The 123228-nt window shown below is 41.9% G+C and overlaps 4 protein-coding genes across 7 annotated transcripts; 1 reads left to right on the top strand and 3 right to left on the bottom strand.

The window, feature by feature from the left end:
• Positions 1-35623: 35623 nt before the first annotated feature.
• On the bottom strand, positions 35624-56382 carry SPA17 (sperm autoantigenic protein 17). The gene is made up of 5 exons (XM_004052345.4): positions 56261-56382; positions 54791-54971; positions 48781-48851; positions 38478-38564; positions 35624-35958 (listed from the first exon to the last, which is right to left on the bottom strand). The coding sequence occupies exons 2-5, from the start codon at positions 54942-54944 to the stop codon at positions 35815-35817; spliced, it is 456 nt and encodes a 151-aa protein (XP_004052393.1). The 5' UTR covers positions 54945-54971; positions 56261-56382; the 3' UTR covers positions 35624-35814.
• Positions 56356-94429, top strand: SIAE (sialic acid acetylesterase). Its single transcript, XM_004052343.5, has 10 exons — positions 56356-56570; positions 60689-60850; positions 69418-69593; positions 75447-75585; positions 80438-80615; positions 82065-82174; positions 82742-82875; positions 90363-90520; positions 91494-91689; positions 93028-94429. The coding sequence occupies exons 1-10, from the start codon at positions 56504-56506 to the stop codon at positions 93277-93279; spliced, it is 1572 nt and encodes a 523-aa protein (XP_004052391.4). The 5' UTR covers positions 56356-56503; the 3' UTR covers positions 93280-94429.
• Positions 94430-94830: 401 nt separating this feature from the next.
• On the bottom strand, positions 94831-107283 carry TBRG1 (transforming growth factor beta regulator 1). 4 transcript variants are annotated; one of them, XM_055355838.2, is made up of 10 exons: positions 106891-107283; positions 105136-105206; positions 104235-104467; positions 103529-103665; positions 103088-103234; positions 99711-99808; positions 99341-99451; positions 98779-98921; positions 97546-97594; positions 94831-97240 (listed from the first exon to the last, which is right to left on the bottom strand). In XM_055355838.2, exons 1-10 carry the CDS (start codon positions 107038-107040, stop codon positions 97159-97161), a joined length of 1221 nt encoding a protein of 406 aa, XP_055211813.1. In that variant the 5' UTR covers positions 107041-107283; the 3' UTR covers positions 94831-97158. The 4 variants fall into 4 exon arrangements, with proteins under 4 accessions (XP_055211813.1, XP_055211814.1, XP_018892614.1 ...); XM_055355839.2 differs by having other exon boundaries at positions 94831-95141; XM_019037069.4 differs by lacking the exon at positions 97546-97594 and having other exon boundaries at positions 94831-95141; positions 106891-107282.
• Positions 107284-109747: 2464 nt separating this feature from the next.
• On the bottom strand, positions 109748-118685 carry PANX3 (pannexin 3). The gene is made up of 4 exons (XM_004052342.5): positions 118377-118685; positions 117002-117144; positions 112647-112861; positions 109748-110851 (listed from the first exon to the last, which is right to left on the bottom strand). The coding sequence occupies exons 1-4, from the start codon at positions 118555-118557 to the stop codon at positions 110212-110214; spliced, it is 1179 nt and encodes a 392-aa protein (XP_004052390.3). The 5' UTR covers positions 118558-118685; the 3' UTR covers positions 109748-110211.
• Positions 118686-123228: the final 4543 nt, after the last annotated feature.

Genomic DNA, 123228 nt, shown 5'->3' with positions numbered 1-123228 from the left:
TTTCACCATGTTGGCCAGGCTGGTCTTGAACTGACCTCAAGTGATCCACTTGCCTCGGCCTCTTAAAGTGCTGGGATTACAGGTGTGAGCCACTGTGTCCAACCTGAAGAAGAGAAAACACTTTCTGTTCCACTGGAACAGGATGGTGAAGCTATGCTACTTTACTATTTGCTGAACACATGTCAGATCATGACAGCAAGAAGGTCCGGCACTTGGGATAATAAGTGGGGCTGTGTAGACTGTAATGAAACCATCATGGCAGACACTGTTGCTTACCTAGTCAATATCCATGCAGTCCCTCTTCTTGCTTGATAATGCAACTGCAGTTTTGTTGGGGTGGTTGTGGATCCAGACATGACAACGGGTCATAGTCTAAGCCTGTTTAGGGCTAGTCATGAGACACAGATATAGCCAATGAGATACAAGCCGATTTCTGCTGAGGAATCTGAAAAAGCTCCTACTTCCCAGATAGGAGAGGGCAGATAGTACTACCAGCCCCTGTTTCTTATTCCCTCAATGCAGAGCTAAAGTCTGGAGCTGTATCAGCTGTCTTATGACCATGAAGCAAAATGTCAACATGATAAAATCATGAGGGAAAAAAACACTCATAATCCCATAGACTTAAGCCACTATCATTCAGTCTTTCTATAATAATATGTATAATATGTATATAATATGTATAATATGTATATGTATATTCAGTCTTTCTATAATATAATATAGTAATTCTATATGAATAAGGCTGGGCTCAGTGGCTCATGCCTGTAATCCCGGCACTTGGGAGGCTGAGGCAGGCAAATCACTTGAGGTCAGGAGTTCAAGACCAGCCTGGCCAACATGGTGAAACCCTGTCTCTACCAAAAATAGAAAAATTAGCCAAGTATGGTGGCAGGTGCTTGTAATCCCAGCTACTCAGGAGGCTGAGGCAGGAGAATCACTTGAACACACAAGGCAAAGGTTGCAGTGAGTTGAGATTGTGCCACTGCACTCCAGCCTGGGAGGCAGAGCCTGGGGGACAGAGAGCAGTTTTTTTGTCTCAAAAAAACAAAAAACAGATTTATGTGAATGAATCCCTAATATGCCACAATAATACAAGAGATGTTTGAATGCATCAGATCAATGCACCTATCTTTTTGACAAGATGGGGACAGCATGTGGAAGTTGTTTCCAGGGATTCTTTGATAACAGACCCTGAAATGTCTAAGTTGGGACGCCTTGTAATTCAGACATAAATTTATGCAATCTCGTGCAACCTTGATTTCCTAATGGGTTGTTCTAGCTTGGCTTTGCTTAGCCAAAAGAACCATTGCAGGATTCCAAGTGACTGTTTGTTGTTCCCGTAGTCACACTCAAGCCTTTGTCCCCCGGTCTCTCTCATTATTTCTATCATGTCAACCTCTCCCAGTTGTACCATGTCTGGAGTATGGGCTTGCTATAATTTGAATTACTAGTAACTAAGGAAAATTCCTTTAAGACAAAGATACCCAGAGATAGATGAGGACTGGATGGGTTTAGGCATTTTATCTCTTAACCAAAAGGCCAATGTATATTGGTTTTAAAAAAGTGATAGGTGGTAGGCCCTTACTCCCTTATGAATGGCAGTGGCTGGCTGGTCCTCATTCCATCCAACTGGCCACTGGTTTGGCCTGGTAGGCAGCAGTCATTAATCCATGAACTTAGTCAAGGGAATTAGGATCAACCATGTCAGACAATCCAGTGAGGAAACTTCTCTTTTCTTTCAATGAAAACAAAACCCTCCAAGGTTAGCACTGAGAGAAGATTGATTAAAGGCAGAGTGAATGTTCATCTAGAGTCCCTCATTTGTGCAGCCTTTGGAGCTCCTTTGGGGAATGGCACCCGTCCTCTGCCATTCCTGCAGACAGCACTCGGTAGTCCATAACAGCTGCCAATCTAGTTATTTGGATATTCTGAAAGATTAATTAGATACCCTTAGGACAAGGACTCCCTAAAAGTTCTTGTCTCCCTTAAAATGAGTATTACTTACTTTTAATTATTAGATGGAAATGGCTTATACTGAAAAGCAGAAACCTCTGGGACACTGGTAGGGCACTTCTTTTTATTATACATTTTTATTATTGTAAACCAATGTATATATACATATATACAAGGGCTTAAAAATTTATTTTAGGCTGGGCACTGTGGCTCACACATGTAATCCCAGCACTTTGGGAGGGCAAGGCAGAAGAATTGCTTCAGCCCAGGAGTTCCAGATCGGCCTGGGCAACACAGTGAGACCCTGTATTTACAAAAAACGAAAATTAGCTGGGCATGGTGGCACACACCTGTGATCCCAACTACTCAGAAGGCTGCGGCAGGAGGATGGCTTGAGCCCAAAAGTTCAAGGCTGCAGTGAACTAGGGTCGCACCACTGCACTCTAGCCTGGGCAACAAAGTGAGACCCTGCCTCTAAAAATAGAAAAATAAAAAGAATTTATCTTAAATTAAAGCAAAGATTCTATAAATCTAGAAGGTCTTAAACCATTTTCCAGGGAGCACTTTCTGTGCCAAATCTTTATTATGAGCATTTATTGTGTGCCATCTGCTTTGTACTAAGTGCATTACATACTGTATTGATCAAGACTCTTTGGGTGGAAAAGGATAGAAACTCAACTTACATGAACATAAGCACTTATTCACTGAAAGGGCAGAGGTGGAGTTCCAGGAATGTAAAATCCTATTAAGACTCTCTTCCTCCCTTTATGTCACTTGTTTCTGCTTCCTTCTGCATAATGCTGACATTTCCATAATGCTGGAACAGTGGCTGCAGGCAGCTCTGAACTTAAGCCATTATAGCCTTGGGACTAAGGAAGAAATAGAATTCTTCAATTGCAACCTCATTAATAATAATTGTAAAATTCCCAGAGAAGATCGCTGATAAACCAGATTTGAGCCTTATGCCTATCCTAGCACCAACCCTTGTGGCTAGGTGAGGGAAGTATTATAATTGACCCAGCCTGTGGCACAACCGTGTGGCCAGTTGGATTCATTGACTGGCAGGGCCTGTAGAACCATTTGGTAAGAGTCGGGGAAGAGCAGTTCCACAAAAGAAAAGGGTGTTTTGGACTGGATGACTGAAGAATGCACGCGCATCTCAATACATTATGTTGTGTCATACTCACAATAATCCAAGCAAATACCATTGGTGAAGAAATACCATTCTCCAATGTTTTATAGGTAAAAAATATATATATGGGGAAAAGAAAGGTTAAGTAACTTGAACAAGGCCATACAGCTGGTAGGCAGTAAAGCTGGGCTTCTATTCAAGTCTGTTTGACTCCAAAGCTGTCCCCGCTATTTGGCCATCTCTCCTGCCTGGATGAATTTCTCTTCAATCTGTGCATTTTACTCAGAGTGACGAAGCCATTAAGACAGAAGACTAAATTTGCATATTAAGCAACATTCTCCCGCTCTGCTCCCCTCTGGGAAAGGTCATTTTTGCACTGAGGGCTCTCCCAGGGTTCTGCTTCCTTCTGGAATAACTATCTCAAACAAACCGGGGGATGTTATGAAGCCACTTAACTGGGCTGACGTGGCTGGACCAAGGGCTTAGAACAATGCCATCAGGTTTCTGTCTCCCTTTCCATTTTTCAGCAGTGCCTCCCTCAGGGTGTCTCTGTGTTAGATTCACCCTCAGATTGGCCTTTTATGGTGGTGGAGAAAGGAAGGTTATTAGAATCCCCAAACTCTCAAGAGAAAAAGAAACCGTCTCTCTCTATGTACCCGTATATAAAATTTCGTGAAAGGGCTCTAAGCAACCTTTCTTGGGCGTTTGCTCATGTTACTGACAAACACTCCAGGACCACACAGACTGGGGCAGGGGTGAGCCAGCCCTAGGAAGGGACCTTGGCAGTCGAAAACATGGCCATGTTGACACCTAGCAAGGCAGAATCATTGCAGAGTAAAGAGCTGTGATCGGCTCCCCCACTTGCCTGTATGCCCTCTCGCCAAGTGTGTGCCTTATTGGCAGTCATCACACTGCCTTGCTGTTGTTTCTGTCTTACCTTCCTCACTAGGCTGTGACTGCCTATAGAACCAGGATTTGGCCTTTCGTTTTTTTGGGGGGGGGGCTGGGGGGAAGGTGGTGTCTCACTCTGTTGCCCAGGCTGGAGTGCAATGGCGTGATCTCGGCTCACTGCAACCTCTGCCTCCCAGTTCAGGCAATTTTCCTGCCTCAGCCTCCTGAGTAGCTGGGACTACAGGCACCTGCCACACACCTGGCTAATTTTTTGTATTTTTAGTAGAGACGGGGGTTTCACTATGTAGGCTAGGCTGGTCTTGAACTCCTGACCTCAGGTGATCCACCCGCCTCGGCCTCCCAAAGTGTTGGGATTATAGGCATGAGCCACCCCGCCCAGCCTGGCCTTTCATTTTGACATCCCAGCATCTAGCATAGTGTCTGACACATGGTAGGAGCTCAATAAATATTTAATGAATGAATGACTATAATACAATGCTATGGTTTATATGATTTACAATGCTATGGTTAAGAAAACAAGCATTTTCCAAAAATCTGGTATGCACCACAGTAGTAAAAAAACTACCACTGAGATGCCATTGCATAATTTACAAAGTAAATTATAGGCACTTGGTCAACACATTTTACATATGTATCTCATTTAAACCTAAACGCTATGGAAACTTATGTGCCACTTCTTATCAGCCTTGCGCTTGGCTGGATGAGGGTGAGGGAAGTTTGCAACGTAGAGGACACAGTCTGTACAAAGTGTTTGGTCTTATGGAGAGGCAAGACAATCAAGATAATTAGAAAACCTCTTCCAGATGATACATAATAAGTTCTTCCATTCAAATCGATGATTAGGTGCTTCCTGGCCAAAGTCCAGTGTCTGTTTGGGGTTGCAAGGAGGAATTGGGGATATATTCAGAGCAAGGTTAAAGGAGTGACAACAAGATGAGCTAAAAAAAAACATGATGTGTGGAAAGGTTCACGGAACGGGAATGACTCAGGTTGGAGAAGAGAAGACCGAGAGGAAACTGAATCATTTCCAAGACAAAGAAGGGCTCTCTTGCTGGGGGATGATGGCCAGCTGTCCTCCTTTGCCTCTGCTTGCAGAGCAAGGGGAAATGGGCTTAGACCGAAGGCAGGGCTAAGATTAGAGAGAAGGAAGAACTTGGCAGTGAAGGATGTTGTATAACCTAGTTTTTGAGACAACTTGGGGACTGAGGAGACTCCCACACGCCTGGTCTGAGCCCAGTGGACGTGCATGTGGGGTGATCTGGCTGACTGGCTGGGAAGGGAGGAGGAGGTCCTGAGGCTGCATTTTTCTGTGTCCTCGATTTCCCGTTGGAAGTTAAGTTCCCAAATTGTGGAGCTGGCAAGGCAGCACCTCCCCCACCCACCACGCACTGCACCAGTGTTCCTGGGCTGGGTAATAATGCCTGTCATTTCCTCTCCCGGGGGAGTGGGGCTGCAACCGCCCTGACAGCCCCGAGGGATTGAAGGCAACTAAAAATAGTGCATTAAATATAATCTGTTGAGGGGCACATTTGCATTGCTTTTCTTTCCCCCTCGCCTGTCTCTTCATCCTTCTTGGCAGGGCAGGCCTGGGTCTTGCTCTGGGCACTGGGAATCAGGTTCCGGGCACTGGCTGCTCTCATTTTGTTGCAGAAGGGCTCTCTAGACAAGAGGGCCGAGGGAGAAAATCCATACAGTATAGTCAAGGATCCCCAAGGGTGTCCCATTCCACTCCTCTCCATTCCCCCTGGGCCTCTGGGTCCTTCAGGGCCTGAAGGTGCAGGGGGAGGAGCTGCAAGTAGGGGAGGCAGTGTTGAAAAGGAGAGCCAGCCAGGGCTTTGTTCTCCCATCAGCCACTTCCGTCTGCTACACAATCTCTCTGAGGTTAAATATTAATTAAGAGCAGAATGACAGTGAGAGCTGAGCAGTGTCACTTTCTGTCCCAACACAAATGCTAATTTCCTCCCTTGTAGAAAGTGACTTTGGAGTGGGATTGGCAGTGCAGGGGGAATAGCTGGGGAGAGGGGAGGAGAGGCAGCAGGGAGAGATGGGTGGCGGCGGCAGCAGCCCTGCGTCAGAACCATTAAGAATGATAAGGCAAGGAAGGTGTTTGTGCTGGGATTCCAGAGGGAAGACAGGACATATCCAGTCACAGAGGACACCATCACGGCACGATCCTAAGCTCTTCCCACTTTAATGACAGTCATCTAAGAAGTTGAGGTAGAGCTGGGTCTCCCCACTTCCCTAAGACTGAGTTCTTAATCTTGGGTCTGTGCTTTGGTTTCGGGGCTCATCAAACCTGGGAAGTTGTTTGCAAAACTCTTTCTGTGCACATCACCAGTTTTTTTGGAGACAGAGTTTCCAGCAGGGCTGGTATGTGATCCACAGTGTCATCCTCAGCATGTGGTGCCATCTTTGAGGTCAGCTTATGGTTTGAGATGGCTGCTGGAGCCTCAGCTGAACACCTAGATTCTAGGCAGGAAGCAGGAAAAAGTTGGTGGGCAGGAAAGACCAAAAAGTTTCACTCCAGTTTTCTGTCCCTCTTTTAATGAGCTTTCTTAGAAATCCATTTCCATCTTACTGTCCACACCTACCTGCAAGAGAGGATGGGAAAATATGATAGTTTCGCTGACATGGGGCATCTCCATGTCATACTGGTGTTTGTGTTTGTAGGAAAGAAAAGGAGAGAATGGTAGACAACTAGGACTTTCTGCTGCAGTGTTTGTCTCACAAAAGGTCAACAACCTTGGATTTGGGGGAGGAGATGCTACCGTCTCTCAAGGGTCTCTGTGCTCCCTGCTCAGACAAAGCTGACTGGAGGAAAAAGCCTACCATGGAAATGCCTACTTTGGTATGGATTCCTAAGTTCACAATGGGTCCTCAGAAGCTGGTCCTCCTGAGTGAGGTTGGCAGGGTTATTCTCTGACCAGGGCTTGGTTATTAGAAAGGAGGCTAAAAAGGAGATGCTTGTTCCATTAAGGACCATGGCCTTGTGGGGGGCTTTGCAGCGTATGCGTGGGAACAGCTTTGTTTGGTCTCTGATAATCATCTTCTTCTTGGCAATACTTTGCTCTGCACAGCCTGGAACAGGTGGCTGAGGAGAGGGAAGATGTTTTCATTTCTTAGGGAAAGATGAAGTGAGGAAGGCTCTGGGGTGTGGGTATGGGAGGGGTGAGCTGGGCCAGTCTGAGATTCCACTTGTTTGGGACCTGGGTGGTATATTTACTTCAATCCCTTTCTCTTAGATCTTTGAGCCTTTGCACAAGCTGTTCCATCTGATTGGAGTGGTTACCCATTGGTGGACTCTTAATCCCTCTCTAAGAGTCAGGTCCGTGAAGCTATTCCTGATTTTTCTTGACCATTCTCTCTATCCCCAACCCCTGCCCCAGGAACCTTCTTGTGATTCTGTAATCCTCTGTACGTGTTCCGTGATCTTTACAACCACACCTGTCACATTGTTTAAAACAATCGACTTGCCTTCCTCCACAGCGCTAAAAGCTCCTTCATGGTAGAAAATGTTTTGGGCCATCTATGGCATACGACTCTCAAAGTGTTCCATGGGGATGAACAAACTTTACAAAGTGTTAATGAACACCTGCTGTGAGCAAAATGCACTGGAGATAAGAAGGGGATTAACATTAAAAACGACAAAGATAGTCAGGCATGGTGGCTCATGCCTGTAATCCCAGCACTTTGGGAGACTGAGGTGGGAGGATCGCTTGAGTCTAGGAGTTCGAGAGCAGCCTGGGAAACATAACAAGACTCCATCTCTACACAAAAAATTAAAAATGAGATGAGCATCATGGCACATGCCTATAGTCTCAGCTACTCGGGAGGCTGAGGCAGGAGGATTGCTTGAGCCCAGAAGGTCGAGACTGCAGTAAGCTATGATCACACCACTCCACTCCAGCCTGAGCAAGAGAGTGAGACTTTGTTTCAAAAAAAAATGATGAAGACACTGGCTTCTAGGAGTTGACAGTCTAGTGGGGGAGACAGAAGTGTAGATTACGGATCTGATAAAACGGTAACCGTGATAAGGTGCAGGGATCTTCAGAACAGGGGAGGGAGAGATTAATAGAACTGAGGGGCTCTGGGAAGGCGACACCGATTTGTGCTAAGGCTTTGAAGGAAAAGTCACATCTCTATCTTTAGGGCAGAGAAAGGGCAAAGACAAAGGAAAAAGCAGGAGTCATCTCTGGAGATCAGGTGTTTTGGGGTTGGAGAATCCACGTGGGAATCTGGGAGTATTTCTATTTGTTTTAAACGTGGGGAAGCTGGTCCTGTGTGTGTGTTAGGTTGATTTGAAGACTTGACCTTTGTCTGCTTTTTGCCTAATAAGACTGGGCCATTTGTTCCTGTATGGACTGAAGGTGTTTGTGAGTGTCAGGACTGGGAGATGGTGCCATTCAGGGAAGAGGAGGCAAGAGGCCTGGATGGGGACAGGGTCTGGGATGGTTGTCACCTTGGTCTGAGTGTTTTGGGGGCCTGTGGGAAGGAGGGCCCATGCTAGGTTCTCCCCTCACCCTTTCCTTTTTTGTCTTTCTTAAAATACCCTGTGTTCCTGCAGCAGTGCGGCTGCTAATCTAAAATAAAAACAGCAGGAAATGCAAATGGTCAGGTTCTCCTAGCAACAGGAGCCAACCCACGCAGGGCGTGTGGAGCAGAGCAAAACTGTCCTGAGGCTGGGATGCGGGTGGCTGGGGTAAGGAAAACGTCTTCTCGTACAGCTTGGCCCCTCCAACTTCCAAGAGGGACTGGCTGGTGGACAGCCACCTGCTGTGCGGAAGAAACTCTCACTGGGCTGGACTGGGGCAGAGGACTGTGTACCAGGGAGAAGGTGCAAGGGTGTGGGAGAGAGCAGAGCCCTAGTTGAAGACACCTGACTGCAGCGGCTGGAATACTGCCTCTCAGAGAACCGACACTAGGAGTCTAACTAGGTGCATGGTTGGGAAGGGCCTGGATTAGTGTACACATTTCCATGTGTCCATTTCGATAAACCTGTGGATCCTTGTCATTTTTAAGATGATGAAATGAAAGGATGTACAAGGTGGCTCAGATTCCTAGGTAAGGGGTTCAAAATCAGGAAACTGCAAGATTCCCAGAGACATCTTGTTCCATCCCCTTTTGTTACAAAGGAAAAAACTGTGGTCCAGAGAGGTAAGTGACGTTCTCAGAACACAGACATCATTAGTGGAAGGGGTGGAAATGGAAAACAGGCATACAGGCTGAGACATTTTATTTTAAGTAGAAGCTGACGATGTCTCTACTCTGTTCACAGCTAGACAGTTAGAAGCCATGATAACCTCACTGGGCCCCAGGGGGTTTGCAGGGAGAAATCGTCTTAGGCACATCAAAGAAGGCTGAAGACATTTGAGAGATAAATGGGGTCACCTCCCCAGTGGGGTGCCACAGAAAAGTGAGCACCTGGAGGTGAGAGGGGCATCGGCTGGGGGTAGAAACCAAAGGATGTTGCTCAGACTGCCAAGCAGCTCCAGCGGTCGCTATGCACAGCCTTTCTTTGGGGATCTCATCATGGAAAAGGGTAAAAAAGAACATTGCTGTGTCAAGGCTGCACAGCAGGAAACTGGAGAAGGTGAGGTGACTTGCTCAAAAAGACAGACCCAAGTGTGGGTGAACTTGGAAGAGAACCTTGGAATTCTGGCTCCCTGGATCCCAGAGAAGTCCGTGTGCCCTAGACAGTGTGGTTTCCTATTACATAAGCAACTCTTTTATTACTCACACTCGCTTGCTCCTGCAAGACTCCTACAGCATCTCCCCCTACAAAACACAGTGGAAGAAAAGGGTTCTTAGTTCCAGCTGAGTCTTGGTGACTTGAATGCCTGGTCACTCCTAAGGATTCCAAGGTAGCTAGCGAGGTGAATAACAGCAACAAGCCACATCACGGAAACTGGTGCACTAAGAGCTTGATTTCAGAACCGTGGACCTGCAAATGATCTTTACATACATCTGCATGCTTCACTTCCCCATGGCTGCATGGCGCCCCATGGCCAGAGCACTCTGAGTGCCCTCAGTGCCTTCCCATGCTGCTTCATCCTTTCCAGCCAAAGCCCCAAATAAGGCAGTTGATGAATAGAAGAAAGAACATGGGCTTTGATATCTGCAGCCTTGACTCAAATTCTAGCTTAGTAACTGTGTGACCTTAGGGAACTTGCTTAGCTTCTGAGTATAGGATTCTTTAGCTGTAAAACAAGAGCAATTATGCCTATCTCATAGATGTACATAAAATGCTAGCACAGCCAGACATACAGTAGGCACTCAACAAATATTGGTTTCTACACTTCTTACTTGTGGTTGCAGTTGCTCAGGGACCAGGTGGGAGTTTCAATTGCTATTGCCAAGGCAGGGAATGCTATTTTCCAGGTATTCCAAGATGGAGCTCAGAATGCAATGCTCCCACAGACAAAGAATAGTTTGCCTTTATTATTGATTAAATAGGTTTTTATGGGTGGATCTGGGAATGCGACCTCTGTTTTTTACCATTATATTCCCAGCATCTGATAGAGTAGACAATCCATAAACATTTGTTGAGTGTTGCGTATATGAGAAAAGGTATTCTAAATTATAGACAACCACCTTACAAAATAATATTTGAAACATAATGAGGTTCATAATACTTGAAACGTAAGTTCAATCTACTTATAGAACCTCTTTGAAGTCAGGCCTAGAAAGACAGATCTGGGGGCCCAGGGTGGTAGCTGCTATGCTAGTGACTCTACCAAGCCATGACCCATTGCAGCCCAGCCCCTGGACAACTCCCTGGGTCAGACAACAGACTGCACTAGTCCGTATACATGGGTTTTGAGGATGTGGGGTTGGGGGTGGGTTCTTCCCAGGAGACCTCTGGGTTGACGGAGCCAGTAAAGTGTATCATCATCACCCTTGGCCTTGGCCACTCCATCCTCTATTCCAACCTTCCAGCAGCAGAGACTAGGGGCATATTCAGCTGAGATCTCCTCCCTCCAAGGAGTTGTTTGTTCTTTCCTCTTAGTCATAAAATCCCCTTTTCCCTGTCTCTCTCCTTCCTCCTTCTCTCTCTCTCTCTCTGTCTCTCTCTCACACACACACACACACACGTGCATGCACACACACATAGAGCTATGAATTTGAATATTGATTCTGCCATTTTAACTCCAAATTCTGTTTCTCAAATGTGGGTAGTGTTGGCTTACTCACTGTTCTCTTGTTGCTGGAGTTGTAAAAATCAATGTCCCATTGCTGAGATCGAAGCTCCCTGTGTCTCTGGGGGGCTCAGCAGGGACGATGGCCTCCAGAGTGGACCTCTGAGAAACCGCAGAGGCATCAGAGCTGTGGGCTCAGCATGTGAGGTCCCCAGGGGGCCATAGACCCCCTCCTCCTGGGAAGAGTGCTCCTGCAGAGCTTATTTGCAATCTCCTGGAGTCCCAGACTCACCAAAGGATTCAGATCCTCTTCTTTTTGCCTCCTACATAGAGCACATTATAGACCTGAAACAGGAATCAGAATTCCAGACTCCCTTAGTGAGAGACAAAGTGTTAGGTCTTAGCTTTTTCCTTTCTAAATTAAGGGTCCTCCCTGGAATCAGGCTGCCTGATAGCATTATCCGTGAAACTGGTGGAGAGTAGGAAAATCGTATTTCTCTTTATGGGTGGGAAATCAGGTCATCCTCTGCAAAGGTATAGAATACTCCCCCAGGCTGTGGAGAGCATGTTCTGGTTTCTACCCAGAAAAACTATAGAGGAAAACTGTGGCTGCCTACTACTGAGTATCAGGGGAAAAAGCAGAGATATTTTTAACAGACGGAATATCAGTGAACAGAATGCTAAGGAACTAGAAAACTTATTCCAATAAATAGGAAGCATATGCTCTGCCTAAAGCAAACTCAGCTTTTGCTATATACAAATTTCATGAGGGAAAATAATGTAGGAAATTGCGGAAATATCTGACCATAGGTGGGCTACTACCACTTGCTACAGGAGACCTGGAAGGCTGTGTAGATGGATCGGGGAAAGTGACAGGTGCGCCACGGTGCGTGGAGCCCTTGGCCATCTTGTCACGTGGGTCTGGGATCGTCCAGACTCTCAAGAGTCCTGGGGCACAGGGTCCAGACGGACACTCCCCCCCCACACAACCCCACTGTGTAATGGGGTGCACGGCACTGACAATCGGAACATCCCCGCAGGCTTCACCTCCCTGAGTCTCCAGGCATGGACGATGGCAGTCTCACTGGCAGAGATTCCTGGGCTTTGGGTTTTATGCCACAGGTTCTTCTTGCAACTAGGAAAAGCAATTTGTATGCATCTCATTAGCGAGATGCTAGTAATTGGGGATATTAATTTTATTGCTAAACCTGACAAATATTTTACTGTCTCCTGTAGTGGGTAATTGCATCCCCAACAGCCCATCCTTTTGTGCTGCCAGATGGAAAGGATGTGTGTTTGCCGTTTTCATTAATACAATTAGTACCTTAGCATCTCGCCTGCCTGCTCCCTGGCTGCAGGCTCCCTGAGACGGGGAGGAGAAGGGGAGACGAAGCGGGAGGCCTGCCCGGGGCGAGGCGCTGGGACGCGGTGCGGAGGGGCAGGCGGGAGTTACTGGGAACCGCAGCCGCCAGCCGGGAGGGCAGCGGGGGGAGGCGGCGCTGCCAGGCGCTAAGCCACAACAATAATACCGCCGCTGACAAGTGTGTGGTTAGGGAGCAACAACCCATTAAACTGCCTAAAACTCCCCCTGCTTCATCTGGGTCCCAGAGCAGCTCCCCACACAAAGGGCACCGCACACGTGTGGGCGTCGCTGCCACCCTCCCTCCCCGCAGTCGGACGGCGGACTCGCTGCTGCGGCCACTCCCGCCCCCGCCGTCCCCATCCTCTGTTCCCGTCGCCTCAAGCGCAGCCGCTCCCCTGGGAGGTGCTGGAAGGCCCCTCCGGCCAGGGGGATAGCAGCCTGCTCCCTTTCACTCAGGAATAGGAGCAAAAGTCCTGCTCCGGCTTCGGGGGCCTGCACGTTGCTCTCTGAATCACTCACTCCCTTCTCTATTCCCGCTCCGAAGGCTGCTAACTTTGCCAAATATTTACTATGCTCTTCGCCCAGGCTCCTCAGCCATCACAGGACTGAGACTGGCAGACGCTCACTTTTGATTCGATTTCCCTCTCGAAGAGATGCAGGCAATGGCATAACCTTCCTGATGGTCCCACAGAGGAGAACTTGAGTAGAAGCGAGTTCTAATCCTGGTGGGAAACTCTGAGCTTAATATGAACTCTTTCATTCGGGAATACTTCCTGAGCCTGGGATTTTTGAAACAAGGCTACATGGAAATACGCCAGCTGATTGGCTGTTTTCCCTGACTGGACCCGACTCACCCTTCCTTTCCAGCATATGACCCCTCAGCTTTACTATTCCAAAGAAGCTTTCCTTGAACACAGCTGTGCAAGATAACCCTTCTAGAGAATGCACTACCTGCTGCGTTCACTTACCACTTGGTCAGTGTTATCCTGTGTGACTCAAAGTGAAAGGATAGCTTGCCTGGACCTGTTGCGAAGTCTTTTTTTGTTTTGGATCCCACTCAAAACAGACAGTCTTACTACCTTATTATGAGCTTCCCGATAAATGGGTAGAAGGAATACATTCGTAGGTGATATATTTTGATTCTAAAATCCAAACAGGCTTGCCAAGCACTATGCCTCTTTCTTTGGTAGGTAGATGCAACCTGTTGTTTTTTAACTTTTTAATTTTTTTTTTTTTTTTTTTTTTTTGAGACAGAGTCTCGCTCTGTCACCCAGGCTGGAGTGCAGTGAGGTGATCTCAGCTCACTCAACCTCTGCCTCCCAGGTTCAAGCGATTCTCCTGCCTCAGCCTCCCGAGTGACTGGAATTACAGGCGCTGACCACCACGCCTGGCTAATTTTTGTATTTTTAGTAGAGACAGGGTTTCGCCGTGTTGGCCAGGCTGGTCTCGAATTCCTGACCTCAAGTGATCTGCCCCCCTCGGCCTCCCAAAGTGCTGGGATTACAGGCATGAGCAATTGCCCCTGGCCATTTTTTACTTTAAAAAGTATACCTTGATATGAACTAGACCTGTAGACCTTTATGAACTTCACTGAAGTGGCAAGCCTTTGAACGTTCTATCATGTTACCACTACGATGGACTAGTGTGATGTTCTATAAAATATTAAGACAATCAAGGTTCTCCAGGCTATATGATGACAACGTGCAGGAGCACTGCCATAGCCTGAGGTAAGAGATTGCTTCTGATTTCCATTGGTGGTAGGAATGGGTTGGGGGGAGGAATTTGTTAGGCTAATATCTGCATACCAGCTTCCAAGGGCTGCACTGTGGCACTGCTGATTAAGTATGTAATAATCCACAGTCATTCTCCAAAACCATCTGGCTTTTCTAAGAGCCAGGAAGGAAGTTAAGTGGAGATGTGGTTAGAATCCCACCTCTGCCTCTGTCAAGCCTTTAATGGGTGGCACTAACCCTGCAGTTCCTCTGGGGTGGTGGGTTTACTTTGGGTTACTAGTTTGGCATGGGGGAGTGGGTTGGGTAGGGCAATTCTAGGGTCTTCTACTTGCTACTGGCTCCTCCCTTATGGCCATAGGATACCTCACTCTGTGAGCTAGGAAATAGATATGAGGATCTCGGCAGTTTTTTGGTTGTTTTTTTTTTTTTTCCTGGAGAGAGAGTCTCACTCTGTCACCCAGGCTGGAGTGCACTGGCACAATCTTGGCTCACTGCAGCTCAGATGTGAGGGTCTTTTAATTACTAAATATATCTATTTTAAATATACCTCCTGAGGCTGGGAGCCACAAAATGAATCCATGATCCCACTGGACTTAGACCAAAACTCCCGCTTTTACCTGACTTCCATAAGCAGATTCTGATTAGTGAACCAAGGTAGGATTTCAGGTTTTAGCATTAGTCAGTTTAATTCCTTTCTTACTGCCTTAAAGAAGGGAGTATCCTCTGGGCCTTCCTGGGGGGATATGGCTAGGAGGGGTTAATCAAGCTGCATATAATAGATCCATTTTAGTTTTCTCATGCCTGTTCACATTTAGACTTCTTCCTCTGTCTATAGTATGCCAAGTTCTGGCATTTCATCTTTACTGACTGTGGCTTGCTGTTGAGATTGACCAATCTAGCCGACTATTAGTGCCACTTCCCAAGTGCTCAAACCATGACATTAAATACTGATTCCCAATTGTGCACCCATTTCAATAAATTCAGCTTAATCAAGTCTTAAGTTACATTCTTCTTGGCCTAACAACCTTACAATCCACTTAAATAAATGTTCTCCAGACTCCTGCTGATAAAAGTTAATGAAGTTCTGCAACTCTTTTGGCATAAAGTCTATCTCCTTGAGGCCTAGCCTCTATCCTTTGCAATCTGGACTATGCCGGCATTTTACTTTCTTTGTGGATCTGGAAGCAATGATGGGCAGTGGAAGTGGGTCTTGAGGAAAGTCACATTTTTTTTTTTTTGTAAGGGAACTGCCTGAGGAATAGTCATTGAAAGGATTTTATTCAATGGAGTTGGGGTTGCAGGGTATAAACTTCCTCAGAGAGGTTTAGGGAGATTTTAGGATTCAGATTCTTAGTCTCTTCCATGTCTACACAAATGTCTATATCGCATTTCTCAGGGTCCCATCTCTCTCCCATTAGTACCCTTTGCTTATTGTAAGAAATTGAAATGGAAGGATTTGAGTATTTAATTGGTTTTGCATCTCTGCAGCTATTAACATCATTTTTCAGATGTGGTCTTCTTCCATATCAGTCAATTGACTACAGGAGAAGGACTCCATTAGAGCTACTGCAGAGACGTTCTGATTTCCCGTCATGTTTTCAGTTGGGTATGCAAGGCTTTCAATATGTTTTTTTCCCTGTTTACTCTTTAGAGCCATCAGAGACAGTCAGTTGACTCCGCAGTCTTTATAATCACTATTGTCACCATGGTGACTAAGTACCACAGTCACTTTATTTCTATTGCCATCCTCCTTGAATTTATTCCTTGCCACCAACAATGGTAAGTCTAGTCACTGTTATGTCACTGAATGTCATGGATTACCAGTATCCACTGTTCTCCTGGTAAGGAGGTTACTTAAGAAGTTTTGTGCTTTTTAAGTATAAAAGCAATAGAATATCAGAATCCTACTGTGGGGGTCTGTTTTCTTGGGCCCTTCCTGGTACCTATTCTTATATTTCTCTGGAACCCAGAAGGCAACATGAGGCAACCACTAAGCCACACTCAAATGTGGCTAAGCTCTAGGTGCTCAGGTACACGAGAATAGGGGTAATTGACGTGGATTTAATAAAGGTAATATTTATAAAGATGAAGGCAGGGTGGCAGATTAAAAAATTGACTTCAATTCTTCATTCTTATCTGTATCTGTATCCTTTCATGCCCTCTTGATGGGTGGACCGTGCTTCCCTGCCTTGTGTCATTGGGCTTGGCCGTGTGATTTGTTTTAGCCAATAACATGTGAGTGGGAATGACAGCATGGCAGTTCTAAGCTTAGGTTTTCATAGGCATCATGTATTTTTGTTTGTTCTTGTGTGCCTCTGCTGCCACAAGCAACATGTTTGCTGATCTAATGAAGATGAGATAACATGGGGAACAGAGTTGCTCCAACCACCTCATAGATGTACAGTGGGAAGCATAGCTGCTCTAGCTAGCAAGGCATGACGTAAAGATGCTCAACTGAGCCCAGCGTAACTCAGCCCCACTCTAGCTGACTTGCAGATGTATGAGAAAAAAATAGTCTTTTAAAAGACACTGGACTTTGGCGTAGTGGTTATGCTGCATTAATGTTGCAATAGATAACTGATGCTCTGGAGTAAATAAAAAACATTAAGAGATGGGACAACCTCGGAGATGTTGATGGTAGGCCGAAGGATCAAGGGGAGGAAGCAGTTACTAGAACCTGGAGAGTAGCTAGAAGTGAGGACTGTATGATAAGAGCTGTGGCCTTTGGTTGAGGGATGCAGGCAATCCATGAGAACCAGGGAGGGAGGCAAGGGGAATGAATAGCATCACCTTGCTCTCCTCCTACCCTCTGATCTCTTCCTGGTGCCTGCCATTGTCCAACCTAGAAGGCTAAGGAGCTCATTGATGCAGGTTATTTAAAAAATCCTCCTAGTGCATAAACACAATGAAGAATAGGTCTGGAAGGGAAAATAGAAAATATCTAAGCCATTGTGTGTCTGAAAATATCTTTGTTTTACCCTCATACTTGTAGGACAGTTTGGTGACATAGAATTCTAGGCTTGAAATAATTTCCTTGAGAAGTTTGAAGACAATCCCACTACTGTGTATGTATCTAAAGGAAATAAAATCAATATGTTGAAGAGCTATCTGCACTCCCATGTTTATTGCAGCATTACTCACAATAACCAAGATATGGAATCAATCTAAGTGTTCATCAACAGATGAATGGATAAAGAAAATGTGGGGCCGGGCGCTGTGGCTCACACCTGTAATCCCAGCACTTTGAGAGGCTGAGGCAGGCGGATCACGAGGTCAGGAAATTGAGACCATCCTGGCTAACATGGTGAAAGTCCATCTCTACTAAAAATACAAAAAAAATTAGCCTGGCGTGGTGGTGGGCACCTGTAGTCCCAGCTACTCTGGAGGCTGAGGCAGGAGAATGGCATGAACCCAGGAGGCAGAGCTTGAACTGAGCAGAGATTGTGCCACTGCACTCCAGCCTGGGCGACAGGTTGAGACTCCATCTCAAAAAAAAAAAAAAAAAAAAGTGGTACATACACAAAATGGAATACTACTGGGCGGTAAAAAAGAATGGAATCCTGTCATTCATAAGGACATGGATGAACCCAGAGGACATTATGTTAAGTGAAATAAGCCAGGCACAGAAAAATGAACACTGAATGATTTCACTCATATGTGGAATCTAAAACAGTCCATCTCACAGAAGTAGAAAGGAGAATGGTGATGACCAGAGGCTTGAGTAGTTGATGGGGGGATATGGAGGTATTGGTCAAAAGATATAACATCATGTGTCATGTAATGACATTTCAGTCAATGACAGATGGCATATACAATGGTGGTTCCATTAGATTATGATGGAGTTAGTTGAAGAAATTCCTGTAATCTAGTGACGTCGTAGCAATACTAACCTTGTAGCACACTTATTATTATTTTTTACAAATTTAGTGTAGCCTAAGTGTACAGTGTTTACAGTGTTGATAAAGTCTACAGTAGTGTATGGTAATGTCCTAGGCCTTCACATTCACTCACCAGTCACTCACTGACTCACCCAGAGCAACTTCCAGTCCTGCAAGCGCCATTCACGGTGAGTGCCCTATACGGGTGTATCATTTTTAATCTTTTATACTGTACTTTTACTGTACCTTTTCTATGTTTAGGTATGTTTAGATACACAAATACTAGCCATTGTGCCACAATTGCCTACAGTATTCAGTACAATAACATGCTGTACAGGTTTGTTACAGGAGCAATAGACTATACCATATAGCTTAGGTGTGTAGCGGGCTGTGTCATCTAAGGTTTGTGTAAGTACACTCTATGATGTTTGCACAATGATAACATCATCTAAAGGTAGAGTTCTCAGTATGGATCCCTGTCATTAAGAGATGCATAACTGCATAATTACAGTTAGGATAAATAAGTTCGAGAGATCTATTGTATAGCACAATGACTATAGTTAATGATGATATATTGTATGTTTGAAAAATGTGGCCAGGCTCAGTGGCTCACAACTGTAATCTCAGCACTTTGGGAGGCCGAGGCAAGTGGATCACTTAAGTCCAGGAGTTCAAGACCAGCCTTGGCAACACGGCAAAACCCCATCCCTACTAAAAATACAAAAAAAAGTTAGCTAGGCATGGTGGCGTGCACCTGTAATTCCAGCTACTTGGGAGGCTGAGGTGGGAAGATCACTTAAGCCTGGGAGGCAGAGGTTGCAGTGAGCCAAGATCACACCACTGTACTCCAGCCTGGGTGACAGAGCAAGACTCCATCTCAAATACAAAATAAAAGAAAAAGAAAAAAAATGCAAAGAGAGCAAATCTAAGTGTTCTTATCACAAAAATGATAACCATGTGAGGCAATGCATTTGATTTAACTGTTCCTCAATGGATATATACTTCAGAACATCATATGGTACATGACAAATGCATACAATTTTATCTGTCAGTTAAAAATGTCCAGAATAGGCAAATATAGAGAGATAGAAAGTACACAAGTGATTGCCAGGGCCTGAGGGGTTGTAGGGAGAGGATGGGGGCAGAGAGAAACAGGGAATGACTACTAATAATTATGGAGCTTTTTGGGGGGTTAAAAGAATGTTCTAAAATTGATTTTGGTGATGGTTGCAAAACTACAAACATACTAAAAACCATTGGATTGTACATTTTATTTTATTTTATTTTATTTATTTTATTTTATTTTATTTTATTTTATTTTTTAGAGACAGAGTCTCGCTCTGTCGCCCAGGCTGGAGTGCAGTGGCGCAATCTCGGCTCACTGCAAGCTCTGCCTCCTGGGTTCACGCCATTCTCCTGCCTCAGCCTCCCAAGTAGCTGGGACTGCAGGCGCCCGCCACCACGCCTGACTAATTTTTTTTGCATTTTTTTTAGTAGAGATGGGGTTTCACCGTGTTGGCCAGGATGGTCTCGATCTCCTGACCTCGTGATCCACCCGCCTCGGCCTCCCAAAGTGCTGGGATTACAGGTGTGAGCCACCGCGCCTGGCCCATTTTATTTTATTTTATTTATTTTTTGAGACAGAGTTTCGCTGGTCACCTAGGCTGGAGTGCAGTGGCACGACTTCGGCTCATGCAACCTCCGCCTCCCGGGTTCGAGCGATTCTCCCAGTGCCGACCACCATGCCTAGCTAATTTTTGTGTTTTTAGTAGAGACAGGTTTCACCATGTTGGCCACTGTGGTCTTGAACTCCTGACCTCGAGTGATCCTCCCACCTTGGCCTCCCAAAGTGCTGGGATTACAGGCATGAAGCACCGTGCCCGGCCGGATTGTAGACTTTAAATGGGTAAATTGTATGACATGTGAATTATATCTCCATAGTTTTATTTTTTTAAAAAAAAGTTTGAAGGAATTTCCAGTGGACTCCACTGAGAGGTTTGAAATTCTTTGGAGTTCTCACTCTTCATGTGTGAACTGTTTTGTCTCTCTCTGTCTATCTCTATCTGGAAACTAGCAGAACCTAGTTTTTGCCCCAGTCAAATTTTCACAAATTTTTACCATGTGCCTTGCAGTGGACTTGCTTTTTTCATTGTTCTAGACAATTATAAGTTTCTTTCAATCTGGAGACTATGCCCTTTTGTTCTGGAAATGTTTCTTGAATTGTTTCATCCATGAGTTACCCTATTTTCTTTCACTGCTCTCTGTTTCCAAATTTCTATTTTTCTCTCTTCTATTCTCTCTCTTTGTATTTTTACTCTTCTTTCTGGGAGATTTCCTTAACTTTTTTTCTTCAGCCCTTCTATTGAGTATTGTTTTTAATAGCATTCTTTTTTTTTTTTTTTTTTTTTGAGATAGAGTCTAGCTGTATCACCCAGGCTAGAGTGCAGTGGTGTGATCTCGACTCACTGCAACCTCTGCCTCCTGGGTTCAAGCCATTCTTCTGCCTTAGCCACTCAAGTAGCTGGGAGTACAGGCGCGTGCCACCGCACCTAGCTAATTTTTGTATCTTTTGGTACAGTTGGGATTTCACCACATTCACCAGGCTGGTCTCGAACTCTTGGCCTCAAGTTGATCTGCCCAGCTCGGCCTGCCAAAATGTTGGGATTACAGGCGTGAGCCACTGTGCCCGGCTGAGTTTTACTTTAAAAGCATTTTAGAATTGAAATATGCTTCACATAATATAATACTCACCATTTTAAAGTGTATGCTTCAGTGGTTTTTATTATAATTACTACATTGTGTATTTAATATAATTACTACTTGCATAATTGCACAAATTACTTCATCCCCAAAATATTTCCATCACCCTGTACCTATCAGTAGTTAGTCCCAACTCCCCTCTACCTTCAGCACTGAAAATCACTAATCTATTTTCTATCTCTGTATTTACCTATTCTGGACATTTTATACTAATAGAATCATAAAATATGTGGCCTTTTTTGTTTGGCTTCTTTCACTTAACATAATGTTTTGAGGTTCATCCATGTTCTAGCGTGTAACAATATCTATGTTATTATTTTTTATGCTTGAATAGTATTTTGTGGTATAGATATACTGCATCTTTTTAGTCCATCAGTTGATGAATGTTCGAGTTGTTTCTCCGTTTTGGCTACTATGAATAATGCGACCATGAACATGTGTTCACTAGTTTTAGTGTTCGCGTGTTTTCAATTCTCTTGGGATATACCTAGAAGTGGAATAGCTGGGTCTTATGGTAACTCCATGTCTAACTTTTTGAAGAACTGCCAAACTCTATTTATAGAGTTTTAAAATTCTGCAAACAAGCTTTACATTTCTAAAAGCTCTTTTTATTCATTTTCTGAATGTTTCTTTTTAAAAATTGAACGTAATATCTCTCTTCCCTCTCTGATGATGTCAATACTTTTTTTTTTTTGAAATTTTCTTCTCCCTGCACAGTCTGTCTTACAAAGTTAATTTAATTTTTTTTAAAAAAATATTTGTTTTCCCAAATATCTCAATCCTTGGCCAAGCCAGAGTGACTGTATTCAGGAGTGGGGAACCAGAAAGCTGATTGGATCATGGTCTTGATCATGCGGTGCGGGTGGTCTCAACTTGGAGTTTCAAAGTGATTCGATCGGACATTTGTTGAGAACTCCTAATGTTAGTCATCTTTAGGCCAGATGTTTTCAGAGAAGGACCTTCCAATCTCACATCTAGAAGGTTAGGATCTTTCTACCAGTGCTCTGGGGAGCGTTTGTTAAAGACGATTGGAAGTCTCTGCACTTATGATTCAGAACGCCCGTGACCACTGAATCCTCCTCTTCGGGCATGGTATTTCCGTCCTCAAAGGGGCCTGGTACCTCCCAGTCTAGAGACTATTCTATTTCTTCTGGACTCTACACCTCCAGATTTCTGCCAGTATGAGGGAGGGGCAGGCTCCCAGTGGCATGGAATCTAAGGATCAAATAACTCTCAAAAAAGCTTTTACCCATGGCTTTTGAAATTTAGCCCTCTTAACTTTTACTTCTTTTTTTTTTTTTTTTTTCGGATGGTGTCTCGCTCTGTTACCCAGGCTGGAGTGCAGTGGCATGATCTCGGCTCACTGCAACCTCCACCTCCTGGGCTCAAGTGATTCTCCTGCCTCAGCCTCCTGAGTAGCTGGGATTACAGTTGCCCACCACCACACCTGGCTAATTTTTTTTTTGTATTTTTAGTACAGACAGGGTTTCTCCATGTTGGCCAGGCTGGCCTGGAACTCCTGACCTCAAGTAATCCACCCGCCTTGGCCTCCCAAAGTGCTGGGATCCGACTTTTACTTCTAGTTCTGGCAGTACCTGGTACTTGCTAATCTTGCGCTGTTTGTGAATTTTGTGATGCTAATTGTGTTGATTCTCAGCCTTCCTCACTCTGTGGGCTTGGGATTTGGCTCTCGTAGTCCTGCTGGATAAATTTGGTTTCCAGCTTTCAAAACGTGGCGATGCTGTCTCATTTCTTGTTGCCCTACCCATGTGTTAGTTAAAATCATTTGCTGTTGTTGTAATGGAGTTTTTGGAGGATGCAGAATTAGCTGTATGTTTTCAGTCATTCGCGTTAATCTAGAAGTCTCCAATCCACCTTTCTAAGTAAATAAATCAGACATTTTTATTTCTATCCAAATCAGTCATGGTCTAATCAGGAGACAGAAACCACTGTATTTATTTTAACAGATATAATTTAATATAAATAATTGTTAGGTATACAGAATTGTTAGCATAGTGACTGAGAAAGCTCAAAGAGAAGACACAGCTATTATGGAGATAGAAACTTCAAGAAGCAGCTACCACCCCTAGGCCCGAAGCCCTGAATTACTAAAACTCTGAAACTTGGAGAAAGAGCCTCAGGGAGCTGAAACTCAGTACTCTGAGGAGGAGCCTGATAGGCTGGGGCTGGTGTTTCTCAGGGAGCATGATGAGGCTGAACACAAGTGCTGGGACACTGGATTCCACTGTTCCTGGACTGAATTGCTGCTTGGGAATGAGGAAGAAGCAACGTGATACCAACAGGCATTGGAAGATTGTGCCACTCTCCACTTCCAGCCCTGAAGTCTCCTCTAAGGACCCCTATTCTCTGAGCCTAAAAAATCCACCTGGCAGGGGAAAAATGTGGTTTGAAGAGCCCAACTCCAGCATCACAAAGCCAACCAGAAGTGGGACTGGAAGCTGAGCACCCACAGCTTAGTACTACCCCTTTGGCTACTCGGATTCGTATGCACATGACTAAACTCACTTAAATTTCCATACAACCACAAAATTGACTGTTTCTACCTTCCTACAAACAAAGGTATTTTCACTTTCTCCCCCAGTATGAGGAGACACAAAGTTCAGGCAGCAATGGTATTCATATGGGGGAGAGTCTCATGATCTATTCTGGGCTATATATTAACTACTGGTCAAATTCAGTCATAGTCCAATCTGAATATTCTGTTTCTAAACACTACCTTGCTTTTTTTTCCTATAGAGATGAGGTCTTGCTATGATGCCCAGGCTGGTCTCAAACTTCTTGCCTCAAGCCATCCTCCCATCTCAGCCTCCCAAAGTGCTGCGAATACAGGTGTGAGCCACTGTGCCTGGCCTAAACACTACTTTTTCATCCCTGCTTTCTTCCTTAGTTTCCCTCAGTTGGTTCAGAATTTGGGTTGGGAAGAGGGGGTATTATATATTGACCCTCTTAAACTCTAAGTGTGCTTATCATTGTGTTTATTAGCTATTGTGCCCATTTACATTTGTAAGAGCAGTATAAGTGAGTTCCAGTCATTCCACATCATCCACTTAGTATTGTCAGACGTTTTAATTTTGCCAATCTATGAATGAGAAATTACATCTCACTATTGCTTAATTTGCATTTCCCTTGTGGAGGAGGCTGAGCATCATTTTGCCATATGTTTATTGAACTTGAGTTTCTCTTCCGCTCATGTATTTTTTTTTTTTTTTGAGGCAGGGTGTGGCTCTGTTGCCCAGGCTGGAGTGTAGTGGTGCCATCATGGCTTACTGAAGCCTCGACCTCCTGGGCTCAAGTAATACTCCCACCTCAGCCTCTCAAGTAACTGGGGCTACAGGCGTGAGCACCATGCTAGGCTAATTTTTTTTTTTATTTTTAGTAGAGATGAGGCCTTGCTATGTTGCCCAGGCTGGTCTTGAACTCCTGACCTTGTAATCTTTCTGCCTCAGCCTCCTAAAAGAATTGGGATTACAGACATGAGACACTTCTCCCAGCTGCTCATATTTTTTGCTTAATTTTTGAGTTTTTTTCCTTGCGGATTTGCAAGAATTCTTAAAAAATTTTTTTTTGGTGAAATATATTTGAAACATATAGATAAGAATAGAAGATAATTTAAGAGATATTCATATTCCCACCATCCAGCTTCATTAAATCTTAACATTGTCTTATTTCTTTTAAAGAAATAAAACATATACATACTTGCCGTCCTTCGGGCCTTCTTCTTCAATCCTGTTCTCCTACTGTTCCTCCCCTACGATAATCACTATCATGAATTTAGTGTTTACCATTCTCATGCAAAGCTTTTACACTGAGTAGGAGTTTATATTCTGGATACTAATCATTTGTTAATTTTATGCATTTTGAATTGCAAATATCTCCTCACATTCTGTGCAGTGTTTTTCACTTTGCTTATGGTGTTTTTTGATATATGAAAGTTTTTAATTTTAATATGATCATATTTATCAGATGTTTCTTTCATGGTTTGTGCTTTTTGTGGTATAACTTTTCTGTGGATGTATGTCTTATCTGCTTGGTGAATGTCTATTTTTCCTTGAGGAAAGGACCATGATTTTTATACTTTTTTCATCCTCTATAGTCTTATTATTATTATTATTATTTTCTGAGACAGGGTCTCACTCTGTCACCCAGGCTGGAGTGCGGTGGCACAATCTCCTCTCACTGCAATCTCCACCTCCCAGGCTCAGGCTATCCTCCCCAATCAGCCTCCCGAGTAGCCTGGGACCACAGGCACGTGGCAGCATGCCCGGCTAATTTTTTATATTTTTGGTAGAGATGGGGCTTCACCATGTTGTCCAGGCTGGTCTCAAACCTTGATACTCGAGGCATTTGGGCCAGATAATACTGTGTTGTGGGAGGATCTGTCCTGAGCATTACAGGATGTTAGGTGGCATCCCTGGCATCTGCCTATTAGATGCCAGCAGCACTCCCCTTTTTCACATGGAGCTGTGACGACCAAAAATGTCTCCAGATATCGCCAGGTTTCTCCTGGGGGGTGAAATCACCCCTGGTTGTGAAATACTATCCTAATTAAATGGTCCTAAATTATGGGTTCAGAAATAACGACAGGCTGCTGAGTGATGGAAGGTGCTGACTGGCTTAAGCTAATCTAGATTTATCTCCAGGTTTGGTTCAACCTTTGTTCTGGGTTAATGAATGTTCTAGAAACAAAAAGAAAAGTTAGGTACTAGTAGAAAGGGCAAAGGTGGAAGTGGAAGTGATGCTAAATAATCAATAAATGGTCACTCCAGAAAACTGTGATATGAGGCTCAACGTGGCAGCTAACTGATCATTGCCACCCTTCTCCCATTTTAATATCCAATAATTAATCCAGAGCCCTCACCAGCAGCTCATCCATTCCAATTTTCTCTTCTCTTTGTCACTCAGGTATATACATTATAGCAAAATTAGAAAGGAATAACTACGTCAGTGGTTCAGAAAAGATGGCAAACACTGACGTGGTATTAAGTTTTGGGCATATCAGGTGTTCAGTTGCTACTTATCTTGGTCTTTTTAGGATGCCATAACAAATACCATAAGCTGGGTGACTTAGTAACAGAAATTTATTTTTTCACAGTTCTTGGGGCTGGAAGTCTGAAATCAGGGTGCCAGCATGGTTGAGTTCTGGCGAGGGCTCTCTTCCTGGCTTGCAGACGGCCACCTTTTTACTGTGTGCTCACATGGCCTTTCCTTGGTGCCTGTGTGAGTGGAGGCTGGGTGGGGGGCAAGCTGTCTGGTGTCTTTTCTTATAAGGGCACACCCTTATAAGGGACCCACCACATTAACCTCATCTAATCCTAATTGTCTCCCAAAGTCTGTCTCCAAATACCATCATATTAGGGGTTATAGGACTTCAACATATGAATTTTGAAAGGAATACAACTGAGTCCATAGCATTACTAGTTGGGGCTTTGGTAATTGTAATTCATTTAGAGAAGAAATGTGTATTTTTTTCTGTTATAGATTATCCCCTGACAAGCAAATACGCTTATCATTGAATTTTTATACAGGTCACATTAGAGGAAGCAAAGGGTTTAAAAATGTGCAAATATGCCAGAAATTTGCAACTTAATCGGTCATAGGTCAGGTTTTTTGGGCATAGTTTTGGAGACAGAATTTGAGCATAGGTGGTTTACTAGAGAGTGCATTCGGGAAAAACACCTGTAAGGATGACAGAGAAGCAGGACTGGATAGATGAGGTTGAACTGCGATAAGGTTACAATAAAAGTTTAGCCAATCCTTTGGGCAAGAGCTGGGATGGCTCTGCAAAACTGTCTAAATTTGAGGTAAGGGATCAGCCCTGGTACCAGAGCACTGACTAGGCATTAGATGGGGGCTGCCCCCAGGGAGGGGACAAATTTAATGCTGAGGGCAATTCTTAGAATAGAGGCAGCTTTAAGTCCTGAAAGAGTGGGGAGAAGGGGGCATATCTGGGTAGCACATTACAGCATTGACTATATTACTCAAGCAATCCAAAGGCCAGTGTCTCTAAACTCATTACTGGGACAACAGCACTGCAGTAATCATTCTTTCCTACCAACTGCTTGTTAAGGGTCCAGGTAAGCATATTTTCTATAATTTCAAGGAATTAATAAACAAGTTTTTCTGATAGCTTCCAAAATTGGGTTTAGTACTTGGTTTATTAAACTGGACCGTACTTCTTAGTAATATAGTTTCAGTGGTGTAAGATGCTATACTTTTTGTCATGAAGTCTTTGCCCAAGCCTATGTCCTGAATGATATTGCCTAGGTTTTCTTCTAGAGTTTTTATGGTTTGGGGTTTTACATTTAAGTCTTTAATCCATCTTAGTTAATTTTTGTATAAGATGCTATACGTTTTGGTCAGAAGCCTTCTGAGATAGGAGTGTGTCTTCAGGGGTAGAATAGTGGCAGATTCTCATACCTTCCCCATTGTATCTGACCCTCTTAGGGTTGTAGTTCATACACTTTCTGTGGTAATCTGATGGTCTTGCAGTGTTGATAGTCCTTTGTCAAAGTGTATGGTGGCTCCTGAAATTTTGGTTATAATAACATCACTCCCCAGCAGGCTTTAATTTTTGGATCTACACAACAGAGGCTGCTTACTTTGAAGCCTATTTCATTCATGAAAATAATTTCACATTCTGAAGTATTGTATTCTGCAGGTACAGACTCTTCTGAGAGAATCACAGGCATAAATAATTGTCAATCCGAGTAGCTATATTTGTTTTATTTTTTTATTTTTTATTTTTTTTCTGAGACAGGATCTCACTCTGTCACCCAGGCTGGAGTGCAGTGGCACAATCTCAGCTCACTGCAAGCTCCGCCTCCTGGGTTCAGGCCATTCTCCTGCCTCAGCCTCCCGAGTAGCTGGGACTGCAGGTGCACGCCACCATGCCCAGCCAATTTTTGTATTTTTAGTAGAGTTGGGGTTTCACCATGTTGGCCAGGATGTGCTCGATCTCTTGACATTGTGATCCACCTGCCTCGGCCTCCCAAAGTGCTGGGATTACAGGCGTGAGCCACCATGCCCGGCCTCCAAGTAGCTATATTTGTAAAAAGCACTTCAGATTGGAAATGAGTTTATCAACATCATGAATTGATACAAAATGGATTATATGTTCATTACAGATAGCAGGAAAGGGAAAATAGGAATAAAAGTAGAGTCCTAGTCCTGTTTATAATGCACTCTAGAAATATCCTCAAGCCAAGAAACCTACAGGTAGGAAATTAGTACCTAGTTTTTGTATTTCCTCCACCCCCGGGCTGCCCCAATAAAACAAGAACATTGGAATAATTTTACAGGGGAAAATCCAAGTTTGAAGATAATATGGTGTCTGCTGAAATATTTCCAAATGTTAGATAGCTCAAGTGGAATACCTAGGAATTCATCTAACCAAGGAGGTCAGAGATCTGGACAAGAAGAACTACAAAACACTGCTGAAAGAAATCAGAGACGAGGCCAGGTGCAGTGGCTCATGCCTGTAATCCCACCACTTTGGGAGGCTGAGGTGGTAGAATCACTTGAGCCCAGAAGTTTGAGACCAACCTAGGCAACACAGGAAGATTCTGTCTCTACAAAAATAAAAATAAAAAAATTAGCCAGATGTGGTGGCATAAGCCTGTGGTCCCAGCTACTTGGGAGGCTGAGGTGGGAGGATGGCTGCAGTGAGCCGTGATAGTGCCACTGTACTCCAACACAGGTAACAGAGCAAGACCCTGTCTCAAAAAAAAAAAAACAAAAAAACCCCAAACAAACAAAAAACAAATCGACAAGCAAATAATCCAATTAAAAATGGGCAAAGGACATGAACAGACACTTTTCAAAAGATGATGTACAAGTAGCCAATAAACATATGAAAAAAATGTTCAGCATCACTAATCATCAGAAAAATGCAAATCAAAACCACAGTGAAATAGATCTCACACCAGTTAGAATGGCAATGATTACCAAGTCAAAAAAGAACAGAGGCTGGTGAGGCTGAGGAGAAAAGGAAATGCTTATACACTCTTGGTGGGAATGCAAACTAGTTCATCCACTGTGGAAAGCATTTGGATATTTCTCAAAGAACTTAAAACAAAACTACCATTCACCCAGCAATCCCACTACTGGGTATATACCAAAGGAAAATTATTCATTCTATCAAAAAGACATGCACTCATATATTCAAAGCAAAGATAAGGAATCAAGCTAGGTGCCCTTCAACAGTGGATTAGATAAAGAAAATGTGGTACATATATACCATGGAATACTACATAGCCACAAAAAAGAATGCAATAATGTCCTTTGTAGCAAAATGGAGCTGGAAGCCATTTTTCTAAGCAAATTAACATAACAGGAAACCAAATATTGCATGGTTTCACTTATAAGTGGGAGCTAAACACTGAATACACATAGACATAAAGATAGGGAACAATAGACACTGGAGGCTACTAGACGGGAGGGAAAGAAGGGGGAGTGAGCTGAAAAATTAACTATTGGGTACTATGCTTACTACCTGGGTGACAGGATCATTTGTAGCCCAAACCTCAGTGTCACACAATATACCCATGTAACAAACCTGCACATGTACCCCTTAATCTATAATAAAATTTGAAATTATATAAAAAAGGGAAAGCTCAAGTTGTTTTGAGGTATAGAAACTATTGGGTTAATTTTATTGAGGAATTGGGGAAATTACTGTTCAGTTTGCTTTAGAACAAAGAAAGTGAATGATGTAATAGTTTAGAGGCGGAATGACAGTGATAATTCAAGACCTTATTCTGGGTTCATCTTGGAATCACAGAGACATTGTTTGACTGAGCTTCATATCACAGTGGAACAGAGAAAAATTCCCTCCAAATTATGCTGGGTTTGTGTCTATTAAAAAGAACTGCTTGATGATCTCGACAGAAGACTCCTTCTCCATAGGTACAGTGTTCATAAGAATGTTTTATGAAAAATTCATGTTGACAAACTCTCACACTTAGCTTCCCACAGAGAAAATTTTGCATATATTTCTAAAACAGTTCAAGTTCTCTCTCTCTCTCCCTCTCTCATGATTTTTCATACTCTCTTAGACCCAAAGCTCTTTCTATACAGCCTATAGTCCTCTGTTCTACCAGCTGAGCTATCAAAGGGTGCACCCAAAGCTCTTTCTTTTGGGAGAGTCTCCTTTTTGCATTGCATAGCTCCAAGAAGCACCATTAGCATTGCAATTTATGTGGCAGGCTACCCAAATTTCCACATTCCCATGTCTTGTTAACCCCTCACATGCTGTTTCATTTTTCTTCCTTTTATTCTTGATACTTCTCTCATCTTTGGTTTTGATGAATAATTCACAAATGTAGTGTAGTGAGAAGCCAGGTGGTGATTAAAGCATTGTGGTGGATATTTGTTAGTTGACAACATTCCTCTATTCCTCTATTTCCTATAGGAGACTTCAAATTTCCTTCACTTTCAGCCAGATATTTTTGGGCAGAACTGACCTACTCCAGGGACAGGTTCTGACAGTCAAATGCATAAATTTATTAGCATATTCCTTTTCCCTGACCTCAATAATTGATTCAAGGATAGATGTATTACCCAATCAAAGCTAATTAGATGGAAGGAGATTTGCTAGGACTCCTTCAACTTCTGTATGAGGCACTAGAAGTGATTCATTCCTTCCCACTGCATATAAAAAAGGCGCTAGGCAGTGAATAGAATAACAAATCTCTATCTTCATGGAGCATAGATTTTACTGAGGGAAGCAGGCTGTAAACAAGATATATTAGATGGTGTCCAGAACTATGGAGATACATAACAAGGAGAAAGGGGAGTGCTTTTTTTTAAAAGCTGTTTTTGGTAGGGGGGTGGTTCAGGGAAGATCTCATTGACTTTTGCTCATTGACTAAAGACTTGAAGGAATGGGGCAATGTTTGGGGAAAAGCATTCCCGGCAGAGGGAACGACATATGCAAAATCCCTGAGACAGGAGCATACCTGGAATGTCTGAGGAAGAGCTCTGAGGCCAGAATGGCTGGAGCCAAGTGAACAAGTGATATGGGGGTCAGAGGTAACAGGAGGAAAGATCTCCACAGGGCTTTGTGACCATAAGGAAGACTTTTACTCTGAGTGAAATGAGGAGCCGTTGGGGGTTTTAAGCAGAGGAGTGACATGATGTGACTTAAATTATAATAGGATACTCCGGCTGATGTGTTGAAAGGGGGAAAGGGTGTGTGATGGTTCATTTTTTTGTGACAACGTGACTGGTTAAGGGATGCTCAGATAGCTGATAAAATGTTTCTGGAAGAGATTAGTATTTGAATTAGTAGACTAAGTAAAGAAGGTCTTCCCTCACCAGTGTGGGCAGATTGACATTGAGGACTTGGGTAGAACAAAAAGGCAGAGGAAGGGCAAATTATCTTGGGAAGGGTGCACCACACCTTTTGGTACATGGAGTTGACTATAGTCAAATTCATAGGAAGTCCATAAAGTTTAAAAGAGAACTTTATTGGCAAAAGTACCAGTACCAACTAAAAGGCAGAGGAAGGTCAAATTCTCTTTTGGAGCTGGGACATCCATTTTTCTCTGTCCTTGGACACCAGAGGTGCTGGTTCTTGGGCCTTGGGACTTCGGGACTCACACCAGCAGCCCCCCTGGTTCTCAGGGCTTTTGCCTTGGACTGAGAGCTACACCATTGGCTTCCATGGTTCTCAGGCCTTCAGACTCAGACTGAATCACACCACTGGCTTCTCTGGTTCTCTGCTTGCACACAGCATATTGTGGGCTCTCTCAACCTCCATAAGTGCATGAGCCAATTCCCATAATAAATTCCTGGTCATATATCTATATATATTCTATTGGCTCTGTTTCTCTGGAGACCCTGAGTAACACAAGGTGGAAGCTGGGAGAAGAAGGGATAGTGAATGCTCGGCAGTTATGATATCTATATATTGAAATATTGGTTCCAATTTTTCACTCTTAACAGAATTGGAAACAGAGATAAAGGGAGGCAAATCTTGAAAGAAATTGCGGGTGCACCACACCTTTTGGCATGTGGAGTTGACTATAGTCAAATTCATAGGAAGTCCACAAAGTTTAAAAAAGAACTTTATTGACAAAAGTACCAGTACCAGCTAAAATAGACATTCTACAAGATATAAACAGATTATTGGCCTCTAATTTTCTACAGGCAGAAAGCAGGTTGAAGAACCCATTTATCCACCAAAAAGGGCATATTCTCTAATGTCCTTTGCAAGTGACTAAGGAAGATGAGGGAAAAAGAATGATTCCCTAGAGTGTAGAACAAAGAGCTGTGGAGGATAGACTGGAAAGTCATTCTTAGGGAGCAGAAACAGTGCCTAATCATGAAACATATAATTCCCTCCAATGGAGGAACCTGACAACCATTGTCCAGTGAGGTTTCCTAATTGTTATGGACCAGTGGCTGTGATCTGCTTCCATTTCTCCCCTTTGTGAATAAGAGTATTTTTTTGTGGTTATTATTGTCTCTATTCCATCATTTGTTGTATGTTTGGTATGTGATAAAAAGATGCTTGCTCTTTTAATTCATAGGTCCCTATATCAAGAAGGGCTATATCTGGACCTGATGTAGATCATGAGATCCTGGATTTCAAAGATGTGATGGAACTTTTAGGGGTTTTGGGATAGGAGTGGGTCTATTTTTGCATGTGGTAAAGACATAATTATAATCAAGAAAGCAGATTGTGGTAGATTAAATTACTGGTCCCAATTCTTCACTACCCTGTAGTAGTATTATGCACACATGAAGCCTTTGCTATTGGTGAACAGTGTATTTCCTCATCCTCCTCACTTTGGGCTTCATTAGATGACTTTCTTTTGTATATGGGATGTCAGTGGAAGTGATATGAGCAAAAACTTGAAATATTCTTGCATGCTGGGTTTTCCTGCTTGTCTTGTGTGACCAGCATGAGAAGAGCTTGTCCTGGATAACGTCTTTCAGCAGGGGCTCAGAATAGGACACGTGAAGCAGAGGCGCTGCGCTGCAGCTGACCCTTGGGCCCACAGCCTGAAGCAGACCTTCCTGTCAGCCCACAAACCCACAGCTTAGAGCTGACCTGAACCTAACCTTGAGATTGTAGTCCAGCCTAGCTTAGCTACATTACCAGTGACCTACAGACCCAGGAGAAAAGATAATTGTCTTAAACTACTGACTTTGGAATGGGTTGTGCAGTAGTAGTGAGATAATCACTGGCCAATATAGGTTATTGCAATAATTCACAAGGCTATCATGGGAACTAGGACCAAGGCGGTAACAATGGAAGTGGTGAGAAGTAGGCAGATTCTGAGTATTATTTTATAGGTACAGCCCACAGGTTTTGCTGATAGATTGTATATGGGGTGTGAAAGAAAGCGATGCATTAAAGATGAATCCAAGGTTTTTGGCCTGAGCAAATGGAAGAATGGAGCAGCCATTTTTGAATGGAAAAACTTGGGTGTGGGGGAAGTTTCAGATTTGGGGGCAATATCAGGATTCATTTTTTATATGTTACTTTTGAGATGCCTATAGACATCCAAATGGGGATGTTATGTAGGCAGTTGAATATAGAAGTTCGCAGGCAGAGGAGAGAAAGGTCTGGGAGTGATCATTAAGAAGATTGGATTTTAAAGCTATGAAACTGCAGGAAATCAAGTGAGTGTAGAAATGGGGTCGAAAGACTGAGCCTAAAGGCACTTAGCATTTAGTGGTTGGGGAGTTGAAGAGTTACCACTGAAGGGAATTGAGAAGGAACAGCCAGAGAGATAAGAGGAAAACCAGATAAGTTCTAATAAAGTGTCATTCATATGTGTTGTTCTCATAATATCACATCCATTGCTCACCTTTTCCTTTTCCTCCTTCACTACAAATATCACCACCACGAGATCTGTGTGTGTGTGTGTGTGTGTGTGTGTGTGTGTGTATGGAATGCATAGTGTTAGTCACTTTATGTGTATAACAGGAGAATTACTGAAAAAGCTAACTCATCTTTTTTTTTCCTGCTATATACTCACTAGGGAAAAAATCCCTTTTTTCCTCTTCTGATCTCTCCAGGTCAGGGAATCTAAGTCTTTGCATAAATTCTGGGTCCCCCCTTGACAATCCTCTAAGCAGGATGGCTCTGTCGGAGAGGGGAAGGTGTTAGAAGCTGGTGCTTTCAGTGGAATGGGAGGGACGAACAGCTGGAATCCTGGAGGAGAACTGATTTCTTTTCCTCTGTAAGCCTCGAGGAGAGGGGTTAAGGAGGAGAGGAAGGGGGATATTAGAGACTTGTGTTTAGCTAGCATGAAACTCTCTATAGTGGCAGCAAGATTTTGGAAGGAGAAAGGCTGCCTGTATGAGTGGACATTAGAGAATGAAAGCCACAACCTTGAAAGGGTTGGTGTGAATCAACTGTGTTTGAGTGGCGATCACTTGGGGGAACCTCTGTTGCAGAGCCTGATAAAGGCTCAGTGCCAGGAAAGGCAGTGAGGCACCTGAAATAAAACTGCTTTGCAGAAAGAGCATGTCTAAGCCTAGGACAAGGATCAAAGTGTTTGTAGGAGAGTATTGTTGTGACAACATAGACCTGGTTTTAGAATCTCCTCAGGACTGAGCCATCCTGGCTTGTTTTTAAGCTTTGGGGGAACACTGGCTTTGTGACTATAAACCAAGAGAGATGTAATCCTGGAACTAAATCATGGGCCATCCACTATGGTGCAGGCAGGAATTGGAACCAGCCAGAGAATCACCTCAGTCTGCTGGACTATGCTACAACATTATGGTAGAAGGCAACAGCATTAACTAAATGGTAAGACTCCACTTTCTACCTTTTGTATTGGGAAGAGAACTGCACCCTTTGGTCTAAGACATGAACCCTCAGTTTCTTGGACAATCAAGGGTGGAGAGGCCTCAAAAAGGAGAGACTGAACTTTCTAAAACTAAGGCACTAGGGATTTGAATGAATCATTGAAAACATAAAAGAGATAAAGCCTCTGAGTTTGTTAAACAGGCATTACCATTGTATATTTAAAAACTTGGGAAGTTTTAACTGAAGAAGGCAGCATGATACGATCGCTTTTGCTTTTTACAATATGATGTTATTAGTCTTGTTCTGTGTGGTTCTGGAGAGCAAAACAATAAAGCATTGTAAGTTGTATGAGTGTAAGAACAAGTATTCACTACTAATTCCCAGCACATGAATAGTAGTCAATACATTTTCAATAAATGATTGAATACATGTATGATAAATGAAAACCAGTGGGTTAAACTTACAAGGAGGCAGAGGCTTTTTTTGTTTTGTTTTGTTTTTGAGACAGAGTCTTGCTCTGTCGCCCAGGCTGGAGTGCAGTGGTGCGATCTCGGCTTACTGCAGCCTCCACTTCCCAGGTTCAAGCGATTCTCCTGCCTCAGCCTCTCGAGTAGCTGGGATTACAGGTGTGCGCACCACGCCTGGCCAATTTTTGTACTTTTAGTAGACATGGGGTTTCACCATGTTGGCCAGGCTGAAGGAGGCAGATTTTTGTCCCAGCTTATCTTTCTAAAAATTCCAAAATTAAATAGACTATCCTTAAAAAGCAGTGAAATTCTTTACCACTAGGAGTGAAACAGGAGCTAAAGAACATTTTTGGGGGATGTGATAGAGAGGATTTATTCATTTGGTAATGGTTAGAACACATAACCTCTGAGATCTCTGTAATCTCAGATACTTTAGTTCTATAATTCTAAATCCAAGGGTCTCTATAGATAGGCTTGAGACAAGTATAAACAAACTCATGATCTCAGAGAAATCTTCAAGTGGCATGTTTCAATGGTATGCTTATTAAACAAATGCTCATGACAGATTTTCACAACAGCAACAAATGTTATTTCACAACATCAAATCTTCCTTCCTCATGAAGAAATGACATTAATAAGAAGGTTGATGGATTTGGATTATTTTTCATGTTTCCTGGAGGTAAAACCAGTGTCCTCACTTGTTTTCCTCTCTTTCCTCATTTTGAAAACTATTTGTTTTCATTTTCTTTGCCTCCTCTCTGGCTATGTGTCCCCGGAAGGCAGCTTGGATTTTGACAGCAGCAACCTCTTCTTTTTCCTTATCTTCCTCAGAAGAGTCCTTCATCGAAAGGAGAAAAAGTAAGAGACTCTTTAAATATGCCATATTTTTGATGCCACAAAAATAAATGGATGAAATTTAATCATTTTAGGGATGCAACTATCTGAGAGCTGTTGCTTCCTGAGGGAATTTCATATATTGTCACATTGTATATGTACCAAATGGCAAATGCCAAAATAGCAGGCATTTTGTTTTGTCACTCTTTTAATATGTCTCTGCAACAAAAGATCATTGCCAACTTTCTTTCCCCTAAAATAGTGCCTATTTAAGTTTCCTGAGCAACAACATTTTTTGGGGGGTTGGGGGGACAAGAAAGAATCCTTGAGGCATGGTAAAAATGTTAAGAAGAAAGAACTGTAAATGTTATGTTTCAAAATAATCACAATTACATATAATGAATTAGAATAACTTCTCAATTTCTCAATGATTAGTTAATCGTCGTCATACATGTAAAGTGAGGCGCCAAAGACAAATCCATTTAGTCCAATAATGTCAGTTTTAACAGGGTTGGTTGAACTTTGGCACATACCCTCTTTTAAAAAAATTGGGTATAAATTTTTAGCTATAAATTTACAGACAGTAAAATGCATGAATCTTCAGCATACAATTGAATATACAGCTTTTAATATATCTTTTAAAATTATAGAAATGACATGTATACACTTTAAAAACTCAAATGTCACTGGCAGTGATAGTTTTCTCCACCTATCCAAATCCTGCTCTTGGGAGATACCCATTATTATGAGTTGAGTATCTACATCCTTCCAAAATTTCTCTATATGCAAATATATTCATATGGGTATATATATATATATATGTCTTTTTATTTTAAAAATGAGATCATCCTAATCACAGAGTTCTGCAGCTACTTTTTCCATGTTACGATATATCTTGGTTCTCTTTTTCTGTATTATTAGTCAGTGTATAACTCTCCGCATTCTTTTTTTATGACATCATTATATTATACTGATGTACCTTGATTTAATATTTACTCAATCTCATATTAATGGACCTTTGGGTTGCTCAAGCCTCCTATCCCCCTATTATAAATAATGAGACAAATCTAGCTGTTAAACTTTTAAATGCAAACAGAATGGTATAAAATTCTTCGAGATGACATCCTAATATAGGCAAACAAATACACTCAAGTTGGAAATCAATGAGATCCCTACTCAAACTCATGAAAACCTGTGTAAAAGCACCTATGAAAGATGTAAGGAAATAAAACTCCCTTCTTCCTTGACTTCCTGTTACATCTTAATGTTAATCTTCCTGTTATATCCTAATGTAATGTTATTTCAGTACAACCCAATGGCAATTGTGGAACAACCTGTAAATCTTATAGGGAAAAGCAATGCATCACTAGGTAGAAGTAGGGTATTCCTTGAGGGGATATCCATTCTGGCTGCCAGTTCTTGGGCAACTACCTGGGACCTGAGACATAAAAAGGAAATCAGAAGTTTGAACTTCGACATTTTAGAGAGTGAGTTCTTCTTTCTTATGAGGCCTAGTCCACAAGAGTCTGGAGTATGAAGAATATAGACAATGATGTACTGGTAAGTGTTTTAACAACTGGCTTTCCAGAAGAAACAAAGCCCTGATTTGCAGTGTTTGCCATGGTCTTAATATTCTCATTGTGGCTGACTTCAAGTTATTAAAGTGACATTACTGAACACGGGCCTTTGAGGGTGGACTTCGCTATGTCTTTTTTTTTCTTTTTTTGAGAAGGAGTCTTGTACTGTCACCCAGGCTGGAGTGCAGTGGCGTGATCTTGGCTCACTGCAACCTCCACCTCCCGGGTTCACACCATTCTCTTGCCTCAGCCTCCCGAGTAGCTGGAACTACAGGCGCCCGCCACCACGCCCGGCTAATTTTTTGTATTTTTAGTAGAGATGGGGTTTCACCGTGTTAGCCAGGATGGTCTCAATCTCCTGACCTCGTGATCTGCCTGCCTTGGCCTCCCAAAGTGCTGGGATTACAGACGTGAGCCACCACGCCCCGCCTCCGCTATGTCTTGACTGCTTGGATGTAGTACATCAGGCACGAAGGCATTTTTGTAGACCGTTATGCATGGAAGATGAATAAGCCACATTGTTGTAAAGCCATTATTTTGGCTGTATGTAATTCCCTGTGATTTTCCTTTTGTTATCTCTGAAATTTGCTATTGTGTAGTGGTGACAGCACCAATTAGTGAAAAATTCCCAAAGTGGAAGATGAATCTGAAGGATCATGACTGGGTCTGTGAGTTCTGTCTGCCCTTCCCCATAGGGAGATTTCTCCATCCATTAACAATCTTGAAAAATAAGATTTCATTTTTAAGGGAAAAATGAATTTTTGATCATAAGAGGCATGGCTGAAAATTATCTACCAGTTAGTTTATCACTGATGTTAATTATCTGGAAAGTAAAATCATAATTTTGACAATAAAGGTAACAGACATTCATATTTGGAGTTCAGTTTTAAATTGGGCAATATCATTCTTTGTAGGAATCCAATAGTACACGAAAAATATTACATACTAAGATGGTGACTGATGTCTCTTCCTCCTTCCCAGATATCTGAGACTCTTCTTGTTTAGGATCACTTTTCTCAGGTGGTTCTTGCTCCTGGACAGATAGGAGAGAGCCACAATTAGCAATGTTTCCAAAATAGCAAAGTCTTGTATCAAACTGCTTAGAAGTAATGAAATATTACTTTAAATTACTGAGAAATAGGGGGAATTAAATACTACATATTTATCTTTTAATAAGGAAAATACATTGAAACAAGAAGAAATAATAAAAGCTCTTAAGGAAATATGTGTAAACAAATATTAAAGACCAAATAATTGGCAAAAATGTTTGATCTGTTGCTTTTGGAATGTGTGTACCACTGTTTTATGTTACAAATAAACCATTGTCCTATACTAAAAGTTGATAAGATGATGTAATGAATCCTGAACAAAGTATAAAAAAGAGGATCCAATAGTTTCTAAAATAGGAATAAAATAAATGGCATTGTGTTCCATAATGTGACATCAAATTGACTTTTTAGTGACGTTTATGGATTAAAACTAGTCAGAGAAGTAAGTTTTGCTGTGGAGTTTTGCTTTATGATCTAAATATAAAAGGAGAAACCACCTCTGCCTATTTTGACATGGCTATTTAAGTCTTCCTTCATTGCTAATTCACACCTATGGAAAGAGCTTCTTTAACCCATAAAACCAAAATTTAAGAATATATAAGTTAATCAAATAAAGCCTTTAGAATTAAAAAAAGAAACACCCCAAAATTGCTATGTGACGCAAGGATTTAAAATCTTTCAACATTATTCCTTTGATTTCGATAAAACATGAATACAAATAAAACATGAGCACAGAGAATCTAGTAAAATGGAAATACACAGAACACACCCATATCTGCAGGCACAAATGGATGGAACTTCACTTTCAAACTCGTGTAATAAGTGACAGCTCCTTCTTCAGGAAATTCCCCAAATCTACTGGAGAACTTGAACTTTGTTAATTCTTTTCAGTTCTAATATCTGCTGTGCTTTGTGGCTAATAGTACTACCTCAGTTGTCTAGAGCAGTGTTCTCAAATTTTAATGTACCTACGAATTATTCTGGTGATCTCTTAAAAATGTAACTTCTGATTTGTAGACCTGGAATGGGGCCCAATACTTGGAATTTCTTCTTTTTCTTTTATATTTGTACAAATTTATGGAGTACATGTACAATTTTGTTATATGTGTGGATTGGTGATCAAGTCAGGGCTTTTAGGGTGTCCATCACCCAAATACTGTACATTTTAGCCTTTAACCAATTTCTCATTATTCTCCCTTCTCCCACCTCTCCTCACTCTTCTGAGTCTCCATTATCTATCATTCCACTGTCTATGTCCATTTAAACACATTTTTTCAGCACCCACTTATGAATGAAAACAAGCACTACATGTCTTTCTGTGCCTGGCTTGTTTCACTTAAGATAATGGCCTCCTGTTTCATCCACGTTGCTGGAAAAGGCACGACTTCATTCTTTATTATGGCTGAATTGTATTCCATTGTGTATACATCCCATATTTTCCTTATTCATTCATCCATTGGACAGACACTTAGATTGATTCCATATCTTTGCTATTGTGAATGGTGCTGCAAACAACATAAAAATGAATGTATCTTTTGATGTATTGATTTATTTTCCTTTGGGTAGATACCTAGTAGAGAGATTGCTGGACTGAATGGTCATTCTATTTTTAGTTATTTGTGAAATCTCCATACTGCTTTCCTTAGAGGCTATACTAATTTACATTCCTGACAACAGTGTATAAGAGTTCTCCTTTCTTTGAATCCTCGCCAGTATCTGTTATTCTTTTGTCTTTTTCATAGTAGCAATTCTGAGTGGGGTAAAATGATATCTTATTGTAGTTTTGATTTGTACTTCTCTGATGATTAGTGATATTGAGCATTTTTTAATATACCTGTTGGACATCTGTATGTCTTCTTCTAAAAAATCTCTATTCATATCCTTTTCCAAGTTCTTTTTTCTTTTTCTTTTTCTTTTTCTTTTTTTTTTCGAGACAGGGTCTCACTCTGTTGCCCAGGCTGGAGTGCACTACAGCCTTGACCTGTGGGCTCAAGTGGTCCTCTCACCTTAGCCTCCCAAGTAGCTGGGGACTACAGGTGCACACCACCACGTCTGGCTAATTTTTTGAAGAGATGGGTTTCACCATGTTGCGCATGCTAATGTCAAGCTCCTGGGCTCAAGCAATCTTCCTGCCTTGCCTCCCAAAGTGCTGGGATTACAGGCATGAACCACTACGCCCAGCCCTTTGCCCACTTTTTAGTCAGATTACTTATTTTTTGTTGTTGTTGAATTGTTGGACTCCCTTGTGTATTTTGGATATTAGTCCCTTGTTGGATGAATAGTTTGCAAGTAATTTCTCCCATTCAACAGCTTATCTCTTCACTCTGTTGATTATTTATTTTACTGTGCAAAGCTTTTTAGCTTAATTAAGTCCCATTTGTCTATTTTTGTTTTTGTTGCCTGTGCTTTTGTGATCTTAGTTATACATTCTTTGCCTAGACCAATATCCAGTAAAGTTTCTCCTAGGTTTTCTTCTAGTATTTTTACAGTTTTAGATCTTATGTTTAAGTCTTTAATCCATGATGGGTTGATTTTTGTGTATGATGGGAGATAGGGGTCCAGTTTCATTTTTCTACATATGGCTCTCCAATTTTGCTAGCACTATTTATTGAAGAAGATGTCCTTTCCACAATATATGGTATTATCAGCTTTGCTAAAGATCAGTTAGCTATATGTATATGCTTTATTTCTGGCTCCTCTCCTCTATTACATTGATTTATGTATCTGTTTTTATACCAGTTCTATGCTGTTTTGGTTACTGTAGCCTTGTATTAGGTTAGTGCAAAAGTAATTGCTGTCTTTTCCACTAAAAGTAACAGCAAAAATGGCAATTACTTTTGCACCAACCTATAATATCATTTGAAGTCAGGTAATGTGATGTCTCCAGTTTTGTTCTTCCTGTTAAGGATTGCTTTGGCTATTTGGACTCTTTTTTGGTTCCATATGAATTTTAGGATTGTTTTTCTCAATTCTGTGAAAAATGAGATGGCACTTTGATAGGGACAGCACTGAATCTGTAGATTGTTTTGAGAAGTATGGTCATTTTAAAGATATTAATTCTTTTGATCCATGAGCCTGTGATGCTTTTCCATTTGCTTGTGTCATCTTCAATTGCTTTCATCAGTGTTTTATACTTTTTCTTGCACAGCTTTTTCACCTCCTTGGTTACGTTTACTCCTATGTGTTTTTTAAAGCTATTATAAATGGGATTGCCTTCTTGATTGCTTTCTCAGTTAGACTGTTATTAGTGTATAGAAATGCTACTGATTTTTGTGCATTGATTTTGTATCCTGCAACTTTACAGAATTCATTTAACAAATCTAAGAGTTTTCTGGTGGGGTCTTTAGATTTTTCTAGACATAAGATTATACTGGCAGTCAGTCATGGTGGCGCATGCCTGTAATCCCGGCACTTTGGGAGGCCAAGGCAGGATGATCACTTGAGGCCAGGAGTTTGAGACCTGCCTGGACAACATAGCAAAAACCCGTTTTTACAAAAGACAAAAACATTATTCAGTGTGATGGCACATGTTTGTAGTCCTAGCAACTTGGGAGGATAAGATGGGAGATTCCCTTGAGCCCAGGAGGCCAAGGCTGCAGTGAGCTATGATTACACCATGGCACTCCAGCCTGGATGACAGAGTGAGACCCCATCTCTGAATATATATACATATATATATATATCAGTGAACAGAGATAAGTGACTTCCTCTTTTCCAATATGGATGCTTTTTATTTCTTTCCCTTACCTTATTGCTCTGGCTGGGACTTCCAGTACTATGTTGAATAGGAGGGGTGAAAATGGGCATTCTTGTCTTGCTCCTATTCTTTGGGGGATTGCTTTCAACTTTTTCCCATTCAGTATAATATTAGCTGTGGGATTTTGTACATGGCATTTATTGTTTTGAGGTATGTTCCTTCTATGACTTGTTTGTTGAGGGTTTTTATCATGAAGGGATGTTGGATTTTATCAAATGCTTTTTCTGCATATGGTTTTTGTCTTTCATTTTGTTGATGTGATGTATCACATTTATTGATTTGCATATGTTGAACCATCCTTGCATCCCTGGTTTAAAACTGATTTTATCATGGTGTATTACCTTTTTGATGTGCTGTTGGATTCTGTTTGCTAGTATTCTGTTGAAGATTTTTGAATCTATGTTCATCAGGAATATTTGTCTGCAGTTTTCTGTTTTTGTTGGGTCCTTGTCTCATTTTGGTATTAGGGTGATATTGGCCTCATAGAATGAGTTAGGGAGAATCCATTCTTCTCAATTTTTTGGAATAGTTTCAGGAGGCTTGGTATTAGCTCTCCTTTGTATGTAGAACTGGGTAGAATTTGGCTGTGAAACCATCCAGTCCTGGGCTTTTTTTGGTGGTGTTGGGGTGGGGGGATTTTTATTATGGAATCAATCTTGCTACTCGTTATTAGTCTGTTCAGGTTTTCTATTTCTTCCCGGTTCAATCTTGGTAGGTTGTATGTTTCCAGGAATTTATCTATTTCCTGTATGTTTTCTAGTTTGTGAGTGTATAATTGTTCATAATGGTCTCTGATGACCATTTGTATTTCTGTGCTATCAGTTGTAACGTCTTCTTTTTCATTTCTGATTTTGTTTATTTGGGTCTTCTCTCTTCTTGGTTAGTCTAGCTAGCCATTTGTCAATTTTATTTATCTTTTCAAAGAACCAACTTTTTGTATTGTTAATCTTTTGTATTGTTATTTTAGTCTCTATTTAATTTAGTTTTGCTCTGATCTTTGTTCTCTCTTCTGCTACTGTTTGGTTTGTTCTTGATTTTCAAGTTGCTTGAGTTCATCCTTTAATTGTTAATTTGTAATCTTTCTACATTTTTGAGGTAGGCATCTATTGCTATCAACTTCTCTCTTAGCACTACTTTTTCTGTATACCATAGGTTTTGTTATGTTGTGTTTCCAGTTTTCATTTGTTTCAAACAGTTTTTTAAAATTTCTGTCTTAAGTTCTTTTTTGATCCAATAGACATTCAGAACCATGTTGTTTAATTTCCATGTATTTGTATCATTTCCAAAGCTCCTCTTGGTATTGAATTTTAGTTTAATTCCACTGTGGTCTGACAAGATACTTGATATTATTTTGACTTTTTAAAATTTGTTGAGACTTGTTTTGTGCCCTAACACAATATGGTCTATCTTTGAGAATGTTCCATGTGCTGATGAAAAGAATACATATTCTGCAGTTGTTGGGTAGAATGTTCTGAAAATGTTTGTTAGGTCCATTTGTTTAAAGTCAAGTTTAAGTCCAATGCTATTGTATCAGTCCATTCTCACAGTGCTATGAAGAAATACCTGAGACTGGGTGATTTATAAAGAAAAGAGGTTTAATTGACTCACAGTTCTGCATGGCTGGGGAGGCCTCAGGAAACTTACAATCAAGGCAGAGGGCACCTCTTCAAAGGGTGGCAAGAGAGAGAATGAGAGTGGGGCAAAGAGGGAAAAGCCCCTTATAAAACCACCCCCCCACCCATGATTCCATTACCTCCATGAGATCCCTCCCATGATATGTGGGAATTAAGAGAACTACAATTCAAGATGAGATTTGGGTGAGGACACAGCCAAAGCATATCATTTGGCCCCTGGCCCCTCCCAAATCTCATGCTCTCACATTTCAAAACAGAATCATGCCTTTCCAACAGTCTCCCAAAGTCTTAACTCATTCCAGCATTAACCCAAAAGTCCAAGTTCAAAGTCTTATTTGAGACAAGGCAAGTTCCTTATGCCTATGAGCCTGTAAAATCAAAAGCAAGTTAGTCACTTCCCAGATACAATGGGGGTACAGGCATTGGGTAAATACACCTGCTCCAAATGGGAGAAACTGGCCAAAACAAAGGTGCTACAGGCCCCATGTAAGTCTGAAATACAACAGGGCAGTCATTAAACCTTAAAGTTCCAAAATGATCTTCTTTGAGTCCATGTCTCAAATCCATGGTGTGCTGAGGCAACAGGTGGGATCCCATGGCCTTGGGAAGCTCCATCTCTGTGGCTTTGCAGGGTAAAGCTCCCTTCCTGGCTGCTTTCATGTGTGTGCAGCTTTTCCATGTGCACAGTGCAAGCTGTTGGTGGATCTACCACTCTAGGGTCTGGAGGATGGTGGCCCTCTTCTCACAGCTCCACCAGGCAGTGCCCCAGTGGGGACTCTGTGTGGGCTCCAACCTCACATTTCCCTTCTGCACTACCCTAGTAGAGGTTCTCCATGGGGGCTCTGCACCTGCAGCAAACTTCTGCCTGGACATCCAGGTGTTTCTATACATCCTCTGAAATCTAGGTGGAGTTTCCCAAACCTCAATTCTTGACTTCTGTGGACCCACAGACTCAACACCACATGTAAGCTGCCATGGCTTGGGGTCTGCACCCTCTGAAGCAATGGCCTGAACTGTACATTGGCCCCTTTTAACCAGAGCTGGAGCTGAAGCAGCTGAGACACAGGTCACCATGTCCCGAGGCTGCATACAGCAGGGGAGCCCTGGGTCTGGCCGAAGAAACCATTTTTCCCTCCTATGCCTCCAGGCTTGTGATGGGAGGTTGCTGTGAAGGTCTCTGACATACCCTGGAGACATTTTCCCCATTGTCTTGGTGATTAACATTTGGCTTCTCATTGCTTATGCAAAATTCTGCAGCCAGCTTGAATTTCTCCCCAGAAAATGGGGTTTTCTTTCTATTGTGTCATCAGGCTGCAAATTTTCCAAACTTTTATGATCTGCTTCCTCTTGAATGCTTTGCTGCTTAGAAATTTCTTCCACCAGATACTGTAAATTATCTCTCTCAAGTTCAAAGTTCCACAGATCTTTAGGGAAGGGGCAAAATGCTGCCAGTTTCTTTGCATAGTAAGAGTGACCTTTACTCCAGTTCTCAAGAAGTTCCTCATCTTCATCTTAGACCACCTTAGCCTGGACTTTGTTGTCCATATCACTATCAGCATTTTGGTCAAAGCCATTCAACAAGTCTCTAGGAAGTTCCAGATTTTCCAACCTCTTCCTGTCTTCTGAGCCCTCCAAAGAGTTCGAACCTCTCTGCCTGTTACCCAGTTCCAAAGTTGCTTCCAATTTTTGGGTATCTTTACAGCAGTGTCTCACTCTCTGCAGTACCAATTTACTGCATTAGGCCGGAAGCAGTGGCTCATGCCTGTAATCCCAGTGATTTGGGAAGCCGAGGTGGGTAGATCACTTGAGGCCAGGAGTTTGAGACCAGCCTGGCCAACATGGCAAAAATACAAAATACAAAAATTAGCTGGGCATGGTGGCATGCACCTGTAATTCCAGCTACTCGGGAGGCTGAGGCAGGAGAATCACTGGAACCCAGGAGGCAGGAGTTGCAGTGAGCCAAGATTGTGCCACTGCACTCCAGCCTGGGTGACAGAATGAGACTCTGCCTCAAAAAAAAAAAAAAATTACTGAATTAGTTTGTTCTTACACTGCTATGAAGAAATACCTGAGACTGGGTAATTTATTAAGAAAAGAGGTTTAATTGATTCACAGTTCTGCATGGCTGAGGAGGCCTCAGAAAACTTACAATCACGGTGGAAGGCATCTCTTCACTGCGTGGCAGGAGAGAGAATGAGAGCTGAGCAAAGGGGAAAAAGCCCCTTATTAAACCATCATCCCCCATGATTCAATTACCTCCCACTGCATCCCTCCCACAACATGTGGGGATTATGGGAACCACAATTCAAGATGAGATTTGGGTGGGGACACAGCCAAATGATATCAGTTACTTTGTTGATTTTCTGTTTAGATAATTTGTCTAATGCTATGAGTGGGGTGTTGAAGCCCCTCACTATTATTGTATTGTGGTCTACCTCTGTCTTTAGACATAGTAATTTTTTTAATGAATCTGCTTGCTCCAGTGCTGGGTGTGTATATATTTACAATTGTTATATCCTCTTACTGAATTGATCCCTTTATCATTATAAAATAAACTTGTTTGTTGTTGTTTTCTACTGTTTTTGACTTAAAGTCTGTTTTACCTAATATAACTATAGCTACTTCTGCTTGCTTTTGGTTTCTGTTGGCATGGAATATCTTTTTCCACTTCTTTACTTTCAGTCTAAATGTTTTTACAGGTAAGGTGAGTTTCCTATTAGCAGCATATAGTTGAATCATTTTTTTTTTAAAGAAATCCATTCAGCCAGTCTATAGCTTTTATGTTGAGCATTTAATCCATATATGTTTAAAGTTATTATTGATATGTGGAGTTTTGTTCCTTTTGTCATATTGTTAATTGCTTTCTGGTTATTTTATACATTGTTTCTTTTTCTCTTACTGTTTGTCATTGTGGACTGGTGGAATTCTGTAGTGGGGCCATTTGATTCATTTCTGTTCCTCCTTTGTGTGGTCGCTTTAACAGTGAGTTTTATACTTTCCTGTGTTTTCATGAGGCTAACTTCCATTTTTTTGCTTCCAAGTTTAGGATTTCCTTGAACACTTCTTGTAGGGCCAGCCTAGTACAGACGAATGCCCTCGGCATTTGCTTGTTTGGGAAATACTTTATTTCTCTTTCATTTATGAAGGTTAATTTTGCTGGATATAGAATTCCTGGCTGATAGTTGTTTTCTTCCAGCTCTTTGAATTATCATCCCACTCTCTCCTGGCCTGTCAGGTTTCTGCTGAGAAGTACGGTTATTAGTCTGATTGGGTTTCCCTCACAGTTGATGAGATGTTTTCATCTTGCTGTTTTTAGAATTCACTCTTTGACTTTAGACAGTTTGATTTTAATGTGCTGTGGTGAAAACTTTTTTTTTTTTTTGCATTGTATTTCGGGAATCACTGCACCTCCTATATCTGGATGTTTAAATCTCTTGCTAGACTTGTGATGTCTTCATCTATTATTGCATTAAATAGGTTTTCTAAGCCTTCTGATCTTTTTGTCCTTGGGGATACCAATAATTCAAATATTCAGCTGCTTTATGTTGTCCCAAATGTCTTAAAGGCTTTGTTTATTCTTTTTTATTTTTGTCTTACTGGATTGTTTCAGACCTGTATTCAAGTTCTAAAATTTTTTTGTTCTACTTAGTCTAGTCTATTGTTAAATCTTTTGAATGTATTTTATATTTCCTTCAATAAATTCTTCAATTCCAGAATTTATGTTAGGGTTTTTTTAAAAATAAAAATCTATCCCCTTGTAAAATTTTTCATTCATATCCTGAATTGTTTCACTGAGTTCTTTGTATTGGTTTTCAGATTTCTCTTGCACCTCACTGACCATATTTAAAAATCAGTATTTTCAGTTCCTTATCTGAGACTTTAAGAATTTCATTCCGGTTATAATCTATTAGTGGAGAACTGTTGTGTTCATTCTGGGGTGTCATACTTCCTTGTTTTTCATGTTTCCTGTGAGGCTCTGAATTTCTATCAAGTTTCCAGTTGATGCCAATAATGCTGATTCCACACAGCCTTTCTCAACCAGCATTCATTATCTGAACCATGGAACACAGAGAATGTTTTGAGAGGCTCTTTTCTCAATTCTCCCAAGCATGGTACCTAACCAGAACCATTCTAGATACAAATCAGGACACTGATTCCTTACATGCAATTAGTGCCTTTGGTTTAGGGCTTAATTTTTTTGAGGAAACTTGGTTGAGAAAGCTGTCTTTGTAAAGCTGCTAAAGAGAAAGGCTCAGACTCTGAAAAAACTAGCTTTATAGAGAAAACTACACCATTACCATCTTTAATTCTAACCAGTCTTTTGTATCAATAATATCATATCGATGATAATGAAATAATTGGACTAATAGTGTTTTGGTCTATGAAATATCATCTATTAATTCAGTAATTATTTGTGGAGTACCTGCTATTGCTTAGCACTGTGATGCTGAAAACATTTGAAGAATAAATGATGAAATAATTATTCATAACCTTTAAGCACCTTCTTCCTGTTGTTCATCATTAAACTTAAGTGAAATATCTGTACATGACTCAGATACTTTAGAAAAATATTCTCAGCAAAAAAATCCCAGCACAATTTTAATTTAATAAGTTTTAATAAGATTTAATAAGTTTTTATTAAATCTTTTTAATAAAATAAGATTTATTAAATTTTAATTTAATAAGATTTAATAAATTATTTGTGATGCCTCCTCACATAATTCTCACAATTCTGGGGATAGCCTAATAATTGCTAGCTGTAGACAGAGAGAAGAAATAGCCAAATCCAACAGCTTCAAAGGACCATACCTCGAATGCATGACTGTTATAGAAGCGGTCTTCTACCTTACTCCCCCATTCTGCTGGATCAAAGTTGGTTTCTAAATAATAAAAATATAAGAACTTCAGATTTATTTGAATTCATTAAGGTAAATGTAGAATAGTAACACAAATGTAAGTTTCTTGTTTCAAATTACAGGTTCTTTACTGGCAGTCCAAAATCTTATTGACATTGTACATAGCGTAGCACTGCAGACATTACCAGTGATTATTAAACATAAATGATAACCAACTGAACATTGGATGAGCCTTTGGGGATATTTAGAAAAGCACTAAAAACGTAATTTCTGCCTTCATAAAATTTATAATAAAATGGGAAAAAGAACAAATGCCAGTACTTAAATATAAATGTAGACACTTAGAACATGTATAAGTAAACACAGAAAAATGTATAAACCTAAATGCTAAGTTGTCAGAAAGTCTGGAAAAGTGAAAGATGGGAGAAATTTTTTTAAATGAAGTGTATTATGTAGACAGTTGACACAGACAAGCAGAGGTATTTATTTTTAAACAATTTTTTTCTTTATATTATAAAAATGTCAATACTTAAAAAGTAGATATGATAACAAACTCCCATGAGCATACTGTCTAGATTCAATGATCAACCCATGATTTATTTTATCTATAACCTTTTCTTCTGATTATTTTTCTGCACTTTTTTCTGATTATTTTTAACCCAACCCCTTGCATCCTGTTATTTTATCTACAGTTATTTATTTCAGAATGTATCTCAATATATACTTTAAAAATATAACCACACCACCATTATCATACTTCAAAATACTAAAAATATTAATAATTCCTCAATATCCTCAACTATTCAGTCAACTATCCAAATTTCTTCCATTGTCTATTTATTTGTTGGTTCAAATCAGGACCCCGAAAATGGGCACACACAGCTCTTTGTATGTCTTTTAAATTTCTTTTAAAGGAAGATCCCCCAGCCCCTACTCTTTCCTTGCAATTTATCTGTTGATGAAATTAGGTCATTTTCCCTTTGGAGTTTTTCACAGTTCAGATGTTTCTGACTATCCCCATGGTGGCTTTTAACAAGTTCTTCAGCCTTTGAATTTCCTGTAAACTGGTAGCTAGCTGTATAGGTTTGATCTAATTCGGGTTTGACGGTTTGATTTTTTTTCTGCAAGTATACTTGATTGGTAGTGCTGTGTAATTCTGTCACGAAATTTATAATATCTGGTTACTCTTTTTATAATTTTTATCGGCCCCCTGATGATCCTTGCTTAGATCATTTCTTTAGGGGTTGTGAAATGGTAATGCTCTAATTTGATCAATACTTCTTTATTTTCTGGAGTACTCATTAAGGAAAACTTTTCCTCATCAACTGTTTGGTTACTCTAAAGAACAGTTGTTACAGAAAAGAAAGGTTAAAGGTTTAGTTCTTTCCTTTCATTTACCAGTTTTCAGAATAATCAGTTGGATTCCTAGGATCCTCTCAAGATGACCAATGAGTTTTTTTTTTAACCATCACAAATTCACGAATGCTTAAGAAAATGGATGCATTTTAATCCAATGCACGTATTATTCTTATTGATGCTCTAATTATTAAACATTTGTCCAGTGGTAGCTTATTCAGGTGCTCAAATGTTCCTGAGTCCTTTGGAAACACCTCTAGTAACCTTTGATAGCTTCCTTGTTCTCTGGTATGGCAAGACGTTCAGCCTAATCTGGTATATTTCCTGCCAAGTTCATGAAATTAGCTTGTTTTCCAAGAAGCCCTCATTCCTGGGAATGGTATTTAGAGATGACAACCTGGAAGCTGGGTGCTCACTGGTACTGGGTTGGTCATTGTTTTGAGACCTTTAATGTACAGAGCTAGAAAATACTTCTTTCATTTTTTAAAGAAAAAACATGAGGTCACACTGATATTTTTCAACTCAAATGTAAGATTACAGGATTTTATTAACCTCTTTCATTTTCATAATTGTATGTTGTTTTTCCTACATCAAAAATATTATTCCTAATAACACTAGCTTAGTTGCTTACTTGCTTTGTTCTACAATATATAATTTCAGAATAACCATACCATAATATGATTAACAATGATTACTGAAAACAGCTTAAGGGTTTTTTTTTTTTTTTGAAGTTCATTTTGTTTTTAGGATATATGCACTAGGCATGTATGGTCAAATTACTCCATTTTAATATCACTTGAAATAATTCCTTTCTGTGTGGTTATGTCACCCAGTCTATACTAGTTAGGCTCATATGTTTCACTTTGCTTTTACATCTTAGAAACTGCTTTTTTTTTTTTTTTTTTTGAGACAGAGTCTCACTCTGTCACCAGGCTGGAGTGCAGTGGTGCGATCTCTGCTCACTGCAACTTCCGCCTCCTGGGTTCAAGCCATTCCCTTGCCTCAGCCTCCCGAGTAGCTTAACAATTTTAAATTTAAAATTATAACTATGTTAAACTTTTATGATTCGAAATTCAAGATATTTTCTATCATGTTCTCTCTACCCTGTTCACTTTCTCCTAAAGGCAAATGTTAAGTTTTTAAAGATTTACTTTTCCATTTAAAAATATAAACAAAGTTGGGCGTGGTGCCTCATTCCTGTAATCCCAGAACTTTAGGAGGCGGAGGCTGGCGGATGCTTGAGCTCAGGAGTTCAAGACCAGCCTCGGTAACATGGCAAAACCCTGTCTCTACCAAAACAAAAAACAAAAACTCCCCAAAACAAAAATTAGCCCAGCGTGTTTGTGCATGCCTGTAGTTCCAACTACTTGGGAGGCTGAAGTGGGAAGTCTGCTTGAGCCTGGGAGGTTGCAGTGGAGCCACGATTACACCACTGCACTTCAGCCTGGGCGACAGAGCCAGAGCCAAACCCTGTGGCAAATACACACACACACACACACACAAACAGTTATGTATTCATATCAACCTCTTTTGTTAAATGATAGCATATTGGCCAGGTGTTGTTTCTCACAGCTGTTATTCCAGCACTTTGGGAGGCTGAGGCAGGAGGATCATCACTTGAGCCCAGGAGTTTGAGGCCAGCCTGGACAACATCATGAGACCCCCGTCTGTGTTTAAAAAAAAATGGTAGCACACTAAGCACACTTTTCCCCATCTTGCTGTTTTCACTGAATATATCCCGAAAATCACTCCACAGTATCATCCATAGTATTATCGAGAGATAGTTCTCATTTTTGAAAACAGCTATATATATAATTCAGTTGTATAGATGTATTATAGTTTGTTCACTCAAACTCCTATGGATATTTGGGTTGTTTCTACAAAGAATGATGCCCTGAAAAGTGTAGAAGTGGCACCTCCGGGTCAAAGGTTAAATACATATATAATTTTGGTAGGTATTGCTAAGTTCCCCTCCTGGAAGTTATGGCATTTTGCTTATCCACCAGCAATGTATATAAATGCTTATTATCCCACAGCCTACAGAGCATGTTGGCTTTTTGCCAATGTAATGGAGGGGTTGTTATTGGTAGCTCAGTGTAGTTTTGATTTGGACTTCTGTTATTATGCATTAGTTTGAATATACTTTCATAAATGCCATTTGCATTCATTTTTGTGTGAATTGTTTGCTCATATCTCTTGCCAATATTTTCTGTTGGATTCTATAAGCCTGTAACACACTGTTTTTACAAACTATTTATTTATTAGGGCTATTAACCCATTGGGATATAAATTGCAAATATTTTTTGTTTGTCTTTTGTAGTTTTGTTTTCCTCACAGTGCTTTTTCTCATGTAAAAGTTTACTTTTATGTTGTCAATTTATAACAATCTTTTCTCTAATTGCTTCCAAATTTTTGAAGCAATTAAAGCAATTTAGCTAGCAAATTTTTTTCTTCTCTTATAGAGAAATTCATCCATATTTTCTTCTAGTATCTGTATGGTTTCTTTTAAAAAATATTTATATACTCGACTAATTTGGAATTTGTCCTTGTGTATAAGAAATTGATCCAATTTTATCTTTTTCCTTCTTTATCTTAAAATAACAAAAAGTCCACCTTTTTCCTAGTGACCTGAAATACCATTTAAATCATATACTAACATGTTTCCTGTCACAAAAATAAAAATTAAGAGTAGTAACCACCTATGATGAATGCTGGCAAGGGAATTCTTGCATTGTGTGGGAGACTGAGCCAGAGGTCCATAATGATTGTTTTTTTTTCCTTTTTGAAGAGACTGAATTCTGATACTTGTATCTTCTAGATAATTTGTCTTTGGTTGACATGGGTGGAATTGGGTGTGGTGCTTATAATTTTTTCAAATGGTTTTACCCATTGTTTATTAGAGAGCTAGTGTCCTGAGACCACTAATCTGAATCATCATTTGCTTTAATTATTGTGATCCAGTAACAATGACGCAAATGTTTTTTATAATGGAATATTTCTGAGTTCTAAAATTAAATAAATGACTAAAGACTTTTACTGCAAGAATTTGTAGTTAATCTTATAATAAAATTAATGTTCATTATAATTCACCTCTTTTCCCAAATAATTTAAGTTTTTTCCCCTTCCAACTTTTATTTTAGGTTCAAGGGATACACGTGCAGATTTGTTACATGGTTAAACTCTGTGTTAAGGGGCTTTGGTGTAGAGACAATTTTGTCACCAACGTAATCAGCATAATGCCTGATAGGTAGTTTTTCAATCCTCACCCTCCTCCTACCTCTGCTCTCAAATAGGCCCCCAAGTCTATTACCAAATGATTTCTCTTAATAACGTTCCTCTTCTAAATATAGTTTATCAAATGTTTTCAGTGGAAAATATTTAAAGTTTCAGATTGTGCAACAAATATTCACCCTGACCGGATATGGAAAAGACCAGCAACATTCAGGAAATTGGCAGAGATTTTGAGCTCTGCTAGGGCAGGGCAAAAAAAGCAAGGGGTGGAGCTATGCAGTGTGTGTGGGAGTTGTTTTAATTCTACCCTTGTGCTAGGTTTTCTTCCACTATAAAATGATTACAATAGAATGTTTGTTTGCTTGTGCCTATTTCTAGTCACCTTTACCACTCTGTTAGAATACTGTAATAAAAAGTAATGATGACAAGAATTTACACAAAATGGATGTTCTAATCAACAACGGCTTTCCGCGGGTTGGGGCAGGGGTCATGGGAGTGCCCAGGATGGAGTGCAGTGGCTATTCACAGGTTTAATCATAGCTCACTACCGTCTTGAATCCCTGGGCTCAAGTGATCCTCCTGCCTCAGCCCCTGAGTAGCTGGTACTAAAGGTGCGCACCACCATGCCTGGCTAAGGATAGGCTTTTAGTACAAAACTGGTAAAGTCCTGACAGTCATAAACCTTCAAGGTTGGGGATTTGTAAATTTTATTTATAGGAGTGAAGGAATTTTGCTTTGGCTTTCAACCAAATAGTTATTGTTAGTGGGCATCTGGGTCTCTGTGCAGGATGGAATTTAGCATAAAGAATATAAATTACCTTTCCAAACTGGTATTCCACGTTTCAAATCAGTTTGTCTGTGCTGTTATTGCAGAACAGTTTCATATACCCCAGTGAATATCAGTTTATTTAAAGAGTGCAGAATTCTTTTTGCAGCACTTATAATACTTTCAAATGGAAGGAATCAAAATTGAAAGGAAACCACAGATACTCATCTCAGGAATAACAGTCAGCTGCCAGGGATGCACAGGAACAGTATGCTGGAACGTGGCGAGGGTAGACTGCATGATCTTTTTTTCCCCCACTGATTTCTCCCGAGAAATGTATGCTCTTTTGCAGTTACCTTCCACGCTGTATGTCCGTGAGAAATACAATGAAGACGGTCTGAATAATGATCAGGTAATCTTCGATAATATGAAACGAATTTAAGAGAACATATCAAAGAGGTACATACTGTTTCAAAGAGCAAGAACTGTTATCTGAAACTCCCTGCCTCATAAAGGCTTCCTGCAGAATGGAGATGGTCTTAAGCAAGTTTTACCATAAACAAATGCTTAGTTTCTTATTTTAAAAAATGACTAATTTTAGAAAGCTTACTCTCTCTTTTCTCTAGAAGGCTCTCAAAATAGGCTGCTGCAAAAGCTGGTATATTGTCCGGTTGCTCTCGCAGAATCTCGCGTGTCAGCCCTTCAAGAAGATTCCCAAATCCTTGCGGAATTCGGTAGTGGGTGTTGGAGAATGGAATCGACATCTTCTTGGTAAGAACTGCCTATGGAACCTAGATTCATTAAAGCGTACTGTCTTTAAATTTGTCTGATTTTACTTATATAATCACAACTATGCCAACAAATTATTTCTGAGACTCATACATCTGGACTTGAATTCTTTTTTCCCTAACACAACCCAAGCCCATCCATTTCTTCCAAAGAGTTTTGAAATCTCCATTGTGAATTAGTATAATACAAACACAGACGCATTCACTAGGCCAAATCATTTAAAACTCTGCAAAAAACCCATAATTTTCAATATGACTTTTTCTCTCTTTACCCTTTATGTGCTCAAAAGGTAAGGGTAATTTTTGCTATCACAGAGGAATTTAGAGAGAATGACTGCTAAAAAGTTAAATTGAATTCATTATCAATTGCCGAGAAGACCTTCTTTGAGGTCTATTTTTTTTTTTTAAAGAGTAGATATTAGTCCTGGTTCTAGAAATTAATTTGTTGAATGAAGAAGTTGCACAATCTTTCCCTTTGCTGCCACTTCTGAAGCATGACCCACAATGCTTCGAACACCTTCGTACTGTGGAATGGGGTTGTGCGTGCGTGTGTGTGAGGGAGGGATGGGATGGGATGGGGCTGTGTGTCATGATTTTGAAATCCCAGCCTCTAAAGTTTTAAAATTCTTATATTTTTCGGTTTCTTCTTGACCAGGCTGTCTTTTTCTGTCTTGAAATACAAGGGCTAGATTAAGGGTAGTTGCTAAGCAGCGGGCTGAGCTACTGAGTATGAAAAGAATCCTCCGGGACCTGGCCTGTTAATGTGAGAGTGTGCGTCAATGCGGAATAGAGGCGGAGGCCGTGGTAGGGGTCCAGGTTGGGAGAACTGGACGGTTTAATGAGGCTCAGACTATGGAGGGTTCTCGTTTCATCGCTTTTTTTTTTCTTTGAGACGGGGTCTCTGGCCTCGAACTCCTGGGCTCCAGCGATGATCCCGCCTCAGCCTCCCGAGCAATTGGGATTACAGGCGCGCGCCACCACGCCTGACTCCTCTCTTTTGCTTTTTCTGAGGGAGCAGTAGATGGGGGTATCGAACCATTCTAGGGTGGTGAAAAGAGCTGGCGAGATTCTGAACCAATGTGGGCAGAGGAGGGCGGGCGGAGGAGGCAGACGGGTCTAGTCGGGGGCGGGATGTTGAGGACCTTGGATTTCAGACTCGCGCAGAATGGGCTGCCTCGGCTCCCAAACGTCCCAGGGCTCCGAGGCTGTGTCTGGGATGCTGAGAGAATAAGAGAGACGAAGGGAAAAGGCTAGGTCTTGGTATCGGAGAGGAAGTGGGGAAGCGGCCTCACCTCCTTTCTCTCCGAGCTGGTGCCGCCGGTTCCGGTTGTTTTTCTCGTTGCTGGGTAACCGTTTTTTCTTTAAAAAAAAAAAAAACTACGGCGGCCGAGAAGGGGCGAGCACAGCCCAGTCCTGAGGTCGCGGGAGGCTCCGAGGACTGCAAAAGGGTGGAGCCGGCCTCGCCCCCGCCCAGGCCCCGCCCCTGCCGGGAGCCCACTTTCCCAGTCCTAGGCGGCGGTCAGATCCTTGCAAGCATGGTCGCGCCGGGGCTTGTACTCGGGCTGGTGCTGCCATTAATCCTGTGGGCCGACAGAAGTGCAGGTGAGGCGGCCCGGCTCGGCCGGACCCCTGCCCCTCAGCCTGTGCGGGCTCCGAGACCCCGTGTCCTCTGCGGGACACGGATCCGCGCCCCTTTCTCAAGGTCGACGAAGGAACCTAGCTAGGCTAGGGGCTCGCGTCTCCGACCGAGGCCCGGTCTGCAGGAGTCTGCTGGGTTGAACCCCGGCCTCTCCACTTTCTCCACGCCCCACTTACCATCCCTGACATGCAGCCTGTGAGCAGGGAGAAAGTGCGGCTTGTCTGAGTGGGGAGGCCCAAATGTGCCCAGAAAGAGGCCTTCGGGGTCCTGGAGTAACTGCAGGGGAGCTCGGAGGGAAGGAGGCGAAGCTAGTTAGGTAATATTTGGAAACAGGTGACTGAATCTTCCAAAACATTTCAGCGCTACCCCCTCAGTGGTGCCCTTGGGGAGGGTTTGCTTCAGGCGGGGTTCCTTGGGGAATTAAATTTTACTCGTTTAAGTGGTTATCAGGGCTAAGAAATACAACCCCCTCACTAGCTCTGACTATTTAAGGCTCAGTTTTGATTTCTGGTGCCGCTTACAGATATTGGTGGTGGGAAAATGTGAGTGGCATAGGGGAGGCTGGTGGCTCGCTTTGGCTGTTGCGCAGGTCAGATCTTGCCATTCGAATACCCTAGGCTGGACACTGGGTCACAGTATGGAGAAAGCAGAAGGTGCAATCTGTCTGATAATGCAAACTAAAGTGATAATGTTGGATTTCTTCCTTTCTGTTTCAAAACACTCAAAGAGTGGACCCCAGAGATCCCTGTTAAGAAATGATAGTTGGGGTAGGAGAACAGCGTGCAGAAAAATGACTCCTGCTCTACCTGAGAGCCGGAAAAGTACCTAGATTCAGACAAACTGCAGCCCATAAATGATTGTTCAGAGTCTAACAAAAGTGCAAAATGCTAGCACTCTGTATGCCATTTCCTGACTCTTATCTCCACTCAGTGACCTTTGAGATCCATCTTATGAGGTGGGGAAAAGATATTTTATTAGGTTTTCAGTTAAAGGCTGTTTATTTTAGTGTCAGTATTTTATCTCCTCCTTTGGGTCTTATTGTTACATCACCTTCATTAACATTGATCACATTTTTCATTCATTAGTACTCTACTTGGTTGCATATCCTGACGTTTTTCCTTTAAGTCATTCTCCCTGTGCCCATGTTTACCATGTAATGCTTGAGATGTACAAAATTATATGTAACAATGACACAATAAAATGAACACCCATGAGAGCAGCACCCAACTTAAGAACTAGAACATTGCCAGTCTATTGAGCCTGCCATTGTGCTCCTCGCCAGTGCATCCGGAGCTCCTCACCAGAGGCAACCACTGCACTCTCTTCCCCATAACACTAATTCCTGTTTTTCTACTCCAGCCCCAAATGAAGGAAAAAACTGAAGACCTAAAAAATCCAAATGTTGGCTCACACCTTTAATCCCAGCACTTTGGGAAGCTGAGGTGGGCGGATCACTTAAAAGTCAGGAGTTCAAGACCAGCCTGGCCAGCATGGCGAAACCCCGTCTCTACTAAAAATACAAAAAAATTGGCCGGGCGCGGTGGCTCATGCTTGTAATCCCAGCACTTTGGGAGGCCAAGGTGGGCAGATCATGAGGTCAGGAGTTCGAGACCAGCCTGGCCAACGTAGTGAAACCCCGTCTCTACTAAAGATATATATATAAAAAAAAAAAATTAGCCAGGTGTGGTGGCACATGCCTGTAATCTCAGCTACTCGGGAGGCTGAGGCAGGAGAATCGCTTGAACCCCAGAGGCGGAGGTTGCAGTGAGCTGAGATCGCACCACTGCACTCCAGCCTGGGTGACAGAGCAAGACTCTGTCTCAAAAAAACAAACAAACAAGAAATCAAATGGTAAATGTAGGTGTCTTGTGTTTGACACAAGGAATGACCAGCGTTGCTCTCTTTCTCATTCTCTCTCTCTTTTTTTTTGTCCATTGCACAATTCCTTGATGTTCCACTGTCTACTCTAATGAACTTAGAATTTAAACTTTACAAAGATGAGGAATATGATTTTTTCTTTGATTTGCCACAAGTATCTAATTTCGGCAAAGTGGGAATTTCAGCTTTGGAATCAAGTGACTTGTTTTCTAACTTGTCATAAACTATGTGATTTGAGACCAAAGGACATTAATGTTTGTGGTGTGTTTAGCACTGTGCCTGCCACAGGTAAAGTCTCTAGTAGAATGGAAGCTCCCTGTGGGCAAGGATTTTTGCCTGCTATTATTATTATTATTTTTTCATCGTTATATCCCCAATGCTTAAAATAGTAGGCATCAATAAATATTTGTTGAATTAACTAATGAACATGCAAGCTATTTTAAAAAATTGTTTAATCTGCTTTGGTCTCAGTTTCTTGATCAGTAATATGATTATACTTCTTGATCAGTAAGTAGCATGTTTATACTACGATTATGAAGATCCTTTCCACCTCTAAAACTCGTTAGCCCAGCACAGAGTCATCCACAAAGATGTTCACTAAGTGTATGTTGGTGAAAACAGACAGACTTGGGAAGGTATTTCCCCTAGCCTATGGGCTACTGACTGCACACAAATGTGCAAGCTGCAGCCATTCCCCTACCCCCACCCTCTCTCTACTTAGCTCTTATTTATGTCTGTGGTTTTCCTTTTTTTGGTTCCATATGAAGCACCTACCCAAGACAAGGCCCTCCCACACATGTGCCTCCCCCTTCCCCCCAGCAGGCTGCCAACCTGCTTATGCAATTCTGGGGCGTTGTATTCTTTTCTTAGAGCATTTTGCTCATGGTAACCGTGCATCTCCAGCCCAGTAGGCCTTCTGGGTGATCTTTCATTGTCATGTAGGTTTCTTGATCACACTAGCTCATAAGAGAGCGCTGAGGATTTTTAGGGACTGGGCTGTTATTCCAAGAGCAGGATAAATAGGCCACGGAGCTGTGTAGGCGACTCCATTAGCTGTGCTGCCCTGTTAAGTATAGCCGAAGGGGCCCTCATCATTTGTAGCTTCCAGGGAGGAAAATGTCAACCTTGTTAATTCTGATTCTCTTTTCTGCCTATCATTTTTGTTTAAAATGCTTAAAAAGATCTAAATTTTGTTAATTATTTTAGGTAGTTTGGGGTCTGTTTTATTCAGACAAATTGGGATATAATTTGTTTTATTTTTTTCCTTGTTAAGTTTTGATGAGGAACACGCTGAGATAATTTTGGATGGATGTTTGTATTAATAAAATACTTTTATATAGGCTGGATGTTAAAAATAGGAATGATCTCGTTAAAGCGAGTTCTTATTCAGTCTTGTTAGTGACTCTCTAGAATAGAATCCAGTTTCTAGTGTGTTTTCTCTTGTCCTTTTAGTATAATTTAGCTTGTGGAATGGGTAAAATTGTGACAGAAGACCTTTGTTCAGACATGTTGACCTTCTATCTCTCACTGACCTTATTTATGTGTCTTGATTTATTTGAATTTACCTGAGAAGGAAGCTGACTTGTCATGAATATTTATAAGGGCTTATTTAGAATTTTTGATGCAGTACACTGGGTTGTCAAAAAACCATGATAAGGGGCATTATTTGAAGGAAATTGGCATTAGTGGCATAGAAAAGGGGAGATAGAGAAGGGGAAAAAGATTAGGGAAGGCTGTTTGGAGAGAGGCATGCTGCTTTATTCCCAGTCATTAGGAGCAGGTGTGGTAATGGAAAGTAGGGAAAGGAAGTGGTTTATTTTTCTCATAAACACCATCTATAGGTGCATGAAAGGAGCATTTTAGTGATTTTGCGGGAGAGAGCCCAGCGTTAGGGCCAAGCCCAAGAGCAAAGAAAGATCAAGAGCTCTGAAGGAGAGAGAAGACTATGGTCCATTGGTTGCCTTGGGCTCTGGGAATTTTCCTTAGTGGTCATCATGTACTATGATGCATACTGTTGGAAACTGTTCTTGTTATGTTGCTTGCCTAATGAGGAGGAAGAAGAGCCAGTTTTAGACGATTAAAGGGACTTAGTATGTTAAAATTCTCTTGCATAAAGACTGTATGTTCTTTGCTGTTTCACTTGATCCAGTTGGTGCTATATCTCTCTGATGATGCTTCCCTCAGTGTTTGTTAAATTTTTTAGGTATTGGTTTTCACTTTGCTTCATACATCAATAATGATATGGTGCTGCAGAAGGAGCCTGCTGGGGCAGTGATATGGGGCTTCGGTACACCTGGAGCCACAGTGACTGTGACCCTGCGCCAAGGTCAGGAAACCATCATGAAGAAAGTGACCAGTGTGAAAGGTAAGGCAGCCCATCTTCCGTTCAGCTATTGCCCTCTTCTGCCACCTGCTGGATTATCTGAAAATGAATGCTAATGCTGTAGCTCACGTTATCCATCCATCTGTCTCTACATCCGTCTGTCCATTCATCCATAAAAGTTATTTGAATATTTGCCATGTGCTTAGGCACTGAGGATACAAACAAAAATAAGACTGAGTCAAAGTTCCTGTTCTCAAGGAACTTACAGAATAATGGGAATAGATACCAAGTTATATAGGACAGCGTGATGAATGCTATGATGAAGGTACATGTGGGGGGTGTCTTGGGGTACAGAGGAGAAACATTGAACTCAGACTGGATGGTAAGGGAAGGTTTCCACAGAAGATGATATTTGAGCTGAATCATATATAGAGGAGAGGCAGTATGGAGGAGAGGGTAAGAACTCTGGTAGTCCTTGCCCAACAACCTTTTTACCTTCTTACCTTAAAAAGTCTTAAAACCCAAGACTAGCACTATGTAAATCCCATTTCTTATTTTTAAACCAATATATTAGAACCAGCAGTTCTTTGGATTTCTAAGTCAGCATCATTTACTGAGAGTGCCATAATGTAAGAATGTAAGACTTCATATTGGTAGTCTAAGGCTCTGGAAGTCACTGCTTTCAGGCCCTGATTCTGTCATTTATATGGCTGAATAATCTTGGACATGTAATATAACATCTCCATGTCACAGTTTATATGTAAAATGGAGATCGTCATGATACCTACAGGATTACTGTGAGAATTAAATGAATTAACACTGGTAAAGACTTGTAACAGTGCCTGGCACACAAGTGCAGAGTAAGTTTTAGCAGTCATGATTGTAACTATTACTATTATTATTTAGTCAGTCATTCAAATATCTATTGAGAGCCTACTATGTGCCCGATACTGTGCTAGGTACTGGTGATACAGTGATGAGTAAAACACATATGTCCTCTTCCTTAATGAGGCATGCAGGTTAGACAGGAAGATAGTAAGCAGTTACCGTTAAGTGTGATAAGTGCCACAGTGAGGAAGAACAAGGTGCGATGGGAGTGCTTCGTAGAGAGTAGGGATAATTACGTAGTCTGAGGCTCATCTTGAGAGGTGAGCACGGCACACTGGATAGTGAGAATAGCCTGGCAAAGGCATGGAGGCCTGAGTGTACCTGGGCCATGGGAGAGATGCCAGGCAGGTTGGTTGGTCTGGAACACTGGGGGTGTGTGACTGGGCAGATGACAGGAGATAGGTTGGAAAGACAGGGAGGCTTGTTTGTCATTGCTAAGGAGTGTATGTTTTATTCTAAATGGACAGATTTTTAAACAGCAAAATAATATGATAGATATTTTAGAAAGTTCACTGTGGCAGCACTGTGGAAGATGGATTGGAGATCAGTAAGGTAGAGGTGGTGGGCAGGCTGCTCTGATATCCAAGCAAGAGATGATGAGGGTTTGACCTCATAGAGTGGCTGTGAGGATGTTTAGGAAGGTGAGAATTAGCAGTTTTCATGAGCAGGGAGATATTACAAAGGAGTGAGTCTCTGTCTAGAAGAGATAAAGATGTAGAAGCCGGTGTGGAGGAGGCAAAGCTAGAAGTTATGGGATGAAGGAAGGCATGCTCAGGGCTGGATGTTACAGATAGCGCTATAGCTGCGTGATGTGGAGGTGCGAATGAGACAGATGAGGAGGCTGCTCAGAGGTGGAGGTGGAGTTCAGGTACAAATTGGTGGTTTGAGCAATGGCTAGCATATATATGTGACAGGGATGCTTGTGGGAATTGTACCGGCCCCCGAAAGCAAGGATTGTCTGGTTGGTTTTATCAGTATACAAAACTGATGATCCAATCCCGAGTGATCCAGACCCTGATGCAGTCTCTTCAAAATTCATTTCCATTCAGCAAACATTTAAAAATACTATATGCCAGGCATTGATGTAAGGTAAGTGCTTCTAATTCTTGGGTTTTAAGACTTTTTAAGGTAAGAATGTTGTTGGGTAAACTAAAAGACCGAAAGGGAAGCTTCAGCTGATTGAGACATGCTTCTCTGTTGGATCTAAATGCCGTCAGTGACTTGCAGGATGTCCTGAAAGTGAAGGATTCAAGGGACTCTCAGTGCTTTCTGTTTGTGCTGGGTCACCTTAGAAATAAGGAGCATTGTGTACAAATAATGGCACTCTCAGTAAATGATGCTGATTTAGAAATCCAAGAACTGCTGTGGTTTAAAAATAAGAAGTGGGATTTACATGGTGCTAACAACTAAGTTGCCAATAATATTTAGGTGACAGAGATAACACAATGCTGTAGAAATACATACAGAAAGCATACAATATTACATAGCATTTCCGTTTAAAAAATCCTTGTGCATTATTTTTAGAGTTTTTCTCCCTTCATGCCTGTTTCAGAACTAATATTTGAGGTGGGCAGAGATGAGGCAGGAGGCTAGGTGGAATGAAAGGTAATAATTAGGAGAGAAGCCTCCCTTTTCCTTTACAGTGATTGTGAAGCTGCTCATTTATCTTGAGTTTAATTTGATAAAAGCCAAGTGAGGGCTTACTATGTCTAAAACACTGAGCCAGAAACCCTAGGAAAGTATAGAGAAGAATACAAATAGTGCCCATCTTTCAAGAACTCACTGCCCCATTCCATCCTTACACATTTAGTAATTTAGGCTCAAGTAATGCTCCAGCTGCCTCACTGCAAAGGGATGTATCCTTCATTTGAAGTTAAAATAACCAGCAGCAACTTAAGAGAATTGAGTGATTCATGGATACTGATCATAATTTCACAGGAAAAGAGGTTGATGTTATTGGTGGTGGTGGGGACCTATTTATTAGACTTTCCACATTTACTTGGTAGAAAAGGGGAAGGTATTTGAGTTTAGAGAGATCTGCAAACCTGCTTCAATGGGTATCTTGCTTTGTTCTGCCCATGAAGCAAAATAGATGAAGTGTTAATTGGAGTAAAGGAGGTAGACATGTAAGAAATTTCACAGGCAGAAAATGTCTCTCAAAAGAGATACCACAGAGAATATCGGAGGGTGGATTTCTGGTTTAGATTTTAATGAGGACTCTGAGATTTTCAGCCACATTACCTCAATTTGCTGCTTTGTCTGCCTCTGGTAATATTTAACTTTTTACCCATAGTCCCCTAGGTACCCAGAACAAAGTAAGATATAACAGCATAAAGGTTTTTGTCCAGCAGACTGACACTTAGACACTGGGAAAATTAATACCTGAGGGATGATTGGCACCATGGTCAGGTACTGGGTTGGTTCAAACGATGTTGTCAAATGATGTAAGAGGATTCTTTCAGACACAAGGAATACGCGAGCAGGGAAAACCAGGCATATCCTCTCACTTTGACATACATGGTAGGGGTGTGTGTATGTAGGTGATAAAATGAGGGTGTGTCTGTCTATATTTTTGTCATCATGATTGAGGTAAATAGATATATTTTCTCTACCTTAAAATAATACAGAAGCCTAAAACCCTCCCTGCGCCTGGTTGGCATGCATACCAATTTTCTTTTCTCTTTTTTTCTTTTGAGATGGAGTCTTGCTCTGTCACCCAGGCTGGAGTGCAGAGGTGTGATCTCGGTTCACTGCAACCTTTGCCTGCCAGGTTCAAGTGATCCTCCTGCCTCAGCCTCCTGAGTAGCTGAGGTTACAGGCACCTGCTACCATGCCTGGCTAATTTGCATACTAGTTTTCTATGCTACATAATAAATTGCCACAAACTTAGGTGCTTAAAACAACACGCTTTTACTATCTCACAATTTCTGCGGGTCTGAAGTCTGGTCATGGTTTCGCTGGATTCTCTATTGAGGGTCTCACAAGGCTGAAATCAAGGTGTAGGCCAGGCTGCGTTCCCACCTGGAGGTGCGAGTAGGGAGTTACCTGTTTCCAAGCTCCCTTGCGTTGCTGGCAGAATTCATTTAGGTGTTGAGCTCATGGCAGCACCTCCGCTGTCTCAGATCTCTGACCTCTATATCTTCTTTGAAAGAGCTCACCTTATTATGTATGCCAACCCAGGAAAATCTCAACTTTTATTAACTTAAAGTGAAATGATTAGGGACTTTAATCATAACTGCAAAATCCCATCTTTTCCATATAACATTATCTAATCACAAGAGTGACATCTCATTGCCTTTGCCATTTTCTGTTGGTTGGAAGCCAGTCACAGATTCTGCCAGCCACACAAGCATGTGACTTCGGGGTGTCACCTTAGGCTGTGTCTGCCACCACAGGCTATAGTGTAAGTAACTTGCATGAGCAGCTTTATTGATACAAAAGCACTTAAGCTTTTTTTCCTTTGCATTCATATTTGATGGTGGAGATGAACTTCAGGTTACAACAGAATAAATGTAGTTTGGTGAGGGGCAGTGTAGGCAGTAAGGCCTTCTTGACTTCCAAGCCAGTTCCACAAACCACTGAGCCACTTTGCAGCTAGTGAGGAACTAGGGTTCTGTTGGGTGGGGGTGGGGGGGAAGTGAACAGAGGTGCTTTTTTCATTTCTAGGTTGTTCTTCTCGGGAAGGGAACGGTCATGGATAATTTTCCTTTTTCTCTTCTTGGCATCAGATTTTGGCACAATAATAGAACAAAATAATGAACATCTGATATGAATGGCAAGAAGAAAAAACAAGAAAGCACTTTATGACTATGTCTCTAGACAAATTATTTCCATTTTTTCCTTTGATTGTTTGCTTGTTCTTCCCATTTTGAGGTGGGAGTTAATTGGGAGGTGGAGAGAAGGTGGAGACAGAGAGTTTTTCACTGCCCTTGGCTGGAATGTGAGAAGAAGAGCAACAATAAGAAATAGGCCACTAGAGGCCGGATGTGGTAGCTCATGCCTATAATCCCAGCACTTCAGGAGACTGAGGTGGGTGGATCACGAGGTCAGGAGATCGAGACCATCCTGGCCAACATGGTGAAACCTCGTCTCTACTAAAATACAAAAAGAAAATTAGCTGAGCGTCGTGGTGTGCACCTGTAGTCCCAGCTACTTTGGAGGCTGAGGCAGGAGAATTGCTTGAACCCGGGAGGCAGAGGTTGCAGTGAGCCAAGATCGCGCCACTGCACTCCAGCCTGGTGACAGAGTGAGACTCTGTCTCAAAAAAAAAAAAAAGAAAGAAATAGGCTACCAGAAATGCTAACCCTAGACATAAGAACATAAAGCCCTAGTCAATTTGCATGGCTGTCTTGTCAGTGTAACCCAGGGGTGGGGTTTACTTCCTACCATTTAATTGATGGAGTGCCTGGCACACTAAGCACTCTAAGTAGCTGTATAATGAAGGAAGGAAATTCATCTTCCTAGGTGGTACGAGAAAAAATGCGAGGAAGCAGAGATTTGAATGCACTGAAAGTGAGAATTTACAGAAACCTGGGCCTGGCCTGAAATAGCTAATAGCAAGTGATTAGGGCCCAGAAGAGGGATGCAGAGCAACTTGTTCAGAAAGCTGATCTAGATCAGCAGAAAGGCAGCTGGATGGTAAACTCTTTGTGGTTAGTGGCTCAAGTTTATTATTTGGACTCCAGCTTATGGACTTCGTGGGTCAACACTGTTTCTAAAGACTCTTAACTGGACTTAATTGGCCTGTGGTGAGCTCCATTTCAACCAACCAGTCCTGAACGGATAAGCTAAGGACTAGCCCGTTCTTATGAAACATGGTGGCTTTTGCCTTTTTAATCCCACCCTTGCTTTTGGTCTAAGAAACAGTCTTCACAGGTGCTGCTGTCCTTTGTATATGCTTACATAGGAGTAAATCCTTATTTATTTTATATTTTATTTTATTTTATTTTTGAGACAAAGTCTCGCTCTGTCGCCCAGGCTGGAGTGCAGTGGCACAATCTCGGCTCACTGCAAGGTCCGCCTCCCGGGTTCACACCATACTCCTGCCTCAGCCTCCCGAGTAGCTGGGACTACAGGTGCCGCCACCATGCCCAGCTAATTTTTGTATTTTTAGTAGAGACAGGGTTTCACCTTGTCAGCCAGGATGGTCTCGATCTCTTGACCTCATGATCTGCCTGCCTCGGCCTCCCAAAGAGCTGGGATTACAGGCGCAAGCCACTGCGCCCGGCCAATTCTTATTGTTTTAAATGAACTGTCTCTGAGTTGGTTTAACCATTAGTAACCTCTCTGGAGTGTATCAAGTTTTCCCTGCCTTGCGTGGAAGTTAACTCTTCTTAACACTTGTGTTATTGTCAGAGTTTACATGACTTTTTTTTTTTTTTGAGATGGAGTTTTGCTCTTGTTGCCCAGGCTGGAATGCAATGGTGCAATCTCAGCTCACTGCAACCTCCACCTCCTGGGTTCAAGCGATTCTGCTGCCTCAGCCTCCCGAGTAGCTGGGATTATAGGCATATGCCATCACACCCTGCTAATTTTTGTGTTTTTAGTAGAGACAGGGTTTCACCATGTTGGCCAGGCTGTTCTCAAACTCCTGACCTCAGGTGACCACCTGCCTCGGCCTCCCAAAGTGCTGGGATTACAGGCATGAGCCACTGTGCCTTGCCAGAGTTTACTTTTCTTTTGTCAAGTAGGAAAGGAAAAAAAGCTAGAAACTAACATCTTGAGGACTAGCACAGAAGGAAGTTTTCTGAGGTCTTTGAGGAAGTTGGAAGGAGGTTTCTCTGGGAGGCAGTTCTTGGGAATAAGGCTCGGGTCTTGATGCCTAGTTCTCTCGATTCCTTAGGCCCTAGAGGGAGTGCATCCTCTGGCTGTAGCAGGATGGTATTGCTATGTTTGGCCTAAATAGTTTGGCATTATCTTTTTATTACTGGGTAGCAGAGTTTTTTAGAACCTCTGGTGAAGGTAGTTTTCTTCACCAGCCATGTTGCCTGGATTGAGGCTAAGTGTAAATACCCAGTTAATAGCACTGAATAGGAATAAATTGTATAGCAATAGAAGGCTAAGAAATAGTCCTTGGTTTTCTGAAAGTCGACCTCACCACCATAAGTAAATAACGTTGGTGGCAGAAGGACAGAGCTCCAGTAAGATGTGTCAGTGCAGGAAGCCTGGAAAGACCTTGGCAAGCCTGGAGTTGGGACAGATTGGAGTGTCTGCCTGCTCAGAAGTGTGAGCCATATGGAACACATCACACCTGTGCGACACAATCTGTCCTAGCTGCCCACTGTTTCCAAAACAGTGATTTTTCTGGTTTAGGTGAATTATACATTTAATACGTTGACGTGTGGCTACTGATGGTATAAAAGCAATACTGAACATTTGGTCTTAGATTTAATTAACCTCTTAGGGATGGGAGTAGCAAGCTGTTTGCTTATGCTTTTAAGAGGAGCAAGCATGCACCCTTCCTCTGATGTCTTGGGGCTTTTGGACATTTTCCCCAGGACTCTGAGAAATCCTTTTTGAATTGAGTTTTTATTAGTCACCTGTTGTACATTAGGACATCTCATGCTTCTGCTTAGCTCTTGCTGATTAGAAAGAACTTTGCAGTGTCTAGCACATAGTAGGCGCTTGGATAGTATTTTTAGAATTATTATTTCCCATAGATTGGATGTAATCATTTTAGGATGCTCCATTTCCAGTTCTTATCATTCTTTCCCTTTGAATTTACATTGATCTGATGGGTATGAATTATAAATCAGTTCATATTCTTTGGCATAATGCCAAGAGTATTTATTTTAAAATGTTAATTTCTCATTTTTTTTCTATTTTCCCATGCTTGCTTTATCAACTTTGTTCATGTTGCTTGGTTCTCCTTGGCATAATTTTTGCCATTTTGAAGATATTTTTCTGAAGCTTCTAAGTATGTTGTTGGCAGGGGTGGTCTGGTGAGTGATGAGAGGTAGGAGGGTGATGAGGTGGTTCTAGGGAATATGCTATGAATTTCTGAAATAGGGTCTCAGACAGCTTCTCATCTCCCTAATTGAGTCCCAAAGCCTTAAGTCTTGTAAATAAGTCTGTGAAAATAATTAATTGGGCAAATTGGAATATCTTTTTCACAGAGAGATTAATTTATATGCCTCCCACTACTTTTTGATGTGTCGGTTTCTCCACTCAACAGTTTGCTGTTAGGAAAACCCAGACCACTGGTAGTGTTAATCCTTGTTAGCAACGCAGGAGGAGACGGGGAGTGAAGGCAAGGGTGATACTGTCAAGCCAGGGGAAGTTCCAGATTATCATTGATTTTCTATACCCTGTGGTCACATTCGATTGAGTAATTGCAAGTTAGTTTGGGGCACTATAAGATGAAATTAATGTTAATTTTGACAGCTGGATAGTATAATAAGAATTTCTCTTTTATGTTTTCTATTAAACTCTTGAATTTTAATCTGTGTGTATTTTTGTCTATCCTCATTTAGGATTATAACTGGGTAACTTACTTTTTTTGTAAATGCTTCAGTTAAAAGTAAGGAGGGATTGGTACAGATTAAAGATAAAAATGCTGCTGCTCGTGTTAGTTCTATCCTCTTATCTGAAATTTGGCCAATCTTCATAGCTTTGAATTCAGTTTATTACAGAGGCTGGGAATAGCCACAAATGAGTACAATTGGGCTTTGATTTCACTTTAATTGATTGATTAATTCCTTGGAGTCCTGTTACTATTTCAGCTCACTCTGATACCTGGATGGTGGTACTGGATCCTATGAAGCCTGGAGGACCTTTCGAAGTGATGGCACAACAGACTTTGGAGAAAATAAACTTCACCCTGAGAGTTCATGATGTCCTGTTTGGAGATGTCTGGCTCTGTAGTGGGCAGAGTAACATGCAGATGACTGTGTTACAGGTAATTTGCAGAGTCTCAGCAATAATACACAGTGTTGGTGATGAAGAAGGAAAAGAAGGAGGAATAAGGGGGCAACAAGGAGAAGCAGGGCTGTTTCTATTTAGTGAGTACCATGAGCCAAGATATGTTCTAAGTGCTTTGAATGAATTCATTAATTTGACTTAACAATCTTAAGAGATAAGCTATTGATTAAATTGGTAGTTATTGATTGGTGCTAATGTATTCTATATAGGTTAAGAACTTAGAAGGAGTATTGTTTTCTCTAGCACTTTCTCCAAAACTGAGTTTCTTCTCAAGTTGATTTTTATTTTCTTGCTTTTTTTTTTTTTTTTTCTTTTTTGAGACGGAGTTTCTCTCTTGTTGCCCAGGCTGGGGTGCAATGGTGCAATCTCAGCTCACTGCAACCTCCACCTCCCGGGTTCAAGCGATTCTCCTCCCTCAGCCTCCCAGGTAGCTGGGATTACAGGCATCTGCCACTATGCCTGGCTAATTTTTGTATTTTTAGTACAGACAGGGTTTCGCCATGTTGGCCAGGTTGGTCTCGAACTCTTGACCTCAGATGATGCACCTGCCTTGGCCTCCCAAAGTGCTGGGATTACAGGCCTGAGCTACTGAGCCCGGCCTGTTTTCTTGCCTTTTAATCATTCCTTTGAGAAATATTAAATTTAAGATGTAAACCTGTATAGAACTAGACCATTACCTCAATTCATTTCTTTTTGAAAAATTTATGAAATACAATATGTTCGTATACTCTATGATTTATTGTTTTGCCTCTGTTTCTTAGTTTTTTCTATTTTTTTCTTTTTGTAGTCTTCTACTAAATAATGCTACTAAAATGATCTTACTCTGAACATATCTACTTCATTTCATCATTAGTTTTCTGATTTAGAATTTAAATTCTTGCATTGAAGTCTTCATTATCAACATTTTATTTACTCTTACATTCTGTCTTATTTATATATACGGAAGCCCCCCCCACCCTTTTTTTTTTTTTTTTAAAGAGATAAGGTCCTTCTCTGTCACCCAGGCTGAAGTGCAGTGGTATGATCATAGCTCACTGCAGCCTAGAACTCCTGGGCTCAAGGGATCCTCCTGCCTCAGCCTCCTGGGTAGCTGGGATTGCAGGTGTGAGCCACCATATCCAGCTGATTTTTTATTTTTTATAGAGATAGGGTCTTGCTATGTTACCCATGCTGGGCTTTTTGAATTAAAATGTTTATTAAACTGAACTTTGGACTCTTTTAGCATAACAGAGTAGAAGCAGAATCAAAGTTTTATTTCTTGATAGAAAGGATGGTTTTGTATAGAAGCAGAATTGCTGTTAACTCATTAAGGAAAACAGTATTTTTCTTAATGCTGTAATTGCAGCTCCCTGTTTGCACAGAAAGGCATGGACCAGATCTGTTTGTATCTATATAGTCGCTTTCTCAACAGCAGTCTATGCCAGGGGATTCCATCCCATTTTCTGTCAAGCTAAATCAGATTTTGATTGTTGAGAGTAAACATATTTTCTCTGCCTAGAATTTACCCCTGAGCATCTTCTGTATAAAGCTAGGTCTCTAAGCTCTGAGATATAGGGGAACAGAAAAAAATTCCGTCTGAAACATCCAAGTGTTAATATTTATTTTTTATTTTTGTTTAAATCATGCACTTAGTTTGCAAGATAACATTTTAGATGCTGACAGTACCAAAAGCCAAGTTTCTAGTCTCTTAACAGTCTATGGAACCTTGTTTTTTGATTAAAAGAATGTTCTACATGGCTTTCCGTTTATTCCTTTTGCTCCTTTCCTCCTACGAACCCCCAACACACACACATACATCACACACACACACACACATACACACACGAGTCTTTCTCCTTCCCTCCTTCCATGTGACTTCTCTGAGGAGGTAAGAGTTCCACTATAACCTACCACTCTTCACATTCAAATCAAGGAAATGGCAGATTGCGTGCCCATCTTGTTGTTAGGGTAAAGTGGAATTTTAAAATTGAGTGTTATTTATAACGCTGAGTGAGATGTTTATAAATGGAGAAGAGTCTAAATGTTCATCTGTCGCCTCCTAAGTCAGGGTAGGTCTTAAGATTTGGATATTTCTAGTTATGCTCAGAAAAAGATGGCCAATATCCATCAGGAAACCCATTTTTCAATATCTCAGAACTCCCCACATTCCTACTTTACAAATAGAGAAATTAAGATCCAGAAGAGAAGGGCTGGTACCACATTCCAACAAAAGATTCACAGGACTTATGAGGCTGGCTTTTTTTTTTTTTAATAGTTATCTCCTCAATTTTAGAACTGCTACCATAGTAGAAGGTAAAATAAGAGAATTTCCAGATTCTTTTAAGTAAATAAAGTTTCTGTCCTTCTGTGTGTGTGTGTGTGTGTGCGCACAGACACACTCACACGCATGCTTTGCTCCCCTATGCAGACCCCATGCCAAGATTCTCTGAGGAAATAGATTCTTGACGTGTCTTCATTAATTCAAGAATGTGGTATAAAGGTTACAAAATGAACACCAGTGAGCAGCTGCTTTGATGGTGAACGGTCCAGTCCCTAGAGAGGCAGCGGTGCTCTCTCCCAGCCTCTGTGGTGTTAATGACTTCAAATACCTTGGTATTCATTTACATCCTCATTTAAATACTTGGTAGAAAAATAATTACACTGCAGTGTTTGATGAGATGAAATCTGATCTCAGCAGATGGAGTAAGGTTTCCCCTTTCATCAGCAGGGAAACCAAGTGTCATTTAAATGAAAATCTTCCTGCAATCTCTTTATTCCCAAGTTTGCTGCCCATATCCCTGAGGAAATGCTTTCATCAAAAAGGCCTAGTTATTGGGAAAGGATACCAATTTCTGAAGTAATTGTCATTATGTTGTCAGGTACAGAAGGAATGGTCCCCACCCCCATTTTTGCTGACACTCTCTGTGGCTTTCAAGTTTGGGCTTGAAATTACACACAAACGTGAATTTGAAAATGGAAGTTTTCCAGTCAATGTTTTGGATCCACTTCCGTGTGCTGGTATCAATATAGGAGAATGCCAACCATTCTGACTCTATTGGCCTCACAGTACTCTACAGTGTTAGCAACGGGTCTAAAAGACAAGTAGCATGTTCTCTCATACTGCCTCCCAAGCTGGCGTCTCACTGTGATGAAGCACTTGAGTTCCCAGTCAGTGCGGAAGCTAGTGTGGGTGGAGAGAATGAAACCAGTTTCATCCACTGTTTCCATGGAAGCAACATAGGATCCTGAGTGCTTAGTGCAGAACTGAATTCCAAAGGAGGCGGCTTTTTACAGGTACTTGCTGCTGAAAAATAATTTCCCTGCCAGATACACTGTGAGTGCATTAGCCTGTTCTTACTCCTTCGTGTTTACATTAACCTGCCAGGTATGATCCTGAACAAACAGGTCTGGATTTCCTGTGGAATTTTCTTGAGACCATGTGTAACCTGTCCTGAGAATGGGAAGACCAGTCAGTAATCCTGACAGCCTAGAGCTGCCACCACCAAGGGAGCATTTCAGGTTGTGGCTCCCACTGTGACCAAAAGAGCTATCTCATTTCCATCTGGCCATCTTACTGGGCACAGCCGGCTCAGTGGCAAGTCCAGAGAGATTCAAGGGGCAGCATCTTTCAGTGAAATGCACCATGGGGCACCTGGCTGCTTCAGAGTTTCTCTTGCGCTGTGGCTGGAGGGCCAGCTGTATTCTCTGCGGTGGGTGGGTGGGGGAGGAAAGCGAGCCAGCTGCACACTCTGTGACCAGCGGCCAATGGAACGTACCCGGCCTCCTGTGCCTCTCACTGCTGTGGCAGCCCCGACTCAGCTGGAGCGCCTGCTCCCTGAGCAAGCGGTAACTGGGCTTCCTGATGCTCCCGTTGGCCCTTTGTTTTGGGAGAAGCTGGGCCAGTCCAGGGGGATAGAAAGGACTCAAGAAGAAACACACAAATAAAAAAACAAAACAAAATATTTCCGATATATTTGTTTTAAAATAAAAAAATAACCAAAAAATCAGGATGAGAGGAAATAGCACTTGTGCATAAGTTATAGAGGAATGATGCTTTACTGGACTAACAAAGAAGGAACTGAGTGTATCACACACATTCTTTTCCAGAAAACCCTAAGCCACTCCTTTCATACTCCTGACAATTGATGAGGTTTAATACAGTGATTTGGGAAAACATGATTTATCTTTGGATGGACCCTCTTCTTTAATTCCTTGGGACTGTTCTGAGCTGTTACCCTGAACACCACCTTTCCAGTCTCCATGCCTCTCTTGCTTTTCTTTGGTGATTTACCAAGACCAAGATGAGGATACTGTCAGCCTGCGGTATCCACCAGTTCCACATGTGCAGATTCAACCAGCCATGGATAGAAAATATTTGAAAAATAAAAATTAAAAGTGGCAATACAACAATAAATAATACACATTGAAAAAACAATACATACGGGTTGAGTATCCCTTTTCTGAAGTTGCTTGAGATTGGAAGTGTTTCAGATTTTGGATTTTTTTTGGATTTTGCAATATTTGCATAGACATAATGAGATATCTTGGGGATGGGACCCGAGTCTAAACCTGAAATTCATTTATGTTTCCTATATACCTTATGCACATAGCCTGAAGGTAATTTTGTACAATATTTTTAAATAATTTTGTGCATGAAACAAAATTTGTCTGAAGTATTTATGTGTGGAATTTTCCACTTGTTGACATCATGTTGGCACACCAAAAATTTTGGATTTGGGGGCATTTTGGATTTTGGATTTTCAGATTAGGGTTGCTTAACATATATAATAAATATTTACATAGCATTTACATTGCATTAGGTATAAGTAATATAGAGATACAGGAGGATGTTTGTAGGCTATAAACAAATATGACATTTTGTATAAGGGACTTGAACATCTTCAGATTTTGATGTGCTGGGGTTTGGTGTGGGGGGGTGTGGTTCCTGGAACCAATGCCCTGTGGACATGAAGGATAACTGTATATGCATTTTGAGACTTATTCCAGTATGTTTCAGTACTTCAACTATGTTTCAGTAGTTCAACAGTCATGTCTGAGCTGTGTTTCTTTTAAGCATGCTTCTCTTGTGTGGTATGGATTAGACAAATCTACCTCCCCATGGCCTTTTTGGTTCCACATAATATCCTAAGCACCATTTTAAAAAGAAGTTAATTGGCTGGGTGCGGTGGCTCACACCTGTAATCCCAGCACTTTGGGAGGCCAAGGCAGGCGGATCACGAGGTCTGGAGATTGAGACCATCCGGGCTAACACGGTGAAACCCCGTCTCTACTAAAAATATAAAAAATTAGCTGGGCATGGTGGTGGGCGCCTGTAGTCCCAGCTACTCGGGAGGCTGAGGCAGGAGAATGGCGTGAACCCGGGAGGTGGAGCTTGCAGTGAGCTGAGGTTGGCCACTACACTCCAGCCTGGGCGACAGAGCAAGACTGTCTCACAAAAAAAAAAAAAAAAGAAGAAGTTAATTGGTCTGGTTTTGTGTTATGAGATACTTTTTCAGAGTAGAAATATTTCAGTTTCAAGGTATCAGAGTGTTGTAAGTGCTGGGCAATATTCTTTAGCCTCAGCTACCTCACGGCTCCTCTTGTCTAACATAGACCTGCTCCTTAAGATCACAGATTTCATTATATTTCTACCCTCTTTGGGAACACGATTCATCCTGGTCTCTTTTGGTAAAAGTGGATCAAGGTGATTCAGTTCAGCCCATTGGTTTTGGTTATTAATTTGATCTCAGTATATTGAAAGCTCAGGAGCTCAGAGGATTGATGTTTACTAAGAGGTGTCAGGCTAGTTCACCACCTGCTAGGTTAAATGACGTGTCAATTTCTTTTCCAGATATTTAATGCTACAAGGGAGTTGTCTAACACTGCGGCATATCAGTCTGTCCGCATCCTCTCCGTCTCTCCCATTCAAGCAGAGCAGGAGCTGGAGGACCTTGTTGCGGTTGACTTGCAGTGGTCTAAGCCCACCTCAGGTATGTGACGGCTTGAACGTGCTGTCTCTTATATAATGGGTTAGCGCCCGAAGTGGAATCTGTAAGATTGAATTTGGTTCTTATGTGTCTATTATTACTCATGCCTTTTATTCCTTTCTTATTGACTCTTCATCCTTCCTGATGGTGACTATTTCAGGTTTCTTCCCAAGACTACCAACAAATCTTCCCTCTTGCTGTGGGGAAATGAGTCTTCCTTCAACATCTTCAGTGAAAGTATCAAGGCCCTTCGGCATGGGCTCCGCCAGCATCTCTCGCCGATGCCTTCACTCCAAATCCTCTCCTCTTTCTTCCCTTGTTTCTGTGTCTGTAGACAACTGGTCTCTTTTCAGGGCTAACTCTGATTTGGGTTCTCCTTTCTCCAGAGCCTTCTTTAATCCCTTAGGCACTGTGGTTTTCCCCTCAGTCCATTCAGCATGAGCTCTCCATTTCTTTTTTTTCTTTTTTTTTTTTTTTTGAGACGGAGTCTCAGTCTGTTGCTCAGGCTGGAATGCAGTGGTGTGATCTTGGCTCACCTGCAACCTCCGCCTCCTAGATTCAAATGATTCCCCTGCCTCAGCCTCCCGAGTAGCTGGGACTATAGGCACCAGCCACCACGCTCAGCTAATTTTTGTATTTTTAGTAGAGATGGGGTTTCACCATATTGGCCAGGCTGGTCTCGAACTCCTGACCTCATGATCCGCCCACCTCGGCCTCCCAAAGTGCTGGGATTACAGGCGTGAGCCACTGCACCCGGCCACTCTCCATTGCATGACTGCTTTGTGTCAGGATCTGTGCTAGGCCCCAGGGATACAGCAGTGACCAAACGGACACACAGTCCCTGCTGTCTGAGCTTAGCCTTTCTTTTATTCTCACAAAACAAAACAAAACAAAACAACAGTAAACATCGCAAACACCCTTCTCAGATGCTTCATCTTTCTCCTTTGCTTTGTTAAACCTTTCTAGAACGTCTTCTGTTTTCATTCTTTTCACTGCCTTTCCCTGTGTTCACTCTTCAGCCCTTTGTCACCTGGCTTCTGCTTCCACCTCAACAATTTGTTCACCTTGATGTTACTATCGCTTCTTCTAATGATAAACCTAGAGACCTTTGCCGCATTCAGCACTGCGGACCACCCCCTTTAGAAACTGCATGTCCCTCCTTGCTTGCCTGGTACTTTCTTTTCCTACTTCTCCTCCTCTGTCTTCTCTGTCCCTTTTTCTTTGCTTCTTCATTCCCTTCCCTCAGAGGTGGTCCCTGTGTTCCCCCTGGACTTTTTCTTTTTCTCCTGTGCACGCTTTGCTTGGTGCTCAGATGCTCCTACATTTATAAGTAGTAATTCACTTAACAAATATTTGAGTGCCTACTATGTGCTCGACACTGTTCTAAGTGCTGGGGATATTGTAGTGAGTAAAACAGGCAAGAATACCTGACCTCATGGAGCTTACAGTCTAGTGTAAGGGAATACTGAAAGTGAATCATAAAATAAGCAAATTATAGACGAAGTATCTGATGCTATCCAGTCTTACACTATCTGAACTCTCCCTATAAAAGAGCTCAGGAACTGAATGGATTCAGGTAAATTTTTGGATGAATCCTTTGCTCTATGAACTCTTACTACATGGTATCCAAAACTCAGGACTCAATCAAATTTGGGTAATGTATTATGCCTTGTTATCTGAACTTGTTTTCACTTTGTGAAATCAGAAACTGAATGAATAAATGTGGATATCACAGGATAGGTTAATGGGTGACATGTGCTAATGAGACAAAAACAAATAAATATATCAGGGAAGGGAGGCAATAGGAAGTGTTCGTGCTGGGATGGGGAAAGGCGACATTTCAGTAGCAGCCTGAAAGAGGCGAGGCAATTCAGATACCTAGGAAGGGCACAGAGGATCCATCTCTCCCACGTTGAGAATCTCTCCTGCCTGCTGTGCTCTTCCCCCCTTTCTTTTTTTTTTTTTGACCAAGTCTCACTCTGTTACCCAGGCTAGAGTGCAGTGATGTGATCTTGGCTCAGTGCAACCTCCACCTCCCAGGTTCAAGTGATTCTTCTGCCTCAGCCTCCCGACTAGCAGGGATTACAGATGTGCCCCACCACGCCCAGCTAATATTTGTATTTTAGTAGAGATGGGGTTTCACTATGTTGGCCAGGCTGGTCTGGGACTCCTGGCCTCAAGTGATCCATGATCTGCCTGCCTCACACTCCCAAAGTGCTGGGATTACAGGCGTGAGCCACCGCGCCCGGTGTCCTGCCTCTTCTGTCATCACATCACTGCTGCTGGGAAAGGTTTTCTGATTTTAAGGACTCTTGTAATTAGATTGGACACACCTAGATGAGCCAGGACACTCTCTCCATCTCAAGGTCCCTAACCTTAATCACGTCTACAAAGTGCCTTTCGCCATGCGAGGTAACACAGCCACAGGTTCCAGGGATGAGTGTGTGGAAGTCTTTGGGGTCTGTTATTTTGCCTACACCCCACATTCTCATTCTCAAGCATTTTCAAGTGGGTTTCCATTTTCTTTACTCCAAGATGTGGCTCTAACCTCCCCTCCAGTCTTATCTTCCACTGTTCTCTTTTATAATCTCTGCTCCAGCCAAATACTCTCAGAATATTTCCTATTCTGTGTGCCTTTTCACGTATTTTTTCTTCTGCCTTGAGTGCCAGCTCTGTCTGTTAAACGCCTGTTGCTGGTTTAAGGCTTCCCCAGCTCTCTTCTTCCCTCCTGTTTACCACTCCCCTCTACCTACTGTCAGTGAAACCACAGCCACCCTCAATCAGTCAGCAAACACTGACTCTCCATCATGTCCTGGACGCTGGGGATACAGACGTGAATCAGGTGAAGTCTCTGCTAATAGTGTAGTGAGCCAAGGGAAACACTGAACAGATGGTTATTGCAAGGTCTAGTGATGGAGCGATGCACAGAGTGTTGTGGAAGCATGGTGCGGGGCGGGGAGGTCAGTGTTTATTAGGCCTTTTAGGATCTGCCTCTCATTTGATATTCTTTCTTTGTGTTAAAACTCCTTAATACTTATTTGTACTTACCATCTTTTGCCATATATTTTATTCAACTAGATACTTGTCTTATTCTTTTTTTTTTTTTGAGACGGAGTCTTGCTCTGTCGCCCAGGCTGGAGTGCAGTGGCATGATCTCGGCTCACTGCAACCTCCGCCTCCCAGGTTCAAGCGATTCTCCTGCCTCAGCCTCCTAGGCAGCTGGGATTAAAGGTGTGCACCACCACACCCAGCTAGTTTTTTTGTATTTTTAGTAGAGATGGGGTTTCACCACGTTGGTCAGGCTGGTCTCGAACTCCTGACCTCATGATCTGCCTGCTTCAGCCTCCCAAAGTGCTGGGATTACAGGCATGAGCCACCATGCCCAGCCCTACTTGCCTTATTCTATCAACTATAAGACCTATGAGGAGAGGTTCCATGTGTCTCTATATTGCTTTCATCACTGTCTCCCATCCATCTAGTAGTTCCTGATACATGGTAGGTGCTCTGTCCATTTTAATTATTTTGGAATTGATTTGAATCCTCACTATTGCACTGTCTACTTTTGGAGTGCCAGTGACTTAGCCATAGTCAGTCTTTAATAAACCTTGGGCTGAACTGATCCCATCCTTGTGTGTACATGCATGCCCCCCTCTTCACCAGCTTTCTTCTAACATGAAATTGCTCACTCTTGCCTCTGTTGGTTACTGGGCAGTGTAATTGGATGAATGAATTAGACTGTGCTGAGAATTTAAACACTAGTTTTGGCTTCTGTTGCTTTCCCTTTGGGCCGAATTTCCCATCACTTATCTGTCCATGTTTTCTTTACCATAGCTATTTATTTTTATTTTTTGACTTTTATTTTATTTTTTATTTTTTTTTTGAGACAGAGTTTAGCTCTTGTTGCCCAGGCTGGTGTGCAATGGCACGATCTCAGCTCACTGCAACCTGTGCCTCCCAGGTTCAAGCGATTCTCCTGCCTCAGCCTCCCGAGTAGCTGGGATTACAGGTGCCCACCACCACGCCCAGCTAATATTTGTATTTTTGGTAGAGGCGGGGTTTCACCATATTGGCCAGGCTGGTCTCGAACTCCTGACCTCAGACGATCCACCTGCCTCATTCTCTCAAAGTGCTGGGATTATAGGTGTGAGCCACCGCGCCCAGCCTCTTTAGCATAGCTATAAAATTGGGTATAAAGCCACCAGAAAAAAAGAAATACACATTTCTTCTTAAGTTGCCCCCTGCTTGCTTTTTCCCTTCCACAGAGCTAAGTGGGAATGAGTGGCTGAGTAAGAGGGGAGACACAGAAGAGAGTAGCATGGGGACATGATGGCCTTCCCACCTCTCACCTATTTGAGGGAGAGCATTGATTATCCGAGAGTCTGCAGATCCTGTAAGTGATGGGAAGCATGGGGAAGCCTATTGCCTAGCCAGAGTTTTAACTTCCATGTTATGTAAGTGAATTATTTATAATCAGACTGAGAGCAAAATCGCTATCATATCTGCCTCTCTCCCAGGCAGAGAGAGCTATTTCCTTGTTATGAGAACAAGCATTTTGAGTAACTGAAAAAACATGAAGACAGATAAAAGGAAACTATCACTAAGGTTACGGTTTTCTCCCTTGGAAAAGATTCTCCTTAGGGAAGGTTTGGAAGAGATAATAGTGTTCAGACCAGCATATTGGTCTTGATGCTGTATCTTCTCTGTGCCTCTCAATCTTATCCTACTTTTGAAAGTCTTAGAAAACAACAGAAGAATGACCTCTGCCCACCCTTCTCACCTCAACCCACCTAGCAGCTGCAGTTTGTATCCATCAACCTTTCTCTGGTTCTTTTTCTTTAACCATTTCTCTGAACAGAAAACTTAGGCCATGGATATTTCAAGTACATGTCAGCAGTGTGCTGGCTCTTTGGACGTCACCTGTATGACACTCTGCAGTATCCCGTCGGGCTGATCGCCTCCAGCTGGGGCGGGACACCCATTGAAGCCTGGTCATCTGGACGGTCACTGAAAGCCTGTGGGGTCCCTAAACAAGGGTAAGACAGCATTCTCCAGTCTGAGAAAGAGCCTACCAGGGAATTATGCAAGAGAGAGGGTCATCGTCCTCTGTGGGGAGTTAAGTATATGGTGAATGTCCCAATATGTGTTGAATGTATGTAATTTATTCATGCACAGGGAAAGCATTATTTTCACTGTCATTGCCACCACAATCGTTTGAGAACATGTAAAAAAAAAAGTATCTTTTCCCCCAGTAATAGTAATAGCTAGTGGTTACTGAAAGCTTTTAATATGCCAGACACTGTGCTAAGCACTTTATATATATAAATTATTAATATATTGAATATATATTATTATATATTAATATATTGAAGTGTAGATATTAAAGACCATGGGTGAAGACACTACATTTCAGGGAGACTTAGTAACTTGCTCATGAGCATGACTAGTAAGTGGCAAGTCTGGCTTCAGTGTCTGTGCACCTAACCATTGTGCTGTATTGCCTAGAAGAATAAACAATCCAACAGGAAGAACAAATGTTATAAACATGTACTCAAAGAAATGTATCAGTATACTGATTATGAACACCTGCTTAGGAAAGGCTGGATCAGGAAGAATACTTGGGGAGGGAAAGGGCTAGTGAATACAAATCCCGATACTAACATCAATGTAGAGATGAGCAGTATGTGACCTGCTTTCATGGACCATGTCTCATTCACGCTGGGAAGCCCTGTGGGGGGAGGATGGGCTTGAGCTCTGGGTATAGTTTGGGTAAAAGCTTGCCTGTGGGGGAGTGAAGATATTCAACTTTGGAACAGGAAGAATGGCCTGCAGTAGAGTAGGAGTGAGCGTTAGACCAGATCTCTGGGGGTGGAAGGGATAATCCCGAGGGTGTGGGCAAGTGGGCTTCTCACACACAGCAGCTACAGGATAAATTCATATAAATATTCTACAGAGAAATTTGAGAACGTGTTCAGAGCCTTAAAAAAGATGCCCTTTGACACAGCAGTTTCATTTCTGGGAATTTATCTTATGGATATAGTTAAGCATGTATGCAGTGACTTAGCTATAAGGAAGATGATCTTGGCATTCCATATAAAAGCAAAAAGTTTAAAACAACCTAAATGTCTGTGCATTAAATAAAGGTTTATTTAATAAAAGTTATGTAAATTTATTGGCCCCCCCCCCCCCCACAATGTGAGAAACTCAACAATAAAGCACTCCTTCCCTGTGGCTTTAATTACCTTAGAAATTACCTTTAATTACCATAGAAAGCTGACCGATACACTTATTTTGGGAATAACCTGGAGGTGAAATTCAGAGAATATTCATATGTTTTCAAGAAAAAGGGTTTCAATTCAATTTTAATTCTGTGTTGCTTTCATCAGAAGTTTACCACAAGTGAAAGTGGATAGATGACCAATTAGGGACCCTTATGTGATCAATCACTGGCTCTCTGGTGACACTTGTGCATCATATGATTTCAGGTCCGTTCCATACGATTCTGTAACTGGTCCCAGTAAGCACTCTGTTCTCTGGAATGCCATGATCCATCCACTGTGCAATATGACTCTGAAAGGGGTAGTATGGTACCAGGGTAAGTGTTCAGTGTACTCTTTCTCCATTGTATCAGATAGCGTTTGCTGTATAACACAGCACCCTAGAACGTAGTGGCTTAAAGCAACAATAACTTTATAATTTTATTCAGCTCACTGTTCTGTGGGTGAGCAGGGTAGTTTTTATGTCTGGGCTGCTTCAGCTAATTCCTGCTGGGACCTCTTATGTGTCTTTGGCCACCTGGCAGATTGTCTGGTGGCTGGATGACCTAGGATGGTCTCTCCCTAGATGTATTGTCTGGGGGCTGTTGCAACATGGTTCTGAGGTGACCTCTTATCCTTCAGCAAGCCAGTATAGACTCATTTATTATTTATATAATAGCCTAAGGATTCCAGGGTCATCAGGAGAGGACAGAGCCCAAACCTGAAGTACTTTTCAAGCCTCTGTTCGTACCACATTTGCTGATGCCCCACTGGCTGGAAAAAGACCAGTCCAGAGAGACCGTGGGAAGACCACTACCTCAGGGCATGGATGGAGGGAGGAGAGTAATGTGTGGTCATTTTTGCAGTCTACTCCAAACTCCCCTTACAATTTGGACTGTTTTTAGGGGAGTCCAATATAAATTATAACACGGATCTGTACAATTGCACATTCCCTGCACTCATCGAAGACTGGCGTGAAACCTTCCACCGTGGTTCCCAGGGGCAGACGGAGCGTTTCTTCCCATTTGGACTTGTCCAGGTACGATGTGGGTAAAGGCTTTTCTGTTCATGTCAACACCTGTTCCTGTGTTGAGAGGAAGAGGTTTATGGGCATTGGTGTGGGGATGTGCTATTTAGATCTCTTTCCTGGAGTTCATCTTCCTTTTTTGTCCTCATAACGTGCTGGTCAAGAACTGAATGTAAGGCTTACTTCATCTCAGTTCACTGATAGGACAATTAAATCTTCAAAAAAAGTTGATAAGTAACTAATATTTCTGATTTAAAAAGCATTGCAGTTTCATTGAGGAAATATTAAAAAGATAAGCAAAAAAGAAGCTAAAAAAGTTGATAATTTTCCAATCCAAAAATAAGCAGCTGTCTTCTGCTCATTTATTTTTGAAATAGATCTGTACTATATCTTGCATTTTTCTCTAAAAGTAATATTTCAATTAGAGATAAGTAGTAAACGATCTTTCATGTCAATAAATATTAATCTTCAATGCAGTTTGTAATGATTGTAGAGCCTGAAATATGGTTACAATGTAGTTTATTTAACTAGCTGTCTATAGATTGGGCATTTCGGTTGTTTTAAACGTTTTGCTTTAATAAGCTTTGGCATGTTTATTTTCCTTGTTGCTAAATCACTGCATATATGCTTGATTATTTCCCTAAGGTAAATTCCCAGAAATGAAATTTCTGGGTCAAAAGGTACACCTTTGTAAGGCTTTGAACATGTCCCCAGATTTCTCTGAAGAAATTCATGAATTTGTATAAATTTATGCTCTTAACTGTCTGTGAGAATGTCCATTTCCCCACCCCCTCCCCAACTTGGTGTTATCCCTTCCACTCCCTGGAATCCACCATGCTCTCTCACTCCCTGGCCATTGCACTTGCTCCTTGCCTTCCATACTTTCCTAGTTAACTTTAATCATCCTTTAGGTCCCAGACAGCCTATATATTAGTTAGGAAGCCTTCTGTGACTATCCAGAGTCTGGGTTAGATGCCCCCTTTACTTCCCCTTTTTATTTGCATGAGGTTGCCTACATGACTACATTTTCCTGGGTCACACTTAACATCCCTAGTACGTATGTAGTTGATTGGCACTCGTTAAATAGCGGCTTAACATGTGAATGAAAAAAGATAGCAAGAGAAACCATACATTTAACTAGAGATAACTAGTCAGAAAGATTCTGCTTTCAGCCTTGCATAAAAAGAATAAACATATTTGACCAAGTTCATAATTGCCTAGCCTCCACATGTTCATATGAACTACACTTTTTAGCAGGGTGGTAGTGCTGGTTTTTCTAGAACATGAGAAATCAAACAAGTAAGGTGATATAAAAACAATGCTCATCTTACAACATGACAACAGAGTAGGCTTTACTGTGTAAATGGGACATCCATGGTCCCAGACATCTACCTCCGCACGCCCCACAGATGCCTTCTCACCATCCTCCCCACTCCCCTACCTTGTCCTTTTCACTGTACCTTCTTTTGAATATTTGTATAGACCTTCTCACTTAAAATGCCTTTATGATTATTTTCTTTCTTCTTTCCTGCATTTGTTCTGACTTTGAAATAAGATTATTCTGCTCATTATTTTCAAAGTAGCAGCTCCTGTCACCAGTTCTGCATCCCTGTTGGTGGAAACTACACTTGGGCTTTGGAAGTACTTTTTTTCTCCCTTGGCCTGTGCACGTGGTGATTTGAGTATGACTTTAGCCAACTCAAACCAAAAGTATGTGTTGAATGCTTATTATATGCTGTGAATCTTGTGAGGTGCTAGAAATATAGCAATCAGGCCGGGCGTGGTGGCTCACGCTTGTAATCCTAGCACTCTGGGAGGCCGAGGTGGGCGGATCACCTGAGGTCGGGAGTTCAAGACCAGCCTGACCAACATGTAGAAGCCCCGTCTCTACTAAAAATACAAAATTAGTCGGGTGTGGTGGCGCATCCCTGTAATCCCAGCTACTCTGGAGGCTGAGGCAGGAGAATCGCTTGAACCCAGGAGGCGTAGGTTGTGGTGAGCATTGCACTCAGCCTGGGCAATAAGAGCGAAACTCTGTCTCAAAAAAAAAAAGAAATATAGCAATCAGAAAGACCTGATTCTTGTACTTATGCCTTACAGTTTAGTGAAAGTCCCTTAACCTCCAGGTTTTAACTTTATTATCACCAACAAAAACATGCTGGTTACTAGTGGAAGTCTGGAAATATAAACATATCCCTTCAAAGGGAAATACCCAGCATGACAGCGTCATGGTTCAGACTGAGTCTGAGCTAGACTAAGTGCATTCAGATGCTAGCTCTGACACTTCCTGAGCCACGTGATTTTGAACACGATACTGAACTCTTTGTTATTTTAAATATTGAATGAGTTAATCCATGGAAAGCCGGGAGCATACCAGATAATGTTAGTGTTGAATATTGTTGATGAGAGAAATCAGAAGATCTGGAGGGACAGTTGCGTTGGTCTGTAAGGAAAGAGGAACTGGCTTCATAGAAGTGCTAAGTTTGAAATGATGGTTGCAGTGACTAGAGTACAGCTAGAGATGGAGGATGTGAGTTCCATGGAGAGACCAGGGCTGGACACGTGTATCCCAGACTTATTAGTAGAAAGGCCACCTGGAGCCTGAGAGAGAAACAGCAAGAGGCTAGGGGCTGGAGTCCCAAGGAGTGTGGTTTTTAAATAGGGATTTGGAGGAACAGTTGAACAGACCACAAACTGCAGCATGTTATTTGTGAGCGTGGCCAGCTTTATATTCTTTGGCTGGTCTACGCCTTTATTAGCCGCAGTATTTCTACCAGCCACTGTGGGAGACGGATTAGCGCCCCACTGTATCTCAGATTAGGAAAACAGGAATTTCATGTGGGTGTGGAGTACGCCGGTGCCCCCATGTGGCGAGTATATAATAGTGCAGACAATGAAAGAGTGAATTGCTGCAAGAATTCTCAGCAAACTGCCATTTTGAGAAAATTCCCTTGACTTGAGGGACTGTTATTAGCATTGCTCCCTGTTGAGCTTCAGGCTAGTTTTTTTTTTTTTTTTTTTTTTTTACCACAGACTCTTTCCTGTGGCATTGTTACTGTGATCTTCATTATGACCCTGGCTAGTGCACATGGTTCCACTTTGTCTTCTGGGTGTGGAAGAAGTAGGGTGACTTAATAGATTTTTTATTCCCATTTTCTAGTCTACATGAGATTCTACTGTGAGGCTTCAGAGGCACCTTTTATCATTTCCTATGTTAAAGCTGATTTGCCTAAGATAATTTTAATAAGAGAATTGGAAATGGCCTATTGGTTCCATATCATATCCAAGGCTCCTTTCTGTTATTATTGCAACCTCTCCGTGTTCTCCTGATGATTTTCTCATCTTTCTGGAGCAACTCAGAGAGCAGAAAATATCCTCGATTCAAAGTTGCATTTGGCCACATTCGTAGGGATGATGTCAGGTATTTTCTGGGCTGTGAGTAACAAGGCTGGGTGGAACAGTCTGTGTAAAATGCAGTCCTCTGATGGGGTCAGACATTTTGAAATGGAGTCAAAAAAAAAAAAATGTTGTTGCTGGCCCAGACTGCTTCCCAGTTTGTGATTTGACTTACAGTTAGATCATGGTTTGTAAAAGAGAGATAATAGGTTGATGCCTCTCATTGGCTGGAACTGGAGCTAAGAATAAGATGCTATCTAAATCAAAGGACAGGGTGATGTAAACATCAGAAAAAGAAGGAAGAAATAGCTGGACTGCCTGTGTCATAGTAATAGTAAAGATTTTTTTCTCTGGGAGCCTGTGTGTTTTGCAGGAGTAGGAGTGTATCAACTTTCCGTTTAGATGAAAACAAATCCTGTTAACTCACTCTGCATTCAGAATCTGACCACTTCTCACTACCTTTACTCCTCCTGCGCTAGTCTAAGCCACCATCATCTCTCCCTTGAATTATTGCCTCCTAACTGGTCTTCTTCCTGCTTCTACCTTTTTTTCTCCTCCTGTAGGATATTCTCAATATATCAAAGTGACTCTTTGAAGTGTAAGTCAGGTCGGAAGGCTCCAGTGGGTCCCCGTGTGCTGAGGTCAGCAAGGCCATACATGATGTGCCCCCTGCCCACATTACCCGCCGACCTCACCTCCTAATTCTCTCTGCCTTGCATATGCCACTGCAGCCACACTGGCTGCCTTACTTTTCTTTAAGCACGCTAGGCATACTCCCGTCCTGGGACCTGCCATTTTCTTTTCCATTCTTCATGGAAAGTTCTTTTCCTGCTGTTTTAGTTTTCTGTTGCTGAGTAAGAAATGACTGCATATTTAGCAGCTTAAAACAATACAACACACATTTATTATCTCAGTTTCTATGGGTGAGAAGTCTGGGCGTGCATGGCTTAGCTGGATCTTCTGCTGAGGGTGGAAGTGAAGGTGTCAGACAGAGCTGGAGTCTCATCTGAGGCTTGGAGTTCTCCTCCAAGTTCATGTGGTTGTCGGCAGAATTCACCTCCTTGAAGCTGTAGAACTCATGGCAGCTTACTTCTTGAAGGCCAGCAGGGGAGGGGGTCTGGCTTCTAGACCCTCTTTGAAAGGACTCACCTGATTAGGTCAGGCTCACCATGATACTCTCCCTTTTGATGAATGTGAAGTCAGCTGACTGGGGACGTTACTTGTAACATCTGCAAAATCCCTTCACTTTTGCCATATACAACATAATCACAGGAGTGATATCCCATTACCTTTGCCATAGCCTATTGGTTAGAATCAAGTTACGAGTTCCCCCTACCACAAAGAGGAGAGTATTGTATAAGGATGCGGCTCCCTGTGGGTCATCCGCCTAACATACCCAGATATCCTCATAGCTTCTTTGCGCATCTCCTTCTAGTCTTCATTCAACTCTGACACTCTCTCCTCCTTCCCTATTATATTTTTCTCCAGTGCACTTGTCACTTTCTCATAGGATATGTAGTTTACAGATCTATCTTGTTATTCGTTCTCTCTTTCCACTAGGGTATAAGAATGGGAAGGGATTCTTGTGTTTTGTTCACTGCTCTATCTCCTAGGCCAGTATTAGTACATGACACAGAGTAGGTGCTCAGTAACTATTTGTAAAAGCATGAATAAATACATGAGCTGACTGATAATACATGAGCTGTGGATCCTTCACAGGCTCTTTCTGGAACAATATTATTCCCCAAATATTCTGGTGCTACTTGGATGCCTGAGATGCCACACAGTTAATTCAGATGCCGTGGCTTCCGAATGATGGATTTTACCCTTCCTCTTGTTCTCCATATCCAGTTGGTTGCCTGGTTTTGTCAGTTTTTATTATTTCTCATCATCCCATTCCACTACTATCTCTTTAGATTAGACCTTTGTTTTTGTGTCTAGAATATTATAATAGCTGCTTAACTAATCTGTCTCTCTGCGTTAAGTCCTTTATTTTGGTTTCTTTTTTTTTTTTTTGAGATGGAGTCTTGCCCTCTTGCCCAGGCTGGAGTGCAGTGGCACAATCTTGGCTCACTGCAACCTCCGCCTCCTGGGTTCAAGTGATTCTCCTGCCTCAGCCTCCCGAGTAGCTGGGATTACAGGCATCTGCGACCACTCCCGGCTAATTTTTTGTATTTTTAATAGAGACGGGGTTTCATCATTTTGGCCAGGCTGGTCTTGAACTCCTGACCTCGGGTGATCCACCCACCTCGGCCTCCCAAAATGCTGGGATTATAAGCATGAGCCACCATGCCCGGCCTTATTTTGTTTTTTGCCAGAGCCATTTGTGTGATCACTAGAACAATCTTTTGAAATGGTCCTTTGATCATGTCAGTAATTTCAGTGGCTCTGTAATTTCTTAATTGAGGTGAAAGTCATATAACATGCAATTGAGTTCAGTAGCACGTTAGCACATTCATGATGTCGTGCAGCTGTCCCTTCTACAGAGGTTCTTTATTGTTTAATACAAAAGAATCAACTATACAAACACTTGCCTTGCTATCTTTCCAGCTTTGCCTTTCCTTCACAAATCCTCCAGTCCACCTGGATTGCCCTTCTCTCAGAACGACCATTCTCCTCCCCACCTTTGCATCTTACATGCTTCTAACATGTGAAGTGTGAGCAGTACTGCCTGTAGTGACTTCTCATATTTTTGATGCCCATTTGTTTTAATGAATTCTGAGACCACGTTTTCCTATAATAATAATCTTTGCCTGTTCTAAATGTTTAGTACTTGCTGTCTGTGGCACTGATTTAACATTTAACCCATACTATTTTATGTTTATGAAACATAAACCCATTCAATCCTTATGTTTATTTCTTACGTGTAGGTCTGTCCTCCTCAACAAAGCTGTAAAGTACTTGTACCAGTTAGCTACTGCTGTGTAACAAACTACCTCAAAACCCCCGGCCTAAAATAGCCTTTCTTATATAGGTAGCTCTTGTCTGGGGAGCTGGGGTTTGGGTGATTTGGCTAAGCTGCAGATCTTTGGGCTCTTTCAGACCTCTGTGGGTCAGCAGGGGCGCTCTTGTCCTTCTCCAGGGAGCAGCAGGCTAGCCCAGGCACGTCCTTCTTACGGCGATAGCAGCAGTGCAAATGAGCAAGTGGAGCCATGTGGAGTCACTTAGGCTAGGAAGTGACACACCATACTTTCTGCTTCTGTTGATTGGTCAAAGCAAACCACATGGCTGAGCTTAGAATCAAGGGTTTGGGAAACATACTTGTCCTGTTAACGGGAGGAACTGCAAATCCACATGGCAAGAGGGTGTGGATATAGGAAGGAGTGAAGAATTGGGGTCTTTGATGCAATTCAGCACATGCTCAAGGGCAGATTCTTCTCTGCTTGCCTACAGTGCCTAGCCCTGTATTGTATACAGATGTATCAGTTATCTATTGCTTTGTAACAAGCTACCCCAAAACTTAGGGGCTTAAACCATCAGCCATATTTTTTGCTCATGATTCATTGGGTTGGCCAGGTAGGGCTCACCTGGGATGGCTCATTTCTGCCCTACATGATACCAGCTAGGCTTGCTTATGTGGCTGCAATTTTAACTGGAGGATCTAGAAATCCATATGACTGGCCCCTTATCTGTGATTGCTGGAACACTAGAGCCTCTCTTTCTATGATCTTTCAATTTCCAAGGCCCCTCTCCATAATCTCTGCAGCAGGGTAACTGGACGGTGTTTACATGACCAGCTCAGGGTTTCAAGAGAATGAATTCAGAAGGCAAGGCCTCATAAGGCCAAGACTCAGGAGCTGTACAACATCATTTCTCCTGCATTCTATGGGTCAAAGCAAATCCTAGATTCAAAGGGAAGAGAAACAGACCCCGCTGCTTGATGAGAGGTGTGGCAAAGTTGCACTGCAAGAGGGCACATGGGATGAGAGGGACTGTTGCAGCTGTCTTTGGAGAGACACTGCCACAACAGTAAGAAGCTCAGTAAATACGTGTTGAATGAGCATTTAAATGCAATGAGAGAAGCAGAAGCAGAGTCTGCCAGTGAAAAAGACTCCAGTGTGGGATTCTGATACAATAAAATTAGCAATGTCTCTGCTTTCTAGTTATCTTCAGATTTGTCTAAGAAGAGCTCAGACGATGGATTTCCCCAGATCCGTTGGCATCAAACAGCAGACTTCGGCTATGTCCCCAACCCAAAGATGCCCAATACTTTCATGGCTGTAGCTATGGATCTCTGTGATAGAGACTCGCCTTTTGGCAGGTATGATTGCTTCTTGGGCTTTGCATGAACAGTGTATGTTCTTTGTAGTCTTTCACTCTGATGTTCACCGGTGAGGGGCAATTAGACTGAGGATTGGCACTTAGAATCACGTATGCTGGGATGTGCTGCAGTAACAACAACAAACACCCTCAACATCTCAGTTCTTTGATGCACCAAAAATTTATTTCTTGGTCACTCTCTATGTTAAAAGAAGGGCAACAGAGACTTTGCTCACTGTAATCATTCATAGACCCAGAGCAATAGAGGCTCCAAGTTGACCTATGCTTCCATAGTCATCTTAAAGTGTCACACTGGCAATTCAGTGCTTCCACACAAGTCATTTCTGCTCACACTGCACTGGCCAAACCAAGTCATAAGGCTACGGTTAACTTCAGTGGCAGCAGGAAATGGAATTCCAGCATTCTTCTGGCCTCACAGGAGGAATACTGAGATACCTGTGATCAGCCCCAGGGAACACCACACACTAACTGTAGGATGTGAGGGGATTCCACATAGGAAACAGAGTCCAACACACACTGTCTGGATTATAGGAAGAACTTGATTGATTTATTGAATAAATGAATAAAAGCTCTAGGGGACCAAGTAATGAATCAGCTGATTCCGAAGAAACCTGACTTTTAGTGGTTAGGAACAATCTTATGAGTTAGCTCTCTTAGGTGTTAGTTCTGGTATCTTTCCTTCTTCCATGTCTCCCTCCCTCCTCCCAACCTGCCCTTTATTCCTTCCTTCCAAGTCATCTATTGTTTCAAGGTTTCCAACCTATAGAAGGCCCAGAGCCCCATCTATGGTTACCATTCACCATTTCCCTTGAGCTGACTAGCCACTTCCCACAGAGTTCAGTCAACTTTATTCTTACTTTCATAAAGGGTGCTTTGTATAATCCCCCTTTTTAAAAAATGTGGTTATTGTTGAGCTTAAACCCAAAGTTCTCTACTTGTTCCTTATCCTGTAGCATCCACCCTCGAGATAAACAGACTGTGGCTTATCGCCTGCATTTGGGGGCCCGTGCTCTGGCTTATGGTGAGAAGAATTTGACCTTTGAAGGACCACTGCCTGAGAAGATAGAACTCTTGGCTCACAAGGGGCTGCTCAATCTCACATATTACCAGCAAATCCAGGTGCAGAAAAAGGACAACAAGATATTTGAGGTGAGAAGAACAGCAGAATAAACAGGGGTTCATTTTGGGGTGGAGTCAAGATTTCCTCCATACTGAGGCCATCTCTTTTGTTATTACGATGCGGCAGGTCTTGGTTGGTTGGGGGCTGAGCTTATTTCAGAGCCGCAAATAAACAGCTGTTAATTCAGTAGCTTGGAGGCACTTTTGACAGACAGCACAATCGAGAAAGGGAAAACAAGTCCATATTAAAATGGACTTTAAAAAATGTTTAATTTCCTTTTAAATTTTCTCTGCTGAAGCAACCATCTTTGCTAGGGCAGGGCCTGCAGCTTTATTTGTAGGTTACCTATTGAAGGATCCTTGCTCCAGAATATTTACCCCATCCTTGGGTGTATTTTTTGTTACACTCTCCTAAATCCTGACATTTTCTGAGTTTAGGTTCTCCTTTGAGAGGCTTATTCTTAGGTATTTGTAACTTAGTGTGACAATATAATGAGAGTCCTTTTAATACCTAGCAGGGGTCATTCTGCTGTGGAACTGGGGCCATTGATGAAAGGTTATTCAGGAGTCTTCGATATTTGAGGGTGGGAGATGCAGGCATTCCTACATGGAACATTTAAATGAGTGACTTTGGGAATCATGAGGCCTTAGGTTGGGAAGGGGTGTGTGAAAAGAATGCATTGGAGAAGAGAAAAGAATATTAAAGGCAAACTTTAACTACACAGGAGTTTGTCTAGGGCTGCTATTTCTGAAGTCCTAACTACGGTATCCACCTGCCTCACTCAGATGCTTGGTTGGCACTTACCCCACTTAGCTTCTTTTCACACTGGGTTCCAGGTGAATTGAGAGACGTCTGCATTCTGAGCTCTCCTCTTTAGTCAGTTGCCAGTGGTCTGGATAATTTGTATTCCCATTTCTGGATTGCCTTCTGGCTTGAGAAAGGCTTCGTATCTTATGCCCCTTCTTCATTCTGCAGTGGCTCTGGGAGTGCCAGAGAGGAGCAGCAGCAGCTGGGCCACTCTGTTCATTTAAATTCCTGTCTGCCTTGCTGTTTGGCAAGAGGGATCACCCAAAGAATGTTCAGGGGAGCAGCCTTCCCTAAATGCCTCATGTGATCATGCTTCCTTGTCTCTCTCAGTAAATGTTTTATTAAAATTATTTATTTGATCACATGAACATGTATTATCAACCTGTGGCTGTGCTGACTAGATCCAAAGTGGGCTCAGGTTTGTTCTGCTTACTGTAGGAGTAGGTCCTTGGTGAAGAGTGTCTCCTTTCCTCCCATCCATTCTGTCTGAAAGAGCAGTGCCCAGTTTCTTGGAAGACCCTTCTGACCTAATCATTCCTATTTTATGGCTCTCTTATTAGATCTCCTGTTGCAGTGACCATCGATGCAAGTGGCTTCCAGCTTCTATGAACACCGTCTCCACCCAGTCCCTGACCCTGGCGATCGATTCTTGTCATGGCACTGTGGTTGCTCTCCGCTATGCTTGGACCACATGGCCTTGTGAATATAAGCAGTGTCCCCTATACCACCCCAGTAGTGCCCTGCCAGCCCCTCCCTTCATTGCTTTCATTACAGACCAGGGTCCTGGACATCAGAGCAATGTTGCTAATTGACTGTTTCAATATGATCAGAACTTAGATATAAGGATGGGTCCTTCAGATTTTTAGCATTTAGGAGTTTCAATAATAACCATTGCGTTTAAAGGAAATTAATAGAAAGCCTCATTGAATGGCTTTCAGCTAGCACATGGCTGTTTCTATATTCTAATGAGCCCAGGCTTATAGGTAACTTGAAATGCTTGCTTTTTGTTCCCTAGTTAGTCTAAGGGTCTGTATTGGACTAATTCTGAACTACAGACAAATTGGACCTCAATGTCATTTACTTCCCTCATATTAATGGGAGTGAAATGTCTAATACTTTTGCCCCTTTTTATCCAGAGTTGTGGGATCTCAGGATTGGAAGAGATTTTAAAGGCCACATAGGCCAGCTAGTGTTCATGTGTTCTTTATAAAATTTCTCCCATCCAAGTACTAACCAGGCCGACCCTGCTTAGCTTCCGAGATCAGACGAGATCGGGCGTGTTCAGGGTGATATGGCCGTAGACGTCTTTACAAAATTTCTGACAGGTGGTTACTGAATCTCTATATGAACTTTCCATTCAAAACTTTCCAAGTTTTTCCTTATGTGGAACCGAAATCTTTCTCCCGTGAAACTTTACTACTATCAGAGGCTTTCAGATAATTGAAGACAGATCTCTTTGTATTCTCTTCAAGCCCAAACCAATTCTGTTCCTTCAATCTAAATAGTGGTAATGTTTAAGAAATGAAATAAGAAACATGTGCAGGCACTTTGGGAGGTGCTAAGTGACTGCCGTAAGGAATGAAAAGCAAGGGCCAGGTGGGAGTAGCCCAGGGAAGGCACTTGGGCTGCCAGGAACAGGAGGCGTGGGAAACTCTGGCTTAGGAAAACATGAACATAGGGGCAACAGAGGCAAACTGTTGTTCAAGTTAAATCTAAATCTCAGGCTCTTTAAAGGTAAAAGGTTGAAGGATAATCCATTTGGAAGAAGAAAAGAGTGAGGCTGAAAGTAAAGCCACATGACAAGCATATAAAAAAATAATGCAGATGATACAAATATGAAAGAGGCCTTCTGTGTTTATTAAGGATCTTAATGCAGTTTACTGATGGATTAAAAACAGATAACATTGTCTGAAAATTATGTTACCTATAAGAAGTTGGAAATAAGTAAAAGCATAATCACTAGTGATGTGTATGTATTTATATCCACTTGCAAACTGTCCTTGAAGCATGTGAAAAGGAGTAAGAATACTATCTATGGGTAGCTTTCCTCCCCTTAATGTGAAAAATGAGAACTAAAGCAAAAAGCATCACTCACTGTACATATACAATGTATTTTACGTAGTGTAAAAAATATGGTTTAGATAGTGAATATATTAATGAAATCATATGTAAATTTATTTTTAGTGGCTGAATAATTTAAAACATTATGTGGAATTCACTATATTTCCCCCAATTTAGGAACTTTTTACTGTATGAAAATGAAATTTGTAATACTCTTTAGGGTGAATGATGGTTTTTGCTTTAGTTCTACCCTCTGTAGAGTTCCAAGGGGTTCTGGTGTAGCTCCAAACAGCAGGAATAACTTTGTCAGTGCCAAGATTTTATTTAGTTAAAAAACAAAAAATCTACACACTTTACAAGGAACTTTGGCTCCCCTGAGGACTTCCTAGCATTCAACTCGTTCAGTTAACCCCTGTTGCCCATGCTTTGACCTCTCATGCATCTGGCCCCATAGAAACCATGAACCTTGTAACAGATTGATGCCTGAGAAAAAGTCAATCTACCCGTCCACTCCTCCACTCCCAATACACATACCCCCATGGGCTGTTCTAATTCGGGGGCAGCCAGAGGTAGCCAAGAACTCTAAGTCCAGATTCCTTTCACCTCCAGGAACCTAGAATACATAGTGTGAAAAATATGGTTTAGGCAATGACTATGTTAATAAAGTCATGTACATTCATTTTTAGTGGCTGAGTAATTTAAAACATTATGTGGGAATTCACTGTATTTCCCCAAATGTAAGAACTTTTTAGTTTTAAAATGAAATTTATAGTCACTGTAGAAAATTTGGACATTAAAGTATAAGCAAGTAAAAATCACCCCCAAATTCATCATTCAGAGAAACACTATTTTGCTGAACCATTCACTTGACTTGAGTTATATAATTTTATACAGTACATATTATTTTGTAATCTATGTTTTTGACTTACTTTACCAAAATAATTTTCTTATGTAAGTAATAGAATATAGATTTAGAGTGTTTCAGTTTGTGGAAGCCTCATTTTATTTAACCAATTTCCTATTAATGGACATATAGATTTTTAACAATTTTCTACTATTAAAATAATACTGTAATGAATAGGGCATGCCCCAGTTATTTCTTAGGGTTCTTAACATGGAAGAGGATAAATATATATTTAAAATTTAGATATCTACAGCTTAACCCTCCCAAAGGATTAAACAACTTACATTCTCACCAAGGTAGTCCTTTTTTGCCCTCACCCTCATTGACACTGGATGTTGTCAAATTTAAAAAAAATCCTTAACAATCTGATAGATGAAAAGATAGTTTAAGTATACTAAGGCAGTGTTTTTCAAGGTGTTTTTGTTTTTGTTTTTGAGTTGGAGTTTTGCTCTGTTGCCCAGGCTGGAGTGCAGTGGCGCAGTCTCGGCTCACTGCAACCTCTGCCTCCCGGGTTCAAGCGATTCTCCTGCCTCAGCCTCCCAAGTAGCTGGGACTACAGGTGCGTGCCACCACGCCTGGCTAATTTTTTGTATTTTTATTAGAGACCGACTTAGCCAGGATGGTCTCGATCTCCTGACCTCTTGATCCACCCGCCTCAGCCTCCCAAAATGCTGGGATTACAGGCGTGAGCCACCGTACCCGGCTTTTCAAGTTTCTTAAATCCATGATCCATAGTAAAAACATTTTACACGTATCTCCATACAAGTATATGTATATGTGGTATACGTACACACTATAGTTGTATACGCATTATAGCTGAAAAACCAGTTCAACCTTTCTACATGTGGTATGTTCCAAAAATTTTAAATGTCTTTCTAAAATGAGGCTCTTTTAATACGGGTATTACTCAGGCTGTAATAGTGGGAAAATATTTGTTATATGATAAAAGCAGCATATATCATTTCTGTGTAAATGCCAGTATGCTCAAGCCATTTATGCAGAGAAAAAAAAGAAAAACACTGCATTAACATTTTAAGCAGTCCCCTTCCCAATTTGCTATTATACAAAGTTTGTTTCTTTTACATTGTAAAGTGTATACAACTTATAAAAAGACTATACTCAAAATCATAAAATACCAGTTAACTTAGCTTCTGAGTTTACAGTGGCCAGTGTGGTGTGCTCTAAACACTGCTGCCTGATCCCTCCCTCTGCTGGTCAGATTTATTACTATAAAGTACCAATCCCATTTGTGTTGTCCTCAATTGGCAATTATGAATGGCAGTGCATTAACCATTCAATTCTCGCCACTCCATCCCCATTCTTCTACTTCTGGGTCCTTTTGTCCCTCCCTTTCCAGACAGCCCTTGGTAACCTGGTGCTGGGTAACTAAGGCATCCCACAGGTAGTGTTGAGGTGTTAGGTGATAGAGTGAACCTCTACCTTAATGCTATTAACAAGGTCCAAAAATCCAGTTGCATGGAACATGGAGTTATATTATTACATGGCTAATGAAAAGACAGGACTAAGTCTGTTATAGAGGATGGGACTAACCCCCAATTATATGTGAATTTGTGTTATCATATGGTTTCAATGTACTGAGCTAAAAAGCACATTATCTGAGGTGCAATACAAAGGGTTAAAGAGGTTAAAGATCCCCTTGAAGGATGTGCAAAATGTGAAGAAAAAGATGAACAGTGTACCTTGGACTGGACTTTCCATCTTGAGTTTAAGCAGAACATTGGATTTTGATGATACTGACATGAAAATTAAGCAGCAGCCTGGGTTGCAGGGGCTGGGACTTGATATTCCTTGAATTAGGATCACAATCAAGAGTAGAAGTTTGTCAGAATCTCCCTATCTCCCTTGTTAGTCAGCTGCTGCTACTACAGACTTAATGTTTATATGTCCCCAAAATTCATGTTAAATCCTAACCCCTAATGTGATGGTATTGGGAGGTGGGGCCTTTGGGAGGTGATTAGGTCAGGAGGGCAGACCTCTCATGAACAGGCTTAGTGATCTTACAAAAGGGACCCCGGAGAGCTGCCTTCCCCTTCTACCACGTGACGACACTGCAGGAAGACAGCTGTCTAAGAACTAGGAAGTGGGCCCTCACCAGACATTGAATCTGCGCTCCTTGAACTTGGACTTCCCAGCATCCAGAACTGTGAGAAATAAATTCATGTTATTTATAAACCAACCTGTCTATGGTATTTGTTGTAGCAGCCTGCAGCTCTCTATCACTCTTGTTTATAAGAGGCTGAAGTTTACTCTACCTCAGGCAGAGCTAAGCAAAAAAGATTACATCCCGATTACAAGATGAAAATAAACAGAATTGACAAGAGAAATTTATTACTAAAAATAAAGCAGCTGAAGTTTTTCCCAGGGAAAACCATCACCACAGGACCCTCCATGATGAAATATGTTAATATCTTCTTTACTTCTGAATTGCTGCCTTCTTCCATATACCCAAAATTTTAGTTTAATTAATCACGACAAAAATGATGTCGCATCTGATCCCTTCTTGTTCAATCTGAAGACTGAATTGGGCTACCCTGTGATGGAGACTTCAAGTGCTGCAGGTGAGTATCTACCAAGGGTTCATGTGTCAGGTACATGGGCTGGTAAGAAGATACAAAGGCTGCAGGCTGAAGCTCTGGGAGGTCCAAGGATCCTGGAGAAAACAATTCCTTAAGTTCCACTGCTGCTTGGGAGTCTGAGCAGACTGTTTTGGTCAGACATATACATGTCCTTTCAATCAATTCCTTAACACCCTTGCATTTGTCAGCGCAATTTGCCTTTGTTAAGATAGGACAGATACTTTTACAATGAAAACTGGTTGAAACAGATTAAGTGACTTGCCTAGGGTTATATAGTATATTAGGCAAAGAGTGAGAATTTCAATTCCATTTTTTAACCCAGAGTTTTCCCTATATGACCCCAAAGCCTGAACCCCTGATCACTCATTTGTGGGAGGAACTCATGAACACAGGCAGGGCCAAGGCCTCGACTTGACCCCACTGACTTCACTTGAAATGTTATTCCCTGCACAGTAAACTTTCCCCTGGTGTTCTGCTCCAGTCTTGCTTAGGTTACAGAATGAGATACCTTAGTTTCTGGGGTACCCTGCCTTACTATGATCGCAGGTGCTCCCCATGACATCTGTGAGTAATCTAGGAAGCTACGCAGGCCGCAGGTCCCCCTCTGACTCAGCACTCTGCAAGGCTGATTCAATGAAAGCTTTTATCACTCAATGCATAGATATTTAGGGTACTCGGCTATGTGTGAAGATGGGAAGGTAGCTTAAACACCGTCAATTTTCAAACCAGAAAGGTAAAGTTAAAGATACCTGGCAGAAGGGGATCATTCTGATCTTCATCAAAGAGCTGTCTCTGAAAGGCTTCAAAGCTCATAGCTGCATCATTCTCCGGCAGCCCCTCAGGTAGCTGCCCATCTCCAGGTTTGCACACATCAAATTTCACCCACTGGTAACTGCAGAATCAAGGGAAATCACCCTTGAGAGTTATCTGCTAGACATAAATACCCATTCCTATCACTAAAGGGATCAGGTAATTTGTCTTTATATTCCGCCCATATATATCTAAAACACATATTTGCTAACAAAAACCTAAAAGAAATAAGCAGGCCTCTTTAGTGACAAATTATTCTGCTAGATTTCCCACCCCTTTTGCTGTCATGGTACATACAGAAAATAGTAATAATCAGCGAACAGTGGAGTCCTGGCTCTTGCTCACCTGTCCAGAGGGCTAAGGGGGCCAATACTGAGCCCTACTGGTGGAGAAGCAGGCAGGCTTTGGACACAGAAGGTCAGTGAACAAAGTAGGAACTGCCAGTCCCTGGCCGGATGACCACTGAGCTTTTCTCAAGGGAATGAATTTGACCACACTTACTTGATGCATTTTCGAGCTCCTGGACAGCTCTGGATCAGGTTGTGGATGGCTGGATGAGAAAATCCAAAAAAGTCAGCTCCAGCTGGAAGCAGGTTAGGCATTAGTTTCCCCCTAAACAGGAGAGGGATAATTTTAGTTTGAGAGCTTAGCGGGAGATGAAGATGGGTTTAAGAACAGAATAGTGGTATGAACAAACAGGATACGCTTTCTTGACTTTGATAATGTGGAGGCTCTAGCTGGCACAATGTCAGGAGGATCCAGGATAGGTTTCCATAAAATAAGGTATCTCCACTCATTAAAAGCAAGAGAAAAGGTTTCACTGTACCAACAGTGATCTTTTAGCCTGTTTTCAAGCTTTTGGTCAACTTACATAGTAGCGCTTATAGTCCTGAGCAGTTCTGCATGACAAGCATCTGCAGAAGAGCTGACAATGGCATTCTGGGGGTCATCTTCAGGAACAATTTCAAACTGAGAAAGACAAACGAGCAATGAGATCAATCCTCAAGAAGGAAGGAGAGAGGGGCATACTACTCTGTAAATATTTCTTTACTCTGGAACGTGAAGCTGATGCATACCATCTTCAGAAGGGACACACATACTTTCCTATAAGGCTGCTAAAAATGGAAACAAATCCAAGTACCTAGAGAAAGTCCTTTGACTATTTCAGTTCTACCCTTCTTGGTTGACGGCTTTCCAAAAGTGAGCGTTTAATTTGTTGTATACCTTTCCAATCCACTTATTTATATCCTTAAGTACAAATACAAATGGTATTTTAAAAACAAATGAGATCACTCTCCATGTAATCTTTTAAGTCAATTTTACAAGATCTAGGAGAAACAGGCTGACTGCAAACTGCCATTTCATTGTATTTACTTTCATTTTGAACGTTAAAATATCTTGGTTATGTTAATAAAAAGAAACCGTTGCATCGAAATTACACTAATTCTGAGGAATTTTTGCCAAGAAAATATTTTTGTAACAAATGTAACAAGTTAACTAGCTGATTTAATTATTTGGCTAGTTTTCTATAAAGCGCAATGATTTTTTTGCCAGGAAAATATTTCTGTAACAAGTTCTATCTAGCCAATTAAATTATTTGACTAGTTTTAAAGTTCATTTAAACAGTTTCTAGTTCTTCAATGTTTACTTCAGTCAAATTATCCTGAACAGGATTAATTTATTTTCTGTATAATTTTTTAGAATGATATCGAGCACTACTGATTTCTAAAAAAAGTCAAAGCAATTTTTACTGAGTATAGTTTCTACTACTGTTAGTTTTCTTCTGTGGTTATTATTTCACTGGATTCAATTTACCGTGTCAAATTTTAGAGATCTGTCAATTTTGTCAGTAATAAATTCTCTTGTGAGTGGTTTCAGTCAATGGTGGTTTTCTTATTTCAACCAATGGCATATCTTGCCAGGTTAAGATTCTAATGTTTTATATGTATTTCTCAGCTAATAAATGAAAGAATCATGAGCAATTAATTTCTTTTCTTTTTTCTTTTTCTTTTTTTTTTTTGAGATGGAATCTTGCTCTGTCGCCCAGGCTGGAGTGCAGTGGCGTGATCTTGGCTCACTGCAAGCTCCGCCTCCCGGGTTCATGCCATTCTCCTGCCTCAGCCTCCCCAGCAGCTGGGACTACAGGTGCACGCCACCAGGCCCGGCTAATTTTGCTGTGTGTAATTAATTTCAAATAGTCCAGGATTGCTCTACTATTTAGTATTTGTCATGTCAATTTCAATTACTTTTTTTGTACTGAAATTTTTACCCTATTTGAGTAAAGAGCATTAAAGATAGAAATGTTATACTTTAGTCTTGAAGATACTTCCTTGTTAGTACTAATGTATAAATCTACCTCATTCTTCTAATTGCTGTACATACAAGGGTGGATATATTTTACTTAACCATTTTCTCATTGATAGGTATTTAGGCTATTTCTAATTTCTTGCTATTGCAAATACTGCCACAATGAACATTGTTACATGTTACTTTGTTCACATTTGCACATTTCTCTAGGTGCAAATGTGTACCTAGTGCAGTCTAGATATTAGACTATCTAGACATATTCTGGGTCAAATGATACACATACTAAAATTGTTGATACTGCCAAGTTGCCCTCCCAGAAGACTACCAATTTTCACTCCTACTAACGTGTACTTGTTTTCCTCCACCCCGGCCAGCACTGGATATTATTAATCCCTCTGATATGTGCCTATGAGCAAAATAAGATCTCAGTTTTGTTTTATTTGCATTTCCCCACTTACTGATGAGGCCCACACTTTACCATCTGCACTGTTTCTGTGAAATGCCTGTGGGTTTGTTTTTTTTTTTAATATTGCTTTTTCCTACTCTACAGGAGCACTTTATCTGGTATTAATCCTTTGTCATACGTTTTCTTCCTGTTTATTGCTTGTGTTTTAACTCTGATCATGGTGTCTTTTGCCATTCAGAAGAGTTTACATTTTTAATAGTTAAATATGTTATTATGTTCCATTATGGCTTCTAAGTTTCATGTCTTGCTAAAGAAAGCCTTTTCATCTCACCCTAAGATTATAAAAAATTCTTTTACATTTTCCTTTAACATATTTATAGAATAAAATATTCAACAAAGCTAAAGTAATAAAAAGTCGTATTGACATGTATAGACAAATAGATCAATAAAAAGGAATCATCTGGAAAGAGATACAAGAATTACATATATTTAGTCTGTGTGTGTATATATATATATATAAAAAACAGCTACTTGACGTTAGTTGGAACAAAATTTGAAGCTAGATTCCTAGCTCACACACCTAAAAATAATGTCCAGTTAGGTTAATGACCTAAAAAAGAAAATTAAAAACTCCACAGATTCTTCTTTTTCAAAAATGTTCTAGCATTTTGTTTTTCAGAGAAAATTAAGAATCGGCTTTTCAATTTCTACTAGGATTTTGATTAGATTTGCATTGCATTTATAGATGTATTATAAATATGGTATACCGTTACAATAATGAGTCTTTCTAAAGAAACTATTGCATAATTGAGGTCACGCAAGCTCTCAACTATGCCTAACAATGCTCTGATGGGCGTGAGGCAATATTATCTACAAGAAGTCAAGTTGTCTCAGGGTTCTCCCAGCTTCTGCTCAAAGGTTCCTTACCTTGCCTCTACTTCCTTCTACCTTACTTTCTAGTGATCTGTAACTTCCTCAGTGAAGCTTAGAACTCCGAAAATGGTCTATTTTTTGTTTTTCCCTAACAATCAGCAGATGATGGTTGGGGAAAATGTACTGTCTCAAATCTTAGCACTGAGAAGGATGAAAAAAGGTATTTAGTAAGACTAGGATTTAAGACTCTCAGGTCCTTAAGAGTATTTGCAGCCAGAAACTAATATGCAATTTCTTTGCTAACTCCATCTTGGTCCAACTTGAAATGGCAGTGTATCAAACTAATCTTCCCTCTATTTTGGCCTGTACCTCACATAAGTAGGCTTGATCAAGCCTCACATAGTCACAAAGTCAGCAGTTGAAGTAGCATGGTTCAAGAGAAAAGAGCATCAGTTTGAGAATGAGACAGATAATAGATTCACATCCAAACTCAACCACTTATTAGCAGAGGTGTGACTTAGGGCCAGCCACTTTTCTGCATCTTGGGATTACCCAAATGGTGATTATACATATCTACCTTGTAAGGTATCAGAACAGGTAATACATATCCCGGCACAGAGAAGGTTCTAAAGACAAACAGTGGTTATTATTAGAGGGGGTACCTGAGGCTGCACACCACCATCCTTGATCTGACAGGTATATAGACACTTCTGGTCTGGGCACTTCATGCTGGCATATATTCGAGTACTGCAATAGCCCACGGGGTAGATGGCACTCTCATCATGAAAGCCAGGTCGGTCGGTGATGATCTATAAAAAACATTCCCCCAACCTGGGATTGAGGTCACTGAAGAATTTAGAAGTCCAGTTTCCTGTGGTAGCCTTTAGAACCACTTTGGGGCTGCAAAGAGTGACAAATCACACAAAGACAGAGAGTAGGCTGTGTAGCAGACAACACTGACCTGGTTTTGCAGGGACTGGAGATATTCTGGGGTTGGTATGGATCAGCAAGGGGCTGCTGCTAATGGGAACAGGGAGGGAAGGCTCAACCCCATTCCCATATTTCCCTGATTCTCCTCTCTATATATCGCTGGTCTCACTCACCTCCCCCAGGCTATATACTGTTAGACCCCCTAGTCCGATGGGGAACACAGGCCGTCCTGAGGGATCCAGGGCAATGGGCTGAACCAGCTTGCGAGCACCTCCCTCCATTTTCTTTTTCTTGCATGTTTTCTTCAGAACTGAAACGCAAATCTGGGGTCACCCACTTTAGGCCCCTTCCAATGTTGAAGGGAAGGGATAAATTTGCATGTGAATGGTAAGGGCAATAAGCCAATCCTGGTTTTATATACTTACTGAATGGGCATATGGGGCTTTCGCCCAAAGCCCTGAGTAGCTTTCTAACCTGCCCAGATTAGTGCTTAGGAGCTAAAGGCCTTATACTTTTTAAGGCCTCTTATTTCACCTGTAAGATCAGAAATTTACCAAGCCAGCAGTGTGCTCCAAAGGCCACCTAGCCCATTTCCCTGCCTCTAGGAAAGACTAAATGGAATGCAACCCAGAGAGTTGGGGGAAGGGGGAAGTCTCAGTCTGCTCCCCTTGCATTTAACGCAGTCTAGCTAGAATTTCTCCACCCAAAGTGGCTCTAATACATTTGACATTTGTTTTCTCAAGGGCTCCTAGGGCTCCTTAAGAACCAGATGAGACTCTAAGTGTATCTGCAGCTGTGTGTGTCTGTCAGTTAGTACCAGGTCTAACTGTCATTAGTAGGTGAGTCACTGGGGCAACTGATATCATCTCCCCAAAGTACCTTCCAGTTTGTTGTTCTCTTTGCCTTTTTCTTTTTTCTCCTTCTTAGTTTTCTTCCCAAATGGTTCCTCAGCCCCAGTGCTGGGCCCTGAAATAGGCCCAGCTCCCTGTATAGTTCCCACAGAGCTGGCCACACCATAAGTCAGGGGCAAACTGGAACTGTGGGAAGGAGCTGCAGCCTGTACTTCCCCTTCAGTTAGAGCCTGAAGCTGGAGGAGCTTCTTTAGCAAGTACCTGAGATCAGGAAGGAAAGGAGCAGAGAAATGAAATTCCGTATTGTCTCAATTCAGTATTTTACTCAAGTACTGGGAAAAGCCAGAATTATATACAAAGATTACTATACTCATAAAAGAAAGGTTCTTATTAGACCCTATGAATCATAAAGCCCTGGAGGATAATCAATACTCAAGAGGCCAAGGATAAGAACTGTAGCTTATCTCTTGCATCTGGACGGTTCCTCTACCTTGATGTTTGATGGTGTTAGGCTTCTGAAAGGCACATTATTTACACATGTATATATACCCATTGTGCTTTGCACAGAATAGTACATACAGAATAAATATTTGTAGAACGAGAGGCAGTTGCTTTTATCACTTGGCTTTTATAACTGGGCCATAAGATTAAATAATCTTAATAAGATTATTTATTAGATGTGGCAAGACGGCTTTTTCAGAAAGATGAGTAGAGGAGCTGTCTCATCACCATGGCCCAACATAACTTGGGTGTGCAGGAACCAATGCCTCAGGTTGTAAGTTTCTCTGTACTTGATCAAGTGGCCAAGGGGCTATGCGATGCGCATAAATCCCACTAGGAAAAAAAATCTCCAGAGCAGTAACACCATTATCAATCACCAAATCAATCACCAAAAAGGTGATGCTGAACACAAAATGAAGCCAGCTCACCTTCTTTCTTCTTTTGCTTTAAGAAATTTTTCCTCAAGACGAGCAATTTCATCACAAATAGCAGCATTTTCCTTTAAGTAAAAATTTGAATATAATCATATAAAATGAATAAAAAATCACATTATTATGCTGGGAAGAGGATCCATATTTCAAACCAAAAAAGCTTGTATTACTGAGTGAGAAGAAGGAGCTATTCGACCGTGTGACAAACTATAAATAAATCCATAGATAAAGGTAGTCAGGTTCTACTATGGACAGGGTATAGCTATGTAATTTATTATCCAATCTGGGACATCTTTGAGTGAAAAGGGGGTACTGTTAATGCTTATGCCAGAACAATACCGTGAACCAGGACTGTCCCGGGCAAGCCAAGATTAATGGTCACCCTAATTAGTATAGCCTTTGGCAGAGAAAAAGGCATACTGCTTAAATCCTTATATGCTTAAATTAAATACTATAAATATGAAAACTGTCTATTCCCAAGTGCCTCAACTCTTGAAAAACTTACAAAGCCAGTCTAACCCAAATAGAGAAAAACTGGACAGAACAAAATCAAATTTAGTGTGTAAAATTCTTAAACTTCACAATCTACTTATATGAATTCAAGTATTATCTTTTTTCTTTTTTGTAAATGATGACTCAATCTATCTCCCAAGCACCAATCCTGAAGGGAATGCTGAATCTGAATGCCCCATAGGTGGAACTTCAAACTCTCAATGTTCAAAACAACATCGCTTTTTCTTCACAAAATCTTCATTATGTATTTGATGGAACCAACATCCTTGAAATAACATAAATTCCAAGCTTTAGGTACCTTTGGCGTATAGGGGATAAAAGAAAGGGAACAGTCAATCAGATGCTAAGTTCTCCTAGTTCTACTTTTCTTGTTTCTCTCCAGCGCAAATAGCAAGCAATGCACATAGCAAGTGCTGAATAAGTGTTTTTGGAATGTGTATTCTAATTTCTGAACCTTTCGTTATGCTTCCAAAAATGCTGAGAGACGTTCAAGCTTTTGGTAGAGAGAACAGATGAACTGTTGACTTGGATGTGGGGGGACATTTGAGGACTCCACCCCTATTTCCAAGCACTGAGGCAAGCCAAACTATTCTAATATAAAGTTATGGCTGGCAAGCTATATTAAGTTTATTCACTCAATAAATCCAGTGCTTCTACAATAAAAGAAAGGAAGAAACACTTGGAACACTCAAAGGTTAGAGGGGGAAATTACTGAGAGTTTCATGTACCTCTTTGGGCAAAGGGTCAGTTATGGGGATTTGAGGTGCTCAGAAAATAGTCTGTGTACTGGAAGTCATAAAATGGAATCAGGGTTATCTAAGTTGGAGTCAGGGCTCTGACACGGTACCCTTGGGCAAATCATCTCTCTGGGCTTCAGTGTTCTCATTTTACAAATAATGCCTAATTCTCAGGGCTGTATCTCGAGAATCAAACACATTTCCTAGAGTCCTGCAGTAATAACGATGACTAAAATTTATTGGTGTGTCTTTTACGCACCAAGCACTTTTCTTTGCTCATTTAATATTCATTATTCTGCAAGACAGTTACTAGCTCATTTACAGATGAGGACACAGAGAAATTACGTAATTTGTCCAAGGACACAAGGATAACAAGTAGTAACGTATACGGAAAAGCCAACACTGTATTAATACTGTCACACTGGGAAGGGGGAACAGCTTGGGGAAAGATTTTGTGAGGGAGTCTCCAGGAGGGGACCGGCTGAACGTGGGTCAGACTCACAAACACCGTGGCCTTGGCCGCTTTGCGCAGCCGCAGGTACTTCAGCCGGTACTTCTCATTCTGGCTCTTCTTCGGGAGCTTTTTCATCCTGGCCTTGCTGGACTGCAACGAAGCCCGCGGCGAGGAGGCGAGGCCGTCCAGCAGGCTCATGGTCCAGCCCCGCTACGGGGGCCCCAGGACGCTGCCGGCATCGAATCCTAAGTCGGGGAGCGGGCGGGAGCGCTGGCTTTGTCTGTTCCGGGCTAGCGGAATCGGGCCTCTAGGAATCTAGCTCTCCGGGACGTTCCCAGGGCTGACCGCAGGGCCAGAGACACCCGCAACCAAACCGGCTCCCGGCGCCTCCCAGCACTTCCGTGTCTGTCTTGGAAGTAAGCCCTTCCCGGAAGTTACGTCCCGGTGTCGGCAGCGTGTAACTTCCGGGGCAGGGAGAGTAGGGTGGTCTGGGCGGTGCGATCCTGGGCACCGGGAGGAAAGAGACAGCTGGGGGCTAGTGCTGGATGAGGAGAGGAGGGAGGGCCGGCGGCCTGAATCGGAATCCGGGCCTCGGGCATCTGTGTGCTTAGCTGAAGGGTACTATAGTTGAACTAACGAACTAACAAAAAGCTTACCAACGCGAGCTCTCATTCACGCTCCCCCGCTGGGCCACTGCGTTTTAACACGTTTTTCATGCTTCGTGCAGACAGGCTTTCCCAGACTGTAGGACAAAGTGAACCCAAGTGCTGGGACTCTGCTTCTTTCCCTGCTTCGTTCCTTTCTGCAGCTCACAGAAATGTGTTTGCAGGGCCTCCTAATGCTATCATCTTCCCAGGAGCTGGGAACACAGTAGTGAACAGGAAGAAAGGCCTTGGCTCTTTCTAGTAGGGAAGATGAGAGATTTAACACGCAGTTTTAATACTAGCACTAAGTAGGCACTCAGTAAATGTTTGTCTAGTGAAACCAGAAGTGTGTTTCTGTACATAATATGTGCATGTATATGGTTCTAACTTTACAACCAAGGTCTATTTAAAATTAGGGAGGATAGAAAAATCTTTAGGGTGCGGTATTGGTAAGTGACCCAGGCTGGATGGCAGAAGGCTTGCATCTTCTTCCAGCGATGCCAATAACTAGTTCAGTAACTCTCTAGTTTTTTCTCTCAAAAAAAAATTTGCTGTTCTGCTGTATTTTGTCCTTGCAGGCTTTGGGGTCTGACTTTATTTGTATTATTTATTTTCATATACATGTATCACATCTAGGGGGAAGAAAAGTGCTATCCTTTGTCCTAGTTTGCAGGCTGTTTTGGCCAATGGACTTTAGTGGGATTTGCATGAAGATATTTTTTGTTTCTTCTTCATTGGAAACATTTCCTTACACTTACAAAACATTTCATTCGAACTTTAGAAATTTAGAAAATATAGTACAAGAAAGGTTTAAAAATCCATAATGCTACCACTTGGAATGAACTACTTTTACCATGTTAGTATATGTGTCTAATATTTTATGCATTTTTGTATAGGTTAGACAATACTGAAAATAAAGTTTTCTTTTTGTTCATTTACCATTGTATCATTTCAATTTCACAAATGTTAGTATAGCTTCTTTATAAGCATAATTTTAAGTGGCTGGTTAATATTCCAGTTATGGCTATATTATATTTTGCATAATTATTTCCATGTTCTTTGACTTTTTGGTCAATTCCATTAAAAGCATATCTTTGCGTCCAAAGCTTTTTCCATATAGGACTGTTCAGAGGCTGGATTTGTGTGCTCCACAAAGGTCATGCCACTGAGCAACTAATTCAGTCGTTATTTGTTTAGAAGAATATTTACCTAGTGCCTATTATGATACCACCTTTAAGAACCTTAATTTAAGAAGGAAAGACAGACAAGTAAATTGGCAATGTTAATATGGTATAATAAGTTTGTTTCAGAGGTAGGTTTTATTTTATTTGGCAGCACTCAGGGAAGGAGGGAGGAGATAGGAAAGGTTTCTTAAAGGAGATACATCTGGGCAGACTCTGAAGGAGAGGTAGTGGTTGGTTGGCCCAGTGAAGAACAAAGGGGGACATGCTGGATGGTGGAGACAGCATATGCAAAGGCTCAGTATGGGAACTGCAAGTAGTTGATCAGTGTCAAAGATGTGTGTAGAGAGAAGCAAGAAGAGAGACTGAAGCAGTAAGTAGGGTTTTTTGGGTCATGAAAAGTCTTGTGTACCAACTGAAGAGTTGGACTTTGACCCAGTGACAATAGGAAACCATCTATCAGCTCTTTGCTTGTGTTAGGTAAACTTACCTGAATCTGTCAGAAGCAACATAACTTTCCCACTTAACTATACGAAGAAGGGTCTAAATGGCCTATGCAAAAATTCTCTAAAGAAACACATAATGTGTAGCTCTAAAAATAAATATAAAATGGCAGACAGCATGATATTGTGTCTGAGTGTGGTCTTTGAAGTCAGACCAAAGTTCCATTAACTACAGGCATAGGAATGGGAGTTAGAAGCTAAAATAGGGTAATAAATCAGAAGAGAAAGAAGTTCAATAGCACTTTACTGTCTACCCATTTGTAAGTGCTTGCTATTCAGTGATTAGCTGTAAGGGAAGGCATGATATCCTCTGGAGTATTAAAAGCATACCTGGCTCCGTTAACAGTTGTGAAGAAGTCCATAGCCCATAATCCCAGCCCCTGGTGAAATGAGTTCCTGGTTTAGATGGTGAAAAGTGTATCTGGGCATCTGAAGCCTCCACTCATGGCTGAGACATGGCCCCGGCCTTGTTCTACTATGTCCTTACATCCTAAGAGCAGATTATAAATTGAAGCCATCATCTCCCAGCACTTTGGAGGCTACAGAGGACTTGGACAAGGTTGACAACTTCTACAAAGCAAGCTGGGTAAATTCCTAGGATTTCAGGCCACACCAAAGGGTTTCCAGGGGTTTACATCTTTATTAATCTTTTGCCAGATTGCCTCACTTGCTCTCTGGGTTAAGCTGAATGTGCGTTCAAGAAAGGATATAGAATTGCCTCCATAAACGGACTTTAGAATCTTCTTTCCTTGCAGCATGTCTAGACTGTATTTCTTTTTATTTATACTATCCTCATAGAATGTTCTAGACTTAATTTTTTAGCTCTTTCACTCTTCGGCTCCAGCTTTCACATTTATTTCCATGTCTTGATTATGTCTTCTCACTTTTAGGATAACATGATAAAAGATATATGATTCAGTTAAATCCAAGCTTAGCAGTTTTAAAATGTGTAATTTTTTGGTGTGTATGTGTATTAGTGTGCATGTCTTATGAGGAAAGAGAGAGACTTTCCACAAGCTTTCTTGCTCCATGGTTTCTTAACTATGGGTGTTCATCACATGCCGAGTTGGTGAGGTGTTTGGGTTTTGAGGGTTCTAAGCCAGCCAATAAAGTCATAAAATCAACTACTGTGTCAATATTGTGCTTCTGGGTGGTTGTATCCTTCAACACACATAAGACACTCAGCCAGCTAAAAGAGATGAGCTCAGAGATGTTAGCTCGGAGGAAAAGAAGGATCACATTGAGGTCATTGATGGGGCATCCTAGCATCTTTCTGCTGAGGAGATCAAAAGCTGGGAGCATCTCATAGACAGATAAGAGTCGTTTGTCCCACCGACATAGCCGTGTGAGGTTGTATATTATCACTGGAACCAATATGGTGTATATTGCTACACTGGAGAGGCTAACAATCTGGAAAATGGACAGTGATGTCAGCCTGCATGTGATCAGATTGGGGACATGGGTCTCATCACTTAGCAGCCCTGTCTTGATGGAGCAGCTGAATTCTTCCTGGAAGAAGACATCCAGATGGAAATGACCAAGGTATAGGTAAGTGGCGGAGGTGAAGATGAGCAAGAGGGAGTTCCTCAGGAGGTAGGTAGCCACTAGCGAATGTGAACGCTGCTTACATGCCAGGTACCGCTCTAGCAAAGGGAATTCAAAGTATCGTTCTTTCCGAGCCCTGGGCAGTGGAAGGAAGGAGGCAAGGTTAGTAGTGACCATTTAGAACCATACTCCGAGAGAGGCATGTGACAAAGTAACAGATCTGTTTTCAACATGGCATTCTTGGTTCCCATGAAAATCTGTCTTCCCGAGCATAACCATGCTTCTCCCCCAAACTGAGGCATATGAGTATATCTTGATTCTCCAAGTACTTACTGCAATGTGATAAACCCAGTGAATGATCAGTGAGTAATGATTTATTACACTGGATTTCTGCCAAGCAAGGCGGACTAAACTTCTAAGCTGAAGTAGGATCTTTAGGTAGCAATAGGCTTATGAAATTAGCACTGGATTGGGGGTTTAGCTAAGTGCATTCTGGGCCGGGCATGGTGGCTTATGCTCATAATCCCAGCGGCCGAGGTGGAAGGGTTTGAGACTACCATGGGAAACATAGTGAGACCTCATCTCTATGAAAAAATACAAAAATTAGCTGGGTGTAGTAGTGTACACCTATGGTTCCAGCTACTTGGGAGGCTGAGGAGGGAGGATTGCTTGTGCCCAGGAGACTGAGGCTGCAATGAGCCAAGATCGTGCCACTACACTCTAGCCTGGGCAACAGAGTGAGACCCTGTCTCCCCCACCACCCACCCCAGAAAAAAAGTACATTCTGGTTCTTGGCCTGTGTACTCTGTGTATGATCTTTGGGACAATTCATTCATCTTATGTAAATAATTTGGCTCACAAATGTTTGTTGAGAGCTTTGGTGTTCAGGTACATGTAAGCCAGTTTGTGCTCTGAAGAAGCTTAGAGACTGGCTTGTGGGGAAGGGGCAGATAAGACATGCAAATACGGAATAAAAATGGCACTTGGTTTGTTGCTAAAATAGTGGACACAAACCACAGTGGCTGTAAAAGTTAGGAGAGGGAGGTAACAGTGTGGCCTTCAATGTTCAGAAACCCTTATGGAAAATATTGGCTGAAATCTGGGCTTCAAAAGATAGAGAGAATTTTTTTTTCAGAAGATGATACAGTATGTGCATAAATATGGGACAATATAATTCAAATGTTAGCGCAATTGTCTCCTTGGGCCATCTAGCCTGGCCATTCTGTGTAAAGCTACACCACTCTCCATCCCTCCAGCTTCCTCTTGCCCCACTTCCCACTTTACTTTTTCTTTTCTTCATACCACTTATTATCTCAGAACGTAGATTTCATTTCTGTGTTCTGTTTATTTGTCTGTGTTTCCTTAATAGAATGTAAGCCCCACATGGGTAGGTACAGCTTTGTCTCTCCTACCCCCATCCCCCAACACATACACGTGAATGTATCAGAAGCACCCAGGACAATGCCTGTATGCAGGTGGAGGAATGATTACATAGATAAATAATTTGTTCAGGGGAAAAGGAGGAGGCTGCCTAAGTGTGGTGGAAGGTTTCTGTCACCTGGTAGTTAGAATTTTGAAAAAGTAGATGGTGACAGTGTGTTGAGGGCCTTGCACACATATCTGGGAAAGTTTGGGTATTTTTTGGTAGGCATGAAGGGAGCTATTTAAGGTTTCTGAAGGCAGTAGTGTATGAAAGTGGAATTCTAGACAGATGAATCCCTTTGTGGGCTCAGTGTGGTCATCTGTACACTAGAGGAAGAGTCCTTTCTCTCTCCCTTTACAGAAACAATAGAAAGTTAATGAGATGATGTGTTAAGCACTTTGCCTTCTTGAGAAGGATGGCATGGAAGATCATTTAAAGATGACTATGCAAAGATATCATTTTAATGCTTGACTGAATTTCTCAGAAAAAGGTGGAAGAGACAACTCACTTCTCCAGCTCATCCCAGAACACATAGGGGTCGGAGCTCTTCTGCCGGATCTTCAGCATGTGCTGCACCAGGCGGATGGAGCGATTATAAGATTTGTCCAGTTCGCTGATGATGAACAGCAGATCGGAGCTGAGGGCTGGCACAGCTGCATACTGCCACAGCAGCACCGGCAGGTACATGAGCAAGGCCAGGGCCAGCAGGGAGTAGGGGAGGGCCTGCAGGGCGAGAGCAGCTGAGGAGGGAGGCCGGGGCTGCCGAGACCCCGAGTGACAGCGCTGACTGAGGGGCTCTCCTTTCCCCTGTTCCTGCCTCAGCAGGGGAAGGCTGTTTGGGGAATGGGCTAGCCCAGGCTCAGCCCCTGAGGCACCCTACTGACCTGGCTGAGTACAGGGGGGCCTGCTTGAGAAGGAATGTGCACCTTCATGCTCCCCTGGTTCGCTTTTCTGATCCAGGGTCTGTGTGGGGTCCCAGGGAGAAGAGAGAGAGAATAAGGAGAGAGAGAGAGAGGAGAGGTGGGAAAGGGAGGGGAAGGGAGGGGAGGGGAGGACAAGAGAGGGATATATATAGAGAGAGAGAGAAAAGGAGAGAGAGAGCCATCTGCCTACCTCCCTCAAAGTAGTCTGGGCAGCTAGATAGCTAGGGATCATGGCCAGCAGAGGCCATGTCGTCCTAAGGGAGAGAAAATCCCATTTCTTCCCTGTCACCTTCCTGGACTTGTCTGATGCACAGTGGTCTTTTCTGATTTTTGGATTCTTGGTAATGCCAAACTACACTATCAGACACTGTCTTGGGATTCTTTGGGGGGCTCTTTCAGGCATGTAAATCTATAAGTGACTTTCAGGAATCCATAAGCCTTGTCTGCTCAATGACTGCATCATTAGCTACCTGCAATAAGGGACTGATATGGGTTGAATTGTGTCCATGTCCACCTCCCTCCATTCATACCTTGAAGTCCTAATTCTCAGTACCTCAGAATGAAACCTTATTTGGAAATGGGGTTGTTGTGGATGCAACTAGTTAATTCAAAATGAGGTCATACTGGAATAGGGTGGGCTTCCAATTCATTATGACTGATGTTCTTTTTTTTCTTTTTAAAAAAAAAAGCCAGGTAAAGAAGCAGACATGCACACAGGGAGACTGCCCAGGGCACTGGATCTACAGGCCAAGGAGTGGGAACCTGGCAGACCTTTCCCTTGCAGCCTTCAGAGGAGCCAATACTGATGACACCTCGATCTTGGACTTCCGGTCTCCAGAACCCTGAGATGATAATTTTGATTGTTGAAGCCACCCAGTTGGTGGTGCTTGGTTTCAGCAGCTCTAGCAAATTAACACAGGCACTTTTCTTCAGGTTTCCTCATCATACTTGCCACACCTAGCAGGGTTGGGCCAACTATTTTGCCTACAGTAAAATCTCTACTTGTAAAGATTTTTATTTATTTATTTATTTATTTATTGAGATTGAGTCTCGCTCTCTTGCCCAGGCTGGAGTGCGGTGGTGCGATCTCTGCTCACTGCAAGTTCCGCCTCCTGTGGGTTCAAGAATTCTCCTGCCTCAGCCTCCCGAGTAGCTGGGATTATAGGTGCTCACTACCACACCCAGCTACTTTTTGTGTTTTTAGTAGAGATGGGGTTTCACCATGTTGGCCAGGCTGGTCTTGAATTCCTGACCTCAAGTGATCCGCCCACCTTGGCCTCCTAAAGTGCTGGGATTACAGGTGTGAGCGACCACGTCCAGCCTGTAAATATTTTTTAAAGCTACATTTTTGCTAGGTGCTTAATATGCATTATTTTATTTGATCTTCACAAGGATGTCATCAGGTAGATACAATTTAGTATCTCTATTTTACAGATAAGGAAACCAAAGCATGAAAAGATTAAGTAACCTGTGCAGGGTTGTACATCAAGTAGGTGGGAGAGCCAGGATTTAGAACTATAGGCTGTCTGATTCTGGAGCTTATTCCCTAAATGATTACTTCACTTATAGCTTCTCCTGAACCAGGGATGGTTTGTTATTTCAGAAGAGAATTTGAAGAAAAAGAGGGAGGATACATAATTGATTGCACCTGGGTAGAAAAGAAAGGTGTGGGGCCGGGCGCAGTGGCTCACGCCTGTAATCCCAGCACTTTGGGAGGCTGAGGCAGTTGGATCACAAGGTCAAGAGATCGAGACCATCCTGGCTAACATGGCGAAACCCTGTCTCTACTAAAAATACAAAAATTAGCTGGGCATGGTGGCGGGTGCCTGTAGTCTCAGCTACTCAGGAGGCTGAGGCAGGATAATCACTTGAACCCAGGAGGCGGAGGTTGCAGTGAGCCAAGATTGCTCCACTGCACTACAGCCTGGCATCAGAGTAAGACTGTGTCTCAAAAAGAAAAGAAAAGAAAGGTGTGTGTTTGTGTTTTCTGAATTAAACAAGAAAGATATGTTGGGAAAGGCACACCAGGCTCTAGAGAAAATTAGAAACTTTTTGCTGCTAAGAAAGGGCATTTCTTGGCTGGGCACGGTGGCTCACGCCTGTAATCCCAGCACTTTGGGAGGTCGAGGTGGGCGGATCACAAGGTCAGGAGTTCGAGACCAGTCTGACCAACGCGATGAAACCCCATCTCTACTAAAAATACAAAAATTAGCTGGGGATGGTAGCGGGCGCCTGTAGTCCCAGCTACTTGGGAGGCTGAGGCGGGAGAATCGCTTGAACCTGGGAGGTGGAGGTTGCAGTGAGCCAAGATCGTGCCATTGCACTCCAGCCTGGGGGACAAGAGCCAGACTCCGTCTCAAAAAAAAAAAAAAAAAAAAAAAAAAGGCATTTATTGAAAATAAACCCTTCCTTTATACTTAGAGATTCTGTTGTAGTAGGCTGAAGTGGAGCCTGAGAATTTGGGTTTAAAAAGCTTCCTGGTGGCCAGGTGCTAAGGCTTATGCCTGTAATCCCAGCACTTTGGGAGGCTGAGGCAGGTGGATCACTTGAGGTCAGGAGTTTGAGACCAACCTGGACAACATGGTGAAACCCCATCTCTACTAAAAATACAAAAATTAGCTAGGCATGGTGGCATGCACCTGTAATCCCAGCTACTCGGGAGGCTGTGACAGGAGAATCGCTTGAACCGGGGAGGCAGAGGTTGCAGTGAGCCAAGATGGCACCATTGCACTCTAGCCTAGGTGACAAGCACAAAACAACTCCGTCTCAAAAAAATAAAGTTTTCTGGTGATCTTGATTATCAGGCAATTTGATCCTTTTCTTATATGTGAATTCCTCTACCCAGAATTTTTTTTTCTTTCTTTCTTTCTTTTTTTTTTTTTTTTTTTTTTTTTTACCATTTAGATCCTTCCTGAACTTCCAGTGACAGAAATCTCATTAACTCTTTCCATTAAGTCTCTGGTTTTGTCTCAGTCCTAGAACTGTGGCAATTTGACGCCTTGAAACTGTCGTGCCTAGAAAATGCTACGAGTGTCTTCTGACTAAACCTCATGAATCAAACATACATGTTACCATTGCCTCCTCCTAAAACCCCACTAGGATGACAATAAGACATATTTTTGTAAGGCCAAAGAGAACAGGAGAGGAGACAAGGGAGCCCAATATTGAAGACTGGAAAGCAGTTGCAAGATAGAAGACACCAGTTCATGGGGAGGATGGGGAGAGGAGGCAGGGACAGGCAGGCTGTTTTCACCACAGAAACAGGAATTGGAGACACCAGGTACTTCTGAAAACAAGAGTGCAGGAGAGGCTGAAAACAGGGATCTTGTTGGAAAAATCTGTGTGAGAAGCAGCCCGCAGATCCTTTCTGTAATGTGAGGCAGTCAAGCGGCTCCTCTTTCCCTCCCCTAACAGAGGCTTGACGGTTACTCCCTGGAGAGATTAAACCAGATTAAACTCTGCTCTTGGGTCCATTGAGGCAGGGGAGCCGTGCTGGGACAGGGGGAGCAGCTGAGTGAACTCTGAATGGTGAGACCCACAGCCGAGTTCCTAGAGGGTTGGCAGCCTGGCTTAATTCCAACTGCACCTCGCCCCTCCCCACAAATTAAGGTTTGAATGACTCTTCTAGGAGGAAACTGATGAGCCCAGGAGAAAGGACTACAGAGTCAATATTTCAGATACTAATGAAATAGACCAAAGGGACCACCTTAAACCGAAGTCTGCCTGTTTATGTGCCTCACCCTTAGGCACCAAGCTTCCAATTAGATAAAAGGGAGCAACCAAAGATTGCCAGATTCAGAGAATGCCTGAAACATGAAAGTAAGTGACCAAAATAAATGGGTTAGGGGTGGTGGGGATAGAGGCAAGAGGGAGTAGAATGAAGGGGTTCTGCGCCACTCCACTCAGCCGTGAAGCTGGCCTTACAGAGAGTTTGCTTTACCTTGTGGGGCCAGAGAGATTTCATTTTGTCCTGGCCAGGCCCGTCCTGCTTATGGTGAAGCAGTGAGTCCCAGCAGGAGCTGTCCACGTAGGCTGCCTGCCGGATGCTGAAGTTACTGGGAGAGAAGCAGCTGATCGGAGACCCTGCAACAGGAACACAGCTTTGAGGCCGCCTGAGTTGGAGTGGAGGAGTGGGGACTCAGGGGCAATCATCTAACTCTTCCCCAGTTCCTGTTTCTGGCAGGGACTGTCTTCTTCCCACACCTTAGTTTTCTGGGTTGAGCACTGCCATGTCACGGTAGGACAGGGCACTCCTGGACACATCCCGCTGTATAGCCAGGGCTTGCCAGTGCTGACTCAGCCTTTTGGGTCTGGTGGTTCTTTGCTCTCAGAGCACCCCCTGGGCTTTTTGTGCTCCTGTAGTCTGGTACCAGAAGGCTTGCGGTTTGATGGTGATGTCTCTTTCCTGAAATAACTGACATCCTTTAGACTCTAAAATGTTGAGGATGAATTGCCTGGGCTTCCGAGCCTAAATGAAGAGAAAGGGTGGGCAAATTATGCCGAAAGGAAAGTGGACTTGGAGGAGAGTTCCTGCCTTTTTGTTTTCACATCATTCTCCAGAAAGAGGAACAAGTGGGAGCCATTTCTTCTGCCCTGGTTGTGGATGAATAAAGAGGCGGTGGGAGGCTGGCACACCTGTTTGGGAAATGTAGTAAGCTAATGGCACTGCCAGAAAGGAAAGCCAGAAGTCTCAGTTCTCAGGAAGTCCACATTCTCTTTAACAAAGGTAGTGGATTTGCTGACTGAATCTAGCACCTGAAACCCTAGAAGTATGTGTATGCTAATGTCTGTGTGTGCGGCTGGGGTTTGTAGACAGGAAGCAGTGCGTTTGTGCAGCATCTCCAATGTGCATGGCTCTCAGGCACTTAACACATGTTCTGAAGTCAATAACCCCGGAGTTGGCGGGTTAGGGGTGGGAAGAGGGCCCAGAGCAAATAAGAGACTTGGCGACAGCCCAGCTAAGGTGAAGAGGTCTAAGGCCCTAAAAACATTACCAGGAGTGTCAACTTCTTTCATCCATAATGAAAGCCAAAATAAAGCTTTCATCATTTGAAATGACATAAAATATATGAATACTAAAATTACAACAATTTTTTTTTTTTTACTGTAACATTTTGGAGATGACTTTCAAAATTTTTTGGTGCCTCTGCTTTGCTGGTGCCCTGAACTCATGCACCATCTGCCTTTTGGATAATCCAGCCCAGCCCGAAGCCATGGAATCCCGTCACTGTGCGCACCATCTCACTTCAGAGCCCATGCAGAGAGTGACATGAGGGGGAGTCTCTCTTGCGCACTGGGTCTTGGAAGCAACTTACCAGAGGAGAACTCCTGGGCGAATGCCAGGGACATCAGCAACAAGGGGGAGCCCACAGCTACGAACTTGACTATCCGGTCCAGGGGCAGTTCCAGATGCAGTCCTTTGAGGCAGGGTCCCCTGCGGTCAGGCAGCAGGGCATCTGAGAGCATGTACTCTGCAGCTGTGTGTGCAAGTGACATGATGCTGCTGAGCTTGGGGGTGCAGAGGTGGCAGCAGGGGTCCTGGGATGGTGGAATGAGGAAGACAGCAGCTTCAGGCAGCTGACTTTGAGCAGACAGTGCCTGCCACCCCAGCCTTATGGATATCTATGCTGGGAGCAGGCGATGGTTCTCTAAATAAGTGCCCAGGCCCTGAGCCAGGCCCTGCTAATTAGAGGGAGGCATAGCCTTAGCGGGTCCTTGCTGGAGGAGGGTCGGGCCTCACCTGGGCCTGGTGCCATGCTGCTGTCTGGATTGTCCTAGAGCAGATGGAGGTCTGTGGCTTTATGCTGCCCTGTCATTGATAAAGTATTTTCAGTGGAGAGAAGGAGGGCTGTGGAGCCAGGACCCCCCTCCATGTAATTTGTGTGGAATTTGGGTGAGGATTGCTTAAATGTTTTGAAGGCACTCATTTTGTGGTTTGGAGTGGGAATGGAGTCCCCACGACCCAGCTGGGATTGCTACCCTACACAGTAGTCTTTGTCCCAGTGATGATTTTTGCTCTGGGGCCAGACTCTTTCCCAGAACTTTTCTGTATTTGGTGTTAGATTTCCTTCCCTGACTATGGTCTTTTTTCCAAAATGTTTCAACTACATATTTACAATTTCCAATTCCTTTTTAGCCCTTGGGTTCTTTACAAAGCTGGGGGATGCATGGCAGTGTTGAGTCATGGAAAGAGTACAACCTTTGAAATTCGGAGGAGAAACTCCTCCACTGGAGACCTAGGAGTACTCAGGTTTTAACTGTGTGACTTCAGGCAAGTCACTTTTAGCTCAGTTTCCCCATCTCTCAAATGGTGGAATGTAACAAGCTTACAAGATTGTGGGGACTGATTAAGAGTATTGTTTGTGAAGGTGCTTTACTTGTAAACCGTAAAGTGTAGCAGAAGTGTCAGCTCTTCTTTCAATTTGGTGGGGGTGGGTAAGTGGAGAATAGGGCACTCTTGTCTGTAGTGTTGCCCTTAAACTGGCAATAGAGGCTCTTAACCTTATCCTGTTTGGTTGTGTCCTTCTCATGAGGCAAGGAGTACGTGGGCCCAAGGGGATGTGTCCATTCAGAGTCTGTGCACCCAGCTAGAAACCACTCTCTAAGGCCCTGCCCAAATGGCCTCAGCCTGCTTCCCAGACCTGTGTGGGCCTTTTTTTCAGGGGCAACCGCCCAAGGGAAGATTGTGCTGCTGGTGTGCACTTCTAGGCCCAAGGAATGGCTGGTTGTCAGAGTTTGGATGCAATTTATAAATCTTGGGGTGTCCACACATGCAATTCTGAGGTTTTTCGCAATGTGGGTGTTAGCTGAGTTGGGAAGAGAAGATTGGGCCAGGGGCTTGGGAGAGTCTGAGGATTCTAAATTTGAATCTGGCATTCCTGATCATTATGAAGCTGGGGTGTGTGTGTCTATATATGTCAAGGTGAGCAAGAATAACATATTTTATTTAACAGTTTGTTAACTTGGTTTATAACTTTTAATATTTTAGATATATGGTATGTGGACCTCTATTTGAACTTTTTTCTCCTAGGCCACAAATGTTTGGGCTGGGCTTACCTCTCTCCCCATCCCACAGGCTAGAGGCCGACTTGGATTCAGAGCTGCCCCGCGTGTGCTAACTGGCGTGTATGGGTCACGGGGCAGCAGAAGGGACCCTTTATTTCTATTCCCCATTACCCTCCCCACACCACATTTCTGTATCTTTTAATTAGGCATGCTTTTGCCAAATGTTTATTATTAGTTTGTATGCATGTATATCCTTTTACTTTTTAAAAATACATTTTTATTGAGAAATAATGTACACACCTTAGTGTTGTGTACGGTGCACACAACTTGGGTGACGGGTACACTAAAATCTCAGACCTCACCACTATGCCGTTTATCCATGTAACTGAAAATGATTTGTACCCCAAAAGCGATTGAAATAAAAAATTAAAAACACCAAAAGATGAGAGAAAAATTCACATACCATAAGGATGCAGTTTAATAAATACTCGTCTGATCAAGAAACAGAACATTACGAGCACCCCAGAAACCACCTCTGTGCTCCTCTCTTCTAGCTTTCCCAAACAGTAAGCATTATATAAACTTCTAATTGATTAGTTTTGCTTTTTTATACATTATGAAAATGGAATCATGTGTATTTACTCTTTTGTGTCTGGCTTCTTTTGCTCCACATCGTATTTATGAGAATCATCCATTTCATTGCCTGTTTTTGTACTTTATGTAAATGGAATCATATGCATGTGTTTATGTGTCTGGATTCTCTGCTCAACATATTTTTGAGATTCACCATGTTGCATGTACCAGAAATGCATTTCCTCTGTGTAGATATATAACAATTTGTTTATCCATTCATAAGCTGACAGATATTTGAGTTTTCAGGTTCTGGATGTTATGAGATACTGTTGCTGTGAACATTCTAATATGTGTCTCCTGGTGAATATATGTATGCATTTATGTTGGGTACATATTGAGGGGTGGAATTGCTAGGTCATAATGCTATGCATATGTTTATAGTTTTTCAAGAGGTTGTTTCAGTTTACACTTTCACCAACAGCTTATGAAAATCCTAGTGGCTGCACATCCTTGACATTACACTTTTGGAATTAAAATTTTTTTAAAGCCATTTTGGAAGGTGTATAGTAGTAATGCATTGTGGTTTTAACTTGAATATCTCTGTTGACTAATGAAGTTGGCTACTTCGGCCATTTGGATATCTTCTTTTGTGGATGGATGTGGGTGTACGTCTGAGTCTTTTGCCTGTTTTTCTGTTGGGTTGTCTGTCTTTTGCTTATTGATTTGTAGTACTCTTTCAAATATTCTGGATGTGAGACCATTGCTAGCAATATGTTTTATTTATATCTTCTTCCACTCCACTTGTTGCCTTTTCATTCTCTTAATGGTGTCTTTTGATGGCCAGAAGTTCTAATTTTAATACAGTCAATGTATCATTTTTTTTTATGGATAGTGCTATATGTATTCTGTTTAAGAAGCAATTGGTTATTAATTACAATACCATGAAAAATGTTTCCTAGGTGTTCTCCAAAATATTTTTGTTTTATCTTTCTCATTTGGGTCTGCAGTTCATCTATAATTTTTTATAACATATGGTATGAGATACGGGTCAAGAAATATTATTTTCCATATGGCTATCCTGCTGACTCAGCACAATTTATTGTAAGACCTTTCCTTTCTCATTGCAGTGCAGTGTTGTCATGATCATAAATCAGGTGACTGTGTTCCAGCTGACAATTTGTCTTTGTTTTTTTTTTTTTTTTTTCCAACACTACAATATCTTAGCTAGTATAGCTTTATAGTAGGTCTTGGCACCTATAGTGTAGATCTTCCAGTTTTATTGTTCTTCAGGATTGCTCTGGCTATTTTGGATCTTTTGCATTTCTACATGAATTTTACAATCAGTTTTTGAATTTCAGCAGGAAAAAAACCTGCTGGAATTTTTGATTGTGACTTTAATTTACAGCTTAATTTGGGAAAAATTGCCTTCTTTACAGCATTTAGTCTTCAAATCTATGAACATGGCCTATCTCTCCATTTGCTTAAGACTTCTTTCTGAGGCCGGGTGCGGTGGCTCACACCTGTAATCCCAGCACTTTGGGAGGCCAAGGTGGGTGAATCACCTGAGGTCAGGAGTTCAAGACCAGCCTGGCCAACATGATGACACCCCATTTCTACTAAAAATATGAAAAATTAGCTGGACGTGGTGAGAGGTACCTGTAATCCCAGCTACTCGGGAGGCTGAGGCAGAAGAATCACTTGAACCCGGGAAGTGGAGGTTGCATGAGCCGAGATCGTGCCACTGCACTCCAGCCTGGGCAACAAAAGTGAAACTCTGTCTCAAAGAAAAAAAAAAAAAAAAGACGTCTTTCTGTCCGTAGCAACTTTTGGTTTTAAGTGCAGATGTCTTACACATCTATTGTTGGATTTATTCCTAGGTATTTGATGTTTCTTGATGCTATTGTTAACCATATATTTTTTTAAAAATTGATTTTCTAATTGTTTGTTGCTCACATATGAAAATACAACTGATTTTTGTACACTGATCTTGTATACGTCAATCTTATTGAATTCATTTATTGATTCTAATAGTTTGTAGATTAATTCAGATTTTTAAAAATCTATACAACCATATCATTTATGAAAAATCACAGCTTTCTTTCTTTCTTTCTTTCTTTCTATTGTTATGCCTTTTATTTATTTTCTTGCCTTATTACACTGGTAAGGCCATCCAGTATAATATTGAATATGAGTAGTGATAATGGGTATCTCTGTCTTGTTCCTTCTCTCAGGGGGAAAGTTTTCAGTGTTATTATTGAGCAGGATGTTCATTGTAGGTTTTTTTCCTTTTTTTATTGGTAGGAATTCTTTGTCACATTAAAGAATTTCTCCTTTATTCCTAGCTTGCTAAGTGTGTTTGATATGAATGTTCAATTTTTAAAAATATTTTTTCTGCATACTTTGAGATGCTCATATGATTTTTATCTTTATATGTATTATTTTGATGAGATATATTGATCAATTTTTGAATGTTAAATTACTCTTGCATCTGTGAAATAAATCTCACTTAGTTCAGATATATTACCTTTTAAATTTTTTATTGGTTTCAGTTTGCTAATATTTTGTTAAGGATTTTTACATTTCTATTTA

This window comes from Gorilla gorilla, chromosome 9 (assembly GCF_029281585.2).
Source record: "Gorilla gorilla gorilla isolate KB3781 chromosome 9, NHGRI_mGorGor1-v2.1_pri, whole genome shotgun sequence".
Classification (NCBI taxonomy): Eukaryota; Metazoa; Chordata; class Mammalia; order Primates; family Hominidae; genus Gorilla; species Gorilla gorilla.
The sequence above is the reverse complement of the archived record's forward strand: the minus strand, read 5'-3'. Positions and strand labels throughout refer to the sequence as shown.

What these genes read in the sequence shown, in the direction of transcription:
- SPA17 (XM_004052345.4), bottom strand. Translation starts at nt 54,944, where the DNA reads ATGTCGATTCCATTCTCCAACACCCACTACCGAATTCCGCAAGGATTT. An exon ending in CCTTCTAGAGAAAAGAGAGA is followed by an intron (nt 48,852 to 54,790) that starts GTAAGCTTTCTA and finishes TTTATTATTTAG; the next exon opens with AAACCAACTTTGATCCAGCA. An exon ending in AGACATCAGTCACCATCTTA is followed by an intron (nt 35,959 to 38,477) that starts GTATGTAATATT and finishes CTTTCGATGAAG; the next exon opens with GACTCTTCTGAGGAAGATAA.
- TBRG1 (XM_004052346.5), bottom strand. Translation starts at nt 107,040, where the DNA reads ATGAGCCTGCTGGACGGCCTCGCCTCCTCGCCGCGGGCTTCGTTGCAG. An exon ending in CGGCCAAGGCCACGGTGTTT is followed by an intron (nt 105,207 to 106,890) that starts GTGAGTCTGACC and finishes TTTTACTTAAAG; the next exon opens with GAAAATGCTGCTATTTGTGA. An exon ending in ATGGTGGTGTGCAGCCTCAG is followed by an intron (nt 99,809 to 103,087) that starts GTACCCCCTCTA and finishes TGTCTTTCTCAG; the next exon opens with TTTGAAATTGTTCCTGAAGA.
- PANX3 (XM_004052342.5), bottom strand. Translation starts at nt 118,557, where the DNA reads ATGTCACTTGCACACACAGCTGCAGAGTACATGCTCTCAGATGCCCTG. An exon ending in CGCCCAGGAGTTCTCCTCTG is followed by an intron (nt 117,145 to 118,376) that starts GTAAGTTGCTTC and finishes TTCCTGTTGCAG; the next exon opens with GGTCTCCGATCAGCTGCTTC. An exon ending in AATCTCTCTGGCCCCACAAG is followed by an intron (nt 112,862 to 117,001) that starts GTAAAGCAAACT and finishes CTCGCCCTGCAG; the next exon opens with GCCCTCCCCTACTCCCTGCT.
- SIAE (XM_004052343.5), top strand. Translation starts at nt 56,504, where the DNA reads ATGGTCGCGCCGGGGCTTGTACTCGGGCTGGTGCTGCCATTAATCCTG. An exon ending in GTGGGCCGACAGAAGTGCAG is followed by an intron (nt 56,571 to 60,688) that starts GTGAGGCGGCCC and finishes TAAATTTTTTAG; the next exon opens with GTATTGGTTTTCACTTTGCT. An exon ending in GTGGTCTAAGCCCACCTCAG is followed by an intron (nt 75,586 to 80,437) that starts GTATGTGACGGC and finishes TTCTCTGAACAG; the next exon opens with AAAACTTAGGCCATGGATAT.